The 144,179-nt window shown below is 40.7% G+C and overlaps 4 protein-coding genes and 1 long non-coding RNA gene across 6 annotated transcripts in view; 1 reads left to right on the top strand and 4 right to left on the bottom strand.

Moving 5' to 3' along the window:
* LOC117513483 overlaps positions 1-6,403 on the bottom strand; it is a 9,835-nt gene extending 3,432 nt beyond the window's left edge. The window contains exon 1 of the mRNA XM_034173661.1: positions 5,934-6,403. Coding sequence (XP_034029552.1) covers positions 5,934-6,018 — 85 coding nt within the window. The 5' untranslated portion in view covers positions 6,019-6,403. The remainder of the gene's footprint in view (positions 1-5,933) is intronic.
* A 6,610-nt stretch (positions 6,404-13,013) lies between these two features.
* tbrg4 (transforming growth factor beta regulator 4) lies at positions 13,014-40,138 on the bottom strand. Of its 2 annotated transcripts, none has more exons than XM_034174919.1 (12): positions 40,060-40,138; positions 29,795-30,309; positions 29,370-29,690; positions 29,089-29,263; positions 26,182-26,339; positions 25,955-26,065; positions 25,727-25,871; positions 17,084-17,335; positions 16,768-16,879; positions 16,550-16,664; positions 13,412-13,523; positions 13,014-13,381 (listed from the first exon to the last, which is right to left on the bottom strand). In XM_034174919.1, the coding sequence occupies exons 2-11, from the start codon at positions 30,209-30,211 to the stop codon at positions 13,422-13,424; spliced, it is 1,908 nt and encodes a 635-aa protein (XP_034030810.1). In that variant the 5' UTR covers positions 30,212-30,309; positions 40,060-40,138; the 3' UTR covers positions 13,014-13,381; positions 13,412-13,421. The 2 variants fall into 2 exon arrangements, with proteins under 2 accessions (XP_034030810.1, XP_034030811.1); XM_034174920.1 differs by lacking the exon at positions 40,060-40,138 and having other exon boundaries at positions 29,795-30,094; positions 30,189-30,309.
* A 15,206-nt stretch (positions 40,139-55,344) lies between these two features.
* Positions 55,345-99,104, bottom strand: LOC117514446 (potassium-transporting ATPase alpha chain 1). The gene is made up of 25 exons (XM_034174916.1): positions 99,094-99,104; positions 90,597-90,740; positions 77,939-78,043; positions 77,678-77,737; positions 77,329-77,532; positions 76,286-76,399; positions 76,000-76,134; positions 74,304-74,421; positions 73,056-73,324; positions 72,866-72,944; positions 68,679-68,798; positions 68,478-68,587; positions 66,470-66,604; positions 66,188-66,380; positions 65,834-66,009; positions 65,510-65,646; positions 65,124-65,274; positions 63,873-64,041; positions 63,102-63,256; positions 62,842-62,965; positions 62,543-62,688; positions 59,774-59,907; positions 58,792-58,893; positions 55,729-55,820; positions 55,345-55,635 (listed from the first exon to the last, which is right to left on the bottom strand). The coding sequence occupies exons 2-25, from the start codon at positions 90,606-90,608 to the stop codon at positions 55,607-55,609; spliced, it is 3,069 nt and encodes a 1,022-aa protein (XP_034030807.1). The 5' UTR covers positions 90,609-90,740; positions 99,094-99,104; the 3' UTR covers positions 55,345-55,606.
* On the top strand, positions 59,916-74,277 carry LOC117514448. The gene is made up of 3 exons (XR_004561886.1): positions 59,916-60,035; positions 61,526-61,528; positions 74,266-74,277. It is a non-coding gene; the product is annotated as an uncharacterized LOC117514448 (long non-coding RNA).
* Positions 98,124-139,607, bottom strand: LOC117514447 (THAP domain-containing protein 6-like). The gene is made up of 7 exons (XM_034174917.1): positions 139,500-139,607; positions 129,068-129,272; positions 114,570-114,686; positions 110,361-110,477; positions 109,967-110,174; positions 106,179-106,332; positions 98,124-98,671 (listed from the first exon to the last, which is right to left on the bottom strand). Exons 1-7 carry the CDS (start codon positions 139,595-139,597, stop codon positions 98,641-98,643), a joined length of 930 nt encoding a protein of 309 aa, XP_034030808.1. The 5' UTR covers positions 139,598-139,607; the 3' UTR covers positions 98,124-98,640.
* Between the last annotated feature and the right edge of the window lie 4,572 nt (positions 139,608-144,179).

The raw sequence follows: 144,179 nt of genomic DNA, 5'->3' as shown, positions 1-144,179 counted from the left end.
AATTATGAAGAAACAGATTGGAACATTATTGATCCACCAAATGCTCTTTCTTGTACTTCACCTCTTCTCATTTTTTTTTTTCTTTATATCAAGCCCAAACATACCTCTACTTTTTGATATTGATCAGCTACTGTTTATAAACTCATCATTGACATGAATGTCATGGCAGCATTGGGCTTTTCAGTGAGTTAGTTTAACTGTCCTTTTTCTAGTCTAGAATGATTGTAACAGAGGTGGGACAAAGTCACTGTCAAGTCATTCTCAAGTCATCAATCTGCAAGTCCCAAGTCAAGTCTCAAGTCAGCTTGCAAACAATTGGTGGTCATTATGACTTGAGACTTGACTTGGGACTTGCTGTTTCATGACTTGAGAGTGACTTGATGATGACTTCGTCCCACCTCTGGATTGTAATATACAACTTTAACTGCAGAAGAAAAATCAAGTATTTGGTGCACAAGTTGTGATTTATTTTGGGTTTTCTGAAATCACATCTAGACCATAAATATGTATACAGCACACTTACTACTTGGTTGAAAGTTTCACCGTAACCGAAGACTTGTGGTGACCAACACGTTTCTGGCAGAGTTCTGGTTGGATATTTGACCATGCTTTGAGGCAGAATAAGAAGTTTTTAGTTAAAATTATAGGATTCCCAGCACAAACAAAACTTTAAAGCACAGTCCAGATATTTTCAATAGGACTGAGGAGATGACTTTGAGAAGGCCATTCTGAAAGTTTAATGTTAGTCTACTTTATTCAATCCACCATCAACTTTGATATGTGTTTGGGGTCACTGTCCTGTGCACCCAATAGTGTGTACGTTTGAACAGTTTAGCTGATGGCTTGAGGTTTTGCTAAACAATTCTGAGGTAATCCTCCTTTTTCATTATTGTGTCCACTTTGTGCAATACACTAATTCTACTCACAGAAAAACAGCCCCAGAGTGTGATGCGATCACCACTATGCATAATAGCTGGTTCAGGGTTCTTGTGGTTGACTGCCTCACCTTTAGTCCTCCAAATGTACCTCTATTCAAGCTACTCAATCTTTGGCCAAACTGACCTGCATTGGTAGAAGTAAAATCTTGACCCTGTGATTATTTCAGAAAACCCAAAATAAATGATCAGTTAATCAGTCAATTTATTTCAAACACAAGGTTCATGGCAGTAATAAAATAATATAAAGAATAAACAAAATCAAGTAACATAAAGTAAACAATCAACAACTATGTACATTCAACAGCCACTTTATTAGGCACACCTGTTCAATTGCCTGTCAACACAAATGGCTAATCACTCAATCACACGGCAGCAACTCAATGCATTTAGGCATCCAGACATGGTGAAGGCGACTTGCTGAAGTTCAAACCGAGTATTGGAGTGGGGAAGAAAGGGGATTTAAGTGACTTTGAACTAGTTGTTGGTTCCAGACGGGCTGGTCTGAGTATTTCAGACACTGCTGATCTACTGGGATTTTCTCACAAAATCATCTCTAGAGTTCACACAGAATGGTCCAAAAAAGAGAGGATCTCTAGTGAGCAGCAATTGTGTGGACGAAAATGCCTTTTTAATGTCAAACGCCAGAGGAAAATAGGCAGACTGATTGAATGGACAACTGCATGATGCTGTTGATGCTATCATGTCAATATGGACCAACATCTCTGAGGAATGTGTCCAACGCTTTGTTAAATGTATGCCACAAAGAATTAAGACAGTTCTGAAGGCAAAAGGGGGCCCAACCCGGTACTAGCAAGGTGTACCTAATAAAGTGGGTGGTGAGTGTATATACTAAGAAATAAAAGATCATAAAAAGATAGCAATCCTGCTATTTAAACAAACACAGTGACCGGCCACTAGCACTTCAGTTGGTCAACAAGAATAAAAACCTAAGACCTAAAACATAAAAAAAAAAAACTGCAATATAAATATATATAGAAAATCTTATGCCAGAGTGATCCAGCTGGAATTAACAACACTTTCCATAAATGCATTTTTGCTCTTTACTCATCTGGTTTTAAAAGAATACACATTCTATCTCATCATTTTACCAATAGATGGTACTAAGAAATTAACAAACATTTCACTCGCAGTTGATCTTTTAGTAATTGATAATAATCTACGCAGTGAAATTATTGTAAGCAATTCTGACCTTATTCATAACAGAAATGTGGAACCAAAGAGGAGCACAACATATTGAAGTACAATATGACCTGAACAACATACACTTAAGATCATAGGTGCACATGAAATTTCCTGAGTAAAAAATTTGTTTGGGCATAAATTTTCCTTAACTGCCTCATACAATCGCTATTCATAAATCCACCAGCTTCTAGCCATACACCAAGGTGTTTAGCTTTTGTTACAAACTGTAATTGGTTACCAGATAACAGAAGAGCAGAATCCAATATTTTGACCCCTTATGGCTTAAAGACAATATCATGTAGACTAAATTCTTCACATACCGATAACAGTTATTGCATAGCAGAACTTGACAAACTTAACAAAGATCTGCTTAAAAAAATGATTAAAATTATGTGTCTACCACATTATTTTGTAGATTATTATTATTATTATTAAAAATGCATACTCCTACAATGTACAATAATTCTGTCTCAGAAAAACAACAGTTCAAAGAAGTCAATGAAAATCCAATATTGCCATGACATTCATGTTCATGATGCATGTAAACTTCTAACCACATCTAATGGTAGAAGCAAAAGTGTCCTCTCTCCTGTGCACATCTCATGCTCTCATTTCATACTTTGCCCTGCTGCCATTCCATATCTCACTCCTTCAAAACTGTCCCTATTTTCCGTCTCGTCTTTTCTTCCTACTTTTTTGTTATGTTTCTGCCTCCTCCACAAAACGGTTCTTTTGTTCCTAGAGATAAGGTATGCCTACTTTGCTCCTCCTCACTCACCGCTCCCCTGCCCTTGCTGTGGTGGAGGGTGCAGGCGTCAGCACTAAATAGGCCTGCCTGGTCACTGCCCCAATAATATGCTGTGTTCCTGCGTGTGCTGAGTCATGTCTTTGCGATTAAAACCTGCTACAAAGCAGACAGATGCTTAAGAGTCAATCCGTGCAGAGGAAAGTGTGGCTATAGGAAGGAAACTGGACAGCGCCATTGTTTCAACTTGCAAACCGTAATGAGTAATTGTGCACAGCTGAAGAAAAAAATCCTACTAAAACACAAGCTAACCTTTTAACAACCTTAGTCATATTAAACCACTGCTAGCAATTAAGCCTCTGACTGTTCACCTTTAATAGTTGCATCATAATAGACAATTTGTGGCCAAGATTCAACACGTAATGTACATTGTGGACATAATTCACCATACTGAGTGTGTTTCCTGATTGATGTGTGGTAACAGACAGAGCCTTCTCTGTGCATTTGGGGTTGTTCTCCTCCTCAGTAGCCCCTCTGATCTATAGAGTCTGCCAGGGGTCAGTTCTTGGCCCTTAATTGTTTTCCCTCTGTATGCTACCCCTGAGGTCAATTTTTAGGAAGCCTGATATTCCTTTTCACTGCTTCGCTGATGATGTTCAGATATTTGAATTTGATCTGTTGAATGTCCCTTCTAAAGATTATCTTCAGGCTGTGCTTAACTGCATGAATGACATTACAACATGGATGAACTTAAACTCCTTACAATTAAATGAAAACAAAACAGAGGTTGTCCTGTTCGGCCACCCTGACCTGGTTCAGGTCCTTGCCAGCTTCCTCGGCCCACTAGCACCTTACATAGGATCCTACGCTAGGAATCTTGGTGTGATTATTGATGATGCACTTAAATTAGATAAACAAGTTAGCTCAGTGGTCAAATCTAGCTTTTTTCAGCTGAGGCTTCAATCCAAAGTTAAATCTATCTAAGCCAGAAATATCTTCAAAAAGTGATTCATACTTTTATTACATCTTACTTAGATAATTGTAATTCCTTGTATGCTGGCATTGACCAGTCACAGCTTAACCACCTACATCTTGTGCAGAATTCAGCAGCTCATCTCCTATCTGGGACAAAGAAGCATGAGCACATAATTCTGGTGCTCTCTTCCCTTCACTGGCTTCTGGTTAGGTACAGGCTTGATTTTAAGATTCTTTTATTTGTTTTTAAGTCTCTAAATGGGCTGGCCTGGAAAACTTGTCTGACCTTATTAGGTTTCACCAGCCCTCCAGAGCCCTTAGGTCGGTGAATCAGATGCTTCTGGACGTTCCTCAATCCTTCTTAAAAACTAGAGATCAAGCCTTTTGCAGCTCCCGCTTTGTGGAACAAGCTACCTTCCACGGTGTAGACTGCAAATAGCCTTTCCACTTTTAAAATGCTTCTCAAGTCTGACTTGTTCACCTTGGCCTTTGACTAAATAAAACCACTTTTATTGGGTTTTATTCCACTGTATTACTGTTGTTGTTTTTACTGTAAAGCACTTTGGGAAGCCATTGGCTGTGTAAATGTGCTATATAAAGCTGACATTGACAAATAAATATACGAGCCACTGGCCTTTCGCAAACAAAAATATGCAATTAATTACCCAACACAGATTACCTAGGTTTGTTAGCCTTAGCTAGCTTGGTAACTTCAAGATAGGTGGGCGTGTTCAGGCTATATTCCATCCACCCAGATCATGCCAGTCTTGCCCACGCTCCACCCCTTTACCCATTCCAGGGTTAGCTGGGAGTTATAGGTGTTATTAGGCACTTTCAATGGAAACATCTCAAATCAACTCAAGTTTCAAATCTGCTCTTAACAAAACCTGTGGGTAATGTTACAGAGGGTTGTCCATTATTTTTATGGTGTTTTTTCCGATGTAGACTGCGGGCACACTTGCAAGATCCTCACTCATCCACAATGCCTCAATGCCTCAATGCATCAAAACCAGTTCAGTTCTAGGATGCCAGCCATCAAGACAGGTGACATCCAGAAGATAAATCTTCCATTCAAACAGATGCACACGATGATTCCATATATGTCCACTTCACTTCTATACTCCTTAACATGGAGCTTGCTGTATGAGTACCATGCAAGCTGGTCAAACTGGAGTTTTGTTACAGAGGCTGCAACACTGGCCGATCAGCCCCAAAGGAAACCTGTATCATGTGCCTTTCTTTATATTGCACTACAACATGATAATACAGTCTTTTTTTAGGTTGTAATGTACTTGCTGTTGGAGTAAAATAGCAAAAACTTCCAGTGGATCATGCATTTATAGGCATCGAGGTAACGGGTCAAGTGTGTCGGATTTTTAATCGAAGTCATGTGCAGTATTTCTCAAAACTGTAATTTTGTAATGTGCAAAAATCTTGATTCACAATAACAGCATTAAAATCAACATCTGACCAACCGCTAACACTGTCACCATGCACAACTCTACATTTTTTCCACCGTAATTTGGTGGCAGCCACGTGAGCAATAACTGCCAGGCCTGCGACGGAGTGATGTGTTTGTGACGCTGCAGCTTTAGCGTTGCTCCAGCGTTCGGCCATGCTGCTGTGCTGTGTCACGGTCCTGCTGAAGCTGGGGGAAGGGAGGAGCCACACTATCCTTACAGGATCCAAACTGCTGGTGAGATATAGATGCGGACGAACAGTGGGGGTAAAAAAGGATGGGAGGGCCGGGGTTAGACTAGCTGGCGGGAGGGGTGGTGATGAAGATGGGGGCTGGGCACTGGAAAGAATGCAGTTGCACAAAGGTTTTTAAAGGAGTTATTAGCTCAGGAGTTGGGGGGCTGGAGGAGACACCATGCAGTTTGAGACTAACATGCAGCTCAGTTATTGCTTTACTCAGGCTGCACATACGCACAGATGAGATTAAAAATGACTCCACATGGGAACCTGAGTGCCCTACATCTCTCACATGCTTGCTAATTTAGCCTTCATCTTCAATGATCCCTTCACCTCATCACCGCTTCTGCCTCCCCAACAGCCCCCGGAGGACCTACCTGGTCCGGGGAGCCCCGTCTCCTCGGCCTCCTGCTCGTGATGCTTGTCGTTGGGCACAGATCTGTGAGTGCTCTCCCCTGGCATGCTTCTCCCTGGCTCTCCTTGGCTCTGACGCAACAACAAACCACACAGCCGGAACAGACAAGGTGAACAGAGAGCCGGAGGAGGATGGAGGAGGAAGAGGGTGGTGGTGGTGATAGAGGGGGAGACCTGAATGCTCAGCAACACTCAGATCTTCCCTGCAGCACGTGTGTGTGTGTGTGTCTGAGACAAATGCGAATCTGAGTCTGTGCTGCAGCAGTGATGCTGCTCTGGTGTGTGTGTGTGTGTGTGTGTACTTAGAGCCTCATGATTCAGTTCATCTGAAGATGTGTGTGTCTGTATGTATGTGCAGAAAGTGAGAAAGCTGCAGTATTCTCTCCTGATGCACAATTCCTGCTTCCCTCCCTCCCCTCCCACTTTTGTCACAGCCAAGCAGTGACTGGATCTGTGGAAATGATGTCAGCAAATTTCCACTTTTCTCTCAGTGCTGCCCTCAACCTTGATGGAAAAGACAAGTACTGCAAAAACAAGGTGAAGGTGAAAAAAAAAAAAAATCAAGCAAAAGGGATGGAATGCCTAATTTTAACTGGTAACAAAACATTCCAAATGAAAACAAAGTGAGTTTGTACAAATACTGCTGTTTTTATTTTGTATTTTCACTGTATGTTGACTGAATTCCCTGGATGTAAACTTTGTGTACTATACACTTGTAAAGTTCTTTTGTCCATGGTTTGAATCATGAGGGTACTGGGCAGAGGTGGGAGTAAGTCACCATCAAGTCACTCTCAAGTCATGAATCAGCAAGTCTCAAGTCACAATGACCACCAAGTGTTTGACAGCTGACTTGAGACTTGACTTGGGACTTGCAGATTGATGACTTGAGAATGACTTGACAGTGATTTACTCCCACCTCTGCTCGTTAGTGTCCAAGTATTTAACCATACAGTGAGACAGGAAGCACCAGGATTCTAAAGACTTGGACCTTGATTCTCTGGCAATGACATCACCACATCGCCATCATGACTCTATAAACTTTTCCCTGTCCCTGACTTGGGACTTGCTGATTCATGACTTGAGAGTGACTTGATGGTGACTTACTCCCACCTCTGGTACTAGGGACATCTGCCCCCCCAAGTAAGATGTAGAGCAAACCTTTTTTTTTAAAATGTGGGGAAGGAACACTCATATAGTAACCTGTTGTCAGTAGGAACCAGGTTTTTACCTTTGAGCACTTCTCACGAGATCTGTGCAGATTTTGACACTGGAAAAAAAAACAATGTAATTTCATCTGCTTTTGTACTATTTTGTTTTTTTTGTTTTGTATTTAGGAAAAAATACAGCTCAATACCTTACGTGTATGTGTAAACCACCAAAGTCTCTCATTCTGTCTATAGCACATTCAATGTTCATAAATATTGAAATATTTATCAAAGTAGACCCTCATTTATTTCTTTTATGATTATTGGGGTGAGGGGTTGACTTAAATATAATACAGAACATGATGTAATGCGTGTGCTGTCACAATTTTTTTCAGCTACAGAAATGTGCAGGTGCCATTATCTGTCAATTTTTACTTTTTGATCAGCATTTGATTGTGGACTTACTAAGGCAAACAGACCAGCCAAGCTGAGGACCTGGAGCCCTGATACATGTGTAATTAGACCGTTGAGAAAATCCACTGATCACGTCATACATCGAGAACAGGTAATGAGGTTTCTCAAGGCTGCTAGTGTACATCCACTTACAATCAATTGCTCAAAGTTTCTTTTTTGTTTGTTTTTTAAATTTGGTGCTGAAACCTATCATATCCAGTCAATATAAACCAAAATGAAAAAAAATGACAGCAAACATGAACACAGTGGTATTCAACAACAGTGGACTCATCTCTGTGCTTGTTCTGTTAGACCTCAGTGCTGCTTTTGATACTGTTGACCATAAAATTTTATTACAGAGATTAGAGCATGCCATAGGTATTAAAGGCACTGCGCTGCGGTGGTTTGAATCATATTTATCTAATAGATTACAATTTGTTCATGTAAATGAGGAATCTTCTTCACAGACTAAGGTTAATTATGGATTCCACAAGGTGCTTACATTTTCATTGTTACGCAGATGATACCCAGCTTTATCTATCCATGAAGCCAGAGGACACACACCAATTAGCTAAACTGCAGGATTGTCTTACAGACATAAAGACATGGATGACCTCTAATTTCCTGCTTTTAAACTCAGATAAAAATGAAGTTATTGTACTTGGCCCCACAAATCTTAGAAACATGGTGTCTAACCAGATCCTTACTCTGGATGGCATTACCCTGACCTCTAGTAATACTGTGAGAAATCTTGGAGTCATTTTTGATCAGGATATGTCATTCAAAGCGCATATTAAACAAATATGTAGGACTGCTTTTTTGCATTTACGCAATATCTCTAAAATTAGAGATAAATTCATTATTATCAGGTTGTCCTAAAAGTTCCCAGAAAAGCCTTCAGTTAATTCAAAATGCTGCAGCTAGAGTACTAACGGGGACTAGGAGAGAGCATATCTCACCCATATTGGCCTCTCTTCATTGGCTTCCTGTTAATTCTAGAATAGAATTAAAAATTCTTCTTCTTACTTATAAGGTTTTGAATAATCAGGTCCCATCTTATCTTAGGGACCTCATAGTACCATATCACCCCAATAGAGCGCTTCGCTCTCAGACTGCAGGCTTACTTGTAGTTCCTAGGGTTTGTAAGAGTAGAATGGGAGGCAGAGCCTTCAGCTTTCAGGCTCCTCTCCTGTGGAACCAGCTCCCAATTTGGATCAGGGAGACAGACACCCTAGTGATTGATCTCTGCTCCCCTCCACAGCATGTCTTTTTCCTGGTTCTCTCCCTCAGCCCCAACCAGTCCCAGCAGAAGACAGCCCCTCCCTGAGCCTGGTTCTGCTGGAGGTTTCTTCCTGTTAAAAGGGAGTTTTTCCTTCCCACTGTCACCAAGTGCTTGCTCACAGGGGGTCGTTTTGACTGTTGGGGTTTTTACGTAATTATTGTATGGCCTTGCCTTACAATATAAAGTGCCTTGGGGCAACTTTTTGTTGTGATTTGGTGCTATATAAATAAAAATTGATTGATTGACTGTAAAGGTACTTGCACGAATTTTGGCTACAAACTGCCGTGCAATTTGTCACACCAATGTGTACATGGTACGCAAATTAACACTTGCACAAATATGATCCCCGCACTGGCACAGAATCCGTGCCAATGAGTAATCTTGTTGTAAACTGTGCGTGCAATGACACAACAGGCAGCGACAAGCAGTGTTTGCGAATAGGCTGCGCAATGTTCACGGCTAATTCACCCAAGTGGCACAAAGTTATGTGTACCAGAAATTTTGACACATGCACAAATTTGATTTCCTGTACGAATTCAGTTTACTCAATGTATACTGTACACTGCGTGCAATGACACGCATCGGTACGCACTATTTGAGAATAGGTTGCGCAGTGTTCACAGCCAGTTCACCCAAGTGGCCCAAAATGTATGCGTGCCAGAAATTTTGAAATGTCAAAACGCTTGTTGCGCACTGGAACAGAGATCAAATTTGTGCAAGTGTTGAGGCACCTTAAGTCGATATGCGCCCACGAGGTCATGATTTGTGGTCACTGAAGTACTTTTCATTGCTAATTAACTTCTCGCTCGGTGAGTGAGCAGGCGCATTTCCGTAAATGTCTTACTCAACATTTCTCAGTGGGTGACGTCAGTCCAAGCAAACATAGAAACAGCATAAATGCAAACTTGTTGGACTTTTGGACCCACTCTGAGTGCCCATCTGCGTTTTTATTAAATGTTTTTTTTTTCCTGATAACACTGACGTTCCTGTCGTTGCTGTGTAAGCCATTATTACCATAAGCATAATTTTACATACATTAACAGCACAAAGTTTTCGGCTAATCCTGCCTCCTGCACTGACGGCTTCCCCCGAGGAGTCAGAGAAGACATTTCCAGTGAGATCAGGCAGAGCATCTGTTTCTGCAGGTTCTCTTTTACAGATAACTGCAAAAATATGTGAGAGCTGTGGCAGCGGTGTGGAGCCAAATGATGCTGTAATGCTAGTTTCCATGGCAACTCATAACTTCCACAGTGCCAACTCAGCACAGGCCGATGTTGCTTTGTCTAAAATCTCCTGTGAACGCCGCTCAGCCTCATTAAACATAGCTATAACTGTTCGGTATCACTTTATCTACTGTCGGATGTCATGATCATGTCTGTCTCACATACAGTAGTGTTCAGAATAATAGTAGTGCTATGTGACTAAAAAGATTAATCCAGGTTTTGAGTATATTTCTTATTGTTACATGGGAAACAAGGTACCAGTAGATTCAGTAGATTCTCACAAATCCAACAAGACCAAGCATTCATGATATGCACACTCTTAAGGCTATGAAATTGGGCTATTAGTAAAAAAAGTAGAAAGGGGGTGTTCACAATAATAATAGTAGTGTGGCATTCAGTCAGTGAGTTTGTCAATTTTGTGGAACAAACAGGTGTGAATCAGGTGTCCCCTATTTAAGGATGAAGCCAGCACCTGTTGTACATACTTTTCTCTTTAAAAGCCTGAGGAAAATGGGACGTTCAAGACATTGTTCAGAAGAACAGCGTAGTTTGATTAAAAAGTTGATTGGAGAGGGGAAAACTTATACGCAGGTGCAAAACATTATAGGCTGTTCATCTACAATGATCTCCAATGCTTTAAAATGGACAAAAAAACAAAACAAAACAGAGACGCGTCGAAGAAAATGGAAAACAACCATCAAAATGGATAGAAGAATAACCAGAATGGCAAAGGCTCACCCATTGATCAGCTCCAGGATGATCAAAGACAGTCTGGAGTTACTTGTAAGTTCTGTGACAGTTAGAAGACGCCTGTGTGAAGCTAATTTATTTGCAAGAATCCCCCGCAAAGTCCCTCTGTTAAATAAAAGACGTGCAGAAGAGGTTAAAATTTGCCAAAGAACACATCAACTGGCCTAAAGAGAAATGGAGGAATATTTTGTGGACTGATGAGAGTAAAATTGTTCTTTTTGGGTCCAAGGGCCGCAGTTTGTGAGACGACCCCCAAACTCTGAATTCAAGCCACGGTTCACAGTGAAGACAGTGAAGCATGGTGGTGCAAGCATCATGATATGGGCATGTTTCTCCTACTATGGTGTCGGGCCTATATATCGCATACCAGGTATCATGGATCAGTTTGGATATGTCAACATACTTGAAGAGGTCATGTTGCCTTATGCTGAAGAGGACATGCCCTTGAAATGGGTGTTTCAACAAGACAATGACCCCAAAAACACTAGTAAACGAGCAAAATCTTGGTTCCAAACCAACAAAACTAATGCCTCACAGATGTGAAGAAATCATGAAAAACTGTGGTTATACAACTAAATACTAGTTTAGTGATTCACAGGATTGCTAAAAAAGCAGTTTGAACATAATAGTTTTGAGTTTGTAGCGTCAACAGGAGATGCTACTATTATTGTGAACACCCCCTTTTCTACTTTTTTTTTTTTTTTTTTTTTTACCAATAGCCCAATTTCACAGCCTTAAGAGTGTGCATATCATGAATGCTTGGTCTTGTTGGATTTGTGAGAATCTACTGAATCTACTGGTACCTTGATTCCCATGTAACAATAAGAAATATACTCAAAACCTGGATTAATCTTTTTTTAGTCACATAGCACTATTATTCTGAACACTACTGTATGTCACAATAGTGATTTCCTACTTGCTTTGTGACATGTAGTTTTATTTCAATGCTCCTCCTCCCAGCATAGAGTTGGGTGGTGGGAAGACAGCAGATATCATCGCTGGCTGAACCCGCCAGCAGTGAGTAGCTAGCTAGCTCGGGCCACCATCTTGTTTAAGGAATTGAATGATGTTACACAATGCAAATAAAGCAGTGTGCTTTCTACTTCAACCACACAAGCTTGGAGACGGGGATAACCGGTCATCCAGTCTACTACTAATGACTACCACTGCTAACTACAGAATGTTTCGGATTCAGAGTATCACCACGGTCACTGCCTGAGCGTTAGAGATAGCTAACTTTGAAATGATCATAGCGATAAGTCATCAAAAATCTCCTATCCTATCCTAATGAATTTATTTAAACAAAAACCTACTCGATTCTGTTTACAAGAATCAATTTTACCCCAAACACACTAACAACGGTGGCAAATCCTTATACAAGATGAACGACAACATTCTCAGCAGGTCCTTTCCATTTAAAGCAACAGGCACCAAAGCTTTTTTTGGATCATCTCAGAGACGTTTCTTTTAATCATACTTTACACAGGGGTGGGCAGCGAGGGCCGAGACAGTGCAGGTTTTCCTTGCAACCAATCCCCTCAGCAGGTGGGTTGCTGATGAGCTTCTCCCCTGAATATAAACACCTGATTGTCAATGAAATCACCTGCTGAGACACCTGATCATGAATGAAATCACCTGCTGAGGTGGTTGGTTGCAAGGTAAACCTGCACTGTCTCGGCCCTTCATGGCACATGACTGCCCTCCCCTGCTTTACATCTGATGACCTAGTATCATGCTGAACGGATATGTAACATGACCCGTTTCATTCTGTTCTGACATTATTTTCCTGTTACCCTAATGGTATCCTCTCATTATCTGAAATTATTCTTCCATTATTTGATGTAATAAACATTTTAAAATCTTGGCACTTTGAAAGCAAATGGTTCCATCTGCAGAAAACACGCCTAAAAGCAGCAAGACGCTCAGCGCTGGAAGTGCTAGCTGGGCTGTATGTTGTCACTTGAATACCAAGACAGTGCGCATATGCATATGCATTATGTGAGTAACAACCCTGTTATTTTACTGTGGGTCCCAAGAACCAGGATTGAGAACCGTTGTAGAGAACCCAGGCTGGTCGCTGTCGACACCTTGATGACTGCTGTGTTCAACCACACACATATTACTGCTTCCTGCACCCTCTGTGCATACTTAATAAACATAACAGACTGTCGAGACTTAAAAACACAGCAATGAGCCAGCAGATCAGTTTATTCTATCACAAGATGACTCCATGAACATTTATTTTCATATTTAAATTTAATTCTTCACAGGGCTCCAGTGTTTCTGTGTCAGTAACGCGTGCAACAACTCAGGTGATCTTTTGTTTTTTCCTACTGTAGGATTAACTGTTTTATTTCTGTTGCCAGCTCCAAAACTCTCGCTCATCATCACCATAGAAACAGGGAAAGCCCTTATGTTGTCATGGGAACTAGAGTGAAAATATGATTTTTTTTTTTTTTGTCTCTCCCTCCCAACAACGTAAGAGCTTTTCTGCAGCACTGACACACAGGAGGTGTTTATGTGAATTTCCTTTGGAACCATTTGGTTGAGAAAGCTCTGATTTAGCTGCGGTGGCATCTTTGTTAAAGAGTGCCCACTTCACTTGGCCATGTCCTCAGCCACAGCCTTCCCCATCTTATCCTTCAGGTATGCCAGCTTCTGCCAGTCTGTATTCAGCTCCTGCCACTCATAATACGGCACCTGGAAGAGGACGAATACACAAGAAAGAACAAAGATGACTACATCAGAAAATATTGACACAAAGAGACAATGCGGATATTCTGTCAAATGCAGACAGATTGGCTCCTGGAACAGTGCAAGCCAAATGAATTCAATGTATTTTATTTGTACAGTGCCAAATCACAAGGAAACTGCTTCAAGGAGCCTCACAAATCTTCACAATGATTTGCTTCACAATGTCTATATGTGTAAAAGTCAGACAGGTAACGAATGCTACTATGAGCAAATGAGATTGGCCTAGATTGGAGGCAGAGATGGAGACGGCTTAGAGCGGCCTACATGCTGTAGGTAGCTCAGATCTCTATTTTTACCACAGACTACAGGGGACCTGGCTAACTCTGCTTGCACACTTTGGCCTGTCACATACAGCAGGACACGTGCTGCGTTAAAATATCACTTAAGCCCCTTTCACACCGGGGCTGCTCCCAGTTGCTCCCTGTGGCGTCATGACGACGCAGGAATTTCTGCGTCAGGTGCGCGCAGCAGGGGGCAGAGAGGAGGTGAGAACGCAGCCTGCAGGTTCTCTGCACAGAGAAGTCAGAGTGCACGTTTGGCTGCAGACAGACTGTGCACTCTGACTTCTCTTCTGCTTGTTGTGCTGAGCTGCAGAGCTGCACTCTGAGTTGTTATAGTTTATCTTTCCACCCTTGACCGCAAGATGCGCGCGCACGGACCGTCCTTGCGCAAATGTGGAGATTGTTGGAGTTCTACTTGATGTTGACATGTCCTGGACTTATGTCCTTTTTTAACTGTGATGAGAGAGTGAGGAGAGAAAGGAACTAACTGCCTGCAGACATTTCTTTTCTTTCCTGCTTTGACCGCGAGGTGCGCGTGCGCGCGAGCGAACCGTTAAGCAATGCGGAGATGTCTGGAGTTCTACTTGATGTTGACATGTCCTGTCTCAGGACTTATGTCCTTTTTTGTCCTTTTTTTAACTGTGATGTGAGAGTTTGAGCAGAGAACAAGGAACTAATGCCTGAAGCCAGACTTTTTTTTCTTTTCACATTTTCACATTCACATTTCACGTTCACATGTGCACACGTGATCAAACGTCCATGAGTGGGCTAGAGATGTCCTGACTTTTTACTGGATATTTCTGGCAATCAGTCTGCATTTTTTTTTTTTTTCTTCAGCGTGTAGTTTTTACTGCATTAAGTACATGGTATAAAAACAATCCTGTGTGATTTATATTGCGGGAACAACGGAACACAGCAGGAATCAGAAACTGGCTCCGAGTCACGCTGGGTAACGCCTCTTTGCCCCGAGTTACGCCTCTTTGCCCCAACTTGCGCTGGAACCACTTCCTTTCTGCGTCGAGCACAGGACGCCAAAAAAATTAAACAGGTTTAATTTTTCGGCGCCCGACTTGCTTCCTCCTTTACGACCTCGCGCTGTTGTGGCGCAGAGCTGCATCGTCTCGGCACTGAGTTGCTTCCACGCGGCGTCGTCATAATGATGCACGGCGCAACTGGGAGCAACCGGGAGCAGCCCCGGTGTGAAAGGGGCTTTACCGCAACTCAAAGACACCAAAAATACCTGTATGACAAAAGTGACTGAGAGAACAAAACACTTTGCTTCAGTACAAGGAAGCTTTTAAATAACTACAACAGATGCAGACACTACTTCGGATGTTCTACAAAGTTTGGATACTATTTTCCAGCCACCTTATTTGTTGTGCGTATCATCTATAAGTATTGCCTATGATAATGGTTCCTAACAGATTTTTTTTCGTTGGAGTGCATCCTTGTGATGGCAAAAGAGACTTCATGAAGAATTTGGGGCCTGATTTACTAAGATCCCTTGTTGTCTTTTGTCTGCCCCCCATTTTTTTTAGGGTTGCCACAGCGGATCCAGTACAGTGCTGCAACAGGATCTGGTAAAGGTTTTACACTGGGGAGACTCAGATGAGGAGTTTCACTTGCATCATAAGGGAAAATCAGCTACGACATTTTCGGCATGTGTCACATTTTTCAGGGCACAATCCAGAATGCAGGTGTCTCAACACTGAGGACCCCAGCGGATGGAGAAGGCCAAGGACACATCCATATTTCACCTTGCAGTGGTGTATAGAAGGTTTATTTTAAGTTTTAAGGATGGCCCTGTTGGCGTTTCCATAGTGTGGCGGATGCAGCAACACCCAGTATGAGCACAGAGTCCCAGATGTGACCTAAAACTGACTACCGTAATTTCCAGACTATAGAACACACCTGAATATTAGCCGCACCCAGCAATTTTAAAAAGAAATTATACATAAATAAGCCGCGGGTCTCCACATTGTAACGCAAGATATTTACACAGAAAGATGTTAGATAGAAAGATTTTTGAACGTTTAATAAAATACAAACCGTAAATGCTTTTTTTTTTCCCCTGAAGTGTTACACGTAAATATTGATGCGCATGCATGGTGTCTCTGCTCCACATGGACAACTGAGTAATTTTAACTTTTTCTTTTTCTAACATTCATAGTGTGCAGTCAGGATGGGATGGAGTCTGTGGTAAATCAGATGTTAATGAGGCGCTGTGACTTTTTCGACTTGTTGCGCCAAGACAGAGAACTGGTGTGGAAGGGTGGTGGGGGAGAAGGATCTGCTCTCCTAACTGATCTGATGGCGCAAAGTGCCAGAGAGGGATTTTTCTTTATGCTGTGTGTGAATTTACACCACATGAGGAGTGCAGCGTTCAGGAAATCAATAGACAGCATCAATTGACATATTTCGACTAACAAAAAAGCTTGTAAAAATCCGGAAATTAGCCGCAGTGTTCAAAGCATGTGAAAAAAGTAGCGGCTTATAGTCTGGAAAATACGGTACTGAGAATTTGACAGAGTGAGATTCAACCCACATAAGCTCAGAAAGGTCATTTTCAAGCAGGTGCATTATTAGCTTGACCCCGTCAATAATCCAACTCAAATTCACTTCGTCCCCTTGTTAACATTTCCTTTACTGTTTGTTTCGTCTGTGACACCAGCAAATTAAGTCTCTCCTTACCTCCACTGTGATGAAGCCTGCCAACTGGAGATGCCGCTTCATCATAACAAACCGTCCCAGAAGATCTTTACTCTTTAAAACATAATTTGGATATTCAAGAGCCAAGAATGCAAGCCTGAAAGAGATCAGAAGTAATGGGTGACCATGGTGAAAAGCATGAACACGAGAAGAGCTCCAAAATTCTAAGCAATAAACAAAAAGTTTATCCTCTGACTCACCGTCGTGCTTCTGCGGGTAAAGCCCGGTTTCCTCCTCCGCCAGGTAGATGAGGGGCGGTCATCATCGTAATGTCAACTGGCTTATTGTCCCTGTCTAAAATCATTTCACCATCTGCAAAGAAAAGGGCAGGAAGTGGTGAAGCGCTGAGTGAATGACCAAATAAAAGCCTCCTACAGCATTTTGTGTAGATGGAGAGAAAAATAAAAACACTTCCAAAGAAAATGTCCTGTAAGCTTCCCGGAATACAAGTAGCTGAATCAGAGCAACTCGCATCAACGGGTGAGCTCATATTTATTGGTTGCTTAGGCAACTTACCAATAGTCCATCCGTACAGGGTGTCAACCCCAGTGCGAAGGGCCTTGCTGTTCTCACCCACAAACTGGTGTAATGATTCCCTTAGACTGCTCTGCAAGGGGGAGAGGGTGGAGCTGCCGCCCGGAGCAGGTAGGGCATCTAAGGACAGTGGAAATGCTGTTGTCCCAGCAGAGCCTGGATGTTCCAAATGAAGAGTAGCGGCGATATGGAGGAGCTTTTGCCGATAGCGCTCCCCTTGAGCTGGACTGCCTTCTGCAGGTGGAAAGGAGGCAAAAACCAGAAGTTACTGTAGACAATCCACAGCGCTGCCGCTCAAAAACACATTCATATTCAATACGGGGCTTTAAATCAGAGAATTAACATCATTGAAGAGCCTGTGCCACCCTGCCCTCTGCTCAGCAACATCATGTTGTCAGTGAGTTCCCACGTCTAACATTATGTCAAACAGACACAATGTTCCTGCGACCGCAATGACAGTAATTTGCTTATTGCCATATCAAATCCTCATAACCACAGCAGATGGTCGCCAAACTGAGTTTGGTCTTCTTGAGGTTTCTTACAATAATCAAAAAAACATAGAGGGAGTTTTTCTTTGTGCCAATATCCTCATACTGTGGGCAAGGTTTAGACTTTCCCATTCAATTGAATGGGAAAGTATGTCCAAAAAGTGTGTGTAGTGTGTATCAGCCATGTCCCGAGGCAAGGAGAGGTGAAGAAAGGCAAGGCATCTTGTTCCCCACCAGTTCCCTGGACAGTGCCTCGATTGTCACCATTCTTTCGATGTGGCAAGTTTCTTCTGCTGAGGAGGTTACTGGGGTACTTTTGTGATTTTGGAGGTATGAGTACACCTGTCGCAATGATCGGTATATCGACTTATTGTTTGATGTATAAAAATGAGCATGATCATTTTGCTGGCAAGGGTTAGGGTTAGGGTTAGGGACGCTTCACACATACGGTGAAGTCTGGTCAACGTCGGGTTGATTACGACAAAACAGCGTGAAACAGTTCGAAATTAGCGCACCGGCGGGCAGGTGTGCACGAACCCAGTGCGAAAGTTCGTGCATGCGCCAGTGTCTTTCAAGCGGAAACGGTATGAGGTGCAGCACATGGCCCAGCTTATGTAGAAGAAATAAAAAATAAAACCAGCCGGTACCTGTGGAACCACACTGCGCGGCTTACTGTGGGGTAAAAAAGTATTTAGTCAGTCCCTGATTGTGCAAGTTCTCCTACTTAGAAAGATGAGAGAGGTCTGTAATTTTCAACATAGGTACACTTCATCTATGAGAGACAAAATGAGAAAACAAAATCCAGGAAATCACATTGTAGGATTTTTAAAGAATTTATTTGTAAATTATGGTGGAAAATAAGTATTTGGTCACCTACAAACAAGCAAGATTTCTGGCTCTCACAGACCTATAACTTCTTTAAGAAGTTCTTCTTTTCTCCACCTGTTACCTGTATTAATGGCATCTGTTGGAACTCGTTATCTGTATAAAAGACAGCTATACACAGCCTCAAACAGTCAGACTCCAAACTCAACCATGGCCAAGACCAAAGAGCTGTAGAAGGACACCAGGAGGAAAAATTGTAGATGTGCACCAGGCTGAGAAGAGTGAATCTACAACAGTCAAGCAGGTTGGTGTGAATAAATCAATTGTAAGAAAATGGAAGCGATACAAGACCATTGATAATCTCCCTCGATCTGGGGCTCCACGAAAGATGTCATCCCGTGGGTCAAAACGATGATGAAAACGGTGAACAAAAATCCCACAACTACACAGAGGGACCTGATGAGTGACCTGCAGAGAGTTGGGACCAAAGTAACAAAGGCTACACACTACGCAGAGAGGGACTCAAATCCTGCAGTGCCAGGCGTGTCCTCCTGCTTAAGCCAGTACGTGTCCAGACCCGTCTGAAGTTTGCCAGAGAGCATATGGATGATCCAGAAGAGGATTTGGAGAATATCATGTGGTCAGATGAAACCAAAATAGAAATTTTTGGTAAAAACTCAATTTGTTGTGTTTGGAGGAAGAAGAATGCTGAGTTGCATTCCAAGAACACCCTATCTACTGTGAAGCATGGGGGTGGAAACATCATGCTTTGGGGCTGTTTTTCTGCAAAGGGGACAGGACGACTGATCCGTGTTAAGGGAAGAATGAACGGGGCTATGTATCATGAGATTTTAAGCCAAAACCTCCTTCCTTCAGTGAGAGCTTTGAAGATGCAACGTGGCTGGGTCTTCTAGCAAGACAATGATCCCAAACACACCGCTCGGGCAACGAAGGAGTGGCTCCATAAAAAGCATTTCAAGGTCCTGGAGTGGCCAAGCCAGTCTCCAGACCTCAACCCCACAGAAAATTTGTTGAGGGAGTTGAAAGTCCATCTTGCCCAGCAAGTGCCCCAAAACATCACTGCTCTAGAGGAGATCTGCATGCAAGAATGGACCAAAATACCAGCTACAGTGTGTGCAAACCTAGTGAAGACTTAGAGGAAACGTTTTACCTCTGTCATTGCCAACAAAGATTATGTTACAAAGTATTGAGTTGAACTTTTGTTATTGACCAAATACTTATTTTCCACCATAATTTACAAATAAATTCTTTAAAAATCCTACACTGTGATTTCCCTGATTTTTTTCTCATTTTGTCTCTCACAGTTGAAGTGTACCTATGATGAAAACAGACCTCGCTCATCTTTTTAAGTAGGAGAACCTGCACAATCAGGGACTAACTAAATACGTTTTTACCCCACTGTATGTGGAAGAAATAAAAAAAAAAAAAAAAAAACAGCCGGTAAAATTTTCAATTTCAATTTATTTTAATTTATATAGCGCCAAATCACAACGGAGTTGCCTCAAGGCACTTCACCCAAGTAAGGTCTAACCTTACTAACCCCAAGAGCAGCAGTGGTAAGGAAAAACTCCCTCTGAGGCAGAAACCTCAAGCAAACCAGACTCAAAGGGGTGACCTTCTGCCTGGGCCATGCTACGGACACAAATTACAGAACAATTCACAAAACGAATATACAGGAAATGCAGTTGATGCACAGGACAGGAGGGTCTTCAACACAAATACCACACCCATCTCTGGATGGAGTTGCACCTTAAACAGAGAGAAAAAACAGAATCAGGCATCAGAAAGACAAGAAATACAGTATAATTTGCCAGTATTAAACAACAAGAAAAACAGAAAAAATACTAAGGTGATCGCCGGCCACTAGCCCTAAGCTTCAAAAAAGACCCAGAATTTAGGTAAAGTTGAGGCCGTGGCATGCTCCGTTTACTAATAAAAGGAATTAAAAGAGTGAAAAGCGAAAACTATACTATGACAGTATGCTCCCCATACGAAAGGAAAAATAAGTGCGTCTTAAGTCTGGACTTGAGAGTCTCCACAGAATCTGACTGTTTTATTGATGCAGGGAGATCATCAGAAAGCTCTGTGACCCGCAGACTTCTTATTCAAGCTATGGACACAAACTAGTCCCTGTACCCTGAGAACGCAAAGCCCGGGCCGATATGTAGGGTTTAATTAGATCAGCTAAGTAGGGAGGTGCCAGTCCGTGAACAATTTTACAGACTAGTAGCAGAACCTTAAAATCTGATCTCAGTGGGACAGGAAGCCAGTGAAGAGATACCAAAATGGGAGTACGCGTAATGTGGTCGAACTTTCTGCTTCCTGTCAAAAGTCTGGCTGCAGCAATTTGAACCAACTGGACATCCCTAATGCTGGGCTGCGGTAAACCAGAAAATAGAACATTGCAGTAGTCCAATCTAGAAGAGATAAAGGCATGGATCAGGGTCTCAGCATCAGCCATAAACAGGATGGGACGAAACTTCACTATATTTCACAGATGGAAGAAAGCAGTCCTTGTAATATTTCTAATGTGAAGGTAAATGGACAATGTAGGATCAAAAATTACCCCAAAGTTCCTGACTTTGTCAATGTGACGTATGACACACGAGCCTAGGCTAAGCGTTAACTGGTCAAATTGATGCCAATGTCTCACTGGACCAAGAACCATCATTTCAGTCTTATCAGAGTTTAAAAGTAGGATGTTTCTAGACATCCAACCTCACTGATGCAAGGCAATCTTCTAAGGATTTTATGTGAATGAGATTACCAGCAGTTACTGGCATGAAAATTCAGTAAGGTATATGTTATATATTATATTCCAATTCTAAGGTGAAACTATGCTAGTATACTAAGGTATATCTAAATATCTAAAAAGGAACAGTAAAATAGAAGAGTAGAAAAGAGTAGGTGCCTGGTCTTGAGAACCAGGGATGTATGAGTATCATCAGCATAGCAGTGAAAGGTAATCACAAAACGCCGCAATATGTGCCCAAGGGGTGCTATATAAAGGGAGAAAAGCAGGGGGCCTAAGACGGACCCCTGTGGAACCCCAATTTTCATGTCACTAAGGTTAGAGGTAGTGTTACTGTACAAAACACAGTGAGAACGACTGGTCAAGTATGACGTCAACCATGCAAGGGCACTCCCAGTAATCCCAAAATGATTTTCCAGCCTATCAAGTATAATATGATGATCCATGGTATCAAATGCAGCACTGAGATCTAACAGCACCAGAACCGTAGTGATGTCCGAATCCATTCCAAGCAGAAGATCATTCACCACTTTAGCAAGAGCCGTCTCTGTGGATTGATATTTTCTAAAAGCAGACTGTAGTGGCTCAAAGAGATTATTCTCAGTAAGATAATCTACGAGCTGCCGTAACACTACTTTTACCAGAATTTTAGAGCAAAATGATAGATTTGATATCAGCCGACAGTTTTGCAATACACTAGGGTCAAGATTAGGTTTCTTAAGTAATGGTTTAATCACTGGAGATTTGAAACATTTAGGAACAGATCCAGAAGTTAAAGAAAGATTAATAATTTCCAGCACAGTCAGCCCAAGAGTGGGCCACAGGTCCTTAAACATTTTTGCTTGTATAGGATCAAATAAAAAGGTTGTACTTTTTGTTGACATTATGCGTTTCATCAGCATGCCTAGAGAGATACTTTCAAATTCTGTAAATCTAGGTAATACCTCAGTAATGGCGCCCACTACAATAGCAGGGTGTAGTGGCTGGGTTAAGGTATGTTGGGATATGTGTAACCTAATGTCTTCTATTTTCTTCTCAAAGTAATCCAGGAAATCTTGTGCTGTAAAAGGAGAGCGAATTACAGATGGTTGTCCATGAATAAGAGTTGCCACCGTGTCGAACAAGAACTTTGAGTTATGCTTGTTTTTGTTGATCAAATTAGAGTAATAGGTCCACTTGTAGCCAGTTATGCATGCTTATAGTCTAAGATAGCATCACGCCACGCAAGGTGGAATACTTCTAATTTTGAACTACGCCATTTCCGTTCTAGCCTTATGCTTGAGGTCATACAGGTAATCATTGAACCAAGGTGGCTGTGTTTTGGGGGAGCACGGTTTTAACACAGGTGGTGCAATCATATCAAGTGTAGTTTTCAGCACTGAGTTTAAACTATCCACAAGAATGTCTACTGACTGGATATTTGCCAAATGTGAAGCTAAGACATCAGGCAGTCTAGCTTCGAGTTCAGTCTTAGTTCAGGAGTTGATGCATCGCCAAAATGATATATAAGGTTGTTGTTCCACTAAACATGGCAGCGAAACTGTAAACTTAATAAGTGAATGATCAGAGAACACTGATGTAAGAGGCAAGATGTAAATATTCGTGACAGCACTACCATGTGCGAGAACCAAATCCAGGGTATTTCCACTAATGTGCGTCGAGTCCCGAACGCATTGCCGAAATCTTAATGCATCCACAATTTCCATAAATGAGTTGCAGAGGGGATCAGAAGGCTTATTTATATGAACCAGGGCTATGAAATGAAAATTGTGAAAACCGAAGAAAATTTGCAGGGGGTCTGGGGGGAGCATAGGCCCCCAGGAAACGGGTCTCGGGCCCTGTGGGATCCCAGAAACCAAATTAATTTTTTATCTAATGATGAATTTTCAGCATGTCCTGGAACTTAAAATCTCAAAATCAGTGAATATTTAAATGACCCTGTATACAACCTTTCATTTGAACCATCAACGATAATGTTGAAATAACAGAATATGACGTAGAAGTAGGACCTGGAATGACTGTCCTTTTTTTCCCCCCCCCGTCTGCATATATAGTAATGGTAAATGCCACACTGGCAGAACCATTTATGAACATTAATACCCATATATGCAATTTATTCTTGCAAGACAGAAGGTATGTAGTGCATGAGTGAATGTGGTGTGTGTGACCCCCATCCGCCCTTCCCGATCAACCTACAACATCCTACTCAAAGCCAACGGACAACTTCTATCAGGAAGGGCAGACGACCAAAACAGCACAAAGACAGCCAAGAACTAGAGACAAGTGGTGAAGACAATAACTGTGACGTGAGACACAGAGGAGACGGGGCCCCAACCATACAACATACCATGACAAACAACCATACATGAACAAACAGTGACAGCAACAGTCTGTTGTCTAATTAGTGAGCATCCATACCCAAATCTAGTACACCATAGTGTTAATCCCCTTAAGAGCACCCAAAAAACCGAATTGTGGTGACGGCCACAAACACGCAACCATCCACACACAGAGACCCAGATCACAGCTAAATATCCGATCACTACTGTGGCTGGTGTGTTGGGCCAAGACAAGAGTACAGAACCTTACCATATGACATGGACCACTCCGGCACGTCAGAAGCCATGTGGCCGGCTGCGAGCACCGACGGACGTGGGTCCAGGACGCAGGGCCCCGGGGGAACCAGGAGAAAAGGGGCAGTGGAAGGGCACAGGGGCCAGGAAAGGCAGCCCCCAGAGACACTGGGCAGCACGGCAAACCAACAGGGGAGCGGCACGACGGCGCCGGAACGCACCCCCGACACCAGCCCTCCCCACGGAGGCACGGGGAGCAGACCCATACCCAAGGGAAGCACACAGGCACCGGCATAGACCCACCAATAGGGAGAGTCCCAGACCCACACCACCAGGGCCACGGCCCCAGAGGGTGGGAGCGAGCGGCAGCAAGGATGGGGGGCAAAGGAGCCACCGCAAATGGATCTAAAGCACAAGGTAGGGACCACCGAGCCATACGAGGGTGGGGCCCGGCCCCCAGACAAGAGGCGAGGCCCAACCCTGGGGCCAGGAAGAGCACAAGGCACCCCAGCGCAGCCAGCAGGTCCCCCCAAAACCATCCCCTAACCCCGTATCCCACCCCAAACACCAAAGCCCATGACCAGGAGACCGCCCGAGCGAGAGCGGGGCCCATCCCGCGGAGGCCATGGCTCCCATCCCCCCAGCAGCCACCAACCCCCCAGTGCCAACACCCGCGCGCCACCGCCACCACCCACCCCCACAACAGGCCGTGGGTCCACGGGCCCCACAGGCCCAGAGCAGGACCACAGGACCACGGCAGAAACGGCGAGGCAGACCCCCCACCCCAGACATCCACAGCCACCCGGGGCCAACCCAACATGCCACAATCATCCTACCTACCAACCCCACCATAGTTGTAACAATTAATCTCCCTTGCTGTGTACAACCCCCTAAGTGTGCAAAGATAAAAGTGTTGCATTAAAAGCAGGGCAAGAGATGGCAGGTGGCAGACTGCCGTGGGTGGCCACGGCACACCGCTGTGCCACAGCCTGCCCTGCAAACCCACCACCGCCTAGTGACCCCGACTCTAAATTGGTGAAGGTGTTTACTAAACATGTAGAAGTAAGGTGTGTGCATTAAAATTGCAAGGCAGGAGTGGCGAATGGAGATTGCAGTGGAAGGCTGCAGCGCACAGCTGCGCCACAGACTGCCCCACAAACCCATCCCCAACACCCTACCGCAAATCTATGTGAACCCTACAATGTGCTACTTACAACCCAATATGGTGTGTGTGCAGGTGCTAACCTGATGAAGTGCATTAAAAGGGTATGACATGTGAGCCCCAACCCCAAGCAGCAGGCGGAAGGAGAGGCGCAGCGAGGGGAAGAGGCCACATACACCGGCCCCACCGGGCCCCCAGCCCAACCCCAGATCCGGCGGAGGCGCCAGGGAAACCACGGGACAGGGGGAGGCGAGCAGCCCCGGAGGAGCACCGGAGGCCGATAGGAGCGAACCAACAGGGAAGACAGACCTGACAGACGGCAGAGCAGACAAATCCAACTGAAAAGGAACGATGGCCGCCAAACTCTGGCCTTTTGAAAGCGTAATTGACGGAACTCCATCGTAGTGACGGAGAAATTTAATCTTTGCTTCTGCTGCTACATTAGCTCTTTACATCAGTTATGCAGTCTCCAGTCTTCTTCCCCGATTTTGTGGAAGTGTTACACCACCACATACAGGCCTGGCATATGTACCACAGCATTTTCAGGCATTTTCAGTGGATTTGTGTGGATGGAGATATTTCTGGAAACAATGTTATATCGCAATATATATCGCCATGGTCCAAAAATGGCAATGTCAATTTTTTACAACATCATGCAGCCCTAGCTAGGATATGCCCATATGGAATTGTGCATGCTGTACAAGTCTGCTGTACAAGTCAGTTTTGTGTCCACAATTAAAATCAGGCCCAAACTGTGTGTCCACATATTAAATTCACCATCCAAAAGGAGGCATTTTGTGTTACCTGACAGTTTGGTAGCATGTTCCTGTTGTACGAGGGGGATAAGGTACTGTGGTTTGGCTTGCTGTAGCACACATAAAGACCACACCGTATCTGTCCGTAGGAAAGGCTCCAGGCTGGAGAGTGCATCCTTCAGCACGAAGTGAACCTACACACAAGAACAGAGCAAAGTCAGTTTAGGCGTCCTTGAAACCATGTGAAGTGAAATACAGCTTTTACTGTCTCACAAACCTTGTTATAAAACTCTTCTCCTGTACTTGGCTGGAAGTTCAGTCTGGCCAAAGTCAACAGTAGATTACAGAGCTGGGAAACAGTGTACGCGTCACTATTTGCAAGGTAGTGCTAATAAAAAAGGCAGTGGGAAACAGGACCAAAAAAATGAATAGGAGAAAAAGACCAAATTATTAAATTCATCTCTGATCATAAAAGGTTGAAATATCTGACAATATCTGGCTAACCTCGATAAACGCTTCAAAAAGTGGAAGGTGAAGCCATTTGAGGAACCCCAAAGACTTAGCACAACGTGTGACATCAGCCGAGTTCAGGTCCTTCACTCTGGGCAACAACTCTGAGGCCAAACGCTGGAAAACCAAAGTCTGGTGAAAACTCAATTTCCCTGGAGAAATGCAAAGACAAATACGTTAAAGGCCATCTCGCATGGTTCTTAACGTCCCAGTTAGCAAGACACCATAAAAGTACTCATGATTGTAAGTCTCGCCGCACACACGTGCTAATAATTAGTGACCGCTGATATATTTTATTCCTCTCACTCTGAGCATTAGCAGGTGCATTTCTGGAAAACATCTCAATTGGCAATTATCAGCATTTTTCAGTGTGTGATGCACATTTTCGAATGAGCAGAAACATCCCGATGACTGACAGAGGGAAACGAACCTGCTCTGTCAGAAAACAAAGCTTCTGAGCTTTCATTCGAAAGTGATGGCTCAGATGTACTGAGGATTTACAGACAGGCGATGACACGCGTCACCCCAAAACTCAACTTTTTCACAGTGTCAGATTTTAGAACCTAAAGTGTGGTGACGTGCTGTTTGTGTGGATGCTGGTTTACTGAAGCTGTGGACATGGACGTGCGGACATCTGCATGACACTGTTTTTTTTTTACCAGACTGTCTGGAAACAGAGATGGATTTGTTACATTCGAAAAATTCAGAATACATTATATCCAAGAATTAATGGACATTATTTTACATGCCACAATCGTGAGAGAACTAAAGGCGAAACTGCAGATGGTGATCTCGCATGCGCATGCTTCTTTGATCCTGTGGAGTTTACATTTGGAATTAAATCTATAACATGGTGAGTCTGGCATGTTCAGGATTTTATACCTTTTGTGTTTTGTGGCAAGTTTTTTTTTTTACTCAGAGTGTGAATTTGAAGCTGGAATGTGTGTATGTGTGCTGTGAAGCTCACTGTGTGTGTGTGTGTGCGCTGTGCAGTTGATGAGACTTTTTTCCCCGGCATCAGATGTATTTTTTTTAGATTTTATTGGTAACAGCACTCAAAATTAATCGTGCACAAAGCTGAACCTGGAGCAGAGATTGTAACTGACAGGCTGCGTTTATGACTTGTGGCTGCAGGTGCATATAAACCTTCTTGGAGCTGCAGCTTTTACCGTGACTGCATAAAAATGAACAGTTTTCATTTAAAAACGAGTCTTCACAACACGACATCACACTTATGTAAACTTTGGAATTAATCTGTGCCTCAGTTCTAATGTTAGCTGTTGTGTGGGCCGCTGAAGAGGAGGTACTGCTGGCCCACCACCACCAGAGGGCACCCTGCCTGGAGTGCGGGCTCCAGGCACCAGAGGGCGCTGCCGCCTCACAGGAGCAGCCGGGGTGACAGCTGACACTCATCACCTGTGACAGCTGTCACCACTCATCTGATCTGCATCGGTATATCAGCAAGACGTCATCTCCACCTCTTTGCCGAGATATCGTTCTACCTGAAAGGTAATATCCTCAGCCTGACTGCTTGATAGAAAGCCCTTTTTGTGATTTTTGTGAGTGATAACAGACTTTTCTCCAACGAGAGGTGGAGGTAGCTTCCCTGCCGTGCAGATTGCTGGGTGCAGACGCACCCACGTTTAATTGTGTTTTTGTTCCTCGTCAGCAGTACCAGGTCCGACACGCGGAGGCAGTGGCCACCTGGGAGTTCGGGACTTGGCGGCTCCAGTATTCCCGGGGTCTGGTGCTGGAGGAAATCGTGTGGTTCCGGTTCTGCTTTGGACAGGCGTCTCCTATCTTCGAGCCTGCCCACACGACACCTTGTAATTTGACCTCTGATCTATTGTGCAATCTGTTGTGTTTGTTGTGCACGTTCGCAACAGTAAAGTGTTATTTGACCTATTCCATTGTCCGTTCATTTGCGCCCCCTGTTGTGGGTCCGTGTACTTACACTTTCCCAACAGTTAGCAGCTGCATTCCATTGAAGCACATGCTGGGACGCTTCTAGTAGCTATGCCACTTGTCGGTAACACCCGAGTACTCACGAATACTTTGTTTTCAGACGTCTCCAGAGCTGTTTGTTGCGAATGCCGTATACTCTGAACCTGGTCATGGAAGTGCACAAAGTAATCCCGGTGGATCATCGGATGGTCACTAACAGCCTAAATCTAAATTTTTATGACTTCAGTGCAACATGTCCTTTAATTTTAGCATTACACAACATGCCTCTGAACACGTAGTGCTTCTGGCCTGCATTTAGCATCAAAATGTTTCCACGCAGATTGCAACATTAGCCTAGCATACTGTATAAAGTTTAAAATTAGTTTTAAAATATTAATGTTTATGATTGGCAAAACTAAGAATGTGTCGGAAATATATAAAGAGATGGGTTTTGCGGTGTCGCAGACCAAATGATCTGCCCTGCTTCCACTTCGCATGGGTCATTTCGGAGCTCAGCAGCGATCAAATGGTTTAATGGGATTATTAATCATTAAATGACAAGCTAAAACCTCTTAAATCATTCTAACGTCAGTTTTAAGCAGAAACGAGGCCGTTTTAAGCAGAAATGAAGTGATACTCCGTGATGCTTTGAAATGACCAACGTGCAGTGACCGCTTCAGCTCATGTAGCCGTGGTGCTCTGATCACTTCCTCCATCTTTAATGATGAAACTAAGAGATTTGTGCAATGACTAACGTCAAAAGATGGGTCGACTAAGTGACTTTATTCGATTAATGTTAGTCCAATAAAGTCATGAAACCGGGCACAGGTGGTGGCCTAGATGCAGGTATTAAACAGACAGTTTGAGACAACCGCGACAAAGATGTAAACTACGCGCGTGCAGTGTGGCTAACTTTTCCATGCGACTTAAGATGATCAAGTCACTAAGTGTTCGCACCGTAGACATAGGCCATGTCAATTATCAGTGGAGCGGTGAACTCTGATGAAGGCTTTTGAAGAAGATGGTAGGAAAATGCTCTGAGAAGAGGAACAGATCTGCGGTTCTGAGTAGCGAAACAAACGCACACACGACGGATCTCCTCTGCTGTAAAGCTCTCTGAAAGCTCCAAAGCCTGCAAGACAAATAGGATGTTTATACTAGTAACAGCACAAATGCACATTCGTATAGTTGAAATGGTACTTTGGATTTAACACTGGGTTGTGTTTAATTCAGATTACCTTGTCTTCTAATCTGTCCATCAGTGCAGCTGACATGGACTGTCCTTTGCACATTAGTAAGGTGACAGATTTAGCATTAGAGATTTCAGTCCATCGTAATTCCAGTTGTTTTAATGCCGCATTCACTAATTTCAGATCCTGCTGGTGTGGCCGACCTGCCCCCCAGGACACCACGGAGACCAACTGATTGAAGCTTAGTCTTCTGATTCGCCACAAGACTTCTGTCTCGACAGAATTAAGAAGTGAAGCACACATGGGGACATTAATCGTCCACAGAGCTAGCAACAGAGACACGAGACTTCCATTCCATACTGAAAACACCTGGAATTAAACACATAATTAAAACACTTGCTTGCAGAACAGCCAAAAAAAAAAAAAAAAATTATTGCCAAGCTAATCAGTCAATCAGGATCTGGTTTCTTTACCTGCTGAGACACGGTGTCCATCATGTCCTGCAGCCTTGCATCCGTCCTCAGAGCTAGCCTTTTTTCAGTTTCGCCCTTTGTCTTCTGCACCAACTGTGCCCACTTCTTTAAGGCACAAGCAGCCGTGTTGCCATTTCCTCCATGCTGTGCCCATGCGAGAAGAACGTCCTCCGGTGATGTTGACTTTTGCACTAGTTCATCCAGCTTGGTGCGTAAGGGCAATTCTGGAATGTTGTGCTTCCTGGAAGCCATCCTCTCACACATCCGTCTCACCGTGGCCCCTTGCGAGATCTGAGCCCTCTGCAACTTGGCAGGCCCAGACAGAGAGGACACAGGTGGAAGAAAGGCAGCAGCCGGAGCCTGGGAGGACATCCTACAGACAAGGCGGACATACCTGCTCAGCAGGCGGCTCATCATTGGTTTTGACAGATTTGGTGGCAGGAGCCACAAGTAGATGAGGACTGAGATGAGCGTTGTCAAACTCCAGCAGCCTGCGTCAACATCTCACCACTTACCTATGAGGCAGAGGAGGACTCACAAACTCAATTTACACATTCAACAAATTGATATTGTGAAAAAAAATACTCTGGATTGCCTTAAGTTGGCTGAACTTAAAGAGAAAATTCATCATTTTCCAACATGGGCTCAATTTTTTGAGTTCTTTTTTTTGGAGGCAGGGGACCTCTTGTCATTGGAGATACACACACACACACACACACATCTTCAATCGCTAAGTCCAATTAAGGGTCACGGAGGGCTGGAGCCTATCCCAGCAGTCTAGGGCTGCAGCTATTGATTATTTTAGTAATCGAGTATTCTATTGATTATTCTGGTGATTAATCGCGCAATCAGATAAAAAGTACTTTTGCGTTTTAAAACATTAACAGCCCAGGGCTTTCCCTAAGTAATGGCACAATGTCACTGCGTAATCACGGAGATTGTCAAATTTAGTGTATCCCTTTCTGTTTTCCTGGGTAATTATTTAGTTTTTCACATCTTGACAAGTTTTGGATCTTTCCTGGTGTCAGGAGCTCAGCCAAAGTCAGGCTAAAGTCTTGACATTTTGCTGAAATGGTGATGGGTTGTGGCTTTCTGTTTTTTGTTTTCCTCATCTTGTAAAATTTAACCATTTTTATTTATTAAGGTGGTGGACTGGGTCCCTGCATGAATTTCTTTCTAACATTCTCTGCAATTCAGCTAGTGCATTTCATTTTCAGCTGAAGGTTGAACATGCAGCCTCGCAGTCACTGGTTTTTTATTATTATTATTTTATTTGAGTTCCCGTGTTTGCGAAGCGTTGTGTGTTGCCCAAAAAAGCAAAAATTAAAAAGCGAAACACTCATTGCGAGTCTAAGCAAAACACAGAAGAAAGAGTGGACTTCTTCCAGAGACTGTCTGTGGCCAGGACGGAGCTGTGTGAGGGCAGTGCTGAGCCGCTCACACCGGGCATAGAGAGGCAGCAGCCGGCCACCATGCGTAGAGCGGCTAGCGGATAAAACTGTTTTTTTTTTTTTGTTTTTTTTTAAATAAACACACTGATTTGCTTTAAATGCACAGTAAGCTATTTCAGATGATCAGTGTGGACCATCTTTTTCCTAAAAGGTTTTATTTCACTCTGTTTGTCGCATGGAAAGCTGTAGCTTTTGTACTAATTTGATTAGCGCTTGCTCTAGTCTTCTTCTGTTTGTTTTTCCGGGGACATTACAGCACCACACACAGGCCTGGCATATGTACTACAACGTTAAACGAAGCTTTGAGGCACAGAATTTGCCTTGAACATTTTTTGTAATCGAATTATTCGAATTACTCGACTAATCATTTCAGCCCTACAGCAGTCATAGAGCGCAATGCAAGGTACACCCAGGACAGGACGCTAGTCTGTCACAGAGCCACAAACAGACAAACAAACACATTCACACCCACTCGCACATCTATGGACAATTTAAAGATTCCAGTCCACCTAACCTACATGTCTTTGGATGTGGGAGGAAACCGGAGCACCCGGAGGAAACCCATGCAAAACAGGGAGAACATGCAAACTCCACACAGAAAGGCCACAGGAGGGAATTGAACCCATGACCTTCTCGCTGTGAGGCAACAGTGCTAACCACTAAGCCATCATGCTGCCTCATTGAAGATTAAAAAAAAAAAAAAAAACAACAACAAAAAAAAAAATTAACCATCACGGGCTAACCGGCCAATTATTGTAGTGACAGGCTATAAACATTCTCAGTAAATTGCTTCTGGTCAGATCCATGGTCACTCGTGAATGACAGATGTCAATATACCGAACAAAACAAATAACAGCTTGTGAGAAACTGAAATGTGTATTTATTTTAATTACATTGCAGTCCAGTTAAGGTTTTATGACTCTGATCTGAGTCCTTTAATATTACATATATGCCAATACGGAGTCCAATTTGCCAATACAGTGAATAAAATATTAACACCATGGTGAAATGCACACTTCATGAAAATGTGCATTTGAAGATGGTCACCTTAAAACAACAGTTTTAAGGTATATTCATTTACAATTTGGTAAAAGTAAAATAAATGACATTTATAGTTAAAAGATGTGTGTTAGTGTTAAGTTGCACGTAATGTTCATTTTATGGTCATCAACACACACACACAAAAAAAGTCACATTACCACTCGCCGTCAAGTGCACACTTATGCTTCATAAATCATGTACAAAACATTCACCATATAAATCCATATAAACTATTTTAGAAATAGATTTTGCTTGTTTTTTAGTAGATAGATAGATAGATAGATAGATAGATAGATAGATAGATAGATAGATAGATAGATAGATAGATAGATAGATAGATAGATAGATAGATAGATAGATAGATAGATAGATAGATAGATAGATAGATAGATAGATAGATAGATAGATAGATAGATAGATAGATAGATAGATAGATAGATAGATAGATAGATAGATAGATAGATAGATAGATAGATAGATAGATAGATAGATAGATAGATAGATAGATAGATAGATAGATAGATAGATAGATAGATAGATAGATAGATAGATAGATAGATAGATAGATAGATAGATAGATAGATAGATAGATAGATAGATAGATAGATAGATAGATAGATAGATAGATAGATAGATAGATAGATAGATAGATAGATAGATAGATAGATAGATAGATAGATAGATAGATAGATAGATAGATAGATAGATAGATAGATAGAGATATACAGTAGTGTTCAGAATAATAGTAGTGCTATGTGACTAAAAAGATTAATCCAGGTTTTGAGTATATTTCTTATTGTTACATGGGAAACAAGGTACCAGTAGATTCAGTAGATTCTCACAAATCCAACAAGACCAAGCATTCATGATATGCACACTCTTAAGGCTATGAAATTGGGCTATTAGTAAAAAAAAGTAGAAAAGGGGGTATTCACAAGAATAGTAGTGTGGCATTCAGTCAGTGAGTTCGTCAATTTTGTGGAACAAACAGGTGTGAATCAGGTGTCCCCTATTTAAGGATGAAGCCAGCACCTGTTGAACATGCTTTTCTCTTTGAAAGCCTGAGGAAAATGGGATGTTCAAGACATTGTTCAGAAGAACAGCGTAGCTTGATTAAAAAGTTGATTGGAGAGGGGAAAACGTACACGCAGGTGCAAAAAATTATAGGCTGTTCATCTACAATGATCTCCAATGCTTTAAAATGAACAAAAAAAAAAAAAAAAAACCAGAGATGCAAGAAAGAAAACGGAAAACAACCATCAAAATGGATAGAAGAATAACCAGAATGGCAAAGGCTCACCCATTGATCAGCTCCAGGATGATCAAAGACAGTCTGGAGTTACCTGTAAGTGCTGTGACAGTTAGAAGACGTCTGTGTGAAGCGAATTTATTTGCAAGAATCCCCCACAAAGTCCCTCTGTTAAATAAAGGACATGTACAGAAGAGGTTACAATTTGCCAAAGAACACATCAACTGGCCTAAAGAGAAATGGAGGAATATTTTGCAGTTTGTGAGACGACCCCCAAACTCTGAATTCAAGCCACAGTTCACAGTAAAGACAGTGAAGCATGGTGGTGCAAGCATCATGATATGGGCATGTTTCTCCTACTATGGTGTTGGGCCTATAGATCGCATACCAGGTATATGTAAATACACTCAACAAAAATATAAACGCAACACTTTTGGTTTTGCTCCCATTTTGTATGAGATGAACTCAAAGATCTAAAACTTTTTCCACATACACAATATCACCATTTCCCTCTAATATTGTTCACAAACCAGTCTAAATCTGTGATAGTGAGCACTTCTCCTTTGCTGAGATAATCCATCCCACCTCACAGGTGTGCCATATCAAGATGCTGATTAGACACCATGATTAGTGCACAGGTGTGCCTTAGACTGCCCACAATAAAAGGCCACTCTGAAAGGTGCAGTTTTGTTTTATTGGGGGGGGGATACCAGTCAGTATCTGGTGTGACCACCATTTGCCTCATGCAGTGCAACACATCTCCTTCGCATAAAGTTGAAGAGAACACCTCTCCAATGTGCCAAATGCCAGCGAATGTGACCATTTGCCCACTCAAGTCGGTTACGACGACGAACTGGAGTCAGGTCGAGACCCCGATGAGGACGACGAGCATGCAGATGAGCTTCCCTGAGACGGTTTCTGACAGTTTGTGCAGAAATTCTTTGGTTATGCAAACCGATTGTTTCAGCAGCTGTCCGAGTGGCTGGTCTCAGACGATCTTGGAGGTGAACATGCTGGATGTGGAGGTCCTGGGCTGGTGTGGTTACACGTGGTCTGCGGTTGTGAGGCTGGTTGGATGTACTGCCAAATTCTCTGAAACGCCTTTGGAGACGGCTTATGGTAGAGACATGAACATTCAATACACGAGCAACAGCTCTGGTTGACATTCCTGCTGTCAGCATGCCAATTGCACGCATCCTCAAATCTTGTGGCATTGTGCTGTGTGATAAAACTGTACCTTTCAGAGTGGCCTTTTATTGTGGGCAGTCTAAGGCACACCTGTGCACTAATCATGGTGTCTAATCAGCATCTTGATATGGCACACCTGTGAGGTGGGATGGATTATCTCAGCAAAGGAGAAGTGCTCACTATCACAGATTTAGACTGGTTTGTGAACAATATTTGAGGGAAATGGTGATATTGTGTATGTGGAAAAAGGTTTAGATCTTTGAGTTCATCTTATACAAAATGGGAGCAAAAAGTGTTGCGTTTATATTTTTGTTGAGTATGTGTATATATATATATATATATATATATATATATATATATATATATATATATATATATATATATATACACAACCCCTGGCAATAATTATGGAATCACCGGCCTTGGAGGATGTTCATTCAGTTGTTTAATTTTGTAGAAAAAAAGCAGATCACAGACATGACACAAAACTAAAGTCATTTAAAATGGCAACTTTCTGGCTTTAAGAAACACTATAAGAAATCAGGAAAAATAATTGTGGCAGTCAGTAACGGTTACTTTTTTAGACCAAGCAGAGGGAAAAAAATATGGACTCACTCAATTCTGAGGAATCACCCTGTAAATTTTCATCCCAAAACTAACACCTACATCAAATCAGATCTGCTCGTTAGCCTGCATAGTAGAGAAGCTTGAATCTTCCACTGGACTGGGTTGCTTGACGTGAGGACGTTTCGCTTCAAATCACAGAAGCTTGTAGAGAGTTGGAGAGAGTTCTCTCCAAGAGTCAAGACAGAAGTCAGACTACCAGGGCAAGAATTTTAGCTGAGGAAGCTTCTGTGATTTGAAGCGAAACGTCCTCACGTCAAGCAACCCAGTCCAGTCGAAGAGTCAAGCTTCTCTACTATGGAAACCACCTGGACAACTGAGAGTCTACACAGAAATGTTAGTCTGCATCTAAAAAGGAGTGATCACACCTTGGAGAGCTGTTGCACCAAGTGGATTGACATGAATCATGGCTCCAACAAGAGAGATCTCAATTGAAACAAAGGAGAGGATTATCAAACTCTTAAAAGAGGGTAAATCATCACGCAATGTTGCAAAAGATGTTGGTTGCTCACAGTCAGCTGTGTCTAAACTCTGGACCAAATACAAACAACATGGGAAGGTTGTTAAAGGCAAACATACTGGTAGACCAAGGAAGACATCAAAGCATCAAGACAGAAAACTTAAAGCAATATGTCCCAAAAAAATCGACAATGCAAAACAAAACAAATGAGGAACAAATGGGAGGAAACTGGAGTCAACGTCTGTGACCGAACTGTAAGAAACCGCCTAAAGGAAATGGGATTTACATACAGAAAAGCTAAACGAAAGCCATCATTAACACCTAAACAGAAAAAAACAAGGTTACAATGGGCTAAGGAAAAGCAATCGTGGACTGTGGATGATTGGATGAAAGTCCATGAAATGGTTCATGACAAGGCTCCAACCTGCAAAGCTGATCTGGCAACAGCAATCAGAGAAAGTTGGAGCCAGATTGATGAAGAGTACTGTAGTCACTCATTAAGTCCATGCCTCAGAGACTGCAAGCTGTTATAAAAGCCAGAGGTGGTGCAACAAAATACTAGTGATGTGTTGGAGCATTCTTTTGTTTTTCATGATTCCATAATTTTTTTCCACAGAATTGAGTGATTCCATATTTTTTTCCCTCTGCTTGGTCTAAAAAAGTAACCGTTACTGACTGCCACAATTTTTTTTAATCTGATTTCTTACAGTGTTTCTTAAAGCCAGAAAGTTGCCATATGAAATGACTTTAGTTTTGTGGCATGTCTGTGATCTGCTTTTTTTCTACAAAGTTAAACAATTGAATGAACATCCTCCGAGGCCGGTGATTCCATAATTTTTGCCAGGGGTTGTGTATATATATATATATGTGTGTATGTGTGTGTATGTATGCATGCATACACGTGTTATTTTTTTAATAAGTGATTGTTTGTACTTATCCTTACATAGAAGTAATCGTGATGACTTCACACGCCAGGTGGGGCCACACCGGTAGGCTGAAAGCTCTTAACCGTCTGGGGCCGATGCAGTCGTATACGACGGCTGAGTTCAAGTTTTACTAAATTATAAATAACTTTTTAATGATATGAGATAGAAACTTACTTTTTTTTTTTGCTGAAAAGTTAACTCCGCTGACTTTTGCACCAGCCATCTACCATGTTTGTACCCATTATAGAAGCTGTGTGATGACGTGCGCAATGTGAGTGTCCAATCGAAACTGGTTCACCGTCACATGGTTTTCCAATATCCAATTGTAGGGCAGAGCAGTCTCACATGGTCAACCAAAGATCGTTTGTAGAAGCAATGTGTTACTCTTTGGCATGTGAATGCTGTCTGAATAGCCCTCTGGCTGCTGGCTCCATGCGTAAAAGCACAGCGTTGCGCATCTGAATGAAGGAGTTCAGTGTAAGAAGGTCTCATACAACCTCGCGTGGTCGACCAAAGAGTGTCACTGAGAGAAATAATTCACTACTTGGCCAGGGAATATTGTTGAATAAGCCTCTCTTGCTCTCACTCGTAAACTGCCATTTACACATTTGACTGAAGGGGGGGGTGTAAACAGGGCCTCAAACTGTGAAGAAAGGTTGTTTACAGTGCAGGAAAATATTCCAAGAGGGAGTCAAACTCCATGGAAATATTGTAAGCCTTTGTGTAATAGCAGACAGAAATTTCTTTGAGATGTGGCATAAAGACAAACAAAACGCATAGACCATTTTGTATATATTGTTCAAAATGTGCATTTGTGTTTATTGTTAGAACCTTAATTTTGTAAATTCTTTTGTACAGACCCCAAACTAACTTTATAAAGTGTCAAAATAGTTGTTTATTATAGATTGCTGTGTGTTTTGAATAAATGTTTGTGAAAATTATTTTCAGCGTTATTTTTTTCTTTTCTTATTTCTGATTGTAAACCTTTATTACACTTATACACCACTATAGCATATATAATCTGAAAGTAGAGGTTGTCCTGAAAAAAAAGAGACATACCACTTGATTGTGGAATGCAGGGTGAGCTTTTAATAGCAATAATAAAACATTTATGCCAGGCGAGTGAACTGTCCAAAAAATGCCCTCAGACCCCAGAGGGTTAATGCAGCCACTGACTGTGTGCACTCGGTGATCCATCACACGCTGACAGATCAGCGCTGTGCATAAAAACACATCATGTCCAGAAGGATGATAATCCGTTTGAAAAATTTTCACTATGCAAGCATTTAGTCTCAAGGATCAGATGTGGTTTGGCTCAGAATTGCGTCCAGTACAGGTGGAAGATGTGATCACATGAGCTCCACCCGTGTTCCAATGGACATCAATGGTTCCAACACATTACATTAAAAACAGACCTCCCCTTCTGTATTTTTTTCTTCTTTTAGTTTTCTCTGTGCAGCTCCACATTTAGGTGATAAACTGTGACTGAAGTTATTATGAGGGCTGCAAACTAACAACGATCTGCTTTTCTGTTCATTTTGAAATCAAAAAAAGTTTAACACGTGCAAAAGAGCAATTCTGCAGACAAACGGACGAACACAAAATGTAAAGTTGGGCTCACCGGCATCAAAATGACTATAAGCTGCGGAAGAAATAAAACCAGCGAGAAGAAACACAGAGGTGACTGTCCAGGAACCACTGGCTTGGTTCTAGCTGGTCTGGTGGCTTTCAGGTTGTTAAAATGTATAAATGTATGAATACACACACAGACACACATGGGCTGATTTTGTGTTTGTGGATCTTTTTGTTTTTTTATTTTTATTTTTGGAAGTCATGTGATCCACAATCAATCTGCGTTTGTATATAATTAAAGCGGCCGCCTCATTGTGGTGGCTTTTTTTTTTTGCGGGGGGGTCACAGAGAAACCTTTGGCTTGTTGTTTTTTTTCACCATCATTTTTTTAACCTTGCACACATGCAGAACTGCATTTAATGACTGTAACACAGGTGAACTGCAGCCTGACGCATGATGCGCACACCAGCAGGAGTGTGTTTTTTGGACCGTGTTTAAACAGTTCCTCAACTTCAAAGCATGTCCTGTTGCTGCATTCAGCCCACAGAGATGGGACCAGACAGCAGAAAGAGCTAAGACAGACATCAACGTCTGCAGCAGCAGGCTGATAACAGCGATCCCTCACGTGACCACTGATAAAATAATTGTATGCCTCCAAAAACTTGAAATCCTTCATGGTTGTTGTTGCCAAGATTTAATTCCTCACAATACTGCTTTCGATCTTCAGGATCAAGACTTGACACGTAATCCAAAGTCATCTTCTCGTGCATTTTCTCAGTGCATTTGCTTGGAGTCTAGAGTTTTCTGCCTACCATCTGTGTGCGCATGTGCGGGAAAGGCGGAAGTAAATAAGCACCCTGCTCAGCATGCCGCTCTCATTGGACCGACATCTCTGCTATTATGGAATTGTGGGATAGCTCGCCGGACTACTTTCGCCACCCTGCTCGTCGGAGCAACAACACACAGAATGTGTCTCTTCCCAGATATAGACCTCCTTCAGTGCAGCTTCTTGTTCTGATTTTAACACGAAGTTAAGACCCAAGCCTTTCATCACCAACTGTAAATGGTAATCAAAGCATTCCAATCATATCATTCTGAACTCTTCCGCATCAGACTCCATTGTGTCAATGCTTACAATGTGCTTGAGCAATAACAGGTGAAGATGCACATAAACTTTATGTTTCTTAAATATTTATTAAAGCCAGTCTTAAAACTTCAGCTATCTTTATAATTTTATTACTAGTAAGTTTTAGAATTGATTTAGATGAGATATACTCATTATTTCACAGGAATATACCACAATTATCTGGAATATGCGCAGGAATTCATCAAGCACATCGGCCGTAGGCGCGTACTGACACAGAATCCCCAGAAACTGTGGAAAGTTGTTCCGCCAAAACGAGAATGTCGACTTTTAGCTTGTCATAAGCTAAGCTAGTGGCGCTCGTGAGAGTGTGGTAAATAACAAAAAGACGAACCAAATTTTTATGGAATTTTTACACTCAACGGACTAAATGAGGGATCCTAACAATAACACCCAGAGTAACTGAGAACGAAAATAATAGCGGAGGAGGAAAAATAACGATTCTGAACATGTACAAAATGTGACCTTGTGGTAGAGAAGCGGAGCTGCTGAAAACGGCTGCTAATTTCGCTCCTTTAACATGAGTGGGTTTATTTCCAAAATCAGTATGTGTCTGTATATGTCAAGCAAATCCATCGGCTGTTCTAGCAATGAACCAAATAAAACTCACCGAATGATCACGTAAAAGACCTTCCTCATTCTTCACATGTAGGTACACCGGCGACGACAGTCGCGTAAAAATGACGTCACGTTACATCACAGATTAAAAAAAACATTATTTGCATATTTCAGTTAACAGAAATGATCATACTGATAATAAATACATTAATAAATGAATTAATACATTTATAAAATGAAAAAGTTTTTAGAGTGCTGAATAGTTTCTATGAATTTCAGTTATAAAATAATTTGAATAGAAAGCTATTAATTTGCTAAGATCATCAATTTTATAATGCTCCTTTTGTTTTGCTCTGTTGATGTGCAGTCACAAAAACTGTGCAGATATATTACAATAAGTTGCTCTGTGTAGTGTGTGAGTTGGAAATAATCTGGAATTGGACCTGGACCATATCAGAATTCTGCCAGTGCAGAAGACGTCGAAGTGTCCAAAATCTGCAACTGGAAGTATTATTCAAGTATCCAAACATGAGTTCCAGAAAACCTAAGTCTTAACCCTTCTCTTGTTTAACTCTAAACCATGTAGAATAAACCACTGTGAGGTTGGTTCCCAATTGGCTATACAGCATGCTAACACAACACCTAGCCACTCGTAGAGGCCACAGGGCAGCACACTCCCTTGGCCTGGTCTGTTCCCATCAGTGGTCTAATCTGTCTGTGTCCCAGCGGGTGGCTCAGAGTCTACACATCAAAAAAACAGAATTGGGTTCAATACAAGTACATGGACCTGAACCTGTACTTAAGTACATCTTCTTATACTATTGTTCCTAGAACTCTAAAAGTACTCGAGTCATATTGTGCTTGTGATTTATGCTACTGTAATTTTAAAAAGGACAAGCACATTTAAAGTACAAAGACGTAAACAATATGAATTACAATTACAATGCTGATGAAATAACCCTTCGTATTGGGTTATTTAAATTCGGTAAAATTCAACACTGTAGATACCAGCTGTGACTCTTCAAGTGCATGTAAGAAAAATTGTATTATTAAAAATTTCCTGTCTTTTTTATGTTATTTTAAAAATCTTATTTAGTCCTTAATTTTGGTATACTATAGATGAAATTCCATCTAAGCACAAGACCATGTATAGCCTTGCTCTCCCTATATTTACCTCCGCCAAGGAGGTTATGTTTTCGGTCGCGTTTGTTTGTTTGTTTGTCTGTCTGTTTGTTTGTCTGTCTGTTTGGTTGTTTGAAATTGTAATATTTCTTAAATTTATTTTTGTTTATATATTAATAATCTAATGATTATTATATACAATTTTAGAGAAAGAGACAAAAAGAAATAGGTCACTGTGCCAAGGAGGGAATCTCTTTAGGGTCAGTGACCCTATGGCCTTGTTTAGAGAAGTGTTTCATAAATGTTAAAAAATTCATATATTTGCAGTTTAGTTGAATAATAAATTGAATTTTGTCTCTTATTTGTTTTTGTCTATAAGCACATGCAATATCAATATCAGTGCAAGTGCTTCTAGTTTAATATTCGAATTGATAACGATGACTTCTTAGATATGTCAAAAAGTTGTCAAAATTTTTTATAAGCACATTTAAAAAAAAACAACAGTAATTAATTAAAGTTGTGGACAAGTAAAAGAATAAAATAAAACATTAGAACAACACAAACACATGAATAAACCAACATAAATAAATAAAAGTCCAAACTCAGTCTAGTTTAAAAACCAGAGAATAAAAATAGGTTTTCAAATGGGTTTAAAAAGTGTCATGTTGGGGAGGTCCTGATGTAGGTTTCCCCCCCACAATTTAGGAGCAAAGGCCCAATGGTTTAACCTGGTCCTTGGGACAGCAAGGAGCATCTGCTCAGCAGACCTCAGTGATCTTGTGGGAGTCTGCAGGGTTAAGGGCCCTTTCACACATAAAATGAAGTTGAGCAAAAGAAGCAGGAACCGGCCAAAAATCGATGAACACAAAACAAAATGGGGAACAGCGAAACATTCCACCTGCTGTTGGGAGGGACACACAGTTGGACAGGCGTGCACGATACAGCGGTGACGGTTTCATGCACGCTCATGCATGTGCACAAACACAGTGCAAGCAGCTGGAACATGTTGCACCACATCACACCGCTGCTCTGGAGAGAGAGAAAAAAAAAATCACACACCATAAAAAATGCTGCAATTTCTAATATTTAATCCCTCTTACTGAGAGGACAATAAAAGTATGACCCATGGTCACACACGTACAGTCATGAAATGAAATGAATGAAGCAGTGTGCTCTTATTATGTCCACATCTACTGGCCCTGTGTCCAGCCCGTCCCACGCGCGTGTCCAGTGAGCAGCACGCGGAAGGACAGACACCGTGTCATGTGGACCATAGCTCACGTGGGTTACGTGACAGTCAGATCGCCAGCTGAGTGTACACATGATCTGACAGTCCTTTTCACCTGGAACAGCCTGCCGGTGTGCACTCTGTGTGCTCACTCCAGCCCGTTGCAAAGGCAATATATGTTTTTATGTATTTCCACGTGAGGACAGCAAGCACACGCATGCGTCTCACAGTGTAGAGTTGTAATGTCATGTCCTTCAAAACACGGTACGTGTTCTCCAACTGTGACTTCCAGTTTCAGAGATCTCAACAGCTACTGCTGCATGTGGCCACGCCCACCTGTTTCTTCAGCCCACAGAACAAAGTGTCACTCTCTGTTTCTTTGTTCTGGGATTATTTTAGTTATCGCTCACTCACTCATCATCACTCATCATTAACCACTTTTTAAGGGTCGCGGGGGGCTGGAGCCTTTCCCAGCAGTCATAGAGCGTGAGGCGGGGTGCACTGAGCCGTTATTTCCAGCTGTCAGTGAGTGGCTGGCCGGTGATCATCTGAGAGGCGTCTTGCTGTGCTGTGGCCAGTCCCCATGTGATCTTGTTTGTACATAAATATCAGCATGTCATGCAAGTGTGCCCTCCCCATGCCACATGTACTGGGGGGGCGACGTGATACACATTCGCTCCACATGTGTTGAGGGGGAAGCCAACACACTGGGACACCACATGTGTGTGGGGGGAGCGGAGTTTGGCACAGTCACACCCATGTGTTGCTTGACAACGTCACACTTGTGGGGCACTTAGACAATTTTCAAAGACAGCTCGAATGTGGTCATCTGCTCTCTACTCTCGTGCTGGGAGCGAGAATAGCCCCGCCTTTTCTAAGTGTCCAGCGAGTGGTGTTGGATGAATGTTCATGTGTGGCACCTGGAATTTGGCCAACACCTGCCGAGAGGGGGATCAAATGGGCACTTGCAGGGCACTCGCTGTATTTCGGCTACTAGTGTGCGCGAATGGTTGTGGCAACAGATGTACGAGGCATTTGAGGCCTGTTGTGTGCAACATTCTGTGCCACCCAAGTCCTCATTTGTTATTGACCAGAGGTGTAAATCTCCAGCTTCAGAAAGTAAAAACCCTCCCATGTATTGCTTCTACCTGTGCACCTAAAACAGGTAATCTCAATAATTAGCTCATCCACCTGCCTTAAGAGCTGAACTAATTACAATCATCTGATTTATTAGGAAGATGAAACAAAAATGTGACTGGACTTTTACTTTCTGTTATTGACCATCCTTGATGCATGGTTCTTGAAGAACAGTGTACAGGGTGGCACCTTTCATGTTTTGGTTGCCATGGACACTCGCTTGAGTTGGACTCCATGCTGTTGGCATTCTGCTGGCTCAATATTCAAATGCTGAATATCGAACCCATTGCCAACTTCAGAGTGTCCATAAACATAGTGATTTAATGACTTCATTTCTCACAGCAATCACTACTTGACTCAGTATTTACAGGAAGCCGAGCACTCAGCACACACTGTTTGCACAGCTTTTGCAGTGTCTATGCTGAGAATAGACAGCAAATATTTTTATTTAGGTATATTTTTTTTACAAAATCAATCATTGCAAATGAGTCTTCAAAGTACCGCCCCTCTTCATTCAGTTAAATATTCAACACTACTTACACAAATGTCTCAAATTTCAGTGGTGGTATCATTTGTGGTTTGTTTTACCATTGAATTTGAAAGCTCAGTAAGAAACAATAAAAAGCACCATTACAATTTGTTGTGAAAGTAGATTATATTTTATTAGATGAGATTAGATAGAACTTTACTGATCCATTGGGAAGACTCCCTCAGGGAAATTGAGATTCCAGTAGCACAGTATAGCAGCACACAGGGTAAGAAGCACACTGAGTATCAAAAGTGAAAGTAAAAAAAAAAAAATAAATAAAAAAAAAACAGTTTGAAAATATAAACACACAAATATAAATACCAGTGAAATTACTTAAAATGATTCAATTTGTTGAAATGAAATAAGTCATTGCATTGCCATGAACATTTTTTATTTATCTAGCTAAAACACAATGGCTGCAATGTATACAGCAAATTTTTAGGAGTATAACATTTTACAGAACTTTTCATGGTTTCATTTGCAGTTTTCCAGAGGCACATTCGGCACCATTATTAACCAAAATATCATCTTAAATTTCAAAACACTGTTTAATGTAGAGTTCATATCTGAAATCTACAGAAACACTGACAACCAGTGAAGCAGTGTAAATGTGAAGTTGGTGTGTTAATGAGATAATAAAAAAAAACCTCACTTGAACAATAACATGATTCTTTGACAACAAACCTTTTCAAACCATTTCTGCAACACGTTTCAAAAAAGCTGGGACAGTGGTATGTTTACCACTGTGTTACATCACCTTTCCTTCTAACAACACTCAATAAGCGTTTGGGAACTGAGGACACTAATTGTGAGTGTCATGATTGGGTATAAAAGGAGTATCCCCAAAAGGCTCAGCCGTTTACAAGCAAAGATGGGGCGAGGATCACCACTTTGTGAACAACTGCATGAAAAAATAGTCCAACAGTTTAAGAACATTGTTTCTCAACATTCAATTGCAAGGAATTTAGTGATTCCATCATCTACAGTCCATAATCTAATCAGAAGATTCAGAGAATCTGGAGAACACAGGCGGCACCGCATTAAAAACCGACGTCATTGTGTAAAGGATCTTACTGCGTGGGCTCAGGAACACTTCAGAAAACCATTGTCAGTTAACAGAGTTTGTCGTTAAATCTACAAGTGCAAGTTAAAACTCTACCATGCAAAGCGAAAGCCATACATCAACAACATCCAGAAACGCCGCCGCCTTCTCTGGGCCTGAGTTCATTTGAAATGGACAGACGCAAAGTGGAAATGTGTGCTGTGGTCTTATGAGTCCACATTTCAAGTTGTTTTTGGAAATCATGGATGTCGTGTCCTCCAGACAAAAGAGGAAAAAGACCATCCAGATTGTTACCAGCGCAAAGTTCAAAAGCCAGCATCTGTGATGGTATGGGGGTGTGCTAGTGCCCATGGCATGGACAACTTACACATCTGTGATGGCATCCTCAGGGCTGAAAGGTACATCCAGGTTTTGGAGCAACACATGCTGCCATCCAAGCAAAGTCTTTTTCAGGGACGTCCCTGCTTATTTCAGCAAGACAAAGCCAAGCCACATATTCTGCACGTGTTACAACAGTGTGGCTTCATAGTAAAAGAGTGCAGGTACAAGACTGGCCTGCCTGCAGTCCAGACCATCAGAATTAGTGCATTATTTTAAAATCAACAGACGTGTTATATATCACTTTGTACATTTTAAGAATTTACATTAATGTAGTTATTCTATCCGGAATAATTTTATTTTTTAAAGCAAAACCATAATTCAAACCTGCTTTCCATTTCAAGACCTCTGCCTCATTGCTGGACCACCGTATCCTATCAGGAAAAATGGTGTTTTCTTACAGCAGTGGGCAGAGGTCTTGAAATGGAAAAAAGACCCCCAGAGCAACAGTGGTAAGGAAAAAATCCCTCTGAGGAAGAAACCTCAAGCAGACCAGACTCAAAGAGGTGACCCTCTGCTTGGGCCATGCTACAAACATAAATTACAGAACAATTCACAGAACAATTCACGGACAAATATACAAGGAATGTTACTGGCGCACAGGACAGGAGGGTCGCCAACACAAATACAACTCCCATCTCTAGATGGAGCTGCACCTTAAACAGAGAGAAAAAACAGAATCAGGCATCAGAAAGACAAAAAATACTGTATAATTTGCCAGCATTAAACAACAAGCAAAACAGAAGAAATACTAAGGTGATCGCCGGCCACTAGCCCTAAACTTCACTAAAAGACCCAGAATTTAGGTAAAGTTGAGGCCGCAGCCCGCTCCAGTTACTAATAAATGAATTAAAAGAGTAAAAAGTGTAAAACAAAACTGTACCAGTATGCTAGCCATATGAAAGGGAAAATAAGTGCGTCTTAAGTCTGGACTTGAAAATCTCCACAGAATCTGACTGTTTTATTGACGCTGGGAGATCATTCCACGGAACAGGGCACGATAAGAGAAAGCTCTGTGACCCGCAGACTTCTTATTCACCTTAGGGACACAAAGTAGTCCTGCACCCTGAGAATGTAAAGCCCGGGCTGGTATGTAAGGTTTAATTAGGTCAGCTGGGTAGGGAGGTGCCAGTCCATGAATAATTTTATAGGTTAGTAGCAGAACATTAAAATCTGATCTCACTGGGACAGGAAGCCAATGAAGGGATGCCAAAATGGGTGTAATGTGGTCGAACTTTCTGCTTCGTGTCAAAAGTCTGGCAGCAGCATTTTGAACCAATTGGAGACCCCTAATGCTAGACTGCGGTAAACCAGAAAATAGAATCAAATCAAAATCAAATCAATTTCATTTATATAGCGCCAAATCACAACAAACAGTTGCCCCAAGGCGCTTCATATTGCAAGGCAAAGCCATACAATAATTACAGAAAAACCCCAACTGTCAAAACGACCCCCTGTGAGCAAGCACTTGGCGACAGTGGGAAGGAAAAACTCCCTTTTAACAGGAAGAAACCTCCAGCAGAACCAGGCTCAGGGAGGGGCAGTCTTCTGCTGGGACTGGTTGGGGCTGAGGGAGAGAACCAGGAAAAAGACATGCTGTGGAGGGGAGCAGAGATCAATCACTAATGATTAAATGCAGAGTGGTGCATACAGAGCAAAAAGAGAAAGAAACACTCAGTGCATTATGGGAACCCCCCAGCAGTCTAAGTCTATAGCAGCATAACTAAGGGATGGTTCAGGGTCACCTGATCCAGCCCTAACTATAAGCTTTAGCAAAAAGGAAAGTTTTAAGCCTAATCTTAAAAGTAGAGAGGGTGTCTGTCTCCCTGATCTGAATTGGGAGCTGGTTCCACAGGAGAGGAGCCTGAAAGCTGAAGGCTCTGCCTCCCATTCTACTCTTACAAACCCTAGGAACTACAAGTAAGCCTGCAGTCTGAGAGCGAAGCGCTCTACTGGGGTGATATGGTATTATGAGGTCCCTAAGATAAGATGGGACCTGATTATTCAAAACCTTAGAAGTAAGAAGAAGAATTTTAAATTCTATTCTAGAATTAACAGGAAGCCAATGAAGAGAGGCCAATATGGGTGAGATATGCTCTCTCCTTCTAGTCCCTGTCAGTACTCTAGCTGCAGCATTTTGAATTAACTGAAGGCTTATCAGGGAATTTTTAGGTTTTAGGCCAACCTGATAATAATGAATTACAAGTACAATAACTACTAGAGGTCAGGGTAATGCCATCCAGAGTAAGGATCTGGTTAGACACCATGTTTCTAAGATTTGTGGGGCCAAGTACAATAACTTCAGTTTTATCTGAGTTTAAAAGCAGGAAATTAGAGGTCATCCATGTCTTTATGTCTGTAAGACAATCCTGCAGTTTAGCTAATTGGTGTGTGTCCTCTGGCTTCATGGATAGATAAAGCTGAGTATCATCTGCGTAACAATGAAAATTTAAGCAATGCTGTCTAATAATACTGCCTAAGGGAAGCATGTATAAAGTGAATAAAATTGGTCCTAGCACAGAACCTTGTGGAACTCCATAATTAACTTTAGTCTGTGAAGAAGATTCCCCATTTACATGAACAAATTGTAATCTATTAGATAAATATGATTCAAACCACCACAGCGCAGTGCCTTTAATACCTATGGCATGCTCTAATCTCTGTAATAAAATTTTATGGTCAACAGTATCAAAGGCAGCACTGAGGTCTAACAGAACAAGCACAGAGATGAGTCCACTGTCTGAGGCCATAAGAAGATCATTTGTAACCTTCACTAATGCTGTTTCTGTACTATGATGAATTCTAAACCCTGACTGAAACTCTTCAAATAGACCATTCCTCTGCAGATGATCAGTTAGCTGTTTTACAACTACCCTTTCAAGAATTTTTGAGAGAAAAGGAAGGTTGGAGATTGGCCTATAATTAGCTAAGATAGCTGGGTCAAGTGATGGCTTTTTAAGTAATGGTTTAATTACTGCCACCTTAAAAACCTGTGGTACATAGCCAACTAATAAAGACAGATTGATCATATTTAAGATCGAAGCATTAATTAATGGTAGGGCTTCCTTGAGCAGCCTGGTAGGAATGGGGTCTAACAGACATGTTGATGGTTTGGAGGAAGTAACTAATGAAAATAACTCAGACGGAACAATCGGAGAGAAAGACTCTAACCAAATACCGGCATCACTGAAAGCAGCCAAAGAGAACGATATGTCTTTGGGATGGTTATGAGTAATTTTTTTCTCTAATAGTTAAAATTTTATTAGCAAAGAAAGTCATGAAGTCATTACTAGTTAAAGTTAAAGGAATACTCGGCTCAATAGAGCTCTGACTCTTTGTCAGCCTGGCTACAGTGCTGAAAAGAAACCTGGGGTTGTTCTTATTTTCTTCAATTAGTGATGAGTAGTAAGATGTCCTAGCTTTACGGAGGGCTTTTTTATAGAGCAATAGACTCTTTTTCCAGGCTAAGTGAAGATTTTCTAAATTAGTGAGACGCCATTTCCTCTCCAACGTACGGGTTATTTGCTTTAAGCTGCGAGTTTGTGAGTTATACCACGGAGTCAGGCACTTCTGATTTAAGGCTCTCTTTTTCAGAGGAGCTACAGCATCCGAAGTTGTCCTCAATGAGGATATAAAACTATTGACAAGATAATCTATCTCACTCACAGAGTTTAGGTAGCTACTCTGCCCTGTGTTGGTATATGGCATTGGAGAGCATAAAGAAGGAATCATATCCTTAAACCTAGTTAGAGCACTTTCTGAAAGACTTCTACTGTAATGAAACTTATTCCCCACTACTGGGTAGTCCATCAGAGTAAATGTAAATGTTATTAAGAAATGATCAGACAGAAGGGAGTTTTCAGGGAATACTGTTAAGTCTTCTATTTCCATACCATAAGTCAGAACAAGATCTAAGGTATGATTAAATTGGTGGGTGGACTCATTTACATTTTGAACAAAGCCAATCGAGTCTAACAATAGATTAAATGCAGTGTTGAGGCTGTCATTCTCAGCATTTGTGTGGATGTTAAAATCGCCCACTATAATTATCTTATCTGAGCTAAGCACTAAGTCAGACAAAAGGTCCAGAAATTCACAGAGAAACTCACAGTAACGACCAGGAGGACGATAGATAACAACAAATAAAACTGTTTTTTGGGACTTCCAATTTGGATGGACAAGACTAAGAGACAAGCTTTCAAATGAATTAAAGCTCTGTCTGGGTTTTTGATTAATTAATAAGCTGGAGTGGAAGATTGCTGCTAATCCTCCGCCTTGGCCCGTGCTACGAGCATTCTGGCAGTTAGTGTGACTCGGGGGTGTTGACTCATTTAAACTAACATATTCATCCTGCTGTAACCAGGTTTCTGTAAGGCAGAATAAATCAATATGTTGATCAATTATTATATAATTTACTAACAGGGACTTAGAAGAGAGAGATCTAATGTTTAATAGACCACATTTAACTGTTTTAGTCTGTGGTGCAGTTGAAGGTGCTATATTATTTTTTCTTTTTGAATTTTTATGCTTAAATAGATTTTTACTGGTTGTTGGTGGTCTGGGAGCAGGCACCGTCTCTACGGGGATGGGGTAATGAGGGGATGGCAGGGGGAGAGAAGCTGCAGAGAGGTGTGTAAGACTACAACTCTGCTTCCTGGTCCCAACCCTGGATAGTCACGGTTTGGAGGATTTAAGAAAACATTGTTTTTGCAAAGTTACACACCGATTCAATATTAATTTTAGTTTTATATAAATATAACATTGCAGTAGTCCAATCTAGAAGAGATAAATGCATGGATCAGGGTCTCAGCATCAGCCATAGACAGGATGTTACGAATCTTCGCTATATTTCGCAGGTGGAAGAAAGCAGTCCTAGTAATATTTCTAATGTGGAGGCCAAAGGACAACAAAGGATCAAAAATTACCCCAAGGTTCCTCACTTTGTCAGTGTGATGTATGACACACCAGCCGAGGCTGAGCATTAACTGGTCAAATTGATGCCGATGTCTCACTGGACCAAGAACCATCATTTCAGTCTTATCAGAGTTTAAAAGTAGGAAGTTTCTAGACATCCAACTTCTCACTGCTGCAAGGCAATCTTCTAAGGATTTTATGTGAACTAGATTATCAGCAGTTATCGGCATATATAACTGAGTATCATCTGCATAGCAGTGAAAGGTAATCCCAAAACACCGCAATATGTGCCCAAGGGGTGCTATATATAGGGAGAAAAGCAGGGGGCCTAAGACAGACCCCTGTGGAACCCCAAATTTCATGTCACTAAGGCTAGAAGTAGTGTTACTGTACAAAACACAGTGAGAATGACTGGTCAAGTATGACGTCAGCCATGTAAGGGCACTCCCAGTAATCCCAAAATGATTCTCCAGCCTATCAAGTAGAATATGATGATCCACTGTATCAAATGTAGCACTGAGATCTAACAGCAACAGAACCGTAGTGGTGTCCGAATCCATTGTAAGCAGAAGATCATTCACCACTTTAGTGAGAGCCGTTTCTGTAGAATGATATTTTCTAAAAGCAGACTGCAGTGGCTCAAAGAGATTATTCTCAGTAAGATAGTCTACGAGCTGCCGTGACACCACTTTTTCCAGAATTTTAGAGAAAAATGACATTTGATATCGGCCGATAGTTTTTCAATACACTAGGGTCAAGATTTGTCATGACGGAGGGGAGCCCGTCACCAGGAGCGGCTGGACCCGCAATACGGACTCCCAAACCAGGTTTTGTGTGGAGGAAATCATGGTCTTTAATTCAGGCTTGGGTTTGGTACACAAGTAATCAGTCAGCGCAGCAGAGGTACAAACAGGGTCAGGCTGAGACGCAGTCATACACCAGCAGGGTTCAGAGGCACAAGCAAACACCGACATCTGGGATGAGGCGAGAGGCATGGTCGAAGAATACAAAGCAAGGTTCAGAACACGGCAAGGCAAAAATCAGGACTGTGAATGGGCGCTGGAAAGTGTACGAAGACAACAATCTGGCGGTGTGCTGTGAGACTGTAAGGGCTTAAGTAACAAGTGCTGTGAACAATGTGCATATGCAGACTAATTAGGTAACAAGGTGCAGGTGTGGAGGGAAGATTCCAGAAAGGGGGCGTGGCTAGTAGACAAAGATCAAACACTGTGCAAGAGAGTGATGCAAGGAGCAAAGATACTTGGGCTGGTGTAGGGAGTGTGAGTGAGGTGAAACAAAGCAGACAGAATCAAAGTGAGGGAAAAACATAAAGGCAGGTGCAGGGCGTGGAGTGAACATAAATAACTGGATGTGAGTGCAATCTAAGAACAAAACTGAAAAGCAAAACGGGATTACAAACACAGAAGATAAACTTCATAAAAACTGCTCTGAGAATAACAGACAATAAAACCCTAAGACAAAACTAAACTGGAACAGACTAAGAAACCAAAGTGGCTAAACAAATTAAAAATAAAACAGAGACTGAGATAACAAAACCTGACACTAAAGCACAACAGATAATATAACCAATGAGAAGAACAAAATAAACAAGTGGTAAACAATGAAAACACAAACTGGCTGAACACAACAAGAACGGAACTGCACAATGGTTAAAATATAAAAGCAGCAAGGAAACAAAGTGACAAAGCAAAATAGATCATAGAAGAAACACATGATGAAAATAAACCACTAATAAATCAAAGCAGGAACAGAAGATGCCGCAAAGAAAGAGGCAAAAAGGGGATCAAAGCCTGGAACAGGGCCAGTCATGACAAGATTAGGTTTCTTAAGTAATGGTTTAATCACTGCAGATTTGAAACATTTAGGAACAGATCCAGAAGTTAAAGAAAGATTAATCATTTCCAGCACAGTCGGCCCAAGAGTGGGCCACAGGTCCTTAAACAGTTTTGTTGGTATAGGATCAAATAAACAGGTTGTGCTTTTTGTTGACGAGTTTTGTCAGCATGCCTAGTGAGATACTATCAAATTCTGTAAATCTAGGTAATACCTCAGTAGTGGCGCCCGCCTCAATAGCACGGTGTAGTGACTGGGTTAAGGCATGCCGGGATATGTTTAACCTGATGTCTTCTATTTTCTTCCCAAAGTAATACACAAAATCTTGTGCTGCAAAAGGACAGCGTGATGTTTGTAGATGACATTGTGATCTGTAGTGAGAGTAGAGAGCAAGTTGAGTCTAGTCTGGAGAGGTGGAGATATGCTTTGGAGAGAAGGGGAATGAAAGTCAGTAGAAGCAAGACTGAGTACATGTGTGTGAATGGGAGGGAGCCCAGTGGAATAGTGCAGTTTCAAGGAATAGAAGTGGTGAAAGTAGATGAGTTTAAATATTTGGTGTCAACTGTTCAAAGTAATGGAGAGTGTGGTAGAGAGGTGAAGAAGAGAGTGCAGGCAGGGTGGAGTGGGTGGAGAAAAGTGGCAGGAATGATTTGTGACTGAAAAATATCAGCAAGAGTGAAGGGGAAAGTTTACAAGACAGTAGTGAGACCAGCTATGTTGTACGGCTAACAAAAAGACAGGAGGCAGAGCTGGAGGTGGCAGAGCTGAAGATGTTGAGATTCTCTTTGGGAGTGACGAGAATGGACAAGATTAGGAATGAACATATCAGAGGGACAGCTCAGGTGGGACGGTTTGGAGATAAAGTCAGAGAGGCGAGATTGAGATGGTTTGGACATGTGCAGAGGAGGGACCCAGGGTATATAGAGAGAAGGATGCTGAAGATGGAGCCAGCAGGCAGGAGGAGAACAGGGAGGCCAAAGAGGAGGTTTATGGATGTGCTGAGGGAGGACATGCAGGTGGTTGGTGTGCAGGCTCGGACTGGTAATCTGTGATTTGCCCGGTGGGCCGCTGCACGTTTAGACGTGCGTGGACCGGCCATCCCATATTTATACAGATTATGGAAATATACAGTGTTCTCGAACTGCGCGCTGCTGTCAACACGAGGAAAATCCGTGATCGGTGAAGCTACAGCATTTAATCGGCGCAGCTGCAGAGCCACTTCCTGAATTTGTGTCAAAATAAAAGTTCTGTAGTGTTTCATACACGGCGCAGTCTTATTCTAGGTTTCAGTTTTGTTTACGTTTGATCACACAACGGAGACTTACTTCGAGTACAATGATTGACAGGACCAACAACCAATGACAATGGAGAAGCATGCAGGGTGGCCAATCAGATTGCAGGAAGAGCAGGCGGCCGCTCCCGCCCCTGTGAATGGATTGAGTCCTCGGCGCCTGGACTTCTCTCCGCTCTTCTACTGATATACATAGTTAGAATCGTTTCTTTTATTTTAATTAACTGTGCTTTACTTTTGTTAATCTTTAAATGCAACAGCTATGGACTTCAGCTCCTTAATTTGCTGCTGTGTGAATCCTAGCAGTGGTTACACATTACCTCTCTCTCTCTCTCACTCACACACACACTTTGGAGACACAAAACCTTTTTTTTCCGCTTGTGTGCTTTTGCTTCCGTTTTGTCAGACCCAGCGCCAGAAAAAAAAAAAAAAAAATCACAGGAGGAGACGTGTGCTCCTGGAAAGCTCGTCTATTTACGCTGCACCGTTGTAAGAGACTGACTAAGAGTGAAGAGTGATGACAGTATTTTTTTAATTATTATTATTTGAACGTATAGACACTCGGTCAAGTGATCTCCTGCATACCACAGAGCCGGTGTTCTGTCGAGATGAGGTGCACCAACTTTCGACACTCTGAAAGGAGTGAGATGGAAACGAGTGATCTGCTGTGGCGACCCCTAACGGGAAGAGCCGAAAGACAAAGACAGGAGGCAAAAGTTAAAGTTGCTTCAATTTTGGTAAAGTGTGATGCAAATTATTGGTTAATAGTGTTTTAAAACGGAATAGTTTGCACCATGTGTCATGCTTAGCTATCACGTTACGTGATAACATGTCACGTCATAGAATCCAATGGACATCGACATTGTCTGACCTTTAATTTGGAGACCAACCATTCAATACAGTCGAAACTGTTCCATTTATTAGTAGTGATTCATAATCTGTTGGACAACTTGTTCTGAGTCTGGCAAGATTGCCATGTTCATTTCTTGTGTGCTCCTGCCACCAACTCCTCTTTTCTTTTCCTCATTTCTTTAATAATGTTTTTAAGTTCACCACTGTCCATCACCAAAAATCATCCAAACTCATCCCCGTATCATCCATTTCCATGAATTTTGTCTGTCCCATACAAAATCGAGTCCTAAATCAGCTTTAGTCACATTTTGCGTTCACCTTTTCTATGTCGCTGTGAAAACATTGACGGCTTATTGCTTCTGGGTCAAATTTATCACAAATGACCTTCAGGCCTACCCATGATTCATTGCTACGCTGAGATAGTGACTTTGTCTATTTAAAAGTCTCAGTATTCAGATAAGCCTGACATAGACATGATCACACTGCATGTACACTCTGCTTGGATGATGTGCCATAGATCATCAAGATAGGGCTCCTAAATATTTGTTGTTTGAAGCAAGATTGTTTCAAAGCAAAAACGTAATGGGAAATCATTCTTTTTATTTTACAGTGGTAAAATACTGAAAAACTGCAATATAGCCATCACTGCTGATCCCATATGTTCTGTTGAGAAGACCTTTGAGAAAAGCCAGAACGTTCAACAATGATGGAGAGCTGTAAATATGCAAACCTGCTGTCCCTAGTCTACAAATTAGTTTTTCTATTTCATGCTTTTATTTGTGTCGGCCAGCCACTATTCAACTGTGATAAATGTATTTACTAATTTAAAATGTTCAGATCTTTTTAAAATATAAACTTATTCTAGTATTGTATTTGAAGCTATGAGACAAGGACATTCTGAGATCATGCTGGTGAAAGAAAATAACACATAGAAATATCACACAGAGAAAAACACTGTTGTTATTGATTGTTCCCGCTGTTGGTCTTAAAGTTGTTTATTTGTACAAATACAGTGTAATCACCGACCCAGAACAAACCTGAATTATTCTGCAGTGACATCCAGCAATTATTAGAGTTTGCTTTTCAAGGGAGCATCTTGAAATGGATACAGTTCAGATAATAAATGACAGGGTGTGTGTTCCACATAGATCACGAATTGATGAAATCAGTTAAGTGTTTGCAGAAATTCGTACATGATCAACGGCTTTTTGCACGTGAGTTGACTTGGTTCTCAGTAGTATAATTCCTGATCCCACCAACCTAAGAGAGAAGGAGACCGATTAATGAAGTTTAAAGTCATACACTATGTTGATGGTTTTATTTACAAGTTGGCAATAAATGACACTGACTCACTTCCTGGATGCCTCCTGACACCAAGCTTTCTCACTTCATCATAGACAAAGATTAAAATACCGTATGGTACAGGAACAAACCACCACTGGACCCTGAAAGAAAAAAAAAAATCAACACAATACCATGAAGAGAACAGAATAACTCAGTGCTCCACAGGACTGTTTTTTGGAGTTTATGTATTTCGAATAAAGCTGTGGATATAACGATTAGTTTAATGATTTCTTGCAACCTGTTAGAGTAAAAGCTGCTAAAACCAAATGCATGATTTTGTGTACAATAATTCAACATAAATAGATAGATGATGGATTTTCTATCACCAGTGCGTCTGTGGAGCTGAAGTTGATTTTCACAAAGTCCTTGGACTTCCTGTAACTCATGGGGTCCCCAGCAACTAGCTGGACGTCATAGCCAACCTATACACATGTGAGTGCTGTACAGAGTGAATTCTTATGTTCATCAGGGATGTGCATGGACTGGGTGTTGGGTGGGTTGTGGAGTTCGGTAGTTTAGGTACATTTGTTGGCAAGGAATAATTTATAGACCTTGACTTTGTGGATGATGCTGTGATCTTAAGGGAAACAAACAGTGGACCCTCTGATTGTAGCACAAGAAGCTGAGCATGAGGTTGTAATGGTCTTGGATTCAGACTAACATTTAATAACTTCCTTGACTCAGCCATCAGATGTGTATCTGCATGCAGTGAAATTGTCAGACTTACAGAAACATTCACTTATCTCGGCAATGACAGTCATGTCTCTGGGTCTTCAACCTCTGAGCTCATAGACCTTATAGAGTCATGAGGTTGTTGAACAGAGGTGTTTGGTGATGCTTTGCAGGAGGATGAAGGTCCACTTCATTCAGGTTCTGGTGTTTCCTGTAGTAGTCCACTGTCTTAACCAGTGACGTAAGGAGACAACTGGACATCTTTGGTACTAGGTCACTTTGGAGGATCTTTGGGTACTGCTGGACTCACTTTGTGTCAAACAAACAGTGACTTAGGGAGCTTCAGATGAGGAGTATCACCTGCATTGTGAGGGAACATCTGGTATGACATGCTGGCTATGAGATTTGTCTGTAGGCATGATCCGGCACATAGGTGCCTCAGGGCTGTGGACCTAGTTGTGGAAGATAGATGGTTACCGTCAAGACATGGGGATTAACTGGATGAACTGCCTGTGTGGTTGCCATCTAGGACTCAATGCAGTCATGTGGTGGATGTGGCAAGGTGCGGCACCAGGGCATGCTACCAGACCTCACCCATTTATGATGTTACTACCATTGAGGTATACATTGAATTAAGGACATGTAGATACAAGTTTAAACCCTTCAGCTGTAGGATAGATGGGGTAATAATGGTTGGCCATTATTAGCCATTTTGGGGGTGGGTGGGTATGGAGGCCAAAAGTTTTGTAATCTGAAGAAAAAAAAAAATTGAAAAAATACATTTTGAAACTGAAAATTAAAGTTTTGTAATCTGAAAATAAAAAGATTGAAAAAATACATTTTGAAACTGAAAATTCAATGTTTGTTCTTGAATTTTATAATCATTTAAAAACTATTATCAAAATAAAAATAAGTGTAAGATATATATTTTTCAGTTTAAATTAATTTTTGATCAAATAATTTTTTCATTCAGATTTCTTTTTTTTCACCTTCAGATCGTTTTTTCACTTTCAGATATTATTTTTTCAGTTTCAAACTTTTGGCCCCGTTCTGGCGTGGGAGGGCGTGGCTTCGATTGAGAGGGGCGTGGAATTGTGAGTGACAGGAGAGCAATCTGTCCTCACATGACGTTGCTTTCAGGAAACGTGGGTACTTTGATAGATAATGACTCTGCACCTGTCTCTGTCGTTTATTTACTATGCGGCTGGCGCGTGAAAGAAAACAGAGAGAATGTAAGCTTATTACGAGGCTTTAAACCCTCGAGATAAAGCTGTTTATTGTGATCAATGTGTAGCAGTTGGTTCAGTGGATCCGTATGTTGTACCGGATAGTGAATTTAATGACGATGTAACAAAGTTGACTGCCCGTAAATCCAAAGCCAATGCCGGAAGAGCGCTCCGGCTACCGGCGGTGTGTAGAAGCCTCACCGTTACAGGCACTTTGGCACTCCGCAGTTACCAGAAATCCACCGAGCTGCTGATCCACAAGCTGCCGACCAGGTCAGCCTCGTATTTACAGGTATTAAGACAACACAGTGGAGAGAAAGTGTTAAGTCATTATATATCAAAGTACCCACGTTTGCTGAAAGCAACATCATGTGAGGACTGATTGCTCTCCTGTCACTCACAATTCCACACCCCTCTCAATCGAAGCCACGCCAGAACGGGGCCAAAAGTTTGAAACTGAAAAAATAAGATCTGAAGGTGAAAAAAAGCAATATGAATGAAAAAAAATTATTTGATCAAAAAAAATTACAGAGCTGAATCAAAAATGTATGTATACTGATGATTATAAAATTCAAGAACAAACATTGAATTTTCAGTTTCAAAATTTATTTTTTCAATCTTTTTTTATTTTCAGATTGCAAAACTTTAATTTTCATTTTCAAAATTTATTTTTTCAATCTTTTTTTATTTTCAGATTACAAAACTTTAATTTTCAGTTTCAAATTTTATTTTTTCAATCTTTTTTTATTTTCAGATTACAAAACTTTTGGCCTTGATTTAGCTCCATGGGGGGGGGGGGGGGGGGGGGGTGCTTTCTGAGTGCCTTGATAGTTATGTAATGCGATCAGGGAAAATTTTTCAATGTTTTAATTTGCAGATAGTAAATTTGTCTATACTACTTCTGTAGAAATCTGTTTTTAATTCATTGAAAGGTGAAGACATAATGCAGATTATATAACGGCTGAGTGGATCCTCATTTGATGGTAGGTCAAAAATAATTGTGTATCCTTTAGCTCCAATACTGAGAAATGTTGGCATTGTTTTATAATTCTCTAAATTATAAATCTTTTTTTGAAAAAATCTTTTGTAAGTTGTTTTAGGCTTTTCCTCATAATTCTGTACAAATTCCATTAAAGAATGATTGCCTCACTGAAGTGTCTTGGTGTTCTGTTACCTGATAGGCATGAAATTGAAGATATTGGGCATTCCGGGGCAGTAACACAGTAGATTACCCAGGCACAGCTGGAAGATTATGGCGGTTACGAGCACACGGTTCCTGCACAGAAATGCAGCAGCCATTTGAAAACTCACACACACACACACACACACACACAAAATGGCTTCTTTTTTTTAAATGGAATTGTAATACAGTTACTACAAGCATCATTTTCCAACAGTGGGTAAACCTGTTCAAATGCACAATACAATGAGGAGCACAGGCAAGAAATTCAAAAGGACATTACTTTTAAGCTTCTTGCTTTATAACATCACAAATGAGGTCAGTCAGATTTTTGTGATGCTGTAAGAACCTGTCCCCATATGATGTAATGTTATGTCTTCTGCTACAGCTATTCACACTCAGGATTAGGGAATACCATCATTGTCAGGATACAATGAATACTTTAAGTAACCGTAAAACCCAAAACCCTTTCGCTAGAATATCTTTTGGCTCTGGGGACTGAGACACCACCTGTTGGCCACAATTACACCGACCACCCAGCCACCCCCACCAGTGTAACTTGTGTTGCGCCCTTCAGTGGGCTTGAACTCATAGACATCAGGCTAAAATCCGAGTTCCTAAAACTTTGTTGGCAGCCACCAGTTTTTGAAATGCACTATCTTGCATTTTTCCCTTTTTTTATGTCTTCAAATTGGACATGAATAATTTTGCAGTTTAACATAAAGGCATTTGGCATTGACATGATCAAAAGTAATTGTATATCACCAGATTGTCACTCATTACATTATACTGCGATTAAGTTACATAAGACGACTAATTTTAGATTTTCAAAGTAACCCTTCCAACCCTTTACGTACAGTGATTTAACACTCCTCTAAGTTCTGCATCTGTCTTTGTCATCCTGATACTTTCCAGTTTCTGAAAATATTAAGTACTGCTTGGGTTAGTGTTAATTCTGATGTTACTTTTTACTGACCTGAAGAAGCCTTGCTGGAACACAGAGAGACGTCGAGTTTTCCTGATCAGCACATCTGAGATCTGACAGATCTCTATACTGACAAAAAACACAGTGTAGCAAGTGTACTCCTGGTACAACCTCTGACTGAAGGTCTGCAGCACAGCAGAAGACACAATTTCACTCACACAATGCTTTAACACCACCAAAAACTTACCTGAAGTGTGAATGCCACCAACAAAACAACAGGAATAGTGATATACAATGGATAATTAATAACACTGTATTAATAATGTCGATTAAAAATAAGCATAATTAAGAAGCACAATTAGGATCAAACACCATTGAGAAGTTTGCATAAAATAAACAGATCTGTCAGTAAGTATTAAAGTGTCCCTGCCACGACATGACGTTTTTACATATTCTTGAAGAATAAAAAAAGCTTTTTCCACATGTTGTCTTATATCCTCCTTGACAGCACCTTCATTGTTGTCATCCTCTGACACCTCCGCTTCGTCCTCGTCTTCTGTCGAGTACGGCTCGAACATATACGGCTGGAGCCCCTCTTTATCTTCACCATCGCTTCGTTCATTAGAAACTTCCTCATCTTCTTCAAAAACAATCGATATCAATCAATCAATCAATTTTTTATATAGCGCCAAATCACAACAAACAGTTGCCCCAAGGCGCTTTATATTGTAAGGCAAGGCCATACAATAATTATGTAAAACGTAAAAATGTATGTCACTTAAATCTTCGCTATAATCGCTCACTATGCCTTCACTGTCCGTGTCTGCCATATTGGTAAACAGAGCCTCACTTCAACACATTTACTCACATGATGTCACATCCGCCGCAGCGAAAAAGTAGGTTAAGCTTGGAGGCGGGAAATACAAATTCTCATATGGGTAACGAAACGTCTAAATCCTTGTTCAGTGTAATTCTATGGTAAAAAACAAAGAGAACATGTGGAAAAAGATTTTTTTATTCTTCAAGAATATGTAAAAATGTCATGGTGTGGCAAGGACAGTGGTGGGCACACTTCAGATAATCCGATAACATAATGATCGAAGATAATGTTTTCATTATCGATTATCTTTTTAGATAACTTTAAAAACCATTATCGGACCAATTATCGTCCGATTAATTTTTGTCCGATAACTTTTAAACCGATTGTTAGTGGTTGGGTGAAGCCATTTATTGTCATACAACTGTGTCTACTCTTTTTAAATCATAATGACAGCAGAAACTACCCAAATGACCCTGATCAAATTTCCATGTTTCTATGCCCCAGTTCTTATAGTAATACAGGGTATTGCCCCCTTTAATAGCCTCATCCACAACTACCACAAGTAGTTGTGGATGAGGCTCTTTATTTTCTCTGATGGTAAAGCTGCCCATTCTTCTTGGCAAAACACCTCCAGTTCCTGTAAATTCCTGAGCTGTGTTGCTGCACATTTGAGATCTCCCCAGAGTGGGTCAATAAAATTGAGGTCAGGAGACTGAGAGCGCCCCTCCAGAACCTTCACCTTATTCTGCTGTAGCCAATGACAGGTAGACTTCGTCTTGTGTTTTGGATCGTTGTCATGTTGGATCATCCAAGTACATCCCATGCACAGCTTCCAGGCTGATGAGTGCAAGTTTTCCTCCAGTATTTTCTGATAACATACTGCATTCATCCTGCCATCAATTTTTTACCATGTTTCCTGTGCTTTTGTAGCTTACACATTCCCAAAACATCAGCAATCCACCTCCAAGCTTCACAGTAGGAAGGGTGTACCTTTCATCATAGGCCTTGTTGACTCCTCTCCAAATGTAACATTTATGGTTGTGGCCAAAAAGTTCAATTTTGGTCTCATCACTACAAAATGACTCTGCTGTTTGGCATATTGTAAGTGGGATACTTTGTGGCATTTGCATAGTAATGGCTTTCTTCTCACGACTCAACCATGCAGCTCATTTTACTTCAAGTGCCTCCTTATTGTGCATCTTGAAACAGCCACACCACTTTGTTTCAGAGAGTCCTGTATTTCAGCTGAAGTTATTTGTGGGTTTTTCTTTGCATCCCAAACAATTTTCCTGGCAGTTGTTTCTTAAATTTTTGTTGATCTACCTGTCCATGGATTGGTTCCAACAAAATCCCTCATTTTCCACTTCTTAATTAGAGTTTGAACACTGCTGATTGGCGTTCTTAGTATATTGGCGTTCTTGAATATCTTTTTATATCCCTTTCCTGTTTTATACAGTTCAATTACCTTTTCCCGCAGATTCTTTGAGAATTATTTTGCTTTCCCTATGACTCAGAAACCAGAGGAGTCAGGAGTCCAGAAACTCACTGACCTTTTATATACACACAGATTACAAGCAAACAGATCACAGGTGATCTGTTTGTGCCAACTTGTGTGCATGTTATCAGGCCAAAATCTCCAGGGTATGTAAACTTTTGATCAGGGTAATTTGGTTAATTTCTGTTGTCATTATGATTTAAAAAAAAGTAGGCACAGTTGTATGACAATAAATGGCTTCACCCAACCACTAACCATGAGTGAAAAAACTTTTTGTTATCATTCATATACTGTGAAAAAAATGACCAAAAAAAAAAAAAAAAATTCTGCCAGGGTATGTAAACTTATGAGCACAACTGTATAAAGAGGTTAGGACCAGTGGACCCCGGGACTAGTGGACCCTCCCCATGCAAGGTTTAACAACACAAGGCCACATTTTAAGAGAATCAACACTGCTGGTTTTGCTGTGTAATTTGAAAAAAGATGGTGACATTAGAGTACAAACCCATTCCTGCCCGTAGCTGTCCTGTAAGTCTTGAAGCTCAACGTTCTCCCACTGAGAACGCAGACCGACGCACAAAAGAGGAAACCAGCCCTCCTGAGCCATGGCGGTGAAATAATCAGTAAAGCCTGCAAAAGACTGGATGGCTCCTAAATGGATACAGGGTCAAAGGTCAAAGGAGGCTGTTTGTACACAAAATCACAGACGTTATAAGAATAATAATGCTGCAAACAATAAATACAAAAAACATCACTCATAACGATATGACACAAAATCAGTGCAGTGCAAATACATTTTCTTACCAATCTGAAAGTAGGAATACACAGCCAACGCTTCATTCACCAGCCGATCACGCCGAGGGTTCCTGGGCTTTAAGTGCATAATGTCACTCTCTGCTTTCTCATAAGCCAAAGACACTGAGGGGAACTACAGCAGAGACAAAAAAAAAAACCCTCCTCACTGAAAAACCCATTTTGCTAACGACTTATGAAAAATTAAAGTGTGCACAAAAACGAAACCTTCTGTTATTTGGTGACCTGCTGGTACTGGTGTGGTTACTTACAATGTCAGTGGCCAGTTCGATGAAGAGGATGGTGATGCAGCCCAGAGGAAGCGGCACGCTGACAGTGATGTAGATCAGGTACGGCGTCAGCTCGGGGATGTTCTTTGTTAGGGTGTAAGCGATCGACTTCTTCAGGTTGTCAAAAATAAGTCGGCCTACAGTCACATGTTCACAGAAAAATGTGGATTATAGTCTCTGAAACATTGTGTTTGTACCTTAACATCAATACTGACTGTAAGTATTTATACACATTCAGGACAGCATATATAATTTTTGAGAGGGTTCATGTTTTCATTTTCATTCACCTAAAATAAAATCCAGACTTAGCTGCACACAGTAAAAACCCAAACCAGGACAAAACATAGTTGTCTGTCTTGGTGGTTGCCATCCAGGGCCCAAGGCAGTTCCATGGTGTGGTGGATGTTGTGGGACCAGGGCCTGATCCCAGACTTGACTTGAAAAATTTGACAAATCTTGGAGCATGCACTGGTGCTGCGCATCACCCCGTCCATCATCATACAGGAAGAACAGTGCTGTGTCCTGGATGGCAACCACCAAGCCAGACAACTGGCCCATCTCCACCTCTTGAAAGAAACCAGCTATTTGCTGCAGGGAGGTGAAATGGGAGTGTCCCCTTAGCGTGATTACCCACTTTGGTCCTCAACACTGAGGCACCTGTGTATTGGATCATGTCCACAGAAGCAGGCCTTATAGCCAAAATGTCACAGTTGATGAACCTTCAAAATACACAATACAAATTATCCCCCCCACCTTGTTCCACTCCAGTCACAATAGAAGCAAAGTTGTCATCCAATAGGATCATGTCTGCTGCATTTTTGGCAGCATCTGATCCAGCAATCCCCATGGCAATTCCAATATCAGCCTTTTTAAGAGCCGGAGAGTCATTTACACCATCACCGGTCACTGCAACTATCGCGCCCTGGAGGGAAAATGAAGACACATCTCAAAATCCTAAAGAAAAAAGAGCACTGTTTGACACACAAACATGCAAATTAATGTTTTTGTGATTCAGTGACACCATAAGATATGATTCTGTGTGGTCAGAACATAATCATATCACATTATGTTCAATATTGTCCAAATTTTAACTATTTTATCCTCAACTAATAAACAACCTTGCCGCCATCCTCCAAACTAAGACGGTTATGACTTTGAGTTTGACTTTTCAAGGTCACCTAAGGGCAAAGGTTATGTAGCCAATAGAAAAGCTGATATATGGTTTCATATATCACCAGTTGTGTCTTTAGCCAATTCAATATTCCCTATATTTATATAACGAATTCCTATACAGGCCCTGAGGTCCGTTGGTATCGGCTCTTATCCCCAGATTATGTCATGTACAGCTAATGAGAGTGTATAACTCCCCCTGGGTGGGACCCCAGTCCAACGCAGGTTACTTCCCCAGCCAAGTTCAATGTGCAATTACAGCTGGGTGAACCAATATGATGCAGATGAATTGGATCAAAACTCTTAAAGCTGCTTCGTTCATGGATGGACAGACACAAGGCACCAACAAAAAGTACCCCCATATGTGCTGCCATGTATGGGTGAAAAAATGAAATTTTTAGGCTTTAGCATTTCAATTCAATTTATTTTATTTATATAGGACCAAGTCACAACAAAGCTGCCTGAAGGTGCTTCACACAAGTAAGGTCTAATCTTACCAACCCCTAGAGCAAGGACACAGGCAACAGTGTCAAGGAAAAACCCCTGCCTTTGATTTGAGGAAGAAACCTCAAGCAGACCAGACTCAAAGGGGTAACCCTCTTCTTGGCCCATGCTACTGACACACTTGACAATACAAATATACAGGAAATTTTGGGAGTGCATGCTTGGGTCCACAGATCCCGTCAAAGGAAGATAATCCCAATATTCCTTCCTGTAATCTGCATTGTCAAGATGCAGAAACAGACCCACGCATTTATAGCCTGTACATAGGTAAGTGTTACTGTTGCAAGCACAGTGGGTGTGGATTGTGTATGTGTAAATCTCTGCAGTCACCAGTCGCTGGCAGCTCTCCACGATGATGAGTTTCTGCTGTGGGGATGTTCTTGCAAAAACCATCTCAGGATGGTTCTGTAGCGCATCATCCAGTTCCTCACTTGTCATATCTTTCAGCTGACCACCATTGATCACACAAGCACGAGCGTCTCTGCAAACAAACAACAATCACATACAGGTTACGCGTTTTAACATAAATGAACCAAATGATTCTGGAAAAAAATGCTCAGAATTATAGCCGTAAATGGAGAAATAAGTACTGGATTCCTCAAATTTAAAGGCTCTGAAGTGTATTCGCGTATGGTGCGATGCAAATTTGAACCTTTGACTCCACCCTGAGTGAAAACAAACATTGTTCAAACTGTGGCCTGTCATGATGCAGATACCTCTTGTGGACTTGTTCAACAGGGATGCGTTTCCTCACGGCGATATCTTCCACTGTTTCACTGCCTTCAGAGATGATACCAACATTGGCTGCTATCGCCCTGGCTGTAATCGGATGATCTCCAGTCACCATGACAACCTACAGTTCCAAAATATAAGGAATATTTAGACTAATTTGCCTCAAGCGGAGCTGGTTTCACCCAGATAAAACAAATAACAAAGCAACAAATGACTCGCTTGAGAATCCCATTTTTAAGATTTCAGCATGGCTACTTGGTGCTACATCCTTTCCCCAAATTGTGTACTCAATGAGAAGGTTAACACACCCTGATACCGGCGGTACGACACTTCATCACCGCATCAGGCACAGTGGCTCTCGGGGGGTCGATCATTGAGATGAGACCAGCAAAGCACAGTCCAGATGTGGTGAAATTCATCTCATCAGCATCAAAGTGGTAACCATGAGGAAACTCCTTCTCATTCAGATAGAGATGACAGAAACCTGGTAAAGAGCAGTGAGGGAAATGTTTTTGAAAAACAATTAAGAAGACGAGTCATTGAAAGGTTTCCCTGAGCTACAATTTGCTCACAGCAATCAAGGTGTCAGTCCACTTTCACTTAAAGTACATTAAATTAAAAAATCCTCTTTTTGAGCATCTAATTTGTGCAGATTCTCTTACCCAGCACTCTCTCTCCAAGTCCTCCCAGGTCCATGTATGCCGTCTGGAAGGCTTCTTTCCACTGCTCGTCCAGAGGCAGCTCCTGGCCTTTGATCAGGATGGTGGTGCAGCGCTCCAGAATGCGTTCTGGCGCCCCCTTCATCACCAACAGGTAGCGGAGGTCCAGAGGATCCTCCAGTTCGTGGACAGATAGCTGACAAGACAAAGTTGAGGTCAAAGGGGAAAACGCAGCTTGTTGTCACTGTTTATTGACCTGTAAGATAAATAACTCCACCTCCTTACCTGGAACTTGTTGGTGGAGTTGAAAGGCACCTCCACCACTTTCTTGAAGCGATTGCGATATTCGACAATGTTCCCAACAGTGAGCTCTGTGAACTTCAGCAGAGCAGTCTCTGACGCGTCTCCCACCACCAGTCTCTGTGAGAGATGATAACAGTGGCAAACACGGTTGAAGTCCCTTCGGCTGCCCCCCTCATTTTTCACTTGAGGTCGCCACAGCAGATCGAAGGTAGATAGATCTGCATGTTGATTTGGCACAAGTTTTATGCCGGATGCCCTTCCTTACGGAACTCCACACGATTACAACAATAGCACACAGTTTATAATCATGTAGGAAACATCATCTGAAAGGTTCCTGTGTCAAAAAGTTAGCTTTGATAACCATTAATCCGTTAACCGAAAAGTTATCTAAAGCGCTAAACTGCTAAACTGCTAAAAAATGTATCTTTAGAACTATTAGCACTGATTTGGACGCGGCCACATCAGATTACACTGTCGGCTTCTGATAAGCCAGTTGTACTTTAAGCGCTGCAGGGGCTGCTGGGTAAATTCAAGGATCACAAACACATAAGAACGCACGAAGAATGAATGAATAAAAAAAATAATAAAACCCCAAACACTGTCATCATCTTTCAAAAGCAGTAAAACACAGTATTAGAAGCCACAGTTTATCTCGGTATTAGATACACCGTCATTTAAAAACTAAAAAGCTGCTGCTTTTTTTACACGCTTTGAACCCTGCGGCTTAAGCAAATTAAATACATCTGTTAATGCACTGATTGCCAGAGTAAAAGACACGTAGTAAATATAAATTCATACCTGGTAGTTTCAGTGGGATTCATCTGAAGAAATAATCCACATAAATCCTTTTTTTTAATCCAAAACAGTGTCTAAACAGTGAAGAAAAGTCCCTCTATACACAGCTGCTCCTCTCCTCCAGAGTCTTGGCGATTAAATTGTACCGTCAGCCCAAAGAAATAAAATAAAATAATGTTAAAATTAGTCCATTTTGTTTTTGTGTCGAGTGGAAGATAACACTCACTGTAACGCCCAAAGTGAACCTGAACTACACTACCCACAATGCTCCCTGCATCGACCGGCCAATCATGTTTTGTGCTTAATGATGACATCATCAGCAAGCAACAGGCAGTCAGTCTGCCACAAACACACAACAGATGGACTAAAATGTTTGATTTTAGGGTTTACAAACGTTTTTGACCATTAAACTTTGCTCACTTTACCAGCAAAAAAAAAAATGTTATCGGACTGAAAGTTATCGGAACTAAATTTATCAGAAGATATTTGGTCCGATGGTTGTTTTAAAACTTATCTGAAAAGCTAATCCGATAGTAAAAACATTATCTTTGATCACTGACTCCCACTGGGGTTGCAGGCTGGTCACAATGGGGTCTCCATGGTCAGAAACAAGACCCCTCTTGTGTGCCATCACTCTCCATCAGTCTCCAACAGGTGTGTGAGTATACTGAACTGTTTAAAATACTTGCACAACTTGTGTGACCAGTTAACAGATACATGCGTCTCATAATCGGTCTTGATAAACTCTCACAGGTCTCAACTCGCTCTGTGGGTCGTAATAAACTCTCAGTTGACTCTGCATGAGGTTGCATCAGTGATCGCGGATATTAATATATTTGTCACTCGCACAATGCAGTTGAAAGGAACTTGGTGTAAACACAAATAACAGATCACAACGGAGACTAGCCAAGACTTGTGAGAGTTGACAAAATGCCATGATCTTGTAGGTTTTATATAGGTCTCATTGTGGTGTAAACAGGGCATTACATTCACCAAATTCTTGGGTGTATTATTAAAGGTGTAAGGTGTACAATTATTCTGCCTGAAAAAAAAGATATTACCATGATGTTCAGCCTGTGTCTATTAAAGGAAAGACATAACGACCAATGAGAGAGACAGAGAGAGAGAGAGAGAGAGAGAGAGTAGAGGCTTTGAGTCTCACATTTGATTATGTTCAACATCATCAGAAGTGTACCTTAGGAACTGGTACTCCTTCCTGATCAGGCCTGAAAACAGCTCTGTTGCACAGGGCAGCCACTCGTGCCAGCGAACGCCACGTCTCTGATGACTGGTCAAAACTCTGGCCTGGATGTAGCACAGAGACGCAATTATGAAGGCGGATCAAAAACACAATGCTACAGGTGAGGCGATTAAATTTGTACTTCCTTCTGTTTACCTGACTGATCTTCAGTGGTGTCTGCAGCATGAATATAGTTGTCAAACCAGAGGTGAGCTACAGTCATTCTGTTCTGGGTCAGAGTGCCCGTCTTATCAGAACAGATCACTGACGTGGAGCCTTAACGCACAGATTTACACCGAGTTATGTCACATGCAGATGTGATCTCTTTTTTTGGACATTTATAAAAAGCTTGTATCTGATCTGACCATTCTCACAGCACTCACACTGACAGATATGAAACAAATCTCACAGTATGAAAACAATAAGATTTGACATGTTCTTCCTACTCAGCAGGGATTGTCATAAGATCTGAGTGACGTGTTCACACAGTAGTCACATATATGTCATTCAAAGCGCATATTAAACAAATATGTAGGACTGCTTTTTTGCATTTACGCAATATCTCTAAAATCAGAAAGGTCTTGTCTCAGAGTGATGCTGAAAAACTAATTCATGCATTTATTTCCTCTAGGCTGGACTATTGTAATTCATTATTATCAGGTTGTCCTAAAAGTTCCCTAAAAAGCCTTCAGTTAATTCAAAATGCTGCATTTAGAGTACTGACGGGGACTAGAAGGAGAGAGCATATCTCACCCATATTGGCCTCTCTTCATTGGCTTCCTGTTAATTCTAGAATAGAATTTAAAATTCTTCTTCTTACTTATAAGGTTTTGAATAATCAGGTCCCATCTTATCTTAGGGACCTCGTAGTACCATATCACCCCAATAGAGCGCTTCGCTCTCAGACTGCAGGCTTACTTGTAGTTCCTAGGGTTTGTAAGAGTAGAATGGGAGGCAGAGCCTTCAGCTTTCAGGCTCCTCTCCTGTGGAACCAGCTCCCAATTCAGATCAGGGAGACAGACACCCTCTCTACTTTTAAGATTAGGCTTAAAACTTTCCTTTTTGCTAAAGCTTATAGTTAGGGCTGGATCAGGTGACCCTGAACCATCCCTTAGTTATGCTGCTATAGACGTAGACTGCTGGGGGGTTCCCATGATGCACTGTTTCTTTCTCTTTTTGCTCTGTATGCACCACTCTGCATTTAATCATTAGTGATCGATCTCTGCTCCCCTCCACAGCATGTCTTTTTCCTGGTTCTCTCCCTCAGCCCCAACCAGTCCCAGCAGAAGACTGCCCCTCCCTGAGCCTGGTTCTGCTGGAGGTTTCTTCCTGTTAAAAGGGAGTTTTTCCTTCCCACTGTAGCCAAGTGCTTGCTCACAGGGGGTCGTTTTGACCGTTGGGGTTTTACATAATTATTGTATGGCCTTGCCTTACAATATAAAGCGCCTTGGGGCAACTGTTTGTTGTGATTTGGCGCTATATAAAAAAATTGATTGATTGATGACCGGTAAAGGAAGAGAACTGGCTGATATAATGGAGAGGAGAAAGGTAGATGTATTGTGTGTGCAAGAGACCAAATGGAAGACAAGTAAAAGCAGGCGCATAGGCGGTGAGTTCAAGTTGTTCTATCATGGTGTGGATAGGAAGGGAAATGGTGTTGGGGTCACTTTAAAAGAAGAGGCTGTTAAGAGTGTGTTGAAGGTTAAGTGAGTGTCTGAAAGGGTGATGAATGTGAAGTTGGAAACTGAAGGGGTGATGATGAATATCGTCAGTGCATATACCCCACAGTTTGGTTGTGAGATGAAGGAGAAAGAAGATTTCTGGAGTGAGTTAGATGAAAGAGTGGTGATAGGAGCAGACTTCAATGGGCATGTTGGTGAAGGGAACAGAGGTGATGAGGAAGTAATTGGTAGATATGGTATCAAGGTCAGATGGTAGATGATTTTGCAAAAACAAAAGAAATGTCTGTGGTGAATATCTACTTTAAGAAAAGCCAGGAGCACAGGGTGCCATACAAGAATGGAGGAAGTTGCATACAGGGGGACTTCATTCTGTGTAGGAGATGCAAGCTAAAAGAAATTAGAGACTGTAAGGTGGTGGCAGGGGAGAGTGTACTTAGACAGCATCGGATGGTGGTTTGTAGGATGACTTGAAGAAGCAAGTAAGAGCTCAACAAAGGATCTGCCTTACAATATAAAGCGCCTTGGGGCAACTGTTTGTTGTGATTTGGCGCTATATAAAAAAATTGATTGATTGATTGATTGATTGATTATCAGGGTATGAAAGTAGGCCAAATCTGACGTAACGCAAAAATTAGTTTTGGAGTATTCACACTACACAAAAAGATCAGATCTGTGTGGCTTTTCCCATTTTGCTTGGGTCTGTCAAAGCAGATCCTCCACAGAGGTGCACATTGATTTGGCAATTTTTACACTGGTGGCTTGTAAGGCAACTCCAGATGTACAAAAAGAATGTGACACATGTGACCTCAAACTGGGTACCTTTCATTTGGGTCTCTCTCTATGTTTTTCCCATGTTTGTGATAAACTGACTTTTATCTCAGAACATCTTCATGGTTTCTCTCTGTGGTTTTCCTGCCCTCTTATTGCTCCTGTGTCATTCCCTATGTTAGTTTTTATTTTTCTGCACCCCCTGTTTTTTCTCTCTCTCTCTCTCTCTCTCTCTCTCTCGCCCTCCACCACGATTTATAGTTATTGTATTGCATTTTCCGGTGCTTGGGTGTTTGCAGCAGTGTGTTGATGTCTCTTCAGTTTCACTTTTCAGTTTCATGTGCTCTGCTTTATGTTATCCTTCATGTTTGTGCCTCATCCCTCTGTGCGTTTGGTGGTGCATCTAATAATCTGACTCTTATCGTGTTTCTTGTCTTTTGTTGTGATCCATGGTTATGGCTTCCTCATGTGTCACTACTTCTGGGTTTAATCCATTGTGCATCAGCGCTTCCATCATTAATTTGACAAGCACCTTTTATAAGGCACCTTCTTTTCACGTCTCCTGCCAGATAGTCATTAGTTGTGTCCTGCTTTCTCGTCATGTTTTTAATGTTCCCTAGTGAGTATTACTCTCTGTGATTCTTGTGTGAATACTTCCCAATGTTTTGTAGTTCTGTTTTAGAACTTCACTATGTATTTTGACCTCTGAGTTTGCCTACTGGACTTTCGTACTGTCTTAGTGAGTGTACCCAGTCGTAGCTATTTCCGTGTTTTGATGATAGATGCTCATTCTGACCTCTGAGTTTTATTTAACATCTCAGGGACACTTTAGCTTTTTTCTCCATGTGATCCCAGTGATTATTATTATTAGTTTTTCAAAGACCCCTGTGTTATTTTTGCAGTGTACACTGATTCCTGAGCTCTGTCTAATGTGTCAAGGACACTGTATTTCATTTCTCCATATGCCTCAGTGAGTACTTTGAGTTTTCCAGTGACTCCTGTGGATTATTCCGTGCAGCTCTACTTCTGAGTTTGTTGAACATACCAAGGACATTTTAGCTATTTTTGGACTACCAATGTTATTATGATCTACTGCTTCATTGTACTCCCTTCTGTTGCCCTTACAAAGAGCTGCTATTGTCTTCTTGTATTTCCTAGTGAGTTATCTTCAGTTACTGCTAGTGTGTAAAAGTCTCTGTCTCCCAAGTGCAAAGATCTCTTAGATTGCTCTTGTCTGCTTTATTTCGATTATTCCGAAGTGTTCGTTATTTGTGTTCCAGTGACTCCAGAGTTGGAATTTAGTTGCCTACTGTGATGTCTCATGGACAACACTGCTCTTTTGGACTGCCCTTTTGTATTTGGCAATAAAGTCTATTTGCACATTATTAAATGTCGGCATTCACTGAGAAAGGGTCCACAACCTGGTTCCGTGACAGTGGCAAGTATGCTAGCCTAACGCAAAAGGGTGTACCTGCTGGAGTAGCTAGTGAGTGTGTAATGAAACAAACCAGCCAAGTATGGCCAATCCCAATAGACAATAGTCATAATGCAAAAGAAAACAATGTTTTTGGGTTTCCTCAGACTACATAAATGGTAATCTGGAAACACGAAACTGTGCACAGGGAATGTACTGTGCACGCAGCGCAAACAACATTGCAAGTGTGTTGTTGTTTCCCTCTCTCCATTTTCTGAACCCATTTATTCCAGTTGCTTTTTTAACTGTTTTGTTTTAAATTTAGCAATTGTGCAAGAGGAACAGCAACAAATAAATATGAAAAGAAATTAAACAGCCCATAATTCTGCTTATTAAATACACAAGCTTGCTTTAACTGGCAAAAAAGAATAAAATACAGTTAAATATCAGCAGGATATTTGCTATACTAGCATACTAACCAAGTGTTTCCACAGCCTCCAAATTCTTGACAACACAGTTCTTCCTGGCCAATCGCTTTGCAGTTAGAGACAAACACACCTGTCAACAAACAAAAATTCACAAAACACATGCTATTTACTTAAATACATGTGACAGAAACAAACGTGAAAATTTCAACTTGACAAATTCAGCTTTGTTACAGAAACTCACTGTAACTGTAGCCAGCAGCCCTTCTGGCACGTACGCCACTACGATAGCCATGAAGAAGATCATAGCTTCCAGGAAGGCGTAGCCAATAAACATGGCAACCACAAAGAAGGTAAACCCAAAAAAGATTGCTAAACCAGCAATGATGTCCACAAAATGTTCAATTTCAATGGCGATAGGTGTCTTCTCATTTCCAACGCCACTTGCCAAGCTAGCAATCCGACCGATGATGGTGCGATCACCGGTGTTAATGATGATACCAGTAGCTACACCTGGAAATGAAAAGACATTTTAAAGCTAAAATCACACTGTCCCATGTGTCCATCATAAACATGCCTCCCCCAGTGATTCATGGCGTTCCCAAGCGACACCATGACTTCAATATACTTGTCATATGTAGTATCCAAAGGGTTGGCATTTTCCTTTGGTGGTGGTTTCATTTTGTGTTTATTCACAGATGGTACTTGTGTGGGGCTAAGGTGCTAATTACTATAGCACCACCAGAAGGATATCTGATGCTTTCTATATAGACTTCCATCAACTTTACTCAGCTATTTTGTCAATGATCTCTACCCCTGAAATGCACAAGCTCCATCTGCATTCTGTTCAATGGTGCACTAGCCAAGCTAGTAAGGACATACTTCAGTCTGGATTTCACATTGTTGTTTCAGAACCACAACAATCATCTGATTTACTTCAATTACTTCTGACAGATGCCACAACAGAATGGCCAATCAGAATGGCCTTTTAAAAAGGCTGCAGAGGAAAAGTGCCACCTGATTGGCCATTCAGTTGCTTTGTTTGCAGGCTTCATCACAATAAAATAGGAAATGATAACAATAAAAACAGACAAAAAAGAAAAGCATTTAACTACATAGAATATTTACTCATTGTATTGCTAAAATTAAAGAAGACCCAGAATCAAAATATGCTTTGCTTTTGATACACACTCAGTATGGTATGAAGCTGCATAGAGGGTGGAACAAAAATATATTGCAAGATATATATATATATATATATATATATATATATATATATATATACATATACATATATATATATATATGTGCAAGATCACAGATCTATGGCTGATGTGTTTGAGGGGTAATAGACAAATGTGTCAGTTGTACAGCAGTAATGACTGACACTGTGTCTAAGATAGGTCCCTTAATTTTTTATGTTTTTTGCTTCAGCTCCACTTCAGCCCACCAAGAAATAATCTGTGGTGCTGCCACTGGTCTTGTACTGTACCTTCCAGACAGGTAGTGGAGAAGAACGCAATGTTCCTGGTCTCCAATGGATTCTCGTGAGTATATTCAGGACTCCTAGTCTGTGGTTCTGATTCTCCTGTCAAAGATGAGTTGTCCACCTGGAACAATAAATATACTCAGCATAAAGAGCATAAGTAATCCTGTCCTCAAAATAACTGTTAAATGATAAATGATCTAATTATGAAACACGGCCAAAATATGATAGGTTTATGTGAAACCTGGCTGAAACCTACCATTGTCCTCCCCTTAGATGAAGTCTGCCCACCTGAGTACACATTTAGTCACGTCCCTCACAATACAAAGCAAGGCGGGGGTGTTGCTTTTATTCATATATTGGGATTTTGCTTACTGGCTCTTGGGCATCTAAAGTATAACTCACTTGAACATTTGACTCTCTGCTCTGTTCAGGATGCGACATACAGCCAAGATCAGAAGAATAAAAATCAACCCTGTTATTTTGTCACCATATATAGGTCCCTGGGCCCATATTCTGAATTCTTAGATAAATTTGGTGAGTTTATCTCTAATTTGGCAAACCATACGGATATCATTCTGATTGTCGGTGACTTCAACATTCATGTAAATAAGCCTTCTGACCCCCTTTGAAAATAATTCATGGACATTATAGATGCAATAGGATTCCAGCAATGCATTCATGGTTTCACTCACAATAATGAAAATACCACGGATTTGGTCCTAGCTCGTGATATTACTGTCTCAAATATTGATTTTGTGTCTCTTGTGATAGTGGTTTCAGATCACCCACTTATTAAGTGTACAGTCTTACTGCCTCCAGTGTCTAATGTGCTCATGAGCACATTGGACATGATCACTCCACCTATTCATATTATTCATATTATTAGCAAAGGAACGGGTCTCGGCCTCATTGCAGCTAAATTTTGCATCTGTTAGTGAAGCACAGGTGACCACTTTTGTAATCTCTCTGCTTTCCTGTTGATTTACTGCTGGTGAACTAATGCCTTTTGTGCAATTATTTCCAGATGACTGATTCTGGTTTTATTTCCCTCTGTCTCAAGCACTTTTGATACCCATGATGGATGATGGCCCTGCACCCCAGGGGGCCAGACTGACCTCGGGGATGCCCTGCGTGAAGCACCAATGAATATAGATCATACCTGTGGAGCCTACCGGTGCTGGACATGGATGCCTATGGATTGGAAACCCAAGATGGACTCTATTTTAGTTTAAATTAAAGACTCTGTTTTTGCTGGTAATCACTGTTTTCTGTCTTCTGTTTCTTCTATTTGTTAAGAAATTGTTATACAAGCTGTAAAAACCTTGTAATGCCTAGAATGATCTAAGGCAGTGGGTCCCCCCTCTGAGTCTGGTCTGCTTGAGGTTTCTTCTTCATTATCATCAGAGGGAGTTTTTCCCTTATCACTGTTGCCTGTGTGCTTGCTCGGGGGGGGGGGGGGGGGGGTTAGACCCTTGTGTGAAGCCCCTTGAAGCAGCATTTTTGTGATCTGGCACTATACAAATGAAGTAAATTGAAGTACAGGTATCTCTGCAACAGTTCGGCCTCAAACCTCAGTTTGAGGTCCACGCTAAATCAGGGCTTTTTACAAATACTTGTGAAAATCACTTCAACAATAAAACACACCTCTTTAACTGCTTGTGTAAAGCATGACATGTTTGAATAAAGTATGCAGACTGACCTTACAGCTCTGAGAGGTTATGACACGAATGTCAGCAGGGACTCTGTCTCCTCCTTTGATCTCCACCAAATCTCCCACCACCAGCTGGTTGGCATTGATCTGGTTTTTCTGGCCATCACGGATCACCATAGCTTGCTAGTGCAGTCAGGTGAGATTGAAATGAATGAAGGTGAACACATAAATAAGGATATATGAACAATGAAAATTAATGAAGGGATGACAGTTTTGTGGTCTGTGAACACAGAAAGAAAATATCAACTTGAAATTTTGTCATCATCTATCGTACTTGCGGCACCAGATTCTTGAAGCTGGCGATGATGTTTGTACTCTTGAACTCTTGATAGTAACCAAAGCAGCCAGTTACCACGACAACTGCAATTAGGGTTATAGCCAGGTACAGCTGGAGTGAGAGAAGACACCAAATATTTTCTTTCGTAACTGCTGTGCAATGCAAAAGTATTTAGATTTTATGTTTTTTATGCCATCAAATCAAAATCAATAATAATATAAGGATTTTATTTTCCATTTTTAAAAATCCCAAGGAAATGAATACATCCTATATCGTATCTACAAAATCTGCTCATTTTAATAGAAAAAGCTAATTCTAACAAATGAAAATATCCGTTTTACCGGCTCCGCTAATGGGTCACTGGTAAAACTCAATTTGCTGCCATAAAATCCAGCATGAATGTCTGCAAATGATTAGACACAACAGGGTTATTCCCTAAATATAATGCGCTATTTGTTTTTGAAAAAACAACCTAGGTCTGGCTTACTAGATGCATCGGCTGTATGACTAAAAATGGACTTTCCATCTGTGCTAGTCTTACGATGTCACCATTTTTCATTCCAAAAATGTCACTAATTTCTAGAAATCCTCATGGAAAGTCACGGGGAGGCCATTTTGAATGTCCATTGAAATGACCAAATACAATTATTTGCAAATAAAGGGCTTATGGTGGTATTGATTGTCACCCCTTTATTGTATGGGAAAATAAAAGCGGGGCTGCAAATAACTGCTGCCATATCACAAAAAATAATTTATATTCCTAATGATATTAGCCAGCTGTGACTCATACTAATGTGAAATATACAGAAAAGGGATAAGAAAAAAATGTACAAAAATAATTAAATGGACAAATGAAATTAAACAAATTTACATTCAACATTGATTCACAGTCCAGAATTTTTTAAATGAGTAAGAAATTTTAAGAAATAAAATTACATGTAACATAATTTTAATTATCTCATTAGTTCTTTTACTCAGGTGGGTAGGTTTAATGAATAAATAAAGTGTCAGAAACAGATCCTTGCTGGAGCATAACTCACATTGTCAAAACTGGTGAGGTTCCCTCTCCCAAGTTCAATTCCAAAGGCAATGAAACAGATGGTGGCGGCGACCCACATCAGACACTGCAGGCCTCCAGCCAACTGCCTGGCAAACTTTACGTACTCTGGTGTACCTTTTGGAGGTTTCAGCTCATTGGGGCCGTCTCTCTCTAAAATCTGACGGGCAAATGTAGTTGTCATACCCTGTAGATGGAAGGAAGAAAAGAAGCATAAGGCAGGTATGGAGTAAAAATATCGGAAGAGGAAATAGGATGAATGACACGTGAGAAGACAGAAAAAAAAAAAGAAAGAATGAAGCAACAAGGTAGAAAATCTGAAATGTTGTTACTTTCGTAACACTGGTGTTGTATCTCATTTCCAGCTCCTCAATCGTAATCTCGTGGTCATCCTGGAGATAGAGACAAAGGACTTGAAAAAAAGAAAAGGAAAAAAAAAAGGAAACTGAATGTATCAACTTAATCACCCATCCATCCATCTATTTTCTAAACATGCTTATTCCAGTTAAGGGAGACTATCCTAACTGGATCAAACAATTCAGTCACACAGGACCGTCTATGCTCACAAGTCGTACAAAGGATTAGTTACTTACTATGTCCATTTCTTTCTTCATGCCCTCTAGTCTCTCTTTCTTCTTCATCTTCTTTTTCTTCTTCTTATCCATGTCGTTGTCCATCTCAAACATGTTGTATGCTTCCTATGTACAAGTTGAAATTAGCAAAAAACGTGACTATGTATAAGTGCAAGGCGAGAACCCTTTATGTCTACAAAAAATGTATACACATTCATAAGGAGCGGGGTCTTGGTGCACTCACAGAAATATTTAACCCTAACTTTTAAGATTTATGTAATTTTATAACATAACAAATTCCCATTTACTTTTTAGATAATTTTAATACAAACCTACCAAATAAACCTTACATGATGCATATTCATTACTGTATATTGTCTGAATTTCATAATAATTATGTTACCTATACAAGATAAATGGCATAGGTAACATAATTATTATGCAATTCAAACAATATACTTTATGTATTTTAAATAAATACTGTCATTATGATTGATTTAGAGTAATTATATTTTATTAATACTAAATACATAAAGCTGAGGATTATACATTTCAAATAAATAGGATTTATTACAGTAATGAATATGCAAAATGTAAGGTTTATTTGGTAGGTTTGTATTAAAATTATCTAAAAAAAATAAATGGGAATTTGTCATGTAATAAAATTACATAAATCTTAAAAGTTAGGGTTAAATATTTCTGAGTGTGACCACCAGACCCGTCGTCAGGTGGTGTCCTGAAATTAATTGACAGTACTGGTTAAAAGAGGGACAAATCCATCAAACACCCCCCTACCCACCCACCAACAGTCCTCAAGTTTTAAAAATCATTTATAGCCTAAATGCTCTCCTACAATATGTACTGATACCATTCAGGAGCTCCAAATTCATGATAGCGAACATGACTATTAGTCATCAATATGCTGCAATAGGCCACAAAAAACCCACTGATTGTGTCAAATTGTATTTGTAGGACCAGGAACCTTTAAGGGAATGTTTACAATTAAAAACTATTGTAATACTAAGGCCTTGTTTGAGTAAATGCATATCATCATCATTCGTCAGTCAATAGTGGCCATGGATCTGTGCCTAAAGAGTCATGATCAGTTGGCACTGGAGCAGCGCCTATCGTGGCTGTGCAAGCCAATGTAGGAAAGACACTCCCTGCTGTAGTCTGCACTTAAAAGTGGCTGTGTTGGCTGTTTTTTGCATTTTGCTCTTTGTTCTTCTGCCTCAAGCTGTAGTTTATTTCACCCCATGTGTAGATTGTGGTTCAGTTCCTGTCTCCAGTGGGAGTGATCTTGAGCAACGTCTTCCTATCCATTGATATCCATGTTGAGGGCCTTCATGTCTTAGACATCCTTGAACCAGCATTAAGGGCAGCTCTGAGCTCTCTTGCAAGTTCACCATACAGCAGGTCTTTGGGAATCCTGCTCTCCTGCAACCTGTGGTCATGTCCTAGCCATCGAAGGTGACGTTGACGTAGTAGGGCAGAGATACTGGGTGTGGCAGCATGATCAAGTACTTCATGCATCTCAAACCACTTGTTAAGGGTGGCTGACATACACAAATTTCAACCATATTTCAATAAAATATTCATTCTCAATAAATATTGCTCAAAAGGCTTTGCTCTATCCTCTCAGACAAGTAAGGCCACTTCTTTCAATAGTCAGTCAGGCATCACCTAGGCTCAGATCAGCTGATAAATGTAAGTGCATCTTGAAGGGGGTTTCCCCAATTTTCCCAGTTTAATGTGTAGCTTAATGTGGGGAGCGAACTCAGAAGACTCAAAAACTGACAGGAAACGGACTTCAATTTTAGATGTACAGTGGTCCCTCATTTATCGCGGAAGTTACGTTCTAAAAATAACCTGTGATAGACGAAATCCGCAAAGTAGTCAGCATTATTTTTTACAATTATTATAGATGTTTTAAGGCTGTAAAAACCCTCACTACACACTTTAAACACTTTTCTCAAACAGGCATTAACATTTTCTCACTTTTCTCTCCTGTGTAAACACTCTCAAAGTTCAAACCTTAGTAGAAAAATAAGTCCAGTATTATAGAATGGAAAAAAAAAAGATCAAAACCTGTTTTCAGACCCAAACATTTGTTTGAACGATCCTCCTACGAGGTTGGACACACAAGAAATTATTAATTGTGACTGACCAGTATTTCACAGATCCTCTGACTGCGCCTCTTTGTCCTGGTGCCGCTCCGCAGCGTGTTTTTCCACTGAGTGACACCTCACTGCAGGTGTCTTTTTCCGAGTGAAGAACACAGTTATGGGTAGTTGTTGGCGCTCTTTTTTCTTCTGGGCGAGAAGATTCTTATAAACAGACACACGCAGAACACAATGCACGTGCTGTTTCTTCGCTCACTGCCTCCGGTGTTACCGTTGTGGGATGGATGCGGGACCCGCAAAGAATCCAAGTCATTAAAAAGATACAAACCTCTCTCAGTGGCCACGGAGCTCTGTGGCTGCGGTTACCGAGACCATGCAGCGCCCACGTTGCTTTGATAGTGGCCTTCAGCTCATCTGCATTGTTGGGTCTGGTGTATTTCATCTTCCTCTTCATAATGCCCTATAAAGAATCTATGGTCCGCAAACACGTTACTAGTAGTTTTGGCACTGCAGGCAGGTGAGTACTCCTGGTGGAAAAGGAATTCAGCATTTCCATAAAGACTGTCAGCAGATGGAAACATGAAATCCTCTAAAATCAACATTTGTAATCCATTTCCTGGATACGTCTGCGGGGTGGCTCTTGAAGGACCGACTCCGGCTTCAGTTCACTCCTTGTAAAGCTCGCCCAAGTTCTTGAATCAGCTTTTCTTGGCAACCTTCTCAAGGCTGTGGTCAACCCTGTTACTTGTGCACCTTTTCCGAACATACTTTTCCCTTCCAGTCAACTTTCCATGAATATGCTTGGATCCAGCACTCTGCAAACAGCCAGCTCTTTCAGCCATGACCTTTTGTGACTTACCCTCAGTGAGCATTTTCAGGACAACTGTGAAGTCAGCAGTCTCATTGTGATTGTGGTTGTGTGTACTGAACCAGACTGCAAGATTCATCTCATCATTTTGGTAGTATAATGTTCCTCTACTGGTGGTTGGCTCTCACTGCGGTATTGTATCACTTCCTGTTCCGGAGCACAGCAGTGTTTTGCTGTATCTGTTAGCTGTTTAATCTGCGCAGTTAGATTGATCTAGTTAACTACATAACGATTTGTTTCACAGTGTAATCTTCACGTGCCTTAACTAAAGCACTCCCTCTGCTGAATCACCTCTAAATTATTTACACATTATTCACTTTGTGTGTTTTTAGGAATCCGCTAGCTTAGCGCAGCTACTAGCTCTTAGCTGGTTTAGCATGGCGGCTTCTCCTGTCTCTCCTGCACTTTTCTGCTCTGGGTGTGAAATGTTTAGTTATTCCTCGGCCTCCTTTAGCAGTAATGGTACTTGTAATAAGTGTAGCTTATTTGTAGCTTTGGAGGCCAGGCTGGGCGAATTGGAGACTCGGCTCCGCACCATGGAAAATTCTACAGCTAGCCAGGCCCCTGTAGTCGGTGCGGACCAAGGTAGCTTAGCTGCCGTTAGTTTCCCTCTGGCAGATCCCGAGCAGCCGGGAAAGCAGGCCAACTGGGTGACTGTGAGGAGGAAGCGTAGTTCTAAACAGAAGCCCTGTGTACACCGCCAACCCGTTCACATCTCTAACCGTTTTTCCCCACTCGGCGACACACCCGCCGAGGATCAAACTCTGGTTATTGGCGACTCTGTTTTGAGAAATGTGAAGTTAGCGACACCAGCAACCATAGTCAATTGTCTTCCGGGGGCCAGAGCAGGCGACATTGAAGGAAATTTGAAACTGCTGGCTAAGGCTAAGCGTAAATTTGGTAAGATTGTAATTCACGTCGGCAGTAATTGACACCCGGTTACGCCAATTGGAGGTCACTAAAATTAACATTGAATCAGTGTGTAACTTTGCAAAAACAATGTCGGACTCTGTAGTTTTCTCTGGGCCCCTCCCCAATCGGACCGGGAGTGACATGTTTAGCCGCATGTTCTCCCTGAATTGCTGGCTGTCTGAGTGGTGTCCAAAAAATGAGGTGGGCTTCATAGATAATTGGCAAAGCTTCTGGGGAAAACCTGGTCTTGTTAGGAGAGACGGCATCCATCCCACTTTGGATGGAGCAGCTCTCATTTCTAGAAATCTGGCCAATTTTCTTAAATCCTCCAAACCGTGACTATCCAGGGTTGGGACCAGGAAGCAGAGTTGTAGTCTTACACACCTCTCTGCAGCTTCTCTCCCCCTGCCATCCCCTCATTACCCCATCCCCATAGAGACGGTGCCTGCTCCCAGACCACCAATAACCAGTAAAAATCTATTTAAGCATAAAAATTCAAAAAGAAAAAATAATATAGCACCTTCAACTGCACCACAGACTAAAACAGTTAAATGTGGTCTATTAAACATTAGATCTCTCTCTTCTAAGTCCCTGTTAGTAAATGATATAATAATTGATCAACATATTGATTTATTCTGCCTTACAGAAACCTGGTTACAGCAGGATGAATATGTTAGTTTAAATGAGTCAACACCCCCGAGTCACACTAACTGCCAGAACGCTCGTAGCACGGGCTGAGGCGGAGGATTAGCAGCAATCTTCCATTCCATCTTATTAATTAATCAAAAACCCAGACAGAGCTTTAATTCATTTGAAAGCTTGACTCTTAGTCTTGTCCATCCAAATTGGAAGTCCCAAGTCTCTGTGAATTTTCGGACCTTTTGTCTGACTTAGTGCTTAGCTCAGATAAGATAATTATAGTGGGCGATTTTAACATCCACACAGATGCTGAGAATGACAGCTTCAGCACTGCATTTAATCTATTGTTAGACTCGATTGGCTTTGCTCAAAATGTAAATGAGTCCACCCACCACTTTAATCATACCTTAGATCTTGTTCTGACTTATGGTATGGAAATTGAAGACTTAACAGTATTCCCTGAAAACCCCCTTCTGTCTGATCATTTCTTAATAACATTTACATTTACTCTGATGGACTACCCAGCAGTGGGGAATAAGTTTCATTACAGTAGAAGTCTTTCAGAAAGCGCCTTAACTAGGTTTAAGGATATGATTCCTTCTTTATGTTCTCCAATGCCATATACCAACACAGGGCAGAGTAGCTACCTAAACTCTGTGAGTGAGATAGATTATCTCGTCAATAGTTTTATATCCTCATTGAGGACAACTTTGGATGCTGTAGCTCCTCTGAACAAGAGAGCCTTAAATCAGAAGTGCCTGACTCCGTGGTATAACTCACAAACTCGCAGCTTAAAGCAGATAACCCATAAGTTGGAGAGGAAATGGCGTCTCACTAATTTAGAAGATCTTCACTTAGCCTGGAAAAAGAGTCTGTTGCTCTATAAAAAAGCCCTCCGTAAAGCTAGGACATCTTACTACTCATCACTAATTGAGGAAAATAAGAACAACCCCAGGTTTCTTTTCAGCACTGTAGCCAGGCTGACAAAGAGTCAGGGCTCTATTGAGCCGAGTATTCCTTTAACTTTAACTAGTAATGACTTCATAACTTTCTTTGCTAATAAAATTTTAACTATTAGAGAAAAAATTACTCATAATCATCCCAAAGACATATCGTTCTCTTTGGCTGCTTTCAGTGATGCCGGTATTTGGTTAGACTCTTTCTCTCCGATTGTTCTGTCTGAGTTATTTTTGTTAGTTACTTCCTCCAAACCATCAACATGTCTATTAGACCCCATTCCTACCAGGCTGCTCAAGGAAGCCCTACCATTAATTAATGCTTTGATCTTAAATATGATCAATCTGTCTTTATTAGTTGGCTATGTACCACAGGCTTTTAAGGTGGCAGTAATTAAACCATTACTTAAAAAGCCATCACTTGACCCAGCTATCTTAGCTAATTATAGGCCAATCTCCAACCTTCCTTTTCTCTCAAAAATTCTTGAAAGGGTAGTTGTAAAACAGCTAACTGATCATCTGCAGAGGAATGGTCTATTTGAAGAGTTTCAGTCAGGGTTTAGAATTCATCATAGTACAGAAACAGCATTAGTGAAGGTTACAAATGATCTTCTTATGGCCTCAGACAGTGGACTCATCTCTGTGCTTGTTCTGTTAGACCTCAGTGCTGCTTTTGATACTGTTGACCATAAAATTTTATTACAGAGATTAGAGCATGCCATAGGTATTAAAGGCACTGCGCTGCGGTGGTTTGAATCATATTTATCTAATAGATTACAATTTGTTCATGTAAATGGGGAATATTCTTCACAGACTAAGGTTAATTATGGAGTTCCACAAGGTTCTGTGCTAGGACCAATTTTATTCACTTTATACGTGCTTCCCTTAGGCAGTATTATTAGACAGCATTGCTTAAATTTTCATTGTTACGCAGATGATACCCAGCTTTATCTATCCATGAAGCCAGAGGACACACACCAATTAGCTAAACTGCAGGATTGTCTTACAGACATAAAGACATGGATGACCTCTAATTTCCTGCTTTTAAACTCAGATAAAACTGAAGTTATTGTACTTGGCCCCACAAATCTTAGAAACATGGTGTCTAACCAGATCCTTACTCTGGATGGCATTACCCTGACCTCTAGTAATACTGTGAGAAATCTTGGAGTCATTTTTGATCAGGATATGTCATTCAATGCGCATATTAAACAAATATGTAGGACTGCTTTTTTGTATTTGCGCAATATCTCTAAAATTAGAAAGGTCTTGTCTCAGAGTGATGCTGAAAAACTAATTCATGCATTTATTTCCTCTAGGCTGGACTATTGTAATTCATTATTGTCAGGTTGTCCTAAAAGTTCCCTGAAAAGCCTTCAGTTAATTCAAAATGCTGCAGCTAGAGTACTGACAGGGAATAGAAGGGGAGAGCATATCTCACCCATATTGGCCTCTCTTCATTGGCTTCCTGTTAATTCTAGAATAGAATTTAAAATTCTTCTTCTTACTTATAAGGTTTTGAATAATCAGGTCCTATCTTATCTTAAGGACCTCATAGTACAATATCACCCCAATAGAGCGCTTCGCTCTCAGACTGCAGGCTTACTTGTAGTTCCTAGGGTTTGTAAGAGTAGAATGAGAGGCAGAGCCTTTGGCTTTCAGGCTCCTCTCCTGTGGAACCAGCTCCCAATTCAGATCAGGGAGACAGACACCCTCTCTACTTTTAAGATTAGGCTTAAAACTTTCCTTTTTGCTAAAGCTTATAGTTAGGGCTGGATCAGGTGACCCTGAACCATCCCTTAGTTATGCTGCTATAGACTTAGACTGCTGGGGGGTTCGCATGATGCACTGAGTGTCTCTTTCTCTTTTTGCTCTGTATGCACCACTCTGCATTTAATCATTAGTGATTGTTCTCTGCTCCCCTCCACAGCATGTCTTTTTCCTGGTTCTCTCCCTCAGCCCCAACCAGTCCCAGCAGAAGACTGCCCCTCCCTGAGCCTGGTTCTGCTGGAGGTTTCTTCCTGTTAAAAGGGAGTTTTTCCTTCCCACTGTCGCCAAGTGCTTGCTCACAGGGGGTCGTTTTGACTGTTGGGGTTTTTCTGTAATTATTGTATGGGTTTGCTTTACAATATAAAGCACCTTGGGGCAACTGTTTGTTGTGATTTGGTGCTATATAAATAAAATTGATTTGATCATAATTATACTGCATAAACACAGAGTTACTCCAACCTGAATTTAAATATTCTAATAGTTTGAGATAAGTTTTTTCTCCCCTTCCCTGTTCTTTTTTTTGGGGGGGGGGGCATAAACATTTTAGTTTATATGTAATGAGTCTAGAATGCATATTTTCACTTCATGAAATAAATGGTGAAAAAAAATTGAACTTTTTCATGATATTTGAATTTTTTAGATGCACCTCTACATACAGAGATTTGTAGTTATCTTTCTAACAATTGTTTTACCTTCTGGAGTTTTAAAAATGCCTTTTTAAATACCCTTATATGACTGAGCTTCTTAAAGACATCATATTGCTGTCCTAAGAGCTCTGGAAGCATGATATATACATGGCTGCAGTTCCTAAAAGGACAAGCTGAAAGGCTACACAACAAACACAACTTGATTGTTACAGTTCAGCTCCACTGTGGTAAAACAAGAGAGGGAAACACACACACACACACACACACACACACGTCACTGTCCAAATACTTATGACCTGGCTGCATCCATTTATTCACTCACTGTATTTTACCAAAACAGTATGTAGCCCTGGATTCAAATCCCGCTCAACTACCTGTCTGTGTTGTTGGACTGGACACTTAATGTACATTGTCTCAATCCACTCAGCCGTGAACGAGTACTGGCCTTGGCTGGGGAAGCAACCTGTGTCCCATCCAGAGTTGTAGACATAACATTATGGAATCTGGAGATGTGCACCAGCACGAAGGCGTCTTAGGGCCCATACAGAAGACTTATTTCTTACATGCCTAGGCTTGCCTAAAACCTAGGATTAAAGACATTGAAAATGTACCTCACATTTTGTACTGTGTTGCATACAGATGAGAGATACATCACAGAGTTCAACTGCTTAATTTAATTGGATTCAAAAGGTACTCATTCAGTCCTGCGACAGACTGGCGCCCTGTCCAAGGTGTACCCGCCTCATGCCCTGTGACTGCTGGGATGGGATCCAGCCCCACGTGACCCTTAATTGGAGTAAGCGGTTGAAGATGAGTGTGTGTGAGATATTCATTCACTTCCCACAATGTATTTCTGACAACGATCAATTGATTCTTTTGTCTTTTTTGTCTTTTTCCTGGTTCTCTCCCTCAGCCCCAACCAGTCCCAGCAGAGGACTGCCCCTCCCTGAGCCTGGTTCTGCTGGAGGTTTCTTCATGTTAAAAGGGAGTTTTGCCTTCCCACTGTAGCCAAGTGCTTGCTCACAGGGGGTCGTTTTGACCGTTGGGGTTTTACATAATTATTGTATGGCCTTGCCTTACAATATAAAGCGCCTTGGGGCAACTGTTTGTTGTGATTTGGCGCTATATAAAAAAATTGATTGATTGATTGATTGATTGATTCTGGATTGATACACAGGTTTCCTGGTGGAAGCACCCTGACGTACGGGCTCTGTGTCTCTTACTAACTTGTTTTACATACTGTTTTGATACTATCTCCACATGTCTGTTTATAATAGCAATGTGGAGGAACTTTCAACAAGTGTTAAATAATATCAATTTAAATTTATTAATTTATATAGCGCCAAGGGGGGGCTTAAGCCCCCCCAATAATGAACCAAGCCCCCCCTCAGCCCCCCCAATTATTCTGCCAATAATGTGAATAGCGACTGACATATTTGTGGATCTCAACTGCAGTTTTGCGTTGAGAATGTCTCAATATTGCAACGTGATGAATGTGTGTGTTTTGTGATCCACCAATCACCCTTCACAAACAGAATTTTCAATTTTGCAAATAAACATTTATTTGTAAAAGCTTCATAAAGAATCACTTTTTTGTATATTGTTTACAACTAAGTTTCTCAGGCTATATCTTTTACTTACTTTTATCGAATGGTTATGACCTCAGTGTTAAATTGGCAATAAATCTTTGATATAGACGGTTTGTGTAAGGTTGATTCCATGCATTGTCTTGAGCACCATTTCAATGAATTCAGTTTGTATACCTAGGTGCAAGTTTAATGAACTTGCAATCATTCTAACTGATGTGTGTGTGTGCATTGGTACCACATTTGCACGGGTGACTAAAACATATACCTTGGTATTTATAAAGCAATTTACTATATATTGTTCATTTCGACAACATTTTGTGGAGCCCCTCCAACTTTTACCCCAGCCCCCCCAACAAAAATTTCCTGGCACCGCCACTGTATAGCGCCATCTCACGACATAGTCGCCCCAAGGCGCTTCACATAACACACAATTTTTGACAACACAAAGTAATCTAAAATCAAAATTTAGAATGAAAAGGGCACAATAAAAAGGTAAAACACAGTAGAATAAAAATAAATTACAAAGCAAAAAAACAGAATAGATTAATGATAAGACAGTCTAAAAAAGTGGGTCTTCAGTCTTGATTTAAAAGTCTCCACTGTGTCAGACTGCCTAGTAACTACGAGTAGAGTGTTCCAAAGAGTAGAGCCACGGTAGGAGAAAGCTCTATACTCCACAGACTTTTTATTCACCCTTGGAACACAAAAAGCCCTGTGCCCTGCGAACGCAAGGGCCGCGAAGGTACATAGGGCTTAACCAAGTCAGCCAGGTAGGAAGGAGCCAGTCCATGAACAATTTTATAGACCAGCAACAGGACTTTAAAATCCGATCTGGCAGAAACCGGAAACCAATGAAGGGACGCCAGAATGGGTGTAATGTGGTCAAACTTTCTACTTTGTGTCAAAAGTCTGGCAGCAGCATTCTGCACTAATTGAAAACCCCGAATGCTAGACTGCGGCAGACCAGAAAATAAAGCATTACAATAATCATGTATCAAAGTCTCAGCATCAGCCATAGACAGGATGGGATGAATCCTCACTATGTTTCGCAGATGGAAGAAAGCAGTCCTTGTAATATATATATATATATATATATATATATCCTTTTAATGTGGGGGCCAAAGGATAACGTAGGATAAAAAAGTACCCCAAGATTTCTCACTTTGTGCGTATGATGTATAACACATGAACCCAAATTAAGTGCCAACAGGTCAAATTAAGGCCGATGTCTGGCTGGACCAAGAACCATCATTTCAGTCTTATCAGAATTTAAGAGTAGGAGGTTCCTACTAACTTACTAGACTAGCCAATCAACTTCTCACAGATACAAGGCAATCTTCTAAGGATTTTATATGGGTAAGATTACCAGCAGTTATCGGCATGTACAATTGAGTATCATCAGCATAGCAATGAAAGGCAATCCCGTAATGCCTCAAAATATACCCAAGGGGCGCTATATAAAGTGACAAAAGCAAGGGGCCTAACACAGACCCCCGTGGAACCCCAAATTTCATTTCACCAATGCCAGAGGTAGTGTTATTATACACAACACAATGAGAACGACTGGACAAGTATCATGGTAACCAAGCAAGGACACTTCCAGTGATCCCAACGTAATTTTCCAGCCTATCAAGTAAAACACGATGATCCACAGAATCAAATGCAGCACTAAGATAATATCTGTGCTAATTCCTTATTTTATGTTAGTGATCAAGTATTTGCCTTTTTATTTGATTGGAAGTCTCTGAGATCTGGCTTAAAGTTTAAACATATGAGTTAAGTTTCACTTCCATCATGCATGTGGAAGTTTTAGATACAGGGAGGGCTCCCCCTATCTGTGAAAGGCAGTAACATATAGACTAAACCACACCCACTGTAACGCCCACATTGTATAAAACTGTTGTGTAAGTTATGTGCATGATCTTTCACAAGATGGGTGCTGTCTGTGAAGACCCAGGCCTGGTTTTCAATGTGACCTTCAATAAATTCAAAATGAGGAATTTATACATTTGGTTCTTTATAAGAGGCAGTAAATTACATAAAGAGCCGGGAGAAATTACACAAGAAAGACACTAAAAAAAAAACAAATGCAAGCTCTAAGAAACTGGAAAAGTCCAAGATCAAATGTGAACGCTGGTGCACATTGAAGACGGAGCTAATGCTGTGTTAACATTCAGATTTTACTAGGTAATCAATGTGAAATTTATTTATTAGTTGTGGGTTTTTTTTTTTTTACCAGGGTAATGAATAATTCTTATGTTGTGTTCTTATTATTTATATGTTTATAGGCTTATCTGAGCAGGTACAAATGATGATGCTGAGGACATTTAATTGATTTTTAGAAGTATCAATTACATGGTAAATTCACTGGACCGCCCAAAAAATTACATTGCATTGTAATTCTAACCAATCACAAACTAATACACTGAACATTTTCAGTTATTTCTTTTACAGTAATATATAATACAATGCATATTTAATTCACATTTTTGTTGTTGTTTATCATATCAAATTACATGGCATGAATCACAAATAAATATTAAAATTTCACCAGAACAGATTTTGTTGTTCTTCCACTCATTCGTGTGTGCATTACTGCAGTACCACCAGCAGATGGCAGACACACTATGTTTACATTACATGCACTGATTGTGCCTGTTGGAAGTTTATATTAACTGGTGTGCAAGATTAATGAAACAGTTAATCACATCTTGGCAGATATGACATTTCCAGGAGAAAACACTTGATTTCATGTATAATTAATATACCATGAAATATGGTCCACTTTAAAATAAACTGAGCTCAGAGTAACAACATTAAAAGATAAAACTAAAGAATGTCGGGGGGGGGGGACAATTACATCCAATCTTAATGAAAAAGAGATTAAAAAGTATATTCACAGGATAAAATCGTGTCACTATTATAAAAGGGTAAAATGTTTTGAATGATTTTACTCATTCAAAACCTCATTGTTAAAATAGTCTGAGTGAATAAAATCCAAACTTACTCTTAAAATTCCTGGACTCTGTTTTCCATTAGGAAAATTAATTAATTTACTACATTTTTGGCCTACAAGCCCATTTTACATCCTCTGCAACAATAAAACAAAATCTTTAGGAAACAGTATGTTTTCTTCCATGAATAAGAATAATTTAACCATTATTTTGTCTTTTACCTTTTTGGTCATGGTTGCTCTTGTGACAGGGGACTGCTCTCCTAAATCAATGGAGGTCCAGACCACTCGATCCTTCTTCTCCCGCGGAATCTTGGCTGTCGGTTTGAATCTGTCTCAAACACAGACCCCTACTTCTTGTCTCATCTAGTCACCCGAAACAGGACAAATTTCCTGGAAAAGCCTTTTTATACTTGAAACTCCCCTTTTTTCTGTGGACATGCGCAGAAGCACTTTTGGACATGGACATGTGTATGAACTTGTGTTTAGGTGCCATAACCTACAGGAAAAGGGACCTTAAGTAGCAGCAAAGTCACCCCTACAGGATACACAAATAGTGCTATCAGATCATGCACGGACGTATTTCTTATCTCCATTCAGCACGTTTTTATTTGCGATAAACTGATGAAAGTGCAGTGAAGGTTAAAACGGTCCAATGTCAATCCTACAATAGGTGCTGTTGCCCAACGACCGTTGGAGAAGGCTCCTGCTAGCCTATGACCCTTAACTGGGATAAGTGGGTAAATACATCAGGAGGTAATAACATCTAGCTCGAGATCATTGACTGTCTCGCCTAATGCCACTGAGAACTCATCAACAGAATATCTGCACAAGCAAAAGTAATAACACTATTGGTATGAGAATTCGAGCCATTCAGACACATCAGGTCTTGGAGCCTGCACTGATGCAACATTTTTCCACATCTGCCTCTAAGCAGGATCACCCAGGGACTTGGCTGGCATCCAACCAAACACACCAGCAGTCCATTCACACATTTTGAAAGTCGCTGTATATCCGAGGCAGGTGATATGTGGGCATCTCCTTGGCCATTTACAGTTGATGGGGTCCCCAAGCATTCATGCTCCTGTGTTTTGGATTACACTCAAGGAAACGTGTTAAAAGGCGAAAGTGTCATAACTGAAATTTCCTCACATTTGAAGTAGTATACGTCCTCTGAGTCTCCCTAAGTAGCTACGTTTGACACAAAGTCAGGCAATCATCAGGAGCAGTCAAACCCATCAGTATCCAAGAAAGACCTTGTACCAAAGATGTCGTCGTCCTGTAAATATATTGCCATGAACAAACATGTCTGTCCAGCAACTTCATGACTCCATAAACACTTGCAAGGCATCTCTTGACATCACTGTCCAAGATTCCAGAGGCACAAATGTCACTGCTGAAATAAGTGAATATTTCAACAAGATGAACGCTTTTTCCAATTCAGTGCAGCAGATAAGAGAATATTTAGAGCGGAATCCTGCAAATGGTGATAAAAGCATCAAATTCGGCAGAAATACTCCTCAGACAATCCTCTTTTGAAAAAACCAATTGGCCACTTGAACTTTCAGTTGGCGTTAAGGTAGAGGTCAATTGAAGAATTACACAGGAATCAAAATTAAAACATGCTCCAATCATATTGAAACTTATGCCACATTATTTGCCTGATCATAAAGATTCCCAAAAGGTATGGTTTGTACTGTCTGTAACTGAATTCTATGGAGTTATGGGATAAAAACAGCAAGAATGATGACAAAGGTCAGTGTCGGTTTGTACAGGGGTCAAAAGTTAAAGTTGCTCCAATTTTGGTAAAAAGTGATGCAAATTACTAGTTGATTTAACAGGGTTTTAAAAAGGAATAGTTTGGACCATGTATCAACGTTACTTATCACGTTACGGGGTAATATATGTCACAAGTCATAGAATCCAATAGACATAGACCTTGTTTGACCTTTACTTTGGAGACCAAGCATTCAACACTGTCAAAACTATTAATCCTATTAGCTCAACCAATAATTTACATCACTTTTTACCAAAATTGGAGCAACTTTATCTTTTGACCCCTGTACAAAATGAGAGCTTTGTCACCCTTCTTGCTGTTTTTAATCCCGTAACTCCATAGAATTCAGTCACAGATAGTCCAAACTATACCTTTTTGGAATCTTTATGATCAGGCAAATAATGTGGAATATTTTTCAATATGATTGGAGCATCTTTTAATTTTGACCTCTGTGTAATTATTCAATTGACCCCTCCATGACCACCGATATAAAAGTCATGTGGGCAATCGGTTATTATATAAAGAGGAGTGTCTAAGGAGTATTTCTGCCGAATTTGATGCTTTTATCACCATTTGCATGATTGTTTCAGTTATCTGCTGCACTACTTCTGATGGTTGAGTCCAGGATGTCACTGAAAGTCTAGATATTATTTTTCATCTAAAGCAGTCACACACCCAGCAAATCATGCCTAGTTCATACATACAACGATACGTATTTTTGAAAACAGGGATTTCCCCCTTTGGTTTTGAAAAATATCACTGTCTACATGAAAACACAGAACACATTACAAAGCTCCGTCAAAAGCATGCCGAAGCAACAAGCAGCAAATAGACAACCTCACACAAAGTTAACACGTGTTGTATGCCGTAATGGACATAGAATGCGAAACATGTATAATTTGAGTTCATCTAATACTGTTGAAAAGAGTCATAACAGTTGGAATAAATGTTTGCTTCTCTGTCATTCCTGCTAAGGTCATGAACCTTTGTACCAGCAGGGAGCACCATAAATTCTGTCCACAGGGGTGAAGTGGTTGTTTAAGATTTTCCAGGCTTTCTCTAGCACCCTTGACAACGCAGCCACGCGGGGTGTGCAGCCAGTACATTCCTAGACCAACACAATACCTCTAGTTTGATAATTCTTACCTTCTACTACTTTAACACCACAGTCATTTCACACTACATTTTAGTTATTCTGATAATTCCAAATCAAATGTTGAGATACTTCTATTAAGACTTATAAAATGAGGTTAAGTGTTTCTGATCAATACTGCACAAGTATAGCTTTTGTTGTTCTTTTGTTCAACTTATGGTCAGTTAAATTGTGAGTAATATTCCAAGATTTGTACTCAACAGTTTGAAAAACATGGTAACTGGGGACTATGTATATGTTCCCCCCGCCCCCCCATTCGGCTGCTCCCAGTTTGTTCGGGGTCATGACAGCGGATACAACCATATCTGCATTTAGTAGGGATTGTGTAAATTACAGGAATCTACACAACATTACAGATGACTGAGAAACAATGATAAAGAATTCTTTTGCTACATTTTGACATATTTGCATAATATATTTTTTAATGAAATAAAAGTCCTCTAAATGTTCTATTCATTATAAAATATAGCATACAGCTGTTTGGTGGTTTTTAAAGCTGTTTCCAGCTGTTAAATCAGACAGATGTCAGCAATCCTCTCAACATATGTATCAGCTGGCTCTAAGAGAATGGGGGAAAAAAACAAAAAAACACCCGGTAATGAATAATGTACTTTGTGCTGAACTAAGGTCACCCTCCCACCTTCTGCTCCGCATGCTGAGTTGATAGGAGCCAGTTAAGATAAGTTGTGAGACAAATAAGGAATTACACTGGCGATTGACCAACCCTATCTCATGATTGACAGTGGCAACAGCAACTATGTAATAACAGAAATCGATTTTCAATATACAGCACAGTGCATGTATTGGCCAACGAGAGATGTTACAAAATGACACCCCCCACCCTCACCCCCAATATGGAAAGTATGATTGCATGGATTGTAACAGCTACACTGCTCTCTGTGTCATGGAAGGTGTTTGCAAGGATTATTCTTAATACTTGTAGGATTCAGTTCCCGCTACTTGCTGCTTAGTGACTGGAACAGTCTAGCTTCATGCCAGACACAGACCGCATACCCACTGTTTGTTTCTAGCTTTGTACATGAACTGTTTGAAATTCTAGCAAATCTGGCAATTTTAGCAAGCAGGAGTTAATGAGCAATGAATTAGTGTGATCATAATAACTTGCCTTATGCACCATCCTGATGGCACTTTTTTTCTGCATCATACTCATACCTAACGGTCAGAGTGAAGTCCTGGAGGTGTTACCCCAAACGTCTGCACAGTAATTCAGATATGGTTGAATTGAAGAACAATATAGAATGTGTCATGCTTTACAATTCAGAATGCTTCTTGATAATTTAGTCTGGATATATTTAATGTGACGTTTCCAGCAGATTTTGTGATCAATCATCACACCTAGAAATTTCCTTTATTCTTTCCACATTCACTCCATCCATTTTTACTTGCACTTCACAATTTCCTTTATCTTTTCCAAACAGCATGAACGTCATCCATATTTAAGGACAATTTGTTCATATCAAACCACTTTTTTTAATTTGTTCATTTCTGGTGTGATTTCTTCCAAGAGCTGCTGTAAATTCTCACCTGTACAGAAAATATTTGTATCATCTGCAAACAGAACAAACTTTAGTATTTTTGAAACCTTACATAAGTCGTTTATATAGAGGATAAACAGTTTTGGTCCTAATACTGACCTCTGGGGGACACCACAATGTCCAGGCATGATGACTGTAACACACATTTTCACAAGTTGTTGCCTGTTGCTTACATAGTCCTTCATCCACTCAATAACCACCCCATGAACACCATAATGCTCTACTTTCTTAATATTTTGTGATCAATTGTGTCAAATGCTTTTTAAAATCAATAAATACCCCTACAGCAAATTTCTTTTAATCTATGGAGCTAATCATTTCTTCTATTGACTCCACAACTGCCAATCCTGTGGATCTTTGTGTTTTAAATCTATATAGACTTTCTGAAAGTAGATTATTTTTATCTATGAATTTATCCAATCTGCCAACAAAGAGTTTTTCTAAAATTTTGGAAAATTGTGAGAGTACAGGAACAGGCCTGTAATCATGTCAACAATATTTTCATCATTATTAATGAAATATCGTGGATAATTAGTTTCTTTGTATCCTTTTCTAATAACATTATTGAATATATATTTCCATATCCTCTTAATTGCTTTTATTATCATCTAATAATTTGCTACAATATTCCTGTGTAGCTGTCCTTAAAATATTAACCTATTCTTATATTTTTTTTTCTACCTCTGTAGTTCTAGACTTGATACATTTTCTGTAAAGTGTGTTTTTTGTTTTGTTTTTACAGGCATTCTGCAATGCCTTTGTGATCCATGGTGTATCTAATTATTTACCTCTCATTGTATTTTTTTCCAATTGAGCAGTTCCTCATTTGACTCCTCTGTTCTCACTCTTTTATACCTCTGTGTGCCATCCTTGGTAGTTTTCCTGAATATACAACAAAAACGGGAAGCTGATCACTGATAAATAATCTGCTTATTATGTTGTTATCTATGAGGTTTGTAAACATATCATTGATTAATGTGGCACTGTGTGATGTGATCCTACTGGGTCTGGTGATTTTGGAGTAAAGAGTTTTGGAGTTGTGCTTACAAGACTCAGTTGGTCAGGCTGCTTCCTATATGCCCCAACAAACAACACTGTAGAAAATGTTCTCATTACAGTCACAAATTTGAACGTGTTCTCTGATATTTCTTCAACAAATGGTGATTATGAGAACAGTGAGCTACCACAATGTAAATTTTATTTCACTTTATTTGATGGTATTTTAATGGAAAAGTCAAACAAAATTTCACAGCCATTCAGTTCAACAAAGAAAGGCTAAATGACTGTGTGAACTTTTTTTTTTTTTTTTTTTTACAAAACTCAGACAAAAATTGCCATGATGGGTTGATAATAATATGAAAAAGCCAAGAACACACCCTGGTTTGCTGAGCAACCTCTGCCAATAAATTAAACATGTCAGTCAAATGGGTTAGTGTCAGGTTGATTACACAAATTATAAGAAACTCACTGAAGCATAGTGTTCTAACAGTGTATTTGGAAAATGAAATAACCAGCTTTGTTGCTGCTCTAGCCATGCAACCACAATGGGATTTGGGTACCTTTACTCAACAAACACATAGTAAATGCATCACTTTTGTTTTCATTCCCTTTATTCATACATTAAACTAAAACATCTGTTTCTTCTATGCATATAAAAGGCTTAATTTTGTGAAATTTTGTTGACAAATTTGTTAAACCCATGTTAGTGAGCATTTTGCATTTGCCAAGATAATCTATTCACCTGGAAGGGGTGGCAAATAAAGATGCTAATTAAACAGCATGATTATTGCACAGGTGTGCCTTGGACTGGTTGCAATAAAAGAACACTCCAAAATGTGCAGTTTTATCACACAACACAATGACAGATATCACAAATTTTGAGGGAGCATCCAGCTGGCATCCTGACTACAGGAATGTCTATCATAGATGTTACCTATGAATGAAATGTTCATTTCACTACCATAAGCTGCCTCCAATGCTATTCCCAACCAATTTCACAATTACAGAAAGTATTCACCCCCTTGGGCTTTTACATATTTTAAGTTGTTTATGCCATTTCAAACACAAAAAATTAATTCAGGCTTTTCTATATTAAAATTTCTAAAATTATTCTCCAACAAGGTCACTCAGTTTTTCAGGAATGCCTACTCCACACAGATATAACAGAGTACCATATGGTTTGTATTTCTCAATAATTGATCTAAATAAAGTCCAAAACATATTCAGTGACTTGAAAATGTATATATAACCATCCCCTGACTTGTCTAAAGTACACTTGCAGAAGCGCTGATTTACTTTTGTTATACTAAAGGGCGCCATTACTTATGCAACCCATCATCTTGGCTTTGATGTTTTTATTTAATTTATATTAGGTTGTAGAGATTTGCTTTCAGTTTGAGTTTAAGGAGAATAATTTTTGAAAGTTTAATATAGAGGAGCCTGAATTATTTTTGTGTTCGAAATGGCATTATCATTTTAAAACCTGTAAAAGCCCAAGGGGGTGAATACTTTTTGCAAGGCACTGTATGCCACCCCAGGAATGCCACATCCAACTTATTCACCTAATAATAATCTGTTTTCATGTTTTAGAGTGTGCAGTTGATCACCAAACTTTAATGGATTTTTTCTTTGGCCCATCAATCAGCCCCACGAAGTATCATTAAAATCCGTTCATTAGCTTTAGCGTACTATGGCTTAAAATAATAATAAGAGCAACCTGAGATTTCTGACGTCCACCAAGGGTTGTCAAGGTCTCAAAACATAAGATATGTGATTCACATCATAACCCGAATGTCACTTGGATCCAGATTCCACAACACAGTGCAATAATTGCATATTGATCCATTTATTTTAATTCATAAAATGGTAAACCATGAGTTTTACATGACCTAATATGCATCTGTGGTGCAAATTTGGTGAGAATCTGTGAAGTAGGTTTTTGTTTACACAATCCTTCAAAGCCTATATACAGTGAAATCTTGATCCAGAATCCAGATCCAGATCCAGATGATCTCCAAAATTCAGTGGAGTCTTGTCTTCCATGCCCTAATATGTATCTGTGGTGCAAATTTGGTGAGAATCCATAAAGTAGTTTTTTTTTTTTTTTTACGTAATCCTTCAAAGCCTGTTGATCCAGAATCTGGATCATCTCCAAAATTTAATGGAGTCTTCCATGGCCTAATATCCACCTGTGGTGAAAATGTCTTCAAACTCTGTGCAATAGTTTTGAAGTATTCCTGCTTAAAGACAGACAGACCAATAAATAAATAAACTCCAATGATTTATTATGTCCTTAGGGGTGTAATAATACAGGGGTGACCACTTAACCTCCTTGACTGAGGTAACAAACAAATTTAAACATCCTTAATGTAGATCTGAGCAACTGAAGGCCCATCAACCTTCTCACCACTTTTTCGGTTAAGAATACTGACTTCCTCTTGAAGGAGTATCGAGGTACAACAGTCTGTGAAGACTAGTAGCAGATATGTGGCTTTCATCTTAACTGGAACATGAATTCTGACCACATGTAGCACAAGCGTCTCCAGTGACAACTCCATGTATGGCAAACTCAGTGACGTAAACAAGAACATTTGTCATGTTGCATTGCCTGGCTGCAGATATGATTTTCATAATCTTTCATTCAACACTCATCTCTCCAAAACAAACCAGGAAGCAATTGCAGGAGTGCACTTGGTTATTCCATCGATGGACATGACATTCACATTCTTTCCTGGACATACCCTTCACCGTGTTTGGAGAAGCTGAAAGGTGAAGGCAAATTCATGGCACGTTGGGATATTGCTCCAACCACCTGTCAAGCAATATCAATAATAAACATCAAAGAACAATATTAATGAAATGTAACACAATATATGAAACAGGAGAGAGAAGCAAATTCCATCTAAGCAGTGGAAAAGACACAGAAAGACATGGGAACCTATTGTGACAATGTACACCTTAGACCAGGCAACACACAACTCCAAATAAGAAAAAGTTGGGACAATAAAGAAAATGCTAAATAAATACATAATATAAAAAAAACATGCAGTGATCCTTACATTTACTTCAACTTCTATTTCATAGAGTGTGAACCCAAGATATTTCACGTTTTGTGTGGTCAACTTCATTTCATTTGTAAAAACAAATTAATTCCTGCATTTAACATCTACAATACATTCCCAAAAAAGTTGGGACAGGGACAATTTGCTCTAAATATAAGGATTAAATCATTACATTTACAGTCAGTCTTCTTGAGACAAGTCAGGGGATGGATACATGTACATTTCCAGGTCACTGAATATGTCAGACTTCATTTACATCAATAGTTAATAAATACAAACAGTATGGTACTATATGGTAAATCTGTGTCGGCGCATGATGACATCTGCTCTAGACAGTGGTGGGACTGAGCACAGCTGAATTAAAAGCAGCTGCATTAATCAGTATTTTTCTCTGCCTTTCATTTCAGCAGTCCAACTGTCAAAGAAGCCTTCAAAAAAAAAAAAAAAAAAAAAAACAATAGTGCAGCTTTTGGGATTGTTTTTTTTTTGTACCCCTGTAACTCAAAGGAGATTTGATCACATGAAAGTCAGATTTCAGTGTCATCACTGTAGATGCGCATTAATACCAGGTGAAAATTTAATCCAATTAAAGTCATAAGTATCCAATCTGCATACAAGATATTTTAATGTCAAGTGTAATTGAGGCCCTTAAAGTACATACAGTAGTGTTCAGAATAATAGTAGTGCTATGTGACTAAAAAGATTAATCCAGGTTTTGAGTATATTTCTTATTGTTACATGGGAAACAAGGTACCAGTAGATTCAGTAGATTCTCACAAATCCAACAAGACCAAGCATTCATGATATGCACACTCTTAAGGCTATGAAATTGAGCTATTAGTAAAAACAAAAGTAGAAAAGGGGGTATAACCACAGTTTTTCATGATTTCTTCACATCTGCGAGGCATGGAGTCAACCAACTTGTGGCACCTTTCAGCTGTTATTCCACTCCACGATTCTTTAACAACATTCAACAATTCATTCACATTTCTTGGTTTTACTTCAGAAACCGCTTTTTTGATGTCACCCCACAAGTTCTCAATTGGATTTAGGTCCGGGGATTGGGTAGGCCACTCCAAAACATTAATTTTGTTGGTTTGGAACCAAGATTTTGCTCGTTTACTAGTGTGCTTGGGGTCATTGTCTTGTTGAAACACCCATTTCAAGGGCATGTCCTCTTCAGCATAAGGCAATATGACCTCTTCAAGTATTTTGACATATCCAAACTGATCCATGATACCTGGTATGCGATATATAGGCCCAACACCATAGGAGGAGAAACATGCCCATATCATGATGCTTGCACCACCATGCTTCACTGTCTTCACTGTGAACTGTGGCTTGAATTCAGAGTTTGGGGGTCATCTCACAAACTGTCTGCGGCCCTTGGACCCAAAAAGAACAATTTTACTCTCATCAGTCTACAAAATATTCCTCCATTTCTCTTTAGGCCAGTTGATGTGTTCTTTGGAAAATTGTAACCTCTTCTGCACATCTTTTATTTAACAGAGGGACTTTGTGGGGGATTCTTGCAAATAAATTAGCTTCACACAGGCGTCTTCTGTCACAGCACTTACAGGTAACTCCAGACTGTCTTTGATTATCCTGGAGCTGATCAATGGGTGAGCCTTTGCCATTCTTGTTATTCTTCTATCCATTTTGATGGTTGTTTTCCATTTTCTTCCACGCGTCTCCGTTTTTTTGTCCATTTTAAAGCATTGGAGATCGTTGTAGATAAACAGCCTATAATTTTTTGCACCTGCGTATGAGTTTTCCCCTCTCCAATCAACTTTTTAATCAAACTACGCTGTTCTTCTGAACAATGTCTTGAACGTCCCATTTTCCTCAGGCTTTCAAAGAGAAAAGCATATTCAACAGGTGCTGGCTTCAACCTTAAATAGGGGACACCTGATTCACACCTGTTTGTTCCACAGAATTGACGAACTCACTGAGTGAATGTCACACTACTATTATTGTGAACACCTCCTCTTCTACTTTTTTTTTACTAACAGCCCAATTTCATACCCTTAAGAGTGTGCATATCATGAATGCTTGGTCTTGTTGGATTTCGTTCGACTCCGTTCCCTTCCAAGATGGCGCCACGTGAAGGCGCCCTGGTATTCTGGTGCTCCCTGCTTTGTCTGTTTTTGTGCATGAATCGTGTGTCATCGTGTCCCTACACCCGCGAGGAGCTTCTAAACATCAAATCATCAACACCCACGGACATTACGCCAGTTTTTTTAGTGCCTGCAGCTGAACTGGTTCACTTTTTGGGCAAAAAAGTGAGACGACGGCGGAGAGGAAAACGAGCTGGAGCTCTCGTGCGCCTCAGATGAAGGGGCACGCGCACGCCCCTACCTGGGATATTTCTCTCTAACGTCTGCTCACTCCACAACAAGATGGATGAGCTGGCACTGCTGATGAAGAAGAATAGAGATTTCTCCTCATCTTGTGTACTGTGCTTCACGGAGACGTGGTTAAATGCACAGACACCGGGCTGCGCGCTCCAACTAGAGGTATTCCGACTCCTCCGCGCAGACAGAGACCGAGCACTCTCTGGTGGAAAAACAAGAGGTGGAGGACTCTGCTTCTATATCAACAACGCCTGGTGCTCCGATGTGACTGTGATCTCCCAACACTGCTGTCCCTCTCTGGAATATCTCCTCATAAACTGCAGACCATTCTACTCTCCACGTGAGTTTAACTCTTTCATACTTTGCTCTGTGTATATTCCACCGAGCGCGGATGTGCACGAGGCCGAGCGCGCTCGCGGATCAGATTATGAGCATGGAGAGAGACTTTCCGGACTCTCTTGTTATAATTCTCGGTGATTTTAACAAAGGGAATCTCAGTCAGGAATTACCAAAATACAAACAGTTTGTTCAATGCCCGAGCAGAGAAGGGAGCACGTTAGATCACTGTTACACGACAGTGAGTGGCGCCTACCATGCGGTGGCCCGTGCAGCTTTGGGACTCTCAGATCACGTGATGGTCCACTTGATCCCCACGTACAGACAGAGACTTAAACTCTCTAAACCTGTTGTGAGGACGTCTAAAGTGTGGAGCAATGAAGCTGTAGAGGAGCTAGCTTGGCCACCACAGATTGGGATATGTTTGAGGCTTCAACAGACAGTCTAGATGACTACACGGACACTGTGACGTCATATATTCATTTCTGTGAAGACAGCATCATCCCACAGCGTACCAGGGTGAGATATAACAATGACAAGCCCTGTTTCACACCTAAACTCCAGCAGCTCCGTCAGCAGAAAGAGGTGGCTTTCAGAGAAGGAGACAGAGACAGTTATAGAGGTGCAAAGTACAGATTTAGCAAGGAGGTGGCAAAGGCTAAATCCATGTACAGTTCACGTCTGCAGCAAAGGTTCTCTGCCAACGACTCGGCCTCTGTGTGGAGGGGGTTGAAAGAGATCACCAACTACAAGCCCAAAGCACCGCGTTCTATTGACGACCTGAAGCTGGCCAACGACCTGAACGTCTTCTATTCACGCTTTGAAGACAAGGACTCACACCTCCCCACACAACTGGATATTCAAACACTCTGGACCTCCCCCCTCTCACTGCTGCCCTCCCCACTCCCCCTGTTGCCCTCTCGGTCCAAGAGGAGGACGTGAGGAGACATTTCAAAAGACTGAATCCACATAAGGCCCCAGGCCCAGACTGTGTCTCTCCTGCCACCCTGAGACACTGTGCTGATGAGCTGGCCCCAGTCTTCACGGGGATCTTCAACACCTCCCTGGAGTCGTGTCATGTTCCAGTCTGTTTCAAGTCCTCAATCATAGTTCCAGTCCCCAAGAAACCACGCGTCACTGGACTTAATGACTACCGTCCTGTGGCTCTCACGTCTGTAGTCATGAAGACCTTCGAACGCCTGGTTTTATCCCACCTGAAGTCCATCACCGACACCCTCCTGGACCCCCTGCAGTTTGCCTACAGAGCCAACAGGTCTGTAGATGATGCCATAAACCTGGCCCTGCACTCCATCCTGCAGCACCTGGACTCCCCAGGAACCTACGCTAGGATCCTGTTTGTGGACTTCAGCTCTGCATTCAACACCATCCCTCCAACTTTGCTCCAGGACAAGCTTTCTCTGCACCACGTGCCCAACTCCACCTGCAGGTGGATCACAGACTTCCTGACGGACCGGAGTCAGCGTGTGAGGCTGGGAAAAAATGTCTCAAACACTCGGGCTCTCAGCACAGGATCTCCACAGGGCTGTGTCCTTTCCCCTCTGCTCTTCTCCCTCTACACTAACTGCTGCACCTCCAGCCACGACTCTGTAAAGCTCATCAAGTTTGCGGACGACACCACCCTCATCGGACTCATTTCGGATGGGGATGAGTCTGCCTAGAGGAGGGAGGTGGACCGGCTGGTGACCTGGTGCAGCAGCAACAACTTGGAGCTCAATGCCCAGAAAACAGTGGAGATGATCGTGGACTTCAGGAAAGCCACAGCCCCCCCACCCTCCCTCGCCCTCACCAACAGCCCCATCACCACTGTGGTCTGTCATCGCTTCCTCGGCACCACCATCACCCAGGACCTCAAGTGGGAGTCAACCATCAGCTCCCTCATCAAGAAGGCCAAGCTGCCTGTCCAGCTGATGGTGCAGTTCGACACGGCCATCATCGAGTCCATCCTCTGCTCCTCCATCACGGTGTGGTACGCCGGGGCCACACCCAGGGACAGACACAGACTGCAGCGCATTGTGACCTCTGCTGAGAAGGTGATCGGCTGTAGCCTTCCATCTCTCCACGACCTGCACGTCTCCAGGACTCTGGGCCGAGCAGGTCGGATCACAGCTGACCCTTCTCACCCTGCACACGGTCTATTCAAACCACTCCCCTCGGGCAGGAGGCTACGGTCCATCCGGACCAGAACCTCGCGCCATAAGAACAGTTTCTTCCCCTCTGGCGTTAGACTCATGAACACCTCATAACTCAGTCACCTTGAGCTTAACTCTGTCACTTTATCATTTTATCACGGGTCACTTTAGACAATGTACTTTGGTTTTTAATTGCACTCCTCCCACTGCACTGTTTTTTCTGTTTCTCTGTTTTTCTGTTGCACACAGCCTTTCATATTTCATATTTCTTTTTTATCTTATATTTTATCTTATTTTGACACATATGTTATATTTTATCCTAGCATTTTATCTCTTCTTAATGTTGCACCATTGTACCGAAGTAAATTCCTAGTCTGTGAATCCTGTTCACTGGCAATGGCAATAAACTTCTTCTGATTCTGATTCTGATTGTTGGATTTGTGAGAATCTACTGAATCTACTGGTACCTTGTTTCCATGTAACAATAAGAAATATACTCAAAACCTCGATTAATCTTTTTAGTCACGTAGCACTACTATTATTTTGAAAACTACTGTATATCACAATACGTGATATTTAACACCTTACACTAAAACAAGTCAGCAAAAGGTTTGATGAACCGGGGATGTCAAATTTGGGCAACATGTGTAAAACATTTTGAAATCTTAAAATTAAACAATAAATAATTAAATGCTGATGAACAAAACAATGAAACTTAAAATCATTGCATCTTACATTAAATTAAATAAACTAGAAGCACTCGGAAAGCGCAAACCTCCGCCAAGGCCATAGGGTCACTGATGTCACATGGAATACCCTTTGGCAAAGAGACTTATTCCACATCGTTTCACGCATCTACCGTCATGTTTCAGATTCAGTGGTTAACCCTCTGGGGTCCGAGGGCATTTTCTGGACAGTTCACTTGCCTGGCGTAAATGTTTTATTATTGCTGTTAACAGCTCTCCCTGCATCCCACAATCAAGTTTTATGTCTCTTTTTTCAGGACAACCTGTGCTTTCAAAATATATATGCTATAGTTGTGTTTTATAAGTGTAATAAAGCTTTACAATCAGAAATAAGAAAGGAAAAAGTAAAGCAGAAAATAATTTACCATACATATTTATTCAAAACACACAGCAAACTATAATAAACTGTTTTGACACTTGATAAAGGTAATTTGGGCTCTCGTGTGAAAGACTGTACAACAAAAAGGTTCAAACAATAAACACAAATGCAAATTTTGAATATATACAAAATGGTCTATGTGTTTTGTTTGTCTCATCTCAAAGCAATTTCTGTCTGCTATTACACAAAGGTCACATCACAAACTTCTATGAAGTTGACTGTGTGTTTGTTCTCTCCTACTTTGAAAGCAACATTCACACTTCGAGGCTCATTCAGTTTGAGGAGCGGCCCCTCCCCCTCGCTCCATTGATATGGTAAACAGTGCTTTACACTGGAGCGAGAGCTTGCCACAGGCTTATCCAGTAATATTCACAGGAAAACTAGTCGAGCAATCCTGATACTCACACACTGTCTGAGCATGTGAGATTGTATGAGAGGTTCTCCATCTGCTCACTTTCACTTTCGCTGTGTGTAATGGCGCAGGGCGCACTGGAGCAGCCAGGGGGCTATTCAAACGGGCCAACTGGTAACACATCACTCCTAAAAAACAATCTTTTGTGTGTCACATGAGGTGAATCTGCCCCACGACTGGATTTTGGAAAACCATGTGACGGTGAACCAATTCCGATTGGACACTCATTGCTCACATCATCACACAGTTTCTATGAGGAGTACAAAGATGGTGGACGGTGGCTCTAAAGTCTGCGGAGTTAACTTTTCAACAACAAAAAAAAGGAAGTTTCTATCTCATATCATTAGAAAGTTATTTATAATTTAGTAAAGCTTGGTCTCAGCCATCGTATACGACGGCATCGGCCCCAGAGGGTTAAACCCTTAAATCTTCAGCAAATATATTTATAAAGAGAAACTACATGAACTACACAAGTTTTTTTTTATTTTCTAATAAGTTTATTCATTGAGGAGAAACAAATGCTAAATTATTGTTGTGTCATAACTTAATTTTTGTTCAGCCTTTGTGACCCGTCTTCATAAAGTTAGATGCAAAAATGCTGAAAACTATCCTGCAATGATAAAGAATCCGTAAAAACATTAGTGCATCCGGATCGTGTTCCGGATCATTACCAAAATTTAATGACTTCTAAGTTAGGCCAAGATACACCACTGGTAAAAATTTCATTGAAATCCATTGAGGATTTTTTGAGTAATCCTGCTAACAAACCAACCAACCAACCAACCAACCAACCAACAAACGGACGCGACTGAAAACATAACCTCCTTGGCGGAGGTAATTATGCATTTAAACAGATGAGGAAATGTGGAGAGAAACTCACCGGGACAAGGTCCGTGTGTCTGGCAGTGGCAACTTAACATCATTACGGAGGAATTCGTAAGCTTTAGAGCTGTAGAGGTGGAGGGTCACTGCAAAGGCTCGCTGTTCTTCAGAGTAAGAGCTTGTTGGTCGCATGAAGAGGTCAGCAGGAATATCTAAATGATGAACACAAAAAAAATCATAATCCATGTACATCCACAAGTAAATTACAGACAATATTTCTCACAGTGTGGCTATGATTAATGGTCACAGCCTCTGACAAAGGATGGATTTTACTGCATGAAGAACATTGGCATTCATTCACTCATTCATTTTTCTGTCACTTATCCGTGTCCAGGTTGTGGTGGAAGCAGACCAAGCAGCTCAATCCACACTTCCCTATCATCTGCCAAGTCCTCCAACTCCTTCTGGGGGATCCACAAGCTTTTCCAATCCACCTTTGAAATACTGTGCATCCATAAAGTATTCACAGCGCTGCACTTTTCCATATTTTATATTACAGCCTTATTCCAAAATGGATGAAATTCTTTATTCTTTCCAATTTTTGCAAATTTATAAAAAAGAAAAAAAAAGAATGAAGAAATCACACGTACATAAGTATTCACAGCCTTTGTCGTGAAGCTAAAAACAGAGTTCAGGTGTATCCTGTTTCCACTGATCATCCTTGAGATGCTTCTACAGCTTAACTGGAGTCCACCTGGAGTAAATTCAGTTGATTGGACATGATTTGGAAAGGCACACACCTGTTTACATATAAGGTCCCACAGTTGACAGTGCATGAAAATTCTGTAAGGTATGTCTTCTATAATGCATTCCAATTCTAAGGTAGAACTCTACTAGTGTATACAAAGGTATATCTAAATATCAAAAAAAAAAAAAGAAAAGAAGAGTAGAGTCATTTAGGTGGCTGGTCTTGAGAACCAGGGATGTTTCTAGAGCACAAACCAAGTATGAAGTCAAAGGAATTGTCTGTAGACCTCTGAGACAGGATTGGCTTGAGGCAAAAATCTGGGGAAGGGTACAGAAACATTTATGCTGGTTTGAAAGTCCCAATGAGGACAGCGGCCTCCATCATCCGTAAATGGAAGAAGTTCAGATCCACCAGGACTCTTACTAGAACTGGCCGCCCGTCTAAACTGAGCAACAGAAGGAGAAGGACCTTAGTCGGGGAGGAGACCAAGAACCTGATGGTCACACTGTCAGAGCTCCAATATTCCTCTGTGGAGGGAGGAGAGCCTTCGAGAAGGACAACCATCTCTGCAGCAATCCACCAATCAGGCCTGTATGGTAGAGTGGCCAGACAGAAGCCACTCCTTAGTAAAAGGCACATGACAGCCAACCTGGAGTTTGCCAAAAGGCACTTGAAGGACTCTCAGACCATGAGAAACAAGATTCTCTGGTGTGATGAGACAATGATTGAACTCTTTGGCGTGAATGCCAGGCGTCATGTTTGGAAGAAACCAGACACCATCCCTACAGTAAAGCATGGTGATGGCAACATCATGATATGGGGATGTTTTTCAGCAGCAGGAACTGGGAGACGAGTCAGGATTGAGGGAAAGATGAAAGCAGCAATGTACAGAGACATCCTGGATGCAAACCTGTTCCAGAGCACTCTTGACCTCAGACTGGGAAAACAGATCATCTTTCATCAGGACAATGACCCTAAGCACACAGCCAAGATATCAAAGGAGTGGCTTCAGGACAACTCTGTGAATGTCCTTGAGTGGCCCAGCCAGAGCCCAGACCTGAATCTGATTGAACATCTCTGGAGACATCTGAAAATCGCTGTGCACTGACGCTCCCCATCCAACCTGATGGAGCTTGAGAGGTGCTGCAAAGAGGAATGGGCAAAACTGCACAAAGACAGGTGCGCCAAGCTTGTGGCATCATATTCAAGAAGACCTGAGGCTGTAATAGCTGCCAAAGGTGCATCAACGAAGTACTGAGCAAAGGGTGTGAATATTTATGTACAAGTGATTTCTTAGGGTTTTTTTTTTTAATAAATTTGTAAACATTTCAAACAAATGCATGTTGTCATTATGGGGTGTTGTGAGTAGAATTTTGAGGGAAATAGTGAATTTACTCCATTTTGGAATAAGGCTGTAACATAAAGTGTGGAAAAAGTGAAGCACTGTGAATACTTTCTGGACACACTGTATAATCCCTCCAGCTTGTCCTGGGTCTTCCTGATGGCCTCCTCCCAGTTGGATGTGTCTGGGAGTCCTCCTTAGGGAGATGACCAGGGGGCATCCTCCCCAGCTACCTGAATTACCTCAGCTAGCTCCCTCCTGTATAGTTGAGATTCTGTCCCTGTCCACGAGTGTAAGACCACATACCTGATGGAGTAATCTCACTTATGTCACTGGTATCTGTGATGATGTCCTTTCAGTCATTACCCAAACCTGATAACCATAGGTGAGGATAGCAGTGTAAATCGACTGGTAAATTGAGATCCATGTCTTCCGTCTCAGCTCTTTCTTCCGCAGGACCTCAGACGCAGCCCTAATCTGTCTGTTGATCTCACACGCCAAAATACACACACACTGGCGAAGAAGACCCCAAGATACTTGAACTCCTCCACTTGGGGCAATAACTCTCCCCTAACCCTTGTCTGTCAGAGGACTATGGTCTGAGAAATGAAGGTGTTGATCCTCATCCCGCGTGGAATCAAACCTGTCCACAATGGAGGTGAAGCCAACAGGACCACACCATCTGCAAAATCCAGAGATGTAATTCTGAGGTCACCGAACTGGACACCTAATAATTCCTGACTGTGCCTTGAAATCCTGTCCATGAAAATCCCAAACAAGACTGGTGATAAGGGGCAGCCCTGGCAGAGTCCAACACCCACTGGGAACAGGACTGACGTGATGCTGAAAATCGGGACACAGGTCCTATATTGGTTGTACAGAGATGGGATTGTGCACTGCAGCAGTGCCAGTACCGTGTACTACCGCAGTGCCCTGCTCTGCCCCCCACAGCACACCACAGGGGACCCAAGTCCACAAAACACACATAGGCTGGTTGGACATATGCCCAAGCCCCCTCTAATATACTTACAAGGGACAGAGCTGGTCCACCTTTTCATGACCAGGATGGAACTCACATTGCTCCTCTAGTACCCTGACATAGGCTTTTCGAGTGAGGCTGAAGGTAAAAACCTCTATAATTGGAACACACTCTTGAATTCCCATTTTTTGGGAATCATCACACCAGTTTGCTAATCCTGAGGTACTATCCCAGACTTCTATCTCAAGGCTAACCCTGTCCCCTCCCTGTGACTTGCCACTGAAGAGTGTTTTGACTACCTTAGTGATTTCTCTCCAGGAGATGGCATCAGATCCTTCCGAGTCTTCCATCCCTGTCTCCTCTAAGGAAGACATGTTGGGGGGTTGTGGAAATCCCTACAGTGAAAATTCCTCAAAATGTTTCTTCTTGCTGAGTAACTGCAGGATGACTCTCCTGCGAACATGGGGCTCAGATGTCAGCTCAAACAAACAGCATGGTGTCACCTTCGTGTGGACTCACCACCCACAAGGAGATAAAGGTGTCTAGTGCACTATTCTATGGGAAGTCGGCTGCAGTAAAAACCCATGCAAAGAATATTTTCAAAACTCACTAAACTTGATAATCTAAAAAGCCTGATGTGTTTCAAAGACTGCAGTATTTTACTTTCAATAAATATTCAGAATATGACTATTATCATATTGAGGTGTTATTTGGCAAATATATGGTCATAAAACCCTGTGTTGTTGTTGATCATATCGTTGTTTTGAGTAAACCTACCAGAATAAGCCTTCAGTTTGGACTGTAGTTCTTTAGTCAGCATGTTTTTCTCCTTTAGTTTCTGCACAACTGACTGAAACCTTTCATATGTTTTCTGTTCACGACTTTTAGCGTTCTGAAGAGCTTTTTCCAACTTCTCCCTCTCTGCATTTGCTTCGTCGAGTCGTGCCTTCAGGTCTTGGGGATCTGGCAGCTGATAACTGTGATCCTGTATAAGTATAAATTTGGCGTGAAATTAGTTTCATAATACATATACTGGCAACTCATGACAAAAATTCATACATTAGCAAATGTTCTATTACAAATAGTGGAACTGATCTTATGTATTAATCTTAAAATGTTCATCATATGACTATAATTTTCAACAAAACACATTCAGTGTGTTTTTTCTCACCTTATTTACTGCAGACAACACATTTTCATCCGGACAAGCTGAGCGAGATGACCGATCAACATCTTCTTCTGGTTCTGGTGCCACTTGTTTACTGGTCTTCTGCTTCATTTGTTTACCCTGTAAAAATGACCACATGTCAAAAATTGAGGAAAGCCTCTTCATCCCAATCCATTGTTAGACTTTGTACAATTTAATATTGAAACATATTCACTTTCTACTAAAAGTTTCAATGTGTTGGATTTATTGCCATCTAGTGGTAAGGTTTAAGACTGCATCTTGCCATCACTGATCACAATTTTGTTTTCCTTCACATTTTCACCCCTTTGGCAATGGGCATTTATGGGTATTTATGCTTGTGTGATAAACAATATGTATGATTCTTCATTTAACAAAAACAAGGGTTCTCAATCAAGTTAGTCTTCAAGCAATCAATAATTAGTGTATAATGGAGCAACCACTAATTCCTGTTTTGTTTTTTGCTTTTTAACTTCCGTCTTCTGGTTGCAAAATGTGAAAGACAAAGTATGTCCCTTTCTGGCTACTGAATCAACATAGTGGTCTCCATGTTGATATTTGAAGTTTTTTTAAAAAACACACAGATTTAATTTCATAATTTGATCATTGTTAAATCAGTGATGGCAGATCTTATACATATATACTATATGCTAAAGACTTGAGCCAGCTGTTATTCTGCTACATGTTGCCATCAGTCACAACTAGGGATGGGTATCGATAAGATTTTATCGATATTGATACCATTATCGATTCCTCTTATCGATCCGATTCCTTATCGATTCCCTTATTGATACCTCTTGTGAATTTTTTGTGTACTAAAAGTAGGCTTTACAGGTTTTCTATGTCAAAGGGTCAAAGAGCTTTTTCTTATCTTGCACCTGCTGTGTGGAACGATCTTCAGTCAGAGCCCGTGGACATTTTTAAGTCAAGACTTAAAGCCTATTTTTATTCTCTTTCTTATGAATAGTTTTTATTTTTTATCTGCTCTTCTTCTTTTACTTCTGTTTTTAATTATGTATCAGAATTTTTTATTTATTTATTTTAATTTTTTATGTTGAACTGTTCTATGTGAGGCGCCTTGAGATGGCTTTTGTTGTGATTTGGCACTTTATAAGCCCATTAAATTGAAATTTAATTGAAACTGAACAACATTTTATTGAGTCTTAAAGTAAATAAATATGAAATTGGTTACTGGATCCTTAAACTTTGGACATAATAAACTCTACATGGTGGATCCTTGATTTCTGGACATAAATAGAAGTAAACAAAATCTGTAATTTTTGTCAAAAGCATTTCCTTTCAGACATTATTGGCATGAATGTCTTCCCATGCATCTGAGCTGAGCTCTTGCAACTGGCTGCGCTGCACGTCAGAATGTAATTTATAAAGAACGCAGCACGTCTCATTTTGGTAGGAAAAAAAGTTTTAGTCAATTGTAGTTTCTTGTCTGTATTACGTTTGTAAGTGGTGTCATTTTATTCAAAGCGGCAATTCGTTTGAAATTATTAATTCTGACTGGACTCTGTCTTGGCAGAGAGCTGCGCAGCGTTTGGAGCTGTGCCAACTGAACAGAGGACAATTCTCGCTTCTTGACTACAACAAGGCAAGACTCCCAGTTAGTGACTTTAATCCACACAAAAGTGGCTCATGATATTTTAATGGCTTTGAGAGGGGTTAAGAAGCGGACTTGCCGTTTCTGACGAGCAGCGAATCAAAGAACCATTAGCCAGTGGATCGAAGCATTGTTTCATTGGTTCACGCTTCAAAGAGGTGTCGCGCTGCAGAAACGGTTGATTACAGAGCTGCTGCAGGGTCTGTAATCAACGTAGAGGAATTATCATTTTCCCGACAAACACCCTCAAAAACAATGGCTGCTCTGAAGGACTGATAAGAAAATCGTTAAGCAAAAAGGCTATTGATAATGGTGGATCGAATCATTTCTTAACAATACTCGAAAAGAACGGGTTCTCAATACCCATCCCTAGTCACAACAGGAAAGTGTAGCTTGAATGATAGTAGTTACTTCATAATTACTTCCAGCCGCTAGCCCTAAGCTTCACTAACAGACCCAGTCATTAGATAAAGTTGAGGCCGAGACCTGTTCTGTTGCTAATAAAATGAATTTAAAGGGTTAAGAAGCATAATACCATACTCTGCCAGTGTACTATCCATACAAGAGGGAGAATACATGCGTGTTAATTCTGGACTTGAATGTCTCTACAGAATCTGACTGTTTTATTGTCATAGGAGATCATTCCACAAAACGGGGCATGATAACAGAAGGCTCTGTGGCCCACCTGCTTTTTATTCACCCTAGGGACACAAAGTAGTCCTGCGTCCTGAGAATGCAGAGCCAGGGCCGGTATGTAGGGTTTGATTAGGTCAGCTAAGTAGGGAGGCGCTAATCCATGAATAATTTTATAGGTTAACATCAGGACCTTAAAATCCAACCTCACAGAGACAGGAAGCCAGTGATGAGACACTAAAATGGGTGTAATGTGGTTGAACTTTTTGCTTCCTCTCAGGATTCTGGCAGCAGCATTTTGAACCAACTGGAGACCTCTAATGCTGGACTGCAGTAAACCACAAAATAGAACACTGCAGTAGTCCAGTCCAGCAGAGACAAATGCATGGATCAGGGTCTCTGCATCACCCATAGACAGGATGGGATGAATCTTCGCTATGTTTCACAGGTGGAAGAAAGCAGTCCTCATAATATTTCTAATGCGTAGGTCAAAGGACAGCGTGGGATCAAAAATCACGCCAAGGTTCTTCTCTTTGTCAGTGTGATGTATGACACATGAGCCAAGGTTAAGCATTAGCTGGTCAAACTGATACCAATGTTTCACTGGACCAAGAACCATCATTTGAGTCTTGTCAGAGTTGTCTGAGTCCAAGAGTAAGAAATTGAAGGATATCCAGCTTTTCACTGACGCAAGGCAATCCTCTAAGGACTTTATGTGTACGAGATTACCAGCAGTTATCAGCATGTACAACTGAGTGTCATCAGCATAGCAATGAAAAGTAATCCCAAAACTCCACAGTATGTGCCCAAGGTGTGCTATATAAAGGGAGAAATGCCAGTGGCCTAAGATGGACCAATGTGGAACCCCATATTTCATGTCACTAAGGTTAGAGGTAGTGTTTGTGTACAAGACACAATGAGAGAGACTGACTAGGTAAAATGCCAACCATGCAAGGACATTCCCAGTAATCCCAAAATAATTCTCAAGTCTATCAAGTAGAATACGATGATCCACCTTATCAAACGCAGTGCTAAGATCTAACAGCACCAGGACCATAGTGGTGTCTGAATCCATAGCAAGCAGTTCATTTACCACTTTAGTGAGAGCTGTCTCTGTGTAATGATATTTTCTAAATGCAGACTGCAGTGGCTCAAAGAGATTATTCTCAGTAAGGTGGTCCAGGAGCTGCTGTGAATACATTTTTCAGAATTTTAGAACAAAATGTTAGGTTTGATATCTGCCTGTAATTTTTCAAGAGACAAGGGACAAGATCAAGTTTCTTAAGTAATGGTTTAATCACCGCAGATTTGAAACATTTAGGAAGAGATCCCGAGGTTATTGACAGATTAATATTTCCAACATAGTAGGCCAAAGAGTGGGTCACAGGTCCTTAAATAGTTTTGTTGGTATAGGGTCAAACAGACAAGCTGCGCTTTTAGCAGACATGACAAGTTTTGTCAGCACACCAAGTGAAATAATATCAAATTCAGTAAATCTAGGTAATGTATCAGTGATGGCACCCACCTCGATAACAGGGGGTAGTGGCCGGACTAAAGCATACTGGGATATATTTAACCTAATGCCATCTATTTTCTTCTCAACGTAATCTAAGAAATCTTGGGCTGTAAATGGAGGGCGACTTACAGGTGGTTGTCCATGAATAAGTGTTGCCACTGTGCCGAACAGGACCTTTGAGTTATGCCTATTTTTGTTAATCAAATCCAAGTAATAGGCCCGCTTTGTAGCCGGTACTGCATGCTAATACTCAAGAATAGCATCACACCAGGCGAGGTGGAATACTTCTAGTTTTGAACTACACCATTTTCTAAACCTCTAGACTTATGCTTAAGGCCACATCATTGAACCAAGATGAGTGTGTATTGAGGGGCTGCAATTTTAATGTAGGTGGAGCAAACATGTTGAGTGTAGTTAGCAAGTGACATCTCACCTTGTTCACTGGAGACAATGCTTTTTTATCTGGACCAGCTGATCGAGATGACTGAACTGAGTCTTCACCTGACTGTGTCCCAAATCGCTTGTTTGTACTCCTCTTGGATCGTTTTGCCTGTGAACATACATGTAATATTTGTATATTAAGATGTCTAAAAAACTGGGGCAAGCCCCTTGGTCACCATCCATAGCAGGCCCTTAGTCAAACTAACTAGCACACTATTTATTTTGATAACATCGAAAGTATTTAGAAGATTGTACACCATTTTGTTAATTATTTGAAATGGAAATGAAATTTCTAAAACACGTTACTTATATTCATACTATGCTGCCATGTTAACAAAAAACAAAAACAAAAGAGCCAGTCAAATGTTATTTCGTGACAATAATCTTGCTGGAAATAACAGTAGAAAATCATAACATGAACAATAGTAGTTGCTTATTTACAAAATGTTGATTCCTACATGTAACAACAAATTTTCAATTCCATTGTTTTGTATGTGTATTTGTATAATTTATGCATGTATGTGTGTCATAATTGTGATTAATCCTGTAACACTGGAATAATGTTTTTAATTCAGCCACATGGGGTGGCACCCAGTACATCCTGAGTGCCAGTCCCAAGTCCAGAAAAGTGAAGAGTGGAGAAGGAGGCGGGGCTTCCAACAATTTTCTCAATATTTCAGCTACATGGGGTATGCAGCCAGTACATTCTGAGTGCCGGCCCCAAGACTGGAAAAACGAGTAGGGTTGAGTCAGGCAGGTTTGTGCAAAATTCTGAACTTAATTGAGAATGTCTCCCAAATTCCAATTCAATTCCATGAATTTGAATTTAATTTGAATTGACAGACAAACAGGAAGTAGATTGAAATTCAAATTTAATTGAAAGTTGAATTGAAATTCCATTCAATTTTTGGTATATTCCAGAATCATACAGTATATCCCATACATGACTGTTTTACATATTTCATGCAAATATTATTACTATCAACTTAATGTACACATTAAATTTGTAGCAAATGTTTCTCATCGACACCAGAAAACCACTGAGCCATCTGCAAGTACTGCCTACTCCAATCTGTGGAACCATCAAGGCAACTTAAAATTTCAAAAGGCATCTACAAGTTAATTAAGAGATTTGTTATTTGACATTTATTTTGATAGCCATGGCACTGGTATCAGTGTTGGGATCATAATTCAAAAACAAATGAATTAAAAATTACCTCTTGAAACATGTAGTATAACTTATTTCCTTGTGCATTAGGACCCTCTCTCTCTAGATAACCGCCACACTAGTTAAACCCAAATGAGCTTCTCACTTTCCTAAGTCTGAACCTTCTTACTTAACCTTGGGACATGTCTTGAAAGCAAAGCACTCTTGTAGACAGACATCTGAGCACAGCATTGTGTTTGAATTCGACTTTTTATTGATTCTGTAAAGCTTCTTTGTGAAAGTCTCTGTTAAAAGCACTATATACATAACATTTTATTGAATTTATTATGTTTTTCTTAAAAACCTCTCACATTCAAATCACCATCAGGTGACATCAGCTATAATTAAGAAACCGGCAGAGAATCCAGTAGTCTTCACATGCAGTGTTAGGGAGTGTAATGTAATTAAAGAATTTCAAACAGTAAGATGTTACTGAATTGTATTTCAGCCAAATGTAATTAAAGTAATTCTAAAGTAAGGAATTGCATCCTACAGTAAATATTAAATGTACACTGCACTTGTAAATTACTTTTTATTGTGACTCACCTGCTGTAGTCCATATTTATCAAGAAACCAAATCAGTTGTAGAATACATTACACTATACTCTCTTGAGAACATTTTAGGTTGAGATAAATGATATGGCTTTGCTGATGACAGTGGAAACATCCCGAAATCTTGATTGAGTCTGCAACCATTAGTCACACAACCCAACCAAACCACGATACAGATGTTGGTCATCCTCCAGCAACAACTTCAAGCGCTAAGTGGTCAACAACCGACACATGGCAACTTGTTCTCACCGACAGCATTGTGACATACATTGCAATGGGTCTGTTCTCTCTTTCTACTGTTCAAAATAAGGATTTTATGAATATGTTTCTACTGGCCCAACCATCTTTCACAACGCCATCCCGAAGAGCTCTCAGCCAGAATCTTATCCCAAAACACTCAGACTGTGTAAAAACACATCTGGCTAGTCTGACAGGAAAAAAATCACCACATCTGCAGAACAACAGACCTATGGTCAAATCCATCAATGAGGTCATTCTATGGGATGATGGGCCATTTTATTGTTGATTTCGATTTGCAGAGCATTGTGCTGAGCTGTCAGCATTTTAATGGGTGGGATGCAGCTGAGAATATTTGTCAGGTTTATGAGGATGTTCTTGAGAATTTCAAAATTCAGAACAAGGTCTGTTTCATTGTCACTGGCAATGCTTCAAATACGATAAAGGTATTCACGCTGTTTCCACCAATTCATGAGGGTGAAAAGGACGAGAAGGATGACACCTCTGATCTAGAAGTGGTCAATGTAGAGGAGGAAACTGCACTGGGTGATGGTTCTGTCCGGACCCGTGATCAATCTCTAGGGAGGTGGTGGTGTAACGGGTTGCACGTTGGACTGGGATGCCAGCAATACGGGGTCGCTTCCCGATTGCAGCCACGCTCCCAACTGGCACTCTTAACAACAGTGCTGGGGAGGAGTGAGAGACAAGTGATGTGGGCCCTTCTGGAAATAAGTCTTTCGTTGAGACTTTCGTTGGTTACCCACGTTAAATAAGAGAACCTCACCTTACCTCTGATAAATTCACAAGAATAGATCATTTTCATAGAACATTTTTTCCGACAGTCACGGCTATCCACCCTTTTCAGGTTTCAAATCCCACAAAACCTCGGAGAGGTCGCCACGTTGCGAGATCTCAGTAACATTGAGAACTGCACTGAGACGCTCTGATCACGCTGCACTTTAACCGCTGCACACGGACAACACCATTAACATAGCAACATAAAACTATTTTTATATTGTGCCTAAAACTCTCATATATTCTCTGGGTTTATAGATGTTGTTATTGCATTTGTTTTATGTAAACATGGGAGAATCACAGGCTGTCTCTCCGTTATTTTCAATGGGAGCTGCTGTGAGCTACACTCGCTTCCTGATCATGTCGTTCTGGGAGAAAGTGAAGTTTGCTCTTTAACGTCTTCATTATTGTTCTTTACAACACTGTTTGTCCTCTTTGTTCGAGACTAATATATATAATATGTCTGAAATTCGGTTTGCGCTTATTAAATTCCATGCAGATTAAATGTAGCAGACACGGATTATTTGTTATAATTGTTTTAGCAAGTTTTCAGGGCATCATGCAGCAGTCTCTTATTAACGTGATGAAAAGCATAAAAAATTACAGTTTTGTAGTATAATATTCATTTACAATTGTCATCATGTGGATTCTCTATGTTGTTTTGGCTGCAGCGACTCTCTGGCGTGCAAGGGATTATGGGATACGTGAAAACCCTGAATAAACAGCGGGTGCTACTATTCCAGTTAATACGACAATAGCCTCACTCAGTTGAGCTAATCAAATCATTTGTTTACCCTGCGCACCACTGAACTCTACACTACGTGGAATGGGCTCGATCGATCGCTGTACCTTGATTTGTCGCTGAGGCGTGAAGCTGGCGGAAGTACAGAAAACGCCATCTTGTATCCCCCAGAACTTTGAACGCTGATATAAAAAAGACGCTCGTAGCACACGCACAATTTAGATTAACATTCGCCAATTTAGCTTTGTTTGATTGGATTTAGCTTTGCTTGCACCGCAAGATGCCGTCTTGTGCTGCAATTAACTGCATGAATCGTGATACTAGTGAAAATCGTGGGAAAGGACTTACATTTCACAGGTATGTCCCAGCCATACACTTTCATGTTTGTTAATCAAACTGTGCCATGACGCTGACGACTACACTCTAAGAAATAAAATGTTGAATTAAATTGATAAAGGTAACGTAACTTTTTCCACATAACTTTGTCAGTTAAGTGCAACACAATATTGGGATTTAAGTAATAATGTTTCATTCATTTCATTCATTCAAGTCTCAGGAATTGGTTGTACATTGGTGGTGTTGTGGTAGAGCTTGATCCTTGAGTAGATAAATGTAGATACCATCATTTTTTTAATCTTTCAACATTCACATCAACAAACCCGAACCTTGATTTTCAGTTTTGCTTCATTATTATGAGTTTTCCATGCAGTTGACAGGTCAGATTCAGTAATATACATATATTATACAGTAATACATATAATATATATAATAATACGAGTATAATAATAATATAATATTATAATATATAATATATGCAATACAATATAACAATATAATAATAATACATATATTATATAATACATATAATACATATATACGAGTATAAAACATGTAATATACATTTTGAAATATTCTGCCTCTAACTTGGTCTGGCTTCTTTGAAAATGTCAACTTCTATAGCGCATTATCAAATAATATTACTATACTATTTTTTTTATATTGGATAAAAATAAGATGCTGCTCCATCTCATGATGAAAGTGCGTACACGCTCTGCACATACATAAAAAGGTATTTTTCAAAATATGTTAATCAGATGCTGTAAAGATTTGAAAAAACAACTGTAAACAACTCATTTAAAATTGGGCCACTGCTCTAGTTGTATTTTGTTGTTTCAGACACTAAAGCTGTCATATAGTTAATTTTCAATTTGATAGAGTGTACAGTGACGTGTGAATGGATTGACTGCTTTTCATCACCTGTGATTGTGATTTGTTGCAATGTTCCTACTTCTGCAAAACTATAATACATTCTAATATTTACTTTAACTGACCAATTACTTGTGTGCCTTTCTGCGTGTGTGCACGACATTAAAAAGTAGAGCCCGACCAATATATCGGCCGGCCGATATTATCAGCTGATATAAGCCCTTTTCAAAGTACTCACTATCGGCCGAAATTTTGCCGATAGAACGCCGATAATTTCTCATAAACAGAACAGTTACTGAAATAATGTTTGTGTCGGCAATGTAAAATGTCATTGCACCGATTGTCCAGCAGATGGAGCTCTGACTCCATTCAACTGAGAGCTGCTTACACCCCTGCTTAAATGTGTTCATCACCGGCCCCCGTAGTTCGCTGTCACACTGCACTGATAAGTTTATAAGGATGTTGTTTGTAATAACTTTGTGATTACATTCACCCCACATTTCTCCCGTTTCAGTTCAACTCAGTTTGATTAACTCAGTTTATAGTAATGTGTCAAATGTGCTTCATTGCGTCGGTCACACTTTTTATTAAGCCCACATTGTGCAGACCTTATTTCTAGCACGAAAAACTTTCGTTTACTGCTAAGAGGTTGAAACATTCAGCTGATCAGCTGATTTATCAGCTATCGGCAAATCAGCCGATTTATCGATTATAGGCATTTTTTTCATCCAAATATCGTTATTGGCATCGGCCTCAAAAAATCCATATCGGTCAGGCTCTATTAAAAAGTATTTGTGCGTTTGATTGTGGATGATGTGCACCGTTTGGGGGGTGTTTCGAGTGTGTGTGTTGTGTTAAATGAACATTATGTGTGTATGTGTGTGTGACTGTGTGTGTCAAATGAACATTATGTATGTGTGGGGGGGCTTTGTGTGTTCACAAGCGCATAATATGATAGAAAGTATTCAAATAGTGTTGCACTGCGAGCTTATAATCTCCATAGATTTAACAAGTTTTTGTTTCTATTTACTTTAGTAATCTATCAAAAAATAACTACGTGTACAAGTCTTATAAATGGCCTTAACAGAGCTTAATGATATTACATAACAACTCGATGAAGGGCTTAATTCTGCAGAAATTGGTGAGTTTGACCCTATACTATTGACCTGATTCCACTGTGCGGTGTTTGCGCCTTTTGGGGGAAGCAAGATGGCCGACAATGCAGCGGCTTGACTTCGCTCACTCAGCCGTGACACCCATTCCACGTAGTGTAGAGTTCAGCGCTGCGCACGCACCAAAGCAGAGAGGAAGAGACAGCGATAAGTTACCATAGACATTATATACGTAGACGCCTCATGGACTGCCGCTGCCTATTGCAGCTGACGTATCTGCGCGCTGCCATCTTGGATGAGTCCCTATTGCGCCCCCAGTGCATTTATTTACACTGGGGGAGGTGCATCCCCAACTACAATAATCAACAATAACTACAATAATAACTACAATAATCCGTAACTCATCAAATTTTTACCCAATTTTCCCACGGTTTGGTTTGTTTGAAACAGCAGAGATTCAGTTACGATACAGGATGCTGTCACACATAAAAAATGCGTACTTACAAGGTTTTAGTATCATCATCACTAATTCCTAAACATGCAGAAAGACCTAACGGTAAAAAAAAACATGTTTAGCAAAGTGTGAAATTAACTTTTGTTTTACATATGAATCATAGCGATCTTTGTTAGCATATAGAGTAAAAATACACCTACTCTTTGGAGATGAGATGGGAAGTTGAAGACAGATGGGATCGCACCAGCTCTAAGTCTGACAATCTGACCCGTTCTGTCAAAACTATCAGGCTCGAAGTGCTCACTACAGAGCTTTGACCACTCAGTCGCAACAAAACCCTCCCGTCTTATAGCAACTTGCCATTGCCTCCTCAAGTCTGTATCACTGGGAAACCTTTAAAAAGAAAAGAAGAAAAAAAAACAAAACAGCAAGAGTAGTAGCTGCATTTCCATTCACCAATTTTAATGTACATTTTGATTTTGTCGTGAAACAAAAGCACATAAGTGGATAGAAATGCGCACAAATGCACTCTTCCTTTAAAGAAAAAAATCGCTTAAGAGTTGTGATACTTGTTGGACACCAGTTCCTGCGGCAATAACGTTACACTAAGATAGTATACCGTCTGATACAATAACATATCACAAATGGTAAAATAACCAAAATTATTGTTCAATCTTACTTGTGAAATGTAATCCCACGCGATCTGGTTTCTATACTGCACCGGTTATTGCAACCGTAAGCAGCACAAAATACCGGCATATTTGCTCACTCCGGTGAAGAGACCAATCCAATATGGCGGCGACGTTGCAGCAAGTTATGAGGCGTCTACAGCATGGCTTGCTCCAAAAGAAGGAAGGTTGATGCGGACTCCAGTTGTTTTAAAGATGAACAGACACACTTATGTTCATTCTTTCGGAAGTGGTTCTGTCCGTACCCGTGACTAATCTCTGAAAAATTCACGAGAATATATCATTTTCACGGACCATTTTTTCCGGCGGTCGCAGCTGTAGACAGCGGGCGCTCCTACTCCAGTTAATACGACAATAGCTTCACTCAGTTGAGCCAATCAAATCGTTTGTTTACCCTGCGCGGCACAGCGCACCGAGTCGGGTATGGCTGCAGCCATGGACATCCCATAATAGACAGGCATTTTGGTCACATGACCTGGAGCGCTGAGCCGCCCATGTTGGAAGGTTGAAGCGCTGCAGCGGTCTCCCGCTGTCAGTTTAAAATGCTGGATCTGCGCTTGTAATCACTGTCGATTCTCTGGCCGACATCTCTGCCGTTATTTACATTTAAGGCGTGAAAACTTGGGCATAGGTCAATTCAGATACGTAGATTCGATTTCAGTCAGATTTATCATAAGTGTTGACCGTTTCTCCCTATAAGGCTGCGAAAGGAGCCTAAAGTGGAGCTCCTGTCAATAGAAAAGTCAAGTCAACTCTGACTGAGACCTCATTTTTTTCTCTGTGTTTTGACAGTGAAGGATTAGTATACAAATAATGAATGTTTATGAGTTCAATGGTACGAATACTTCATGAGGTGAAAGCTTTCACCGAATTAAATATTCGTACCATTGAAAGAATGTAAAAACATTCATTATTTGTTTTATATAACGGCTAAAATAGATCCTTGTCATTTGATATTTTATTAATTTTTAAACAACAGAAAAGGGACTTACATTTTTGTGTTCTATTGTGACGTATAGTCCAGTGATGCTGTGCACTGACTTCGGACTTCCATAAAAAAAAAAAGACTGTAGTTTCTCAGTCCAGCCAAAAATAACATCAGCGTTTCATGTTAGCAGCTCTTCATGCATCCAGACGGCTTTGGATTTTGTGTGTGTGTGTGTGTGTGTGAGAGAGAGAGAGTGTGTGGCGTCAGTTAACTCAATCAAATCATGTCGCTGTCCCGTGCGCAACAGGCTCGGTCGAGCTGTGGACCTCCTCAGTGCAGAGAAAAAAAAAAAGTCACGAGCGTGTGCGCATGTGCACGAGCATGTGTGCGCATGAATGAGTATGCACGTGCGTGCTCGTGCACGAGGATGCGCGCACATGTGTATGCGCGGTCACATATGCGCGCGTGCACGATGCCGCGCATGTGCGTGTGCACGCAAAAGTGCAATGGTACCGAACGTATGGAACCAAATTTGCACTCTAAATGGAACCAAGCCGCACTGTGAATGCAATGTAACACAAATAGGATGAATTAATCCATGTCACGTGACATACAAAGCACCAATCAAATGACAAGAATCCACTCAGCCGTTATATAAAACGAAATCATGAGCGGAATAGGCAGAACAAGAGGTAAAGCCAGAGCCAAGGCGAAGACTCGCTCCTCTTATTTTTTTTTATCTCTTTTCTTGAGAGTACTGGAAAACACAACCATGCAGTTTTAGTTTAAATTAAATTATTTTTTTTTTTTGATAAATGTGCTGGTAATACTCCCCCCCCCCCTTACGTCTTAAAGAGTTTTTTGGTACTGCCAATTCGTTGGCTAATTCTGACGACTCCACTGTTCAAGATACTGAAACTAGAACTGAAATACAATCACTGGAGCAACTTGGTGCGCAGAATGACCAATCATCTGATGGTACACATAAACCATCTTTTAAAGGTAAAAGTACTTTTACGCCTCCACATAAAAGAAATGCATCTATTGACACTTCTTGCAGATTGGTGGAGCATGACGTTTCTCAACTTCTTATCTCCAAGAGACAATATAAAGTAGTGGACAATTTAACCAGAGCCCAAAGGATGGAACTGGAGGCGCTTAAAAAAAAGACCATTCCATAGTCATTAAAAGCGCTGATAAAGGGTGAGCGATTGTTATTATGGACCGTAGTATGTATGTACAGGAAGTACACAGACAACTCATTAATAATGTTTTTTTATAAAAAAAAACTTCAGTCTAACCCTACAACAGAATTTAAAGGGAAAATTCAAAACATTCTGGATCACCTGTTAGAAACTCACCAGATCAATAAACTTGAACACTCTTTTATGACAGTGAGCTGTCCAGTAACTCCTGTTTTGTACGTTCTTCCTAAGATTCATAAACAATATACGGATATGCCACCTGGTCGGCCGATTGTATTTGCTATGGGTTCTTTAACAGAAAATATTTCGGCCTTTGTGGACCAGTTTCTTCAACCTTTGGTCTGTTCCCTGCCATCCTTTATTAAAGACGCAATGGATTTTTTGAAATTATTACATACTATAACTGTTTCGGACCAATGCTTTTTAGTGACTAGAAGAAACCGCTTTGTCCTCTGCAGGCAAAGAAGAATTGGTCATAGAAAAGACAAAAGTTAATTTCTTTTGACCCCATACTGATACGCTGGCAATATCACCCAAGTCATCCAGAGGCAAACAGTTTTAACTTATGGTTAAAATTTTAACCAAACTAATTTCGGACAAGTTATTTAAATTCATGTCAGGTTTGAAGTTTTATAAAGTAGAAATATCAGATATATGTTTTAGTTTTAAAGTAATGTACTAATTTTGAAGGTTTTAGTGTGGACATGCTGTGTGAGGTGCATTATGGGTAATCTCAGTACATTCACGACAAAAGAAATGCATTTGAGACACTCTGATCAGGCTCCACACAGACAACAGCATTAAACTCTTTGAATAGTGTGCCTAAAACTCTCGTGAATATACGAGGACTGTCCATAAAGTAACGGTCCTTTTTCTTTTTTTCAAAAACTATATGGCTTTCATTCATATGTTTTTACGTCAGACATGCTTGAACCCTCGTGCGCATGCGTGAGTTTTTCCACGCCTGTCGGTGACGTCATTCGCCTGTGAGCACGCCTTGTGGAAGGAGTGGTCCCGTCCCCTCGTCGGATTTTCATTGTCTGGAAATGGCAGAATGAAAAGGACTTTTTTTCCATCAGAATTTTTTCAGAAACTGTTAGAGACTGGCACCTGGAAACCATTCGAAAAATTTATCTGGCTTTCGGTGAAAATTTTACAGGCTTCACAGAGAATAAGGACTTTAACTACAGGTTTAAGGACCCCTTTAAGGACGCTCGGCGCGCCGCGCTCCAAGCTGCAACGACGAGGCACTAACCACTGGATCATTTCTAAACGGATGGCTCTGTGGATACGAGACCGTCGTGTGCTCTTTCTCTGGTTATCACAAGAGCTGGACTTCAGCCATTTTCCGGCAGATTTCACTTTTAACAAGAGATTTTGTCATGAAAAGCCGCGCGGAGGCTTCGCGCGTCACGACTGATTCGCTTTGGAAGCGAGACAAAGGAACACCTCTGTTTCAGAGTGTTAGAGGACAAGTTGGGACATGTCCAGCTCTCCACAATTTCTCTTATACTCACTCGACTGGTAAGCACTGAAAGCCGAGATAGGCATGGGTTTGCTTACCAGCCCAGGATCAGCGAATCGGTCCTGACGCGCGAAGCCTCCGCGCGGCTTTCCATGACAAAATCTCTTGTTAAAAGTGAAATCTGCCGGAAAATGGCTGATGTCCAGCTCTTGTGATAACCAGAGAAATTGCACACACACGACGGTCCCAGCTCCACACAGCGATCCATTTAGAAATAATCCGGTGGTTCGTGCCTGTCGTCGCGGCTCGGAGCGCGGCACGCCGAGCGCCATTGTGGGCCGTCCTTAAAGCTGTAGTAACAGTCCTTATTCTCTGTGAAGCCTGTAAAATTTTCACCGAAAGCCAGATAAATTTTCTGAATGGTTTCCAGCTGCTTGTCTCTAACAGTTTCTGAAAAAATTCTGATGGAAAAAAAGCCCAAATCATTCCGCTATTTCCTGACAATGAAAATCCGATGAGGGGACTGGACCACTCCTCCCACAAGGCATGCTCACAGGCGAATGACGCAATCGACAGGTGTGGAAAAACTCACACATGCGCACAAAGGTTCAAGCTTGGCTGACGTAAAAACATATGAATCAAATCGATATGGTTTTTGAAAAAAATAGACCTCGTACATACATACATACATACATACATACATATACATACATACATACATACATATATATAAGATGTCTGAAATTCAGTTTGCGTTTATTAAATTCCACGCATCTTAAACGTAGCAGACAAGGATTATCTGGAATTTTTTTTCACGGTCTCTACTGTCATAGTGTTCATGGCAGTATGAGCATCTGGACACCAGTAGATGGCAGTGTTCTATTTATTTTGACCCCAGTTATATCTGACGGTTGTCAAATCAGTTCACAACTTGACTTTTTGGCTTTTTGCAAATGGCTTTTTTTTTTTACCAATTAAAAAAAGGCATATTTTACAAAAGCACATTTATATGTAAACACCAACACACAGACCTCACATTAATGTGTTGGTTTTTACATAGAATGAATGAGTCAACCAATCAGTGTTAGCAGAGGCACATTTTACCCATTATCCCTTTGACATCTGTCTGTGTTTGTTACAAAACTTCAGAATTAGTGCATTATTTAAAATTAAAAGATATATGTTATATTTTAACTTTGTACAAATGACAGAATTGACATTAATGGAGTTATTCTATCTGTATTAATTTTATTTATAAATCAAAACCACAAGTCACACTGCTTTATTTTCCAAGACCTCTGCCTCACAGCGACTCTACTATTGAGTAGAGAGTTGAGCTTCACTGCTTCTCTCAATGGCTTCACTGCTGCAAGTTATGTCGTAAACAGGAGCTTCCAGCAGAGGGCAGAGCACACAAAGACAGAAGTGCTGACTGACTGTTTGGGTCTGTGGTCGTCTGTGATGCTACCAGAAGCAATCGTGGTGTTAAAACTTAAAATCAGCTTGTTAGCAGTTGAAAGTGTACTGGAGACAATACTGGAAGTTATCGGTTATCGGTCAGCTGTAGCTTCCAATAAATTTTTTGGTGGTTTATTGGTTTAGCTTTATAAAAGATAACTTTTTAGTTAGCTGATTATCTGTTATCAAAGCTAACTTTCTGGTTAGCTGTGCTCACCACTGATGATATGTGACGTGAGTTTTTATTAATCGGGACATTTGTGCTTTTATTAAACCGGACATTTGTTATGACATAAAACTGGACATTTTATGATATGTGACGTGAGCTTTTATTAATCCGGACATTTGTGCTTTTATTAAACCAGACATTTGGTATGATATAAAATCAGACATTTTATGATATGTGACGTGACCTTTTATTAATCTGAACATTTGTGCTTTTATTAAACTGGACATTATCCTGCCTATTTTTGTACAAATACTGACAATTAAAAAAAAAAAGCTATAGCAGATCATTTTAATGGTTATTTTGTTAACATGGGTAAAAACTTAGCAAATTCAATCGCATCTTCTGAAACGTGCTCCTTGGATCACAGCAAAACAATAGAAACAGTTCGTGATTCAATGTTCATTAGAGGAACAGATGAAAAAGAAATTATTGACATAGTTCATAAACTTAAGGGGAACAAATTAACTGATAGTGACTGTTTTGATATGTTTTTCGTTAAAAATATTATTGATTGCATTGTTAAGCCTTTAACATATATCTGTAATTTGCCATTAATGACTGGGAAATTTCCTTTCAGAATGAAAATAGCTAAAGTGATCCCATTGTTCAAATTTGGTGACAAGCATGTTTTTTTCCAATTATAGGCCAATCTCCCTCTGACCACAATTTTCTAAAATTTTGGAAAAGATTTTTGAAATTAGGTTAAATGATTTTTTACCTAAACATCATATCCTTAGCGAGCAGCAATCCGGTTTTAGAAAGAATCGCACTACTTCACTGGCTGTGATGGATTTCGTCGAAGAAATTTCTAACGTGACTGAAAATAAGCAATATACTGTAGGGTTTTTTTTTTGTTTTGTTTTTTTGATTTACAGAAAGCATTTGATACTATAGATCTTACCATGCTACTGGACAAATTACAGAAGTATGGTATCAGGGGATTGGCACATGACTGGATAGTGAGCTACTTAGACAGTAGGTATCAGTGTGCCCACTTTGGTGGGACAAATTCTGAGTTTTTGAAGATTACTCTTTTGTATATTAATGATATATGTTTGGTTTCTAAGTACATAAGTTGTATTTTATTTGCGGATGATACGACTGTGTTTTTTGTACAGCTCCTGGACAAGATGGAGAATTTCTTGGTGTTCATATTGATGATAGATTAAGCTGGAAAACTCATATTAAATCTAAAATGTCAAAAGCCATTGCAATTCTGCATAAAGTCCAGGACTTCCTCACTCAAGATGCATTAACCACTTTATATCATGCATTACTGGTTCCATATATAACATACTGTGTCGAGGTTTGGGAAAATACATACAGAACTAATACTAAACCAGTTTTATTCTGTTGCAAAAGAAAGCTATAAGAATTATCAGTAATAAACCATATCGAAAGCCAACAAATCCATTATTTGCTTGTCTGCAAATTTTAAAGTTCTGGGACTTGGTTGATTATAGTACAATACAGATTATGTATAGTCAAAAATAAGCTTTTGCCTCTACATGTCCAGGATCTGTTTAAAATGAGGGATTCCAGCTACAGTTTGAGAGGAACATTATTATTTGAGAAATTGAAGATCCGTACTACTGTTAAAAGTCATTATGTTTCCATCAGGGGTGATAATATTTTGAATAATTGTCCCGATAATATTAAAATACTTGGTGCACTGGTTGGTTTTAAAAGGCTTTACAAAAAGAACATATTGACCCGTTACAGGTTGATCACATCGCTACACTAGCTTGGGCAACTGTGATGCCATTGTTCCCTCACTTGTTTTGATCTGAAAATTATACCCGTCAACAAAAGATCAGTCCTTAACAATATAGTTTGTTTGTTTCTGTATGAATGAATTCAATGACTACAGTCAAAAGTCCACCAATGCATTGAACCATTGACAGACCATAACGTTCAGGCTATCGCTCTAATGGAATTAGGTTTGATGAGATTTACTTTTGTTGACAGCTTAGACAACATGTAATGCATCTTAATATTACCAAAATGCCGCAAAAAAACAATGCTTGTTACGTCATTGATTGTCATCCAAGATTTCATACGATTATTTAGGCAGATTTAGCAAACATTAATAAAACAAAACAAAACCATGCGTGCAACCATGGAACAATGAGCACATCAAAGTAACTCAGATTCTACAACTATAACTTCTACAGTTCCAGACTGCATCCGTTTGACAGTTCAATGACATACCCGCCGACGTTTGAGGAAGTTAAACACCGATGGCACAGCGTTCTCCCTGAGCCGAGTCGTCTGTCCTGTCCGGTCAAAGTCTCTTTCAGTAAAATGTACTGAACAAAGAACATTGTGATGGCTTGGCATCCACAGGCCTCCTTTCTCATCACGTCTATGTACAGCAACAGCCCACTGCTTCTTTTTCTCTTCTTCCTTTGGAAAACTTGGACAAAACAAACAAACAAAAATTCAACTTTTAGATCTCAATTAAAGTAGCCATTCCCAAACGTAAGAATGCCGGAGACCACTTTAAAATCTGAAAATCTTCTGGGCCACATGCAAACTTTTAATCATAATTTTAATCGAGACACAAGATTTTTTTAATTACTTCTGGCTACATTTTAAAAATAAATATTTATATTTGTTTATGACCTCTTGAGAAGGGGCCCAACGGGGGGGGGGGGGGGGCTCACACTTTGGGAATCACTGCCTTAAGTGCCAACTTCTTACAACAGGACAAAAGGTAGAACAACTTTGCAAATTTGCATGGGGCAGGCCTGTGGAGTCTTAAAATAATCCATTGCTGATATGGAAACAAATCAGAAAGACTGTTTCATTCTATTGTCTTTCAAAGGACAACAAGGTCAGGTCAGGTCATTGAGCACATGCTGGTGACGTATTTCACTGCATCTGCCTGGATGGCAACCACCGAGGCAGAGAACCAATCCATCCCCAGCTCTTGAAAGTAATCATCGGCCTGCTGCAGCCAGGTGACATGGGCGTCCCCTTGGTCTTCTCCAACTGTGGCACATGTGAACAGGAACACGCCCAAAGAAACACATCACATGACCAAAATGTCATAGCTGACATTCCCTCACAATGCAAGCAATACTCCTGATAGTCTCTCTAAGCTACTGTTCATTTGACACAAAGTTATTCAAGTGGTACACAAGGAGCTTCCTTTTAAAAGACATCTAGTTATCCAGCGTCTTCATATTTCGAAATATTGCGACATCTCGAGTACGTGATTTTGCCCACAAGGAACAGCTTCCGGTTTGTTCTAAGAATTGTTGTAAACTCTGTGGCTCTTTTGTGGGAATGTGTAGCATGATCTCGTGAATCCAAGCTCCTTCCCTTAACAGATGAGTTGCTGGACAATGGAGCAGCACAAAAACTACCAGTATGAAACACTTTCCTTCTTTTCAGACCAGTTATTTTGGGTAAATCATTAAAAAAAAAAAAAACTGAATTTACAGAATTTCTGAATTTCACACCAAAAATGGTAGTGCATTGTGGGAAAATGATGGTGCATTTATGGAGATGTGAAGCCACTGGATTGCCTTAGATCCTTAGTGTCCAAGTCTTACAACAAAGTTACAAAAGGTGAAAACAAAAAACATTTTGAAGTGTAAAGAATTTCAATGACTACATTTGATCACTCAAAGATTTATATGAGCGAAGCTCGCTCTTGTGGTAGACGAAGGCACAAACCGGAAATGACACAAAACAATCCGGAAATAGTACAAAAAATCTGCTCAGTGGGGGATAAAGCCACAAACCGGACAACACTGTCATAAAAAGCCGTAAAAAGCCACAAACCGATGGTAGACGAAGCCACAAACCAGAATTCTAATCCAATTACATTTTTTTCCGCAAATCTGATTGGTTAATCGTGTGAGATTTCAGATTGTATAATATCAGGGTAACAGTGGCAAAATATTTGACCGTTTCACATTTGGATGTATTACTCCACACCCTGACCGGTGTTCTGACGAGATGTCATTTCTGTCGACAGGCCAGCCCTCCGCGCAACTGCACATGCGCATGCATGCGCAATATTGTCAGGACGCGGAACTGTCGATTTATGCGATGAAACACAGCATTCGACAGAACACCGGCTGCACGCACTGCTATGCAGATGTCATAATGGCGCTGTTAGCTGAGAGCAAAATGTCAAAATGGGTGAATTTATGCTAAGATACGAAAGTACTGACGTGGACTCTGACACAGAATTACCGTTTCACATTAGATGGATTTTCACATTTGATAGATTACTCCACGCTCTGACCGCTGTTGGAGCGACGCTGCCTCATGGTAAGCCTCGCAGACCGAATTACCTACAGAAAAATAAACCGTGCAAATGATGGAATTGGAATAGAATGGGAATAACCCCCTTGTGCCTAATGATTTGCGGATGTTCATGCTGTTATATGATCACAAATATCCGTTTAATATCTGCTCAATTTGCGACCGTATAACCAGCATGAATGTCCGCAAATCAAACACAACAGCGTTATTCACTAAATGACATGGTGAGATGCTGCTCATTCATGTCCTCAACACACACACACGCATATACAGTAGTGTTCAGAATAATAGTAGTGCTGTGTGACTAAAAAAATTAATCCAGGTTTTGAGTATATTTCTTATTGTTACATGGGAAACAAGGTACCAGTAGATTCAGTAGATTCTCACAAATCCAACAAGACCAAGCATTCATGATATGCACTCTTAAGGCTACGAAATTGGGCTATTAGTAAAAAAAGTAGAAAAGGGGGTGTTCACAATAATAGTAGTGTGTCATGCAGTCAGTGAGTTTGTCAATTTTGTGGAACAAACAGGTGTGAATCAGGTGTCCTCTATTTAAGGATGAAGCCAGCACCTGTTGAACATGCTTTTCTCTTTGAAAGCCTGAGGAAAATGGGACGTTCAAGACATTGTTCAGGAGAACAGCGTAGTTTGATTAAAAAGTTGATTGGAGAGGGGAAAACTTATACCCAGGTGCAAACCATTATAGGCTGTTCATCTACAATGATCCCCAATGCTTTAAAATGGACAAAAAAAAAACAGAGACGCGTGGAAGAAAATGGAAAACAACCATCAAAATGGATAGAAGAACTAGAACCACTCAGAGAGTGCAAACCTCCGCCAAGGCCATGGGGTCACTGACGCCATAACATCTACACGCCGTGGAATCATTGAACCTAAAAAGGTCTAACAATGATGACTGCTAGTAAAAAAAGTTTCATCTGCTGTGACTGGATAGCATGTATCCTTAGCACTTGGCATCACAGTTTATTGCAACTTGCACCTTTCCCAGAAGCTACTATCATCTGAGCACTGATATTGATATTGCATGTGCTTATAGACAAAAACAAATAAGAGACAAAATTCAATTTATTATTCAACTAAACTGCAAATATATGAATTTTTCTTAACATGAAACACTTCTCTAAATAAATAACAGTAAATTCTGAAATAGAACAATTTTTTAAGTGTTGCATGTGCTACAAAAGGCCATACGGTCACTGACCCTAAAGAGATTTCTTCCTTGGCACAGTGATCTATTCAACAATTCAGTGTTACAACCAAAACTATGATACATACACTTTTCTTTCCTTTATATTTGACATCCTTGACCATGAAAACATACCACTAGAACTTGGAATCACTTTTATGTCTTTATTAGTTTAAAAGTTATTGTATAAAAATGATTTTTCGGTAATGGCGGTTTTCTTCTGGATCTAGCTCCATAACACTTGAAGCTACATCAAATCTAATGACACCTTACTGAATCAGTACAGATTCAGCTACAATTTGGTGTTAGTTGTGCATCTCTAGCTTCATTTGTCACCTCACACTGACACATTTTCTATTTTCCCTATATTTTTGCATATTCTGGATCACCAGATCCAGAATCCGGATCTGATCATCACCAAACTTTGTTGTTTGATAGAACATTTGACTATGTTACACCCTAATTTTTTTTCAAGCCTTTCTGCCTTGTTTTTGTGGAGTTAGAAACTAGAATGTCAAAATTCCCCCTATCCCGCAATGGTGAAGAATCCTTTAAAAAATTCCTGGATCCGGATCATAATCCGGGTCACCAGTAAAATTTAATCACTTGTTCCTCTTGTCATTTCCAACCACTCCACAAAATTTCATCAAAATCGGTTCAAAACTTTTTGCGTTATCCTGCTGACAAACAGACAGACAAACAAACAAACAAACTTGACCGAAAACATAACCTCCTTGGCAGAGGTAATAACCAGAATGGCAAAGGCTCACCCATTGATCAGCTCCAGGATGATCAAAGACAGTCTGGAGTTATCTGTAAGTACCGTGACAGTTAGAAGACGCCTGTGTGAAGCTAATTTATTTGCAAGAATCCCCCGCAAAGTCCCTCTGTTAAATAAAAGACATGTGCAGAAGTGGTTACAATTTGCCAAAGAACGCATCAACTGGCCTAAAGAGAAATGGTGGAATATTTTGTGGACTGATGAGAGTAAAATTGTTCCTTTTGGGTCCAAGGGCCGCAGACAGTTTGTGAGACGACCCCCAAACTCTGAATTCAAGCCACAGTTCACAGTGAAGACAGTGAAGCATGGTGGTGCAAGCATCATGATATGGGCATGTTTCTCCTACTATGGTGTTGGGTCTATATATCACATAACAGGTATCATGGATCAGTTTGGATATGTCAAAATACTTGAAGAGGTCATGTTGCCTTATGCTGAAGAGGACATGCCCATGAAATGGGTGTTTCAACAAGACAATGACCCCAAGCACACCAGTAAACGAGCAAAATCTTGGTTCCAAACCAACAAAATTAACGCCTCACAGATGTGAAGAAATCATGAAAAACTGTGGTTATACAACTAAATACTAGTTTAGTGATTCACAGGATTGCTAAAAAAAGCAGTTTGAACATAATAGTTTTGAGTTTGTAGCGTGAACAGCAGATGCTACTATTAGTGTGAACACCCCCTTTTCTACTTTTTTTTTTTTTACTAATAGCCCAATTTCATAGCCTTAAGAGTGTGCATATCATGAATGCTTGGTCTTGTTGGATTTGTGAGAATCTACTGAATCTACTGGTACCTTGTTTCCCATGTAACAATAAGAAATATACTCAAAACCTGGATTAATCTTTTTAGTCACATAGCACTACTATTATTCTGAACACTACTGTACACACACACACACATATATACACATACATACATATATACATATACATACACATACATACATATATACACATACATACATATATACATACATACATACATACATACATACATATACATACATACATACATATATCAATCAATCAATTTTATTTTTATATAGCGCCAAATCACAACAAACAGTTGCCCCAAGGCGCTTTATATTGTAAGGCAAGGCCATACAATAATTATGTAAAACCCCAACGGTCAAAACGACCCCCTGTGAGCAAGCACTTGGCTACAGTGGGAAGGAAAAACTCCCTTTTAACAGGAAGAAACCTCCAGCAGAACCAGGCTCAGGGAGGGGCAGTCTTCTGCTGGGACTGGTTGGGGCTGAGGGAGAGAACCAGGAAAAAGACATGCTGTGGAGGGGAGCAGAGATCGATCACTAATGATTAAATGCAGAGTGGTGCATACAGAGCAAAAAGAGAAAGAAACAGTGCATCATGGGAACCCCCCAGCAGTCTACGTCTATAGCAGCATAACTAAGGGATGGTTCAGGGTCACCTGATCCAGCCCTAACTATAAGCTTTAGCAAAAAGGAAAGTTTTAAGCCTAATCTTAAAAGTAGAGAGGGTGTCTGTCTCCCTGACCTGAATTGGGAGCTGGTTCCACAGGAGAGGAGCCTGAAAGCTGAAGGCTCTGCCTCCCGTTCTACTCTTACAAACCCTAGGAACTACAAGTAAGCCTGCAGTCTGAGAGCGAAGCGCTCTATTGGGGTGATATGGTACTACGAGGTCCCTAAGATAAGATGGGACCTGATTATTCAAAACCTTATAAGTAAGAAGAAGAATTTTAAATTATATTCTAGAATTAACAGGAAGCCAATGAAGAGAGGCCAATATGGGTGAGATATGCTCTCTCCTTCTAGTCCCCGTTAGTACTCTAGCTGCAGCATTTTGAATTAACTGAAGGCTTTTTAGGGAACTTTTAGGACAACCTGATAATAATGAATTACAATAGTCCAGCCTAGAGGAAATAAATGCATGAATTAGTTTTTCAGCATCACTCTGAGACAAGACCTTTCTAATTTTAGAGATATTGCGTAAATGCAAAAAAGCAGTCCTACATATTTGTTTAATATGTGCTTTGAATGACATATCCTGATCAAAAATGACTCCAAGATTTCTCACAGTATTACTAGAGGTCAGGGTAATGCCATCCAGAGTAAGGATCTGGTTAGACACCATGTTTCTAAGATTTGTGGGGCCAAGTACAATAACTTCAGTTTTATCTGAGTTTAAAAGCAGGAAATTAGAGGTCATCCATGTCTTTATGTCTGTAAGACAATCCTGCAGTTTAGCTAATTGGTGTGTGTCCTCTGGCTTCATGGATAGATAAAGCTGGGTATCATCTGCATAACAATGAAAATTTAAGCAATACCGTCTAATAATACTGCCTAAGGGAAGCATGTATAAAGTGAATCAAATTGGTCCTAGCACAGAACCTTGTGGAACTCCATAATTAACTTTAGTCTGTGAAGAAGATTCCCCATTTACATGAACAAATTGTAATCTATTAGACAAATATGATTCAAACCACCGCAGCGCAGTGCCTTTAATACCTATGGCATACTCTAATCTCTGTAATAAAATTTTATGGTCAACAGTATCAAAAGCAGCACTGAGGTCTAACAGAACAAGCACAGAGATGAGTCCACTGTCCGAGGCCATAAGAAGATCATTTGTAACCTTCACTAATGCTGTTTCTGTACTATGATGAATTCTAAAACCTGACTGAAACTCTTCAAATAGACCATTCCTCTGCAGATGATCAGTTAGCTGTTTTACAACTACCCTTTCAAGAATTTTTGAGAGAAAAGGAAGGTTGGAGATTGGCCTATAATTAGCTAAGATAGCTGGGTCAAGTGATGGCTTTTTAAGTAATGGTTTAATTACTGCCACCTTAAAAGCCTGTGGTACATAGCCAACCAACAAAGATAGATTGATCATATTTAGGATCGAAGCATTAAATAATGGTAGGGCTTCCTTGAGCAGCCTGGTAGGAATGGGGTCTAATAAACATGTTGATGGTTTGGATGAAGTAACTAATGAAAATAACTCAGACAGAACAATCGGAGAGAAAGAGTCTAACCAAATACCGGCATCACTGAAAGCAGCCAAAGATAACGATACGTCTTTGGGATGGTTATGAGTAATTTTTTCTCTAATAGTTAAAATTTTGTTAGCAAAGAAAGTCAACCAGGTTTCTGTAAGGCAGAATAAATCAATATGTTGATCAATTATTATATCATTTACCAACAGGGACTTAGAAGAGAGAGACCTAATGTTTAATAGACCACATTTAACTGTTTTAGTCTGTGGTGCAGTTGAAGGTGCTATATTATTTTTTTCTTTTTGAATTTTTATGCTTAAATAGATTTTTGCTGGTTATTGGTAGTCTGGGAGCAGGCACCGTCTCTACGGGGATGGGGTAATGAGGGGATGGCAGGGGGAGAGAAGCTGCAGAGAGGTGTGTAAGACTACAACTCTGCTTCCTGGTCCCAACCCTGGATAGTCACGGTTTGGAGGATTTAAGAAAATTGGCCAGATTTCTAGAAATGAGAGCTGCTCCATCCAAAGTGGGATGGATGCCGTCTCTCCTAACAAGACCAGGTTTTCCCCAGAAGCTTTGCCAATTATCTATGAAGCCCACCTCATTTTTTGGACACCACTCAGACAGCCAGCAATTCAAGGAGAACATGCGGCTAAACATGTCACTCCCGGTCTGATTGGGGAGGGGCCCAGAGAAAACTACAGAGTCCGACATTGTTTTTGCAAAGTTACACACCGATTTAATGTTAATTTTAGTGACCTCCGATTGGCGTAACCGGGTGTCATTACTGCCGACGTGAATTACAATCTTACCAAATTTACGCTTAGCCTTAGCCAGCAGTTTCAAATTTCCTTAAATGTCGCCTGCTCTGGCCCCCGGAAGACAATTGACTATGGTTGCTGGTGTCGCTAACTTCACATTTTGCAAAACAGAGTCGCCAATAACCAGAGTTTGATCCTCGGCGGGTGTGTCGTCGAGTGGGGAAAAACGATTAGAGATGTGAACGGGTTGGCGGTGTACACGGGGCTTCTGTTTAGGGCTACGCTTCCTCCTCACAGTCACCCAGTCAGCCTGCTTTCCCGGCTGCTCGGGATCTGCCAGGGGGTAACTAACGGCGGCTAAGCTACCTTGGTCCGCACCGACTACAGGGGCCTGGCTAGCTGTAGAATTTTCCACGGTGCGGAGCCGAGTCTCCAATTCGCCCAGCCTGGCCTCCAAAGCTACGAATAAGCTACACTTATTACAAGTACCGTTACTGCTAAAGGAGGCCGAGGAATAACTAAACATTTCACACCCAGAGCAGAAAAGTGCGGGAGAGACAAGGAGAAGCCGCCATGCTAAATCGGCTAAGAGCTAGTAGCTACGCTAAGCTAGCGGATTCCTAAAAACACGCAAAGTGAATAATGTGTAAATAATTTAGAGGTGATTCAGCAGAAGGAGTGCTTTAGTTAAGGCACGTAAAGATTACACTGGGAAACAAATCGTAATCTAGATAACTAGATCAATCTAACTGCGCAGATTAAACAGCTAACAGATACAGCAAAGCACCGCTGTGCTCCGGAACAGGAAGTGATACAATACCGCAGTGAGAGCCAACCACCAGTAGAGGCAAACAAAACCAAAAACCATACATACATACATATATACATACATACATATACATACATACATATACATACATACATATACATATACATACATACATACATACATATACATATACATACATACATATACATATACATACATACATATACATATACGAGGTCTGTCCATAAAGTATAGGTCCTTTTTATTTTTTTCAAAAACTATATGGATTTCATTCATATGTTTTTATGTCAGACATGCTTGAACCCTCGTGCGCATGCGTGAGTTTTTCCACGCCTGTCGGTGACGTCATTCGCCTGTGAGCACTCCTTGTGGGAGGAGTCGTCCAGCCCCTCGTCGGAATTCCTTTGTCTGAGAAGTTGCTGAGAGACTGGCGCTTTGTTTGATCAAAATTTTTTCTAAACCTGTGAGACACATCGAAGTGGACATGGTTCAAAAAAAATTAAGCTGGTTTTCAGTGAAAATTTTAACGGCTGATGAGAGATTTTGAGGTGATACTGTCGCTTTAAGGACTTCCCACAGTGCGAGACGTCGCGCAGCGCTCTCAGGCGGCGTCATCAGCCTGTTTCAAGCTGAAAACCTCCACATTTCAGGCTCTATTGATCCAGGACGTCGTGAGAGAACAGAGAAGTTTCAGAAGAAGTCGGTTTCAGCATTTTATCCGGATATTCCACTGTTAAAGGAGATTTCAAATATGTCAGTCATTTCAAAAGATTTTCGTTTTGTCCAGTATTTACAAATAAAACAGGTCAACGCATTTACATCTGAAAGCCTTCCAAGGCGGTTTGCTCTCTTGGTTGTGTCCGCCGTTTCTGGAAGAATGCTGTGCCTTTCTGAGGTCTGAGTGAGGCTCTAACCTGACGTCTCAGCAACCTTTCATATTATTTTAAATGGTTTTGGGTTAAGAATAGGATAATGGTTAGGGTTTTGTGAAATACATATTTGGAAATTTGAACACCTGCTTGAGACAAAGTGTTTGCACATGTTCAGGAATTTTGCGCAGTGTGCTGAAGATGAGCAACCTCTTGTTCTGTTTGATAATAATTAGGCAACGCTTTACGTCAGCAAGGGCAGGCGCAGCAGCATCTGGTCTCATCACTTCATGTGGCATCTGTATGTGTCACAGCAGATGCTGTTTTTGTATTTCTCACAGCACTTCCTGTGGCACTTCCGGTGGCATTTTTATGTGCTGTAGCACATGCTGGCATTTTGTATTTCTTGTAGCACTTTTGGTGGCATCTTTGTGCTGTAGCAGATGCTGGTGTTTTCTGTTTTATTTATTCATTTAATTGTTTATGTCAGACGTGTACATGTAAATACATTATAGATTATAGGTGAAAAAAATACAAGTTTTAAAAATCTTCAAACGCGTTCGTTCATTAAGTTCCAGCAATGAGGATAAGTAAAAATCAGATCTAACCAGCGATACAAATAAAACACCAGCATCTGCTACAGCACAAAGATGCCACCGAAGTGCTGTGACAAGATGCTGCTGCCGCAAAATGCACCTACTGTCTCTCTTACATTAACAAAACATCTTTGAAGCTCATACCAGGAAAGACGTTTACGAAAAGTCGATTTGTACCTTTTCCATGCACACATATGGGATATATCACGTGTCTTTCCATGATTGTAATTGTACCTGCGCTAACTTATATGGCTGAACTTTTGAGGTAGTAATTTTTCACGGTCAGTCGTCTCTGTGACACAATTAAGCTGACAAGAATCTGACCCGATATAACGTAGAAGCATTTAGCAAAAAGACAATACCCACTCACCGATGGAATGTTATTTTTCGGTCTGAACCATCTTGTAACTCTTTATCAATTTTTTTACGTCGATTTGTGCAACCGACTGCAGCACAATAAGCAGGCATTTTGCTGTGACGAGTCCCTCACAAGATGGCGGCGACGCTTACGTATCGCTCATAGAGTTAAATAAACAATAGAAGGGACACCGAGCTCGTTTCTATGATAGATGCAAGCGCCATCTTGGAAAAGAGCAGCAATGCATGTCACATACAACCCATCTTAAAAGTCCAAGTACATTAATACTAAGACACTTATACTTTAATATTAAAACTTGTACTTTAGTATAGTTGTTACGTCTTTCTGCCATAAAGTACTAACACTTATTATGCACTTGGAGCAAGATATACTAAGTCAAGCATTGACTCAAGTAACTGAAAAGAAGTCATAAAAGTACAGATTTTTTTTGTATGTAGTTATTTATTTTTGGTTCCAAAGGTTCGCACTTTTCTTTTACCTTTTTTTTGACAAGGAAGGACTTTAGTTCTCAGTAGAAGATGCTATGTTTACATTTTTACAAATAAGGACTTGATCTTGGAGAGACCATTATGTTTACATTTTACATGCACTTTTTCCTTTAATTTTCTCCACAAAGGAAGGACTTGATTTCATAGGTCTTTGTTTTTGAAATGTTTGAAAATATATCAAACTTGTTTTCAACATTCTGTATTGTGATTTTTTTTAAATGCATCACACTCTTGTGTACATACAGTATGAGTAAACTTTAAAAAATACTTTAAGAATATATATATTTATAAGAATATGTATATTTTCAGTATATAAATAGTAAGCTACAAGTAATATGCCATGCAAAATGAAAGTATAAAAAGTAAAATAGTGAAATAACCAATGTGTATAACAGTACACTTTAAGTATATGATAATAAACTAAAAATAGGGACTCAAAGTATTAACTAGTACAATGGCAGTATATCGATAAGTGCACTTGTGGTATACTTTAAGCATAGGGGAGGGATATATCAAGTACATTGATAAGTGTACGTGTGGTATACTTTAAGCATACAAGAGGGATATATCAAGTACATTGATAGTATATAGATGAGTGTACTTGTATACTTTAAAGTGTACTTTTGCAAACTTAAAACTAACTTTAAAATATACTTTTATAAAATTGAAATGTTCCAATTTAGTCCAAAAAAGTATTAAATTTGTGTACTTTCTATTATACTAACAGTACACAGTCTGTAGTATACTTGCTATACTTATACTGAAGCATACTTAATAAAATGAACTTTAAGTATACTACTTTTTGGGTGGTGAGCTCAGGCTCAGGTTGGTTGTCGATTAAACTTTAAACCAGGGTTAGGAATCTGATCATCTTGGCTTGACTGTCCTCATGCTCACTCACTCACGTATCTTCAACCGCTTATCCAGCACCGTGTTGCAGGGGGCAACAGCTCCAGCAGGAAACCCCAAACTTCCCTTTCCTGGGCCACATTGACCACCTGTAGAGTAAGAGTAGAATGGGAGGCAGAGCCTTCAGCTTTCAGGCTCCTCTCCTCTGGAACCAGCTCCCAATTCGGATCAGGGAGACAGACACCCTCTCTACTTTTAAGATTAGGCTTAAAACTTTCCTTTTTGCTAAAGCTTATAGTTAGGGGTGGATCAGGTGACCCTGAACCATCCCTTAGTTATGCTGCTATAGACTTAGACTGCTGGGGGGTTCCCATGATGCACTGAGTGTCTCTTTCTCTTTTTGCTCTGTATGCACCACTCTGCATTTAATCATTAGTGATTGATCTCTGCTCCCCTCCACAGCATGTCTTTTTCTTGGTTCTCTCCCTCAGCCCCAACCAGTCCCAGCAGAAGACTGCCCCTCCCTGAGCCTGGTTCTGCTGGAGGTTTCTTCCTGTTAAAAGGGAGATTTTCCTTCCCACTGTTGCCAAGTGCTTGCTCACAGGGGGTCGTTTTGACCGTTGGGGTTTTTCCATAATTATTGTATGACTTTGCCTTACAATATAAAGTGCCTTGGGGCAACTGTTTGTTGTGATTTGGCGCTATATAAATAAAATTGATTTGATTTGATTTCTGTAACTGGGGCATACAGAGGCATTCCCAGGCCAGTGTGGAGATATAATCTCTCCGCCTAGTCCTTGGTCTTCCCTGGGGTCTCCTCCCATCTGTACGTGCATGGAACACATCACGCAGGGGACATCCTTACCGATGCCCGAACCACTTCAGCTAGCTCCTTTCAATGCGAAGGAGTAATTTCAATTTCAGTTTATTTTTATTTATATAGCAAGAAAGTTCCCTTAAGGTGCTTCACACAAGTAATGTGTAACCTTACCAATCCCCAGAGCAAGCACACAGGCGACAGTGGTAGGGAAAAACTCCCTCTGATGATTTGAGGAAGAAACCTCAAGCAGACCTGACTCAAAGGGGTGACCCTCTGCTTGGGGCATGCTACCGACACAATTGACAAAACAAATATACAGGAAATGTCAGTGCACAGGACAGGAGGGTTGCAGAAGTCGACACCACACTCATCTCTGGATGGAGCTGCACCTCAAACAGAGAGAAAATACAGAATCAGGCATTGGAAAGACAACAAATACAGTATAATTTGTCAGCATTAACCAACAAGAAAAACAAAAGAAATATTAAGGTGATCGCCGGCCACTAGCCCTAAGCTTCACTAAAAGACCCAGACTTTAGATAAAGTTGGGGCCGCTGCCCACTCCATTCCTTAATAAAATTAATTTAAAAGGGTAAAAAGTAAAGTAACATACTATGCCAGTTTGCTAGCCATACGAAAGGGAAAATAAGTGCGTCTTAAGTCTAGACTTCAAAGTCTCTACAGAATCTGACTGTTTTATTGACGCATGGAGATAAGCGAAAGCTCTCTGACCCGCAGACTTTTTATTCACCCTAGGGACACAAAGTAGTCCTGCACCCTGAGAATGCAGAGCCCGGGCCGGTACGTAGGGTTTAATTAGATCAGCTAGGTAGGGCGGTGCCAGTCTGTGAACAATTTTCTAGGTTAGTAGCAGAACCTTAAAATCTGATCTCACTGGGACAGGAAGCCAGTGAAGAGACGCCAAAATGGGTGTAATGTGGTCAAACGTTCTGCTTTCTGACAAAAGTCAGACAGCAGCATTTTGAAGCAACTGGAGAGGCCTAATGCTGGACCGTGGTAAACCAGAAAATAGAACATTGCAGTAGTCCAATCTAAAAGAGACAAACCCATGAATCAGGGTCTCAGCATAGGACGAATCTTCGCTATATTTCGCAGGTGGAAGAAAGCAGGCTCATAATATCTCTAATGTGGAGGTCAAGGGATAATGTAGGATCAAAAATTAGCCCAAAGTTCCCCACTTTGTCAGTGTGATGTATGACACAGAGCCTAGGCTAAGCGTTAACTGGTCAAATTGATGCCGATGTCTCACTGGACCAAGAACCATCATTTCAGTCTTATCAGAGTTTAAAAGCAGGAAATTGCTAGACATCCAGCTTCTCAGTGATGCAAGGCAAAGGAGCAGCGGCTCTACTCTAAGCTCCTTGTGAATGACTGAGCTTCTCACCCCATCTCTAAGGGAGAAACCACCCACCCTCCTGAAGCCCATTTCGACTGATCTGTATCCACGATATAGTTCTTTTGGTCATGACCCAACCCTCATGACCATAGGTGGGAGTTGGAACAAAGACTGACCAGTGGATCGAAAGCTTCTCCTTTTGGCTCAGCTCCTTTTTTGTCACAACAGTATGGTAGAGAGCGTGCAACACTGTCCCTGCTGCGCAGATTCTCTGGCCAAGCTCGCACCCCATTGTCCCCTCACTCGTGAACAAGACCCTGAGGTACTTGAACTCCGTCACTGTCCTCATTCTTCTTTGTGGTTGTGGGCCACTGGGTCGATAAGTACTGTTCCATCTTTTTGTGGTTCTACAATGTCCTGTGGGATTGGTAAATAAATTGATTGAGCTGTGCAACTCAGCCCAGGTACTGATTAAATGTATGACCTTTTTGGCTGGAGTGGTAATAATCCAAACACGAGCCCATGTGAAGCCACATTGTCACAGGCAGTTTTTAGCATGTGGGATGAGGGGCAACCACTCCCACCCCCTGGGATTTAGATTCAGTAAATGAGTGCCATTCAGGTGCAAATATAGCTGAGCTGTTAAAGAATGTATTGGAGATAAATTCATTGCGTATCACTACAAATAATTTGATTTGAAAAGTAACAAGTAGTCACACAATGAGAAAGAAAAAAAATCCTGCATTGTAAAAACTGATGAAAAAAGCAGTATTGAAAATCCTTTTATAATCAAATCACAGCCATTTGAACTGAAACTGAATCAAATCCTGAGGTGCATAAAGATTTCCAACTCTTGCACAGGGTGACAAAAAAAAAAAAAAAAAAAAAAAAACAGAAGAAGAAGAAAAAAAAACAACTCCTTCCTCCAGGACATGTTGGGTTGACCAACATGTCCTGGAGGCCCATATCGCCAACCAATCATACCATTTGGAGCATAATTTTGAAAGCACATGACCTTTATGCTAAGCAACCAAGATAACTGAAACTTTGGAGAATGATCATACATAGACTTAAGTTTAGGTCCAGCAAATTTCAAGAAATTTCCTGACCTTTGTCTTGGGTCACCCTGTACCTTGGAACACCAGTCTACTGCTATT

The sequence above is a fragment of the Thalassophryne amazonica genome, chromosome 7 (assembly GCF_902500255.1).
Source record: "Thalassophryne amazonica chromosome 7, fThaAma1.1, whole genome shotgun sequence".
NCBI classification, from domain to species: domain Eukaryota; kingdom Metazoa; phylum Chordata; class Actinopteri; order Batrachoidiformes; family Batrachoididae; genus Thalassophryne; species Thalassophryne amazonica.
The sequence above is the reverse complement of the archived record's forward strand: the minus strand, read 5'-3'. Positions and strand labels throughout refer to the sequence as shown.

Excerpts from the sequence above, each read along its gene's own strand:
- tbrg4 (XM_034174919.1), bottom strand. The coding sequence starts at position 30,211 with ATGATGAGCCGCCTGCTGAGCAGGTATGTCCGCCTTGTCTGTAGGATG. Across the intron at positions 26,066-26,181 it reads TTTTTGAAGCGTTTATCGAG|CACTACCTTGCAAATAGTGA; the intron begins GTTAGCCAGATA and ends CTTTTTTATTAG. Across the intron at positions 13,524-16,549 it reads CAGGCTTCATCACAGTGGAG|GTGCCGTATTATGAGTGGCA; the intron begins GTAAGGAGAGAC and ends GTCCTCTTCCAG.
- LOC117514446 (XM_034174916.1), bottom strand. Across the intron at positions 77,533-77,677 it reads ACAACACCAGTGTTACGAAA|GGTATGACAACTACATTTGC; the intron begins GTAACAACATTT and ends TTCCATCTACAG. Across the intron at positions 58,894-59,773 it reads TTCCAGCAAGGCTTCTTCAG|GAACCGTGTGCTCGTAACCG; the intron begins GTCAGTAAAAAG and ends ATTTCTGTGCAG.
- LOC117514447 (XM_034174917.1), bottom strand. The coding sequence starts at position 139,597 with ATGCCTGCTTATTGTGCTGCAGTCGGTTGCACAAATCGACGTAAAAAA. Across the intron at positions 106,333-109,966 it reads CAAACTGAAGGCTTATTCTG|ATATTCCTGCTGACCTCTTC; the intron begins GTAGGTTTACTC and ends TTCATCATTTAG. Across the intron at positions 98,672-106,178 it reads GACACACGGACCTTGTCCCG|GTGGTTGGAGCAATATCCCA; the intron begins GTGAGTTTCTCT and ends ATTGCTTGACAG.